The sequence below is a fragment of the Rhinoderma darwinii genome, chromosome 1 (assembly GCF_050947455.1).
Source record: "Rhinoderma darwinii isolate aRhiDar2 chromosome 1, aRhiDar2.hap1, whole genome shotgun sequence".
NCBI classification, from domain to species: Eukaryota; Metazoa; Chordata; class Amphibia; order Anura; family Rhinodermatidae; genus Rhinoderma; species Rhinoderma darwinii.
Genome location: NC_134687.1, coordinates 81,449,247 through 81,593,425, shown reverse-complemented (window position 1 = coordinate 81,593,425; position 144,179 = coordinate 81,449,247). Strand labels below are relative to the sequence as shown.

The following is a 144,179-nucleotide window of genomic DNA, read 5'->3' as shown; positions in this document are numbered from 1 at the left end:
CAGTCAGGATCAGGATGTAGTGGAGTATACCAACGAGAGCACGGAGCAGGAAGCAAGCCAGGGGCAAAGCGAAGCAGGATAAGCGGAACTGAAGCAAGGCAGAAGCACGGCAGAAGCAGGCTGGAGCAAGGCAGCAGTGGGGCCAGGAATCCAAGAAGAATAACAAGCACTGAGGAAGAGAACACGGCAGGTATAAATGGACAGGGGGCGGAGCTAACTCCAACTGACCAGGCCGCGATAGGCTCTCCCACTCCTGAGCCTGCCACCCTGGTTGGTGGGAGCCGGTGTCAGTCTAAGAGGTCTGGACTCAGGTGTCGACTGATTAATCCCGGGAGTATACACAGACGTAGTACCTGGCAGATCTTTTACAGTACTCCCCCTTTTATGAGGGGCCACCGGACCCTTACTAAGAGGACCCGGTTTAGTGGGGAAGAGAAGGTGGAACCTCCTGATCAATACCCCAGCGTGAACATCACGAGCAGGTACCCAAGTCCTCTCCTCCGGCCCGTATCCTCTCCAATGGACCAGGTACTGGAGGGAGCCCTGGATCATCCTACTGTCCAAAATCTTGGCCACCTCGAATTCTACCCCCTCAGGGGTGAGAACGGGAACAGGAGGTTTCCTCGAGGGGGACCAGGACGGGGAGCAGCATTTAAGGAGGGAGGCATGGAAGACGTCATGTATGCGAAAGGATGGGGGCAGCTCCAGACGGAAGGATACAGGGTTGAGGACTTCAATGATCTTATAAGGTCCAATAAATCGGGGAGCAAACTTCCTGGACGGGACCTTAAGATGCAAGTTCCTGGACGACAACCAGACCAGATCCCCGACGACAAACCGGGGGTTAGCAGAACGTCTACTATGAGCCTGAATCTTTTGTACGCTCTGGGACGCCTCTAGGTTCTTCTGAACCTGGGCCCAGACTGTGCACAGTTCCCGATGAACGTCCTCTACCTCGGGATTATTGGAACAACCAGGAGAAACGGAGGAGAACCTTGGGTTAAACCCGAAATTACAGAAAAACGGGGAGACCCCTGACGAGTTACTGACCCGGTTATTCAGGGAAAATTCGGCAAGGGGAAGGAATGAGACCCAATCAAATTGACAGTCAGAGATGAAACACCTTAAATATTGTTCCAGGGATTGGTTAGTCCTTTCCGTATGGCCATTAGTTTCGGGATGGAAGGCGGAGGAGAAGGACAGATCAATCTCCAACTTTTTACAAAAAGCTCTCCAAAATAAGGAAACAAATTGTACCCCTCTGTCAGAAACTATATTGACTGGGGCCCCATGGAGACGCAGGATGTGTTTAACAAACAAAGAAGCTAACGTCTTGGCGTTAGGTAGTTTCTTAAGGGGCACAAAGTGGCACATCTTGCTGAAGCGGTCTACTACCACCCACACCACCGACTTGCCCTGAGATGGAGGCAAATCGGTGATAAAATCCATGGAGATATGGGTCCAAGGTCTCTGGGGAATGGGCAAGGAACGTAGCAAGCCCGCAGGTCGGGACCTAGGGGTCTTTGACCTAGCACAAACCTCACAAGCGGCGACGTAAGCCCTAACGTCTTTAGGCAACCCAGGCCACCAATAGTTTCTGGTAATGAGGTGTTTGGTACCCAAGATGCTAGGATGACCAGATAGTGCGGAGTCATGGTTTTCCCTGAGTACCCTTAGCCGGTATTGCAGGGGGACAAACAGTTTGTCCCCAGGGAGGTTCCCGGGAGCTGAACCTTGATCAGCCGCGATGTCAGAAGCTAAATCAGAATCAGTGGCAGAAACGATTATACCAGGGGGTAAAATACAAGCAGGATCCTTCTCGGAAGGAGGATTGGCCATGAAACTACGTGACAGTGCATCAGCCTTAATATTTTTGGACCCAGCCCTATAGGTAACCAAGAAATAAAATCTGGTAAAGAATAGTGCCCAACGAGCTTGTCTAGGATTAAGCCTCCGGGCAGATTCTAGGAAAACCAGATTCTTGTGGTCAGTAAGGACCGTTACCTGGTGTCTGGCCCCCTCCAGGAAGTGACGCCACTCTTCAAAAGCCCATTTAATGGCTAAAAGTTTGCGGTTGCCAATATCATAGTTAATCTCCGTGGGCGAAAACTTCCTAGAGAAGTAAGCACAGGGGCGGAGATGGGTGAGGGAGCTGGTACCCTGGGACAATACGGCCCCCACTCCCACCTCGGATGCGTCAACCTCCACAATAAATGGCTCCCTTTGGTTGGGCTGAACCAGCACGGGGGCCGAGATAAAGCACTTCTTGAAGGTCTCAAAAGCCTGGACGGCCTCAGGGGGCCAATGGAGGACATCAGCACCCTTGCAAGTAAGGTCCGTAAGAGGCTTAGCGACGACCGAGAAGTTGGCAATAAATCTCCTGTAATAGTTAGCGAACCCCAAAAAACACTGTAGCGCCTTCAGGGAGGCAGGTTGGACCCATTCCGCCACAGCCTGAACCTTGGCAGGGTCCATGCGGAATTCATGAGGAGTGAGGATTTGACCTAAAAATGGTATCTCCTGTACCCCAAACACACATTTTTCGGTCTTCGCAAACAGATTATTTTCCCGGAGGACCTGGAGGACCTTCCTGACATGCTCCACGTGGGAGGACCAGTCCTTGGAAAACACCAGTATGTCATCAAGGTACACTACAAGAATATTACCCAGGTAATCTCTCAGGATTTCATTAATAAAATTCTGGAAGACGGCAGGGGCATTACACAACCCAAAGGGCATGACCAGGTATTCGAAATGACCTTCGGGTGTGTTGAACGCAGTTTTCCACTCATCCCCCTCTTTGATGTGGATAAGGTTATATGCCCCCCGTAGATCGAACTTAGAAAACCATTGGGCCCCCTGAACCTGATTAAAAAGATCCGGAATCAAAGGAAGGGGATACTGGTTCCTTACGGTGACCTTATTCAGGTTCCGATAATCAATGCACGGCCTAAGACCACCATCCTTCTTCCCCACGAAGAAGAAGCCAGCACCTACAGGAGAAGTCGAGGGGCGAATGAAACCCTTGGCCAGGCACTCTTGGATATACTCCCTCATAGCTTCACGTTCAGGACATGAAAGATTAAATATCCTACCCTTAGGAAGCTTGGCACCAGGCACCAAATCGATGGCGCAATCGTAATCTCTATGAGGGGGCAACACCTCGGAGGCCTCCTTAGAAAACACATCAGCGAAGTCCTGAACAAACTCAGGAAGCGTGTTTACCTCCTCCCGGGGAGAAATAGAGTTAACCGAAAGACATGACATCAGGCATTCACTACCCCATTTGGTGAGATCCCCAGTATTCCAATCAAACGTGGGATTATGCAGCTGCAACCAGGGAAGACCTAATACCAGATCGGACGATAATCCCTGCATCACCAGTACAGAGCACTGCTCCAAATGCATGGAGCCAACAAGGAGTTCAAAAACAGGAGTATGCTGAGTAAAATAACCATTAGCAAGAGGAGTGGAGTCGATACCCACTACCGGGATAGGATAAGGCAAATCAATAAAAGGCATTTTTAGAGACATAGCAAATTCCACAGACATGATATTAGCAGATGAGCCAGAATCCACGAAGGCACTGCCCGTGGCAGACCGGCCAGCAAACGAGACCTGAAAGGGAAGCAAAATTTTATTGCGTTTCATATTAACGGGAAATACCTGTGTGCCCAAGTGACCTCCCCGATGATCACTTAGGCGCGGAAGTTTTCCGGCTGTTTATTCTTGCGCCTGGGACAGGTGTTCAGTAGATGCTTGTCGTCCCCACAATAGAAGCAGAAACCATTCTTCCTGCGAAACTCTCTACGTTGTCGAGGGGCCATGGAGGCCCCAAGTTGCATAGGTACCTCCGAGTCCTCCGTGGAAGAGCGAGGAGACGGGACCTCGGGGGGAATCGCAGGGAAGTCAGAGGGGAACACATTGAAACGTTCAAGCTGACGTTCCCTGAGACGTCGGTCAAGTCGTACTGCTAGGGCCATAACCTGGTCTAGGGAGTCAGAAGAGGGGTAGCTAACCAGCAGATCCTTCAGGGCGTCAGATAATCCTAACCTAAACTGGCACCTTAGGGCCGGGTCGTTCCACCGAGAAGCTACGCACCACTTTCTAAAATCAGAACAGTATTCCTCAACAGGTCTCCTACCCTGACGTAAGGTCACTAGCTGACTCTCGGCTAAGGCAGTCCTGTCAGTCTCGTCGTAAATGAGTCCGAGGGCAGAGAAAAAACGATCAACGGAGGAAAGTTCAGGGGCGTCAGGAGCCAAGGAGAAGGCCCACTCTTGGGGCCCTTCCTGGAGTCGGGATATAATGATACCCACCCGCTGGTTCTCGGAACCTGAGGAGTGAGGTTTTAGGCGGAAATAAAGTCTGCAACTCTCCCGGAAGGAGAATAAAGTCTTACGGTCCCCTGAGAACCGGTCAGGTAACTTGAGGTCGGGTTCTAGAGGTGAGGTGAGGGGTACTACTAAGGCAGCGTCACCCTGGTTGACCCTCTGAGCCAGGGCCTGGACCTGTAGGGAGAGGCCCTGCATCTGCTGGGTCAGGGTCTCAAGGGGGTCCATGATAGCGTCAGCGTAGGAGAAATGATAGACTAGGTATGGGCTTGTTATTATGTAATGGCAGGAAGGAGGTGAAGGGAACAAGTGAGCCCTAATTTACCCACTGCCCTGTCCCTGCCTACTTGCAACGACCCACCCTAGGCGACGGGGTACAACTTGGCGGCGGTCCCTACGCTGTCTAAGTGCAAGGGAGTACAAACAGGGAACACGCAAGGGAAGGGGCGGTAGCCCATGGAACGCCGCGAGGAAACGGAGCGGTGAATGAGTCAGTCAGGATCAGGATGTAGTGGGGTATACCAACGAGAGCACGGAGCAGGAAGCAAGCCAGGGGCGAAGCAGGATAAGCGGAACTGAAGCAAGGCAGAAGCACTGCAGAAGAAGGCTGGAGCAAGGCAGCAGTGGGGCCAGGAATCCAAGAAGAATAACAAGCACTGAGGAAGAGAACACGGCAGGTATAAATGGACAGGGGGCGGAGCTAACTCCGACTGACCAGGCCGCGATAGGCTCTCCCACTCCTGAGCCTGCCACCCTGGTTGGTGGGAGCCGGTGTCAGTCTAAGAGGTCTGGCCTCAGGTGTCGACTGATTAATCCCGCGAGTATACACAGACCCCAAAATGATACCAATAAAAACATCATTCCGCAAAAGAATAGTCCTCAAACAGCTCCATCAACATTTTTATTTTTTTTGAAGTTATGGCTCCTAGGGTAAGGTGACACCATTGACTTACAATTAAAAATGCTTTATTGTGTTAAAAAAAATGTAAGAAAATAAATTTACATGTTATCATGTTATTTAATGTCATCATGTTATTTAACCCACATGGTGAATGCTGTACAAAAAAAAAATTATGGCATAATTCATGTTTTTTGTTCATCCTGCCTCTCAAAAACAAATAAAAGGGTGATTAACTATTAACGTCTGGGCGGTCCACAATTAACTCTGCAGAGTTAACGTCCTGCAGAGTTAATACTTTTTTCCGCTCTGTGGCGGCATTGACCTCCATATACAGCTGTCTCCAGATAGCTGACATTACGGAGCTCTGCCCAGAGACCAATTAGCGTGGTCTCTGGGCATGTGATCATTGTGACAAGCTGTCACAATGATCACAATACATGCCCCCTCCGCGGCGCTTCCCCATACTCGCAGCACACCCCTCCACCCCTCCTCTCACGGCAACCCCCGCCCACCCCATGATACCCCCCCCCCCTTGTAACTTCTCCCTCTCCTGACAGGCTGTCAGGAAGGCAGAATAGTAGTAGTAACAAATAACACCCTTTTTTCCCTCCAATAAATAGATTTCTTTCTATCTATCTATCTATCTATCTATCTATCTATCTATCTATCTATCTATCTATCTATCTATCTATCTATCTATCTATCTCATATCTATCTGTATATCTCATATATATATATTGATATATAGTAAAGTTTTAAGCTGGGGCTAAATGGCGACTTTGGACACAACACAGTCGCACGGCCAAAGATAACTATGTTCCGTAGTGTACATTGCAAGTAATGAAAGTGAATGTGGTCACAGCAATTTTACCGCACAAAGCGATTTTTGGCCATGGGACCTGTGTCGTGGCCAAAGTCATCGTTGTAATGTCCGTGACTGCGGGCCAACAGCTCCAACCTCCTCCTGACAGCCGCAGCCATGAGTCGGCAAGCGCTGGCCCCAGCCTCCTCCTCAGGATACGCCAGCGCTCGCGTCCACTCACCTCAGCCATATTCCGTAGGGTGCGCGTGCACGCTCGTGCCCGCTCTTAAAGGGGCAGCGTGTGCACCAGACTTCTGATGACTTGAACCAGTGAGTAACCTGGACTATAAGAGCGGTCTAGCCCCCTGCTTCTATGCCTGAGCGTTGTTGATGTTTCCTAAGTTTGTCTATGTGATGGCCTCCTAGTGTGTTCCTGTTTCCTTTTCCTGTCCCAGTTCCAGTTCCTGTTCCTTGCATTCCATACCATCCTGGTTAAGCACTGTGTTGTGCCAAAGTCGTGTCGTGCTGTATCCCATGTGTGACCTGCTTCACATCGCCTGACGTCTACCTGCTGCCTAGTCCCAGCCGAGCCTGCCTTACTGCTGTCCGAGCTGCCACAGGTACCTATACGAACTATAGACATTGTCCAGCACCCTGTTGGCCAGCTGCCATACCACCAAGGCTGTACGGCACAGTGGGTCCACAGCCCCTTCGTGAGAGTCGTGTAGCCCCAGTCTAGAACTATACTATATATCAATATATATGAGATACACAGATAGATATGAGATAGATAGATAGATAGATAGATAGATAGATAGATAGATAGATAGATAGATAGATAGATAGATAGATAGATAGATAGATAGATAGATGAAAAGTACAAGAAAGAGCAGCACCAGCAAGTAAGATAAATTGCCTTTTAAAGGATGTGTGTGCAAGCCTCCAGACTATGACCAATAGTCCGAGGAATTTAGGATTTCAAAGAATAGGCAGCACTCCACGTCTTAGTATAAAAAAAAGTGAAAAAGCTTTTATTCACCCATATGGCAAAGTGCAACGTTTCAGACCCAATACGAACCTTTCTCAAGCAGATGTGAAAATATGCACTTAGAACCTCCCTATTATAAGTAGATTTAGCAGTAATGCATATTTATTTATATTTAGTGGTTTAGGTGGCATTAGTGTCGCAGTGTGCTTTCGCCATTCTTTTTCTGCTGTATATATATATATATATATATATATATATATATATATATATATATATATATATATATATATGTCCGTGCATTGCTTACTTGAGCCTCACATAGATAATTATCATTCTAGAGAATCAGTATATAAGGCCAAAGAGAAAAACCAAACCCAAGTCTTTTAATAATATCATTGCAATTAATGTTAAACCCTTAACTTCCTGCTTTTTACTTTTTAATGTCATTCATATAACAATACGAGTAACCATAATGTTAATAGAGGATCATGAAGGTTAATAACCATACACACACATTCATAATATGTTGGTTCAAAGTAAATAATATTTATTGTATATCAATAGCAAAATCAATATTAGCCGGTCCAAATATTGGTGAGGCAATCCATATCTCTATATAACGTGATGAATGTGATCTGTGAACAGAAAAAATAAAAATACGTTAAAAACAATCAATATAAAATTGAATAGACATAAATCAACAATCTACACTGATGATGATGCGGACCAGAACAGAAAGGGCAAGTCGGTTAGTACCTAGGAAACACTACCAAGGGGAAGGGGTGTGTGTCTACAGTGGCATAAGCTGGGCACAACATATTTGCCACTAAAATGGCATATCTGGGGAAAAATATTAATTTTTAATTTGCACCATCCGCAGCGTATTCATTTATGGAAAAGACCAGTGGGTGAAAATGCTCACTACACCCCTTAATAAATGCCTTGAGGGGTGTAGTTTCCAAAATGAGGTTACTTCTTAGGGGTTTCTTTTATTATTTCACATCTGAGCTCTGCAATTGTGAACCAATACATTGTAAATCGCCAAATTAGGCCTCAATTTTACATGGTACTCTTTCACTCTTGAGCCTGGTCGAATGTCCAGGCAAAAGATTAGAGTCATATGTAGGGTTTTTCTACAATCGGGAAACACTGCATAATAATTAGAGAGCTGTCTTGTTATGGAGGCACAAGCCGGGCACCACATGATTGGCATATCTATGGAAAAAAATCCCATTTTCACTCTGCAACATTGAGTGCACACTAATTTCTACAAAACGACCTGCAGGGTTAAAATGCTCACTACACCCCTAGGTGAATGCATTGAGGGGTGTAGTTTCCAAAATGTTGTCACTTCTGGGGGATTTCCACTGTTTTGGTCCCACAGGCGCCCAGAAACCAATCCAGCAAAATCTGCACTCCAAATGGTGCTCCTTCCCTACTGAGCCCTGCCATGTGCCCAAACAGCAGTTTATGACCGCATATGGGGTATTGCCGTACTCGGCAGAAATTGCTTTACAAATATTGGGGTTCTTTTTTTACTTTATTTGTTGATAAAATGAAAAATTTTGAGCTAAAGCTACGTCTTATTGTAGAAAAAGGATTGTTTTTATTTTCACTGCCCAATTCTAATAAATTCTATGAAACACCTGTGGGGTCAAAATGCTCACTACACCCCTAGATGAATTCCTCAAGGGGTGTAGTTATCTAAATGGAGTCACTTTTTGGGCGTTTTCATTGTTTTGTCCCCTCAGGGTCTTTGCAAATGCGACATGGCCTGCGCAAATCATTCCTGCTAAATTTGAGCTCCAAAAGCCAAAAAGCGCTCTTTCCATTCTAAGCCCTGCCGTGTGTCCAAACAGCCGTTTATGACCACATGTGGGGTATTATTTTACTCGGGAGAAATTGCTTTACAAATTTTGCGGTGCTTTTTCTCCTTTAGTCCTTGTGGAAATTAGAAAAAAAAATCGCTAAACCTACATTTTCTTTGAAAAAATGTAGATTTTCATTTTCACGGCCTACTTCCAATAATTTCTGTAAAAAACCTGTGCGGTCAAAATGTTCACTATACCCCTAGATAATGTCCTTGAGGTGTGTAGGTTTCCAAATTTATTCACGTTTGGTGGATTTCCACTGTTTTAGCACTGCAAGAGCCCTTCAAACCTGGCATGGTGCCTAAAATATATTCTAATAAAAATAAGGCCCCGAAATCCTCTAGGTACTCCTTTGCTTCTGAGGCCAGTGCTTCAGTCCAGTAGCACGCTAGGGCCACATGTGGGATATTTCCTAAAACTACAGAACCTGGGCAATAAATATTAAGTTGCATTTCTCTGGTAAAACTTGCTGTGTTATAAAAAACTAAATTGATTTCTGCAAAAAATGTGAAATTTGTAAATTTCACCTCTACATTGCTTTAATTCCTGTGAAACGTCTAAAGGGTTAAGAATTTTTCTAAATGCTGTTTTGAATACTTTGAGGAGTGAAGTTTTTATAATGGGGTGACTTTTTGGGGGTTTCTAATATATAAAGCCCTCAAAGCCACTTCACAACTGAACTGGCCCCTGATAAAATAGCCTTTTGACATTTTCTTGAAAATGTGTGAAATTTCAGCTAAAGTTCAAAGCCTTGTAACGTCCTAGAAAAATAAAATGATGTTCAAAAAACGATGGCAATCTGAAGTAGACATATGGGGGATGTTAATTAGCAACAATTTTGTGTGGTATTACTGCCTGTCTTACAAGCAGATACATTTAAATTGAGAAAAATGTAAATGTTTGCAATTTTTCGCTAAATTTTGGTGATTTTCACAATCAAATTTTGCCAGTAACATAAAGTCCAATGTGTCACGAGAAAACAATCTCAGAATCGCTTGGATAGGTGAAAACATTCCGACTTTATTACCACATAAAGTGAAACATGGCAGATTTGAAAAATGAGGCTCTGTCAGGAAGGAAGAATTGATCAACTTACACAATATTGTATCATTTATTTTATTCAAATAAATCTATTATTTCTAATATTTTTTTTATATTGTCTTTGTTTTTATTATTCTATTTTTTTTTATTACCGTCTTTATGCAACTCTCTCATGCTGATGTGCAAATTGTTGATTCTTATTGGCATCAAATAAACTAATTGTAAAGGATCTGCCAGGCACAGCTTCTGTGTCAACGCCCATAGGTAATCAGTCTGCACCTGCTTCTACGTCTGTGAGACTGACTCCATCTTCCACCACTCAGGATGGCAGGCTTAGGAGTGGGAGAGCCTATCACAGCCTGGCGAGACTGTGCCAGCTCCCGCCCTCTGTCTATTTATATCTGCCTTTCCTATTCCTCCTCGCTTGTGATTCTTCTCGTTTGGTTTCCTGGCCCTGCTGCAGCTTCTTGTACTATTTGTCCCTGCTTCATACTGACCCTGGCTTACTGACTACTCTCCTGCTCTGCGTTTGATACCTCGTACACTCCTGGTTTGACTCAGCTTGTTCACTACTCTCCTGCTCTGCGTTTGGTACCTCGTACACTCCTGGTTTGAGTCGGCTCGTTCACCACTCTTGTTGCTCACGGTGTTGCCCTGGGCAACTGCCCCATTTCCTTTAGTTTTTGTGTACCCTTGTCTGTTTGTCCGTCGTGCACTTATTGAGCATAGGGACTGTCGCCCAGTTGTACCCCGTCGCCTAGGGCGGGTCGTTGCAAGTAGGCAGGGACTGAGCGGCGGGTAGATTAGGGCTCACTTGTCTGTTTCCCTACCCCCATCATTACACTAATAGTATAAAAACAAACAAATTTGATCAGACACTGCAAAGGAGGAACAACAAAATTTACTATAATCAGCTATTTTCCAAGTCTATCAGTGGCAGAATAAATTAGCTATAAGTATGACTGTCTTTAGGTAGTCCTCTGATAAAGATTTCAAGTGGAATTTAAATAAACAGCCGTTAAAACTTAATTAAAAATAAAAGCCTTGTAGACTGTTTCAAGGGTTGAACAATCTTTGCTAAATTTAATGAAGTATTCATTTGACCCTATTAACTAATTCTGCTGACTTTTAGTACATATTCGAGGCATACACTCCCATACATTCATCAAGTAACGACATTTGTAATAGATTCCAATCACAATGATGCATGCCCAAAAATAAGCTTTTTTTGTGTGAAATGTTCTTCTTAAAGGATAATGATTTAATATAGTAATTGATGTTGGTAATGACAATGATGATGTACTTTATTAATGTTATAATTATTTTCCAGTTAAAAGCAACAATTACTTTTCGTGCTGATTAGAAAATCTATGAAGAGTAAAAGCGAGAAAGACTGTATGTCACTCATATTATTGTAGTCAATCACCCCAATATCCCCTCTCACACAGGAAGTGACTATGGTATGAAGAGCTGTAAGGTGGCCCCTGGTTATTGTCACATTACCATCGCCACTTTCCAATAATTGGGTAGATTTTAGATTTAGCTGTGACATATGCAAAATTTTGAATTTGATTTACTATTTTCTGAATTGGGGGATTAGAGACCAGACATTAAGAATTTATTCAGCCAATCTTTCATTTGCTCAACTGTCCTTTTATTAATATTGATATAGCAATAGTGCAACTACCATGATAAGCGTACAATTATAGTATTATCTATTACGTTACTTAATCTGTCACATATCAACCTCAGAAATAACCAGTTTACAGCAGCCAACACCTTTGAAGGAGTTGTCAAAGTAGGCAAATCTCTTTCTTGTAGCATATTCCCCAAAAACGAGCTCATCTCTGTGGGTGTAGTGGCTAGATCCTCCAGTGATTAGCTGTTTTTTTGTGGGAAAAACTGCAGGCGCACTTATCTTTCCCCTGCACATGTGCTAGTTACACAACCCCCTGATGGTGAGCTGATCACTGGCTCTTAAGGGAATGTTTCAATGTGGAATACGAAAATCCACTGCTTCACCGCAACAGACTGAACATGCTGCGGAATGTAAATTCCACACTACAAGCTATTTTCCACACCATTGTTTTCTGTGACGTCTGCACTAAGTAAAGTACAAAACTATAGAAACCAAAGAAAGATTAAGTCTGCTGCAGATTTCCACTAAAGCCTGTCCGCAGCGGAATTCTGCTGCAAATCCACCACTGAACATGCCCTAAATCTGTAATAATTACACATTCCCCTTTGAATAAAATGTGTGACCATGTAATAAATGGCTTTGCTAACACTGCCCACTTCACACATGTAATCCCAGATTAAGCAGGGAATAAAATTAATAAATTACTATCTCAATCTACAGCTACCCCACAGGGGTGGGGAACGTCAGGCCCGAGGGCCATATAAGGCCGGAAAAATCATTTGGTCTGGCTCTCTGGCACCCCACAGTTACTAAGAACAAAGGGCCACAAGTCTATTTCAAGCCAGAGAATTAGCCATGTGCATTGAAAGAGCAGAGTTCCCATTCACTGTTCTTACTAATGGTGGGGGTCACAGAGGTTGAACTCCCAATTACTGTAATTTTACTACCTGTTTCATTGTACGACAACCCAATGAGGGGAACAGTTCTGTTAAAGCATTTACTAGTAGTGAATGACACTAATTGTCTCGTCCGCCACCCTCCTGCTGATAAAACGTAGAAATTTAGCTGATGTCTCATGTAGAGTTAGGACTTAAATGCATTTGCCGCGAGCCGTGGTCTACTCTGATAACACACACCTCACCAAAGAGAAGCAGTTCCAACCATCACATTAGGGGTGACTTTATTAAATCTTTGACCAACTATAACTTGCTAATTTTTAGAATGATAATTTTGTATGAACCGCGAATGATGTTAACCACTACCCTATCTCAGAAAAAGTGTACAGGTCAAAATAATCAATATTTAATAGCCCAAATTAATATTTAATAGCCCAAATTAAGTGAGACTTCTTGCCCGGGAAATCTTTCACGAACAAGGGTTTTTGGAAGTAGAAAACAGAACCCTTTTGTTTTTATTCCATTTTAACAAGTTCATATCTCACCTGTTTTTTTTACAGAATTTTAGTAAACAACTGATACAAAACTTCTAGATACTGTATGGAAACTTGAATGAAGAAATATGACGATAACTTAATACTGTGAGAAGCTAAGAGTTAGTATATACCACACATTTTTGCATTTAATTACTAAGATTGGGATTAAATGAGAATCATCCAGCAATTACATACCCTAAGAATCAGGGTAATGTGCATGATAATGACAATGGTGTAGATGCCAGAGTCAATCCTCCATCATCACATTAGTGGGGAAGAAGGTTGAATTAGAACAATTATTATTAAGTGATACTGAAGTTTTCACTTGCGGATAATTACTGTATGAAGGTCAGTGGAAAAAAGTATGTTACAATGGAAAATGAGCTACATATAAATCCTGATATTCTTGTAATGTGTGTATTTAATCTTATGTTTCTGATTCCATATTCTCTGAAAATTAGCTTTGTTCCTTGAGAATAATCTATAAACTCGTTAGCTGATTTGTTTTGTGCTAACAAAATGCTCATAATAAATAATTTGATATCATAATTCTTCTGAGAACACAGCTTGCTGGAAACATATGTTTGTCAATGTAGTATTACATAACAGAAAATATGCTTGAAAATACCCCAAAACATTAATTACAATATAATAAACTTCATGACTTTTGCTGGCTACTGCTGTATGTGTATATGTAATAATTTGGCTAAATAAAAGCCAATAAAAGCCAATAATAAGTTACAATTAAAGCCTAATTTCTCACTCTATTCATTTACCAACATTTCATTTACCAAAATTTCTCCAACTAATCTGCTGTTTCTTATCATGCCTATTCACAACAACACAGGACTGAAACTCCCTGCTGTGTCCTCACACAGGCATCAATTTCAATTATTATTGACAGTTAGGTCTGTTAGAAGACTACACTCCATTTGTGTCCAATATGAATAGACCAATGCACTTGCTACTTTCCATAACTTACATTGGTTTTAATTGAAAAGTGGCTGAGCACGTGCTATCATGCATCAGTTCTTAACGGATTTGTGCCCTCAACATTTTTTTTCCCTTATGGTACTATTCCACTGTGTTACACTCACAATTAGTCCTAGATGGAGTTTCCCACCAACTTTCAGCTGAATTCTCAAACAATCTGACTCAAGTTCCACAGCATGGGGGTGGCTACCAGCTCCGCTCTATTTAGTGGTGCCATTTTATTTTGGGCTTTAAACCTTAAGGTTCTATACTGTTAGAAGTGAGTTTTATATACTTTCCTATGACCATTTAAATGACCAGAAATTTAAAATAATTGGGATTAGAGATGCGCAGATTTTATAAAATTCGTTTCGGATCCAATTTGGTCAAACCAGCCTTTTGATTTGATTCGTACCAATTAAATTTGCAGCAAAATGAAAGTGCCCCGATTGCCCTGAAAACTTGCATCTGCCTCCTATGTCTTCTAGGACTGTATTCAAATTAAATCTAACCCCTTTCAACCTTTTTAATGCCAAGCCAGCCTGTAATGTCAAAGTGACCGCAACATACAGTTAGGTCCAGAATTATTTGTCAGCTTTAATTTGAGGGTATTCACATCCTAATTTGAGGAAGGGTTTAGGAATTACAGCTCTTTAATATGCAGCTGCCTCTCTTTCAAGGGACCAAAGGTAATTGGACAATTATCTAAAAAGCTATTTAATGGGCTGCATGGGCTATTCCCTCGTTAATCAATCATCAGTTAAGCAGATAAAAGGTCTGGAGTTGATTCCAGGTGTGGCATTTGCATTTGGAAGCTGTTGCTGTGAACCCACAACATGAGGTCAAAGGTGATCTCAATGCAAGTGAAACAGACCATCGTTAGGCTGAAAAAAATAAGGAAAAGCCATCAGAGACAGCATTCTATGGACAGATGAAACTAAGATCAAAATGTACCAGAATGATGGGAGGAAGAAAGTATGGAGAAGGCTTGGAACAGCTCATGATCCAAAGCACACCACATCCTCTGTAAAACATGGTGGAGGCAGTGTGGTGGCATGGGCATGCATGGCTGCCAAAGGCACTGGGTTACTAGTGCTTATTCATGATGTGACTGAAGACAGAAGCAGCCGGATGAATTCTGAAGTGTTCAGGTTTATACTTTCTGCTCAGATTCAACCAAGTGCAGCAAGATTGATTGGATGTCGCTTCACAGAACAGATGGACAATGACCCAAAACATACTGCAGGGCCAAGTCAATCACCAGATCTCAACCCGATCGAGCATACATTTCACTTGCTGAAGACAAACTTAAGGCAGAAAGACCCACAAACAAGCAACAACTGAAGACAGCTGCAGTAAAGGCCTGGCAAAGCATCACAAAGGAGGAAACGTTTGGTGATGCCAATGGGTTCTGGACTTCAGGCAGTCATTGCCTGCAAGGGATTCTCTACAAGGTATTAAAATAAAACATTTTATTTATGATAAAGTTAATTTGTCCAATTACTTTTGAGCCTGAAATGAAGAGGCTGTGTTGAAAAATGGTTGCAATTCCTAAACGTTTCACAGGATATTTTTGTTCAACCCCTTGAATTAAACCTGAAAGTCTAGACTTCAATTGCATCTCAGTTGTTTAATTTCAAATCCAATGTGGTGGCATGCAGAGCCCAAACCATGAAGATTGTGTCACTGTCCAAATAATTCTAGACCTAACTGTATATGGGTAGAGGGAGGGTATGGGTAGAGGGAGGAATAACTGCATTGCATTATGAAGAGGCCTGTCTGAAGGCATGTGATCCTTTTTCTAATCTGTATAATGGCAGCTGGCCCTTTCCCGTGACCTCCATTCTGCAGCAATTCATGTGTTGTAAATTTCAAAAGTTTCCGAATTTGCCGAATTCGAGACTTCATGGAAATTCGGAATTCCCAGAATCTGAAACTTTTCGGATATTCAGACTGAATTTGTTTTGTGTAGAATCTATTTGCTCATCTCTAATTGGTATTAAAGGAATTTTATTCTAGAAACTTTAAAGAAGCTTGAATGGAGATATATATTGATTGAGGCCCCATGCTCACGATCGTAATTTTTGCCCGTGGCGCTCAATGACCATGGCCGATAAACGCTGCAAACTGCGTGCAGGCGGGTCAAAATCTGCCTCAAAATTCCTGAAGGAATTTTCAGGCAGATTTTTCCACCTGCAAAAAAACTCAGCGTGAACAGAGCCTAATAGTGCCTTGTCATTAAGGTGTAAAAATACCAGTCATGAAAGTGGTTAAACCTTACTGAAAACTTCTGTTGCTGGTCTGTAGTTAGTTGGCTGTAGCCTTGTATCCAACTGTACTGATCTCATGGTTCTTCTAGCTCTTGATTCCTGCCAGTGATCCTGATCACGAGGTCATACCAGCTCCTGTGTCTGGCCTGTGTACCTGCTTTCCTGCTCCCAGTCCTCCATGTCACTGATTATTACTCTTACTGTAATGTCAGGATAGGGAGACAGACAGGTGTGCCCTAATCTACCCACCACTCAGTCCCTGTCTACTTGCACAGCCCGTCCTAGGCGACGGCGTACAACTGGGCGATGGTCGCTACGCTCAATATGTGCACGACAGACAAACAAGACAAAGGAACACAAAAGCAAAGGAATGTGGGGCAGTTGCCCACGGCAACACAGTGAGCAACAGAGTAGTGGACGAGCCGAGTCAAACCAGGAGTGTACGTGGTAACAAATGCAGAGCAGGAGAAGAGTCAGTCAAGCCAGGGTCAATATGAAGCAGAGGTCAATAGTAACAGCATGAACAGCAGAGACAGGAAACAGGAGAATCACAGGCAAAGGACAAGCAGCAAATGAAGGTATAAGTGGACCAGGGGCGGGAGCTAGAACCGTCTGGCCAGGCTGCGATAGACTCTCCCACTCCTCAGCCTACCAGCCTGAGTGGTAGCAGATTGAGTCACTCGAGCAGACCTAGGAACAGATGCAGGCTGATTAACCATGGGCGTCGACACAGAAGCTGTGTCAGGCAAATCCTTCACACTTACCTTTGCTTCTCAGTTCTTCTGGTTTTGCCTTCTCACTACCATTCCTGCCCATTTTGGACCATCTCATGACACTACCAAACTACTAGCACATAAATTATGTATTCTATTAACTTTTTATAAATAAAATTTTTCTGTTGCTACATCTAAAAATCAAACACTGTCTTTTCAGAAATGAAAGTTTTAAATGAAGACATTAAAGAATATTACTCAACATACGAACCAATATTAACTATGGTGGTTTAATAAAGAGCTCCTTTATTTAACAACGAGTACAGCAGTTTACTTACTATAATAACTTAATCCATTTTTGTTGCTATTCTGTAATTTTCTCAGTGATATTATTTCAGATGCCTTTTTGAAAACTCATTATCTGCATATACATAAATAACTGTTTACAAAGTGGTCCATATGTTTCGCTAACAATGTTTAACTTTCCAAACATGAGAGTCAGCTCTAATGAGACAGGTGTCTCCCAATGCATCAGCCTAGTGGTTTTTACCATCTGTGTGAATGAAATCCAAGCACCACAACATGTCCTCCAACAAAAGTAATTATTATCTGCCCAAGTAATCCTTACTAATGAAACTATATTAAATCTGCTTATGATCATTTGTCTACTTTGACAATGTTTATCCTCAGGATACAGTAAATTAAATGGCGAGCAATAAATTAAAGAACTTCTGGAAATAACTTCTGGATATATGATACCAGATACAATTTATTGTTAGTTTATAAAGAATAATACAGATGTATATTGGCTTTGTACCTATTCCCAAAAACACACTCTAAAATCTTGTGGGTAGCTTTCCCAGAAGATTGAAGGCTAGCAAAAACGGGTTCAACTACTTATTAATAAACATAATTTTGTAATGGGATGCCCAACCATCTCATATAGGTGTAATGATTAGGTGTCCACATTTTTTTTGCCACATATAGTTTCTTGTAAAAGTGTTTATTTTTCTCCTGTTTCGTTGCACTACAATCTTGAATTAAAATAGATTTTTTTGGGAGTTTGTACCATTTGATTTACACAACTTGCCTACCATTTTAAAGGTGTAAAATATTTCTTACTGTGATGCTAGACAACCTAAAATTTGCAACTTTACCAAATACCTTGAATTTTCAAATCTTTACTATGCTCTGCATAATTCTCCTGTGACATGCTGAGTCCCCCTCTTTGTCTTTCTCTCATTGCCTAGGGTTGCGATCACCGCTGCAGTTCCTCAGCAGTGGCCACGATTGTTTTCCTTTTCTGCTACTATAGATGATGGCTGGGGTCTCTGGAGCGCGCCTGACGATTCTCTCCAGCTGTAATCAGATCTATGGACGGCTCCAGGGCTACTGCACATGCCCCGGAGCCATCCACAGATCTGAATACAGCTAGAGAAAGTTGGCCAGGCCGGGAGCCACCATCAGCTTGATCCCGCGTGTCAGACACATGCAGGACCCGCTGTCACTGAACCCGTCAGTCCCGCTGACCTGACAGATTCAGGTCAGCACAAGATACAGCTGCTCTGTATACAGGATACAAAGAAGCTGGATCTGAAAAAGTAATTATAAAAAGTAATGAAAAATAAAAAGTAATTAGAAAGCTGCTGCAATTACACTGATACACTGTTTTATTAAAAAATAAATAATTGTTTTCAAAGGTGTACGTACATAGCCTTTAAGGGGTTTCATAGCAAAGGGAGCAGATACATATGCAGTCACAAAGTTTCAGTTTTTAATTATTTTTTTTCATTCCACTGCAACAATTTGGACTATTTTGTCCATTACGTAAAATCTAATTTAAAATCCATTTTAATTCCAGGTTGTAATGCAAAAAAACAGTCAAGGGGGTGAATACTTTGAAACTTTTAAGTTCCCCTAGTTGGTACTGAAGCATTTCTTTGCTGCTGATGCATTGATTTGAGCCGCTTAATTGAACTCATGGTTCTAATATCAAATATTACATCTGGGAAATGAGTTTTAGACAACTATTATTTAATAAGCTGTTGTATTTATAAATAAGTCAACCTAGAAAAACAGCCGCCTGAAAAAAAATAACTATAGCATCTTCTCTGGAATAAAACCAAAATGCATCATTTTTTTATTAGAGGTAAAGAAGCAATTTGTTATATTGTATTTATTTGACATATAGTCAATAACAATAAATGATGTACCATGATATTAATCTTAGCAGAACATTTGATTCTATTCATTAAAGTAGCACTCTCACAAAATGTTTTATTCTCTGGCCCGTTGGAAAGGCACATTATGTAAATTGTGGTGAAGGTAATCTTCTTACCGGTGGCTGTATTTGTGAGTTCCACTCCCTTCGGTCCTCAGCTGTGTCATGTGACCAGCTATAGGACTCTCCATGTGCCACAGCGTCTCATGTGTGGACAGGAAGTCAGTTTCTCTATTTTTTTTTATTGTGTGTGTACAGCTTGTGTTCTAACTACTGACACAATTTAAAATCCTTTTTTTTTTTTCGGCTGTGCACCCAATTAAGGGGAGGGGATAATTGCTCTCAGGTGCTTTAAATTAACCTGCAGAACTCATTTTGACCTCGCTCTTCGGGCTTGTCCACACATTGCGGTATTGCTGCGTTTTTTTCCGTCCGGAATTGCGGATGGAAAAAACGCAGCAGAATACAGTAGCAGCAAAGTGGATGAGATTGAACAAATCTCATCCACACGGTGTGTAAATACGGAAAAAACTTTGAGAAATGGACCTGCGGTATGGAAATCTATTCTGCAGTTTGTCAATTGTATTGCATAAACGCTGCTTATTTGTTCCGGGAATTCCCCATTAAATTTAATAGGGAGCTAAATCCCGCAACAAATAGCAGTTCTTGCGTTTTGCGGTTGGTTAACAGCGATCCCGCTGCAAAAAGTGCAACTCAGGGAAAAAAAGCCTTATACTTACCCAGAAGTCTGTGTTCCTTCCTCCAGCGCGTCCTCCTAGGATGACGTTTCATCACATGTGACCGCTGCAACCAATCACATCTTGTAGCGGTGGTCACATAGGAAGAAATGTCACCCTGGGAGGCCGATTGGTGCTGCAGTTTTCCGCAGCGGACATTCCGGGTGAAAAACCGTACCACAAGTTGGTTGCAGTTATTCGCCTGGAATTCCCAGCGGCACACAGGACAGATACACTGGGTGCTTTTACGCAGCATATCCGTGCCATGTGAACTCAGCCTTCCTGAGCTTGCTGGACCAAGTGGCTTGTGTAATAAGTGGAGTTAATAAACCGGAGTTGAAAAAAGGAGTTAAATGCCCTATAAAGACTTTACTTTTATTTTACTTTTTAAATTATTCACTGTTCTTTGTAACTGGGATAATGGACAGCAAGGCTGGAGGTTTTCTTCAGTGCACAGTTTTCCATATGTATGAACGACTGGAGCCAGAGTTCCAGGGTGAATACCTCTGTGACAGATGTGAGCATGTTGCGCACTTGGAAGCTCGCATTAGAGATCTGGAAGAGCAAAATGCAACACCGAGGGCGATTGACAATATTGAGCGGAGCATGCAGTAAGGCTACATTCAAACGAGCGTGTCCAATTTGAACGCATAAAAAAGCAGGGTTTTTCCTACATTTGATGTCAGTGTGCATTGTATATTGGCATTAGTGTGCTTTGAGTGTGGCATGCGTTTGACGTCCGTGCAAGCACTTATTTATTTTTTTAAATGTATTAGTTGTTCATGTGCTGTCCGTGGTTTTCACACACCCATAGACATCAATGGGCAACTAGGTGTGCAACAATGCACCAATATAGAACATGCAGTGAGTTTCACACAATGGACACTTGCTGCGTGAATACTCATGCATGTCTGAATAGCCCCATTGAAAATAATAGGTCCGTGCACTGTGAGTTATTTCAACACACAGCACACGGACAAGTATTACGCTCATCTGAATGAGCCCTTAGTAGGATAGATCTGGAGGGTGAAAACATGGGTCAGCAGGATGAGGCAAGTAGCTGGGTTAGCATAGTCAGGGGCAGTAATAATGGGTCCAGGAAAAGGAAGGCCACTCCTGTTTCTGTTATTCCAAGCAAAATTGCCAAGTTGGGTGATGATGCGAGGGTGTCAGTCTCAGAAATGGCAGCCCTAGTGCATACTGATCTTCCTAACACCTGAGAGAACAGCCCAGTTAGTAGTCGGCGGGATGGTAATGCAGATAACGCAAGACAATTAGTAGTTGTATGGGTTCTATAATCAGGAAGATAAATAGAATAATTTGTCGCCAAAACCGACTCAACTGAATGGTTTGCTGTCTCCCTGGTGCAAAGGTTCGGCATGTGGTGGAACGGGTGGATAAATTACTGGAAGTGGTTGGTGATCAGTGGTGTAAATACTGCTGTAGCAGCCATAGCGACTGCTACGGGGCCACAGCATGAGGGTCCATTGCCACCCGGCCCGACACATAACATTAGCACGGGCCCCCTCATTCCCAGTGGCGTCGCTAGCATCGGGCATCCGGGACTACAATGTTTAAGTGGATCTGTATCCTTAGGACATGAACATGATTCATCACTCCAAAAAACATGTTTTCACTGCTATAGAGTCTAGTGGCACCATTCTTTACAACACTCCAGCTGACGTTTGGCATTGCACATGGTGTTCTTAGGCTTGTGTGCAGCTGCTTGATCATAAAAAGTTATTTCATAAAAGCTCCCAATGCACGGTTCTTGGGCTGATGTCACTTCCAGAGGCAGTATGAAAATCTTCAGTAATGTGATGCAACAGAGAATAGGCATTTTTTTCTTTGGCCCTTCTCTGTAATTTTGCATGCTGTGCCACCTTGTGGCTGAGATGTTGTTACACCTAGACGGCTCCACTTTACTGTAATAGTGCTTACAGTTGACCAGAGAAGATCTAGCAAGTCACAAATTTCATGAACTGACTTGTAGCAAATCAATGAGAGAAACTAGACATGGACCGCACATCCACTATATACTATGATCAATTGCGGCTAGGCAAAATTATTAAACATGAACGAGAGGTTCTTTGTAACATTTTGATCAAATTGTATGCAAGCCCACTTGCCACTTCACAGCGACCTCTTAAAAGTGGGTCCCTACTCTATCGGTTGCACCACAGCGTGGCGGTCACCGCCACTGCAGCACCGCTCCTGCAGAGGGAGCAACCCAGAGGCCCAAAAGCACCCATGCCATCAGGCCAAGCCTCCTTGGCTCTGGGCCACGTCCCCCCACAAGTGCAGCACCACAGCAACATACACCACCCCACAGCAGCACAACAAGTGAACAGATGGAATAAGCTCACCTTACCATGCGCCCCCAGTGGACAACTGGGAGTACAAGCAGGAGCAGAAACACTTATGAGGTCATTCCTAAATTAAAATCATCTGGGCCAAAAGTGTGGAGTGCTGGTACCAAGTAATACAAAACAAATGAGGGGGATAGACTCTGTATCATATCAATGAGAGAAACTAGACATGGACCGCACATCCACTATATACTATGATCAATTGCGGCTAGGCAAAATTATTAAACATGAACGAGAGGTTCTGTTGCTGTAGTGCTGCACTTGTGGGGGGACGTGGCCCAGAGCCAAGGAGGCTTGGCACGGTCTATTAGCATGGGTGCTTTTGGACCACTGGGTTGCTCCCTCTGCGGGAGCGGTGCTGCGGTGGCGGGGGCCGGCATGCGGTGCTGCAGCCGATAGAGTAGGGACCCACTTTAAAGAGGTCGCCGTGAAGTGGCAAGTGGGCTTATACAGTTTGATCAAAATGTTTACAAAGAACCTCATGTTCATGTTTCTAAATTATGCCTAGCGGCTCAGATCAACGTATATATTGTAGATTGTTCGGTCCATGACTAGTTTCTCACAATGCTGACTTGTAGCAAAGATGGCATCCTGTGACCGTGCCACATTTAAAGTCAATGTGCTCCTTCAGTACGACCCATACTACAACTAATGTTTGTCTATGGAGATTGTATGGTTGTGTGCTTCATGTTATGCACCTGTGAATAACATGACCCATAACCAGCCTGGAGGCGACGTCTGGTCATGCTCCCGTCGCTTGTGTTAAGGAACTACAGGAGTAAGTGACAGCACAGCGTGATCTTGCGAGATCACGCTGTGCTGTGGATTAAGCTGGACATGCATGAAGAGAAGTGTGTGACGCTGATTGGTCAGCGTCATACACTTCTCTTTACTATGCCCACTTGGTCAAGAGTAAAAAAAAAAACGCCCACTTGGGCATTAAGAACAAATTTGCATAACACTTAACCCCTTCCCGCACCTGGACGTAACTGTACGTCCAGGTGAGCAGTAACTTTGCGCACCTTGGCGTACAGTTACGTCCGCGCTTTAACAGTTAACCGCCGCGCGGCGCTACACCGCAGCGGCGGTTAACTGTGCAGGGTGTCAGCCCTGCTCTCCCCGTTGCCGATCAGCGGCCTGTCGCCGCTGAAATCGGCAATTAACCCCTTCGATGCGGTGGTCGATTGCGATCACCACATCGAAGAGGTTTACAGCGGATCGGCAGCCCCCCACATGTATTTGCGGGGGCTGGCGATCCTTATCATGGCAACCAGAGGCCAGACAATGACCTCCGGGTTGCCATGTACGGAAGCCTCGGAGGATCAGCCCCCGGCCGGTCCTCCTCTGCTTCCTGTCAGTGTGACAGTTACGTCACAATGACAGTTAGAACACATTACACTACGTGTGTAGTGTAATGTGTTCCAGCAGCGATCAGAGCTGCCAGTCTAAGTGTCCCCTAGTGGGACAAGTAAAAAAAGTAAAAAAAAGATAATAAAAATGTTTTTAAAAAGTGTAAAAATAAAAGTTAGAAGTGACATAAACAAAGAATGCTTTTTTTCCTATAATAAGTCTTTTATTATAGGAAAAAAATTAACACGTTAAAAAAAGTACACATATTTGGTATCGCCGCGTTCGTAACGACCCCAACTATAAAACTGTAATATTATTTTTCCTGCACGGTGAACACCGCAAAAAAAATAAACAAAAAACAGTGCCCGAATCACAATTTTTTGGTTACCAACCCTCCCAAAATATACAATAAAAAGTGATCAAAAAGTCGCACGTACGCCAAAATGGTACCAATACAAACTACATCCCGTCCCGCAAAAAACAAGCCCTTACATCGCTTTTTTGACTGAAAAATAAAAACGTTATGGCTCTCAGAATAGGGTGACACAAAAATGTATTTATTTTATAAATAAGTGATTTTATTGCACAAACGCTGCAAAACATAACAAAATTATATACATCTGGTATCGCTGTAATCGTATCGACCCGCAGAATAAAGTATAATGGTCATTTATAGCCCAGGGTGAAGGCCATAAAAAAACGAATAAAAAACATTGTCAGAATTGATGGTTTTTGGTCACCTTGCTTGCCAAAAAATGGAATAAAACGTGATCAAAAAAATTTCTGGTACCCCAAAATGGTACCAATGAAAACTACAGATTGTCCCGCAAAGAATAAACCCTCACACAGCTCCGGTGGAGAAAAAATAAAACCGTTCTGGCTCTCAGAATATGGCGATGCAAAATGTGCGGAGTGTTCCAAAAGCAGATAAGATTGGGCGCCATTTACCAGTGCGACACCGGTCACATATCTGCGGATTATTATTTATTTACTGCATTATTATACCCTCTTATTATACCCTGATGTACCCCGCACAGATAACATGTACCCTGATGTACCCCGCACAGATAACATGTACCCTGATGTACCCCGCACAGATTACATATGCCCCCACATTACAAACTGAAACACCAGTAAAACCCCAAACAGAACAACTACCAAGCTACATCTGCGCCCCAAAAGCCAAATGACGCTCCCTCCCTTCTGAGCCCTGCAGCGTGCCCAAACACCAGTTTACGTCCACAGATATGGCATCGCCATACCCGGGAGAACCCGGTTAATATTTTATGAGGTATTTGTCTTCAGTGGCACAAACTGGGCATAACATATAGTGCACTAAAGTGGCATATGAGTGGAAAATTGTAATTTTCACTCCGCACCATGCGCTGCGCATTAACCCCTTCGCGCACCACAACATAGCATGTCTTAGTGTGGGGGGTGATGTATGGAGCGTCTCACGTGAAAAATAAAGAATTTAAAACGGCAAAATCGCTGTTTTTTTGGTCACCTTCGCTCTAGCTAAAAATGTAATAAAAAGTGCTCAAACAGTTGTATGTACCAAAAAATGGTACCAATAAAAACGACCGCTCGTCCCTCAATAAATAAGCCCTCATACCGCTCTATTGACTGAAAAATAAAAAAGTTGTGGCTCTTCGAACGCGGGGAGGAAAAAACTAAAAAGGAAAAGAAAAAAATGGATCAGTCCAGAAAGGGTTAATTACTTTCTAATGAAAAACCATTTATGACCACACGTGGGGTATAGCCGTACTCGGGAGAAATTGCTTTACAAATGTTGGGCAGCTTTTACCCCCTTTATCCTTTGTAAAATTGAAAAAAATGCAACATTTTAGTGGAAGAAATGTTGATATTCATTTTCATGGCCCAATTCTAATAAATCCTGCAAAAGACTTGTGGGGTCTAAATGCCCACTATACCCCTAGATAGATTCTTTAAGTGGTGTAATTTCCACTTTTGGTGGGTTTCCACTGTTTTGGCCTCTCAGGGGCTTTGCAAATGCGACATGGCACCCAAAAACCATTTCAGCTAAATTTGAGCTCCCAAAGCCAAATAGCGCTCCTTGCCTTCTAAGCCCCGCTGTGGGTCCAAACAGCACTTTATTACCACATATGGCGTATTTACGTAATCGGGAGAAATGGTTTTAGAAATGTTTGGGTGCTTTTTCGCCTTTATTCCTTGTAAAAATTAAAAATGGCCACCTTTTTTCAGAAAAAAAGTCGATTTTTACCTTTACAGAATAATTCCAATGAATTCAGCAAAACAACCGTGTGGTCAAAATGCTAACTTTACCCCTAGAAAAATTCCTTGATGAGTGTAGTTTCCAAAATGGGGTCACTTTCCGGGGGATTCCACTATTTTGTTCCCTCCAGTGCAATTCAAACGCGACATGGCACTGAAAACTATACCAGCAAAATCAGAATTTCAAAATCCAAATGGTGCTCCTTCCCTTCTGAGTCCTGCTGTGGGTCCAAACAGCAGTTTATTACCACATATGGGGTATTGCTATAATCAGGAGAAATTGCTTTACATATGTTGGGGTGTTTTTTCTCTTTTATTCCTTGAAAAAATTACAAATTTCTAAGTTTTTTCAGAAAAAAAGTAGATTTTCACCTTCACAAACTAATTCAAATAAATTTAGCAAAAAAAACTGTGGGTTCAAAATGCTAATTATACCCCTAGATAAATTCCCTGAGGGGTGTAGTTTCCAAAATGAGGTCACTTTTGGGGGTCTTTATTGTTTTGGCCCCACAAGACCTCTTCAAACCTGACATGGTACCTAAAATATATGCTAAAAAAAAGGAGGCCCCAAAATCCACTAGGTGCTCCTTTGCTTCTGAGGCCGGTGTTTCAGTCCATGACCGCACTAGGGCCACATGTGGGGTATTTCTAAAAACTGCAGAATCTGGGCAATAAATAATAAGTTAAATTTCTCGGGTAAAACCTCCTGTGGTATAGAAAAAAATTTATTACAAATGAATTTTGTAAAAAAAAAATGAAATTTGTAACTTTCACCTCTACTTTGCTTTAATTCCTGTGAAACGTCTAAAGGGTTAATACACTTTCTGAATGCTGTTTTGAATACTTTGAGGGGTCCAGTTTTCAAAATGGGGTGATTTATGGGGACTTTCTAATATATAAGGTCCTCAAAGCCACTTCAGAACTGAACTGGTCCTTGTAAAAATCACCTTTTGAAATTTTCTTGAAAATATGAGAAATCGCTGCTAAAGTTCTAAGTCTTGTAACGTCCTAGAAAAATAAAACAATGTTCAAAAAACGATGCAAACATAAAGTAGACATATGGGTGATGTTAACTAGTGACTATTTTGTGTGGTATTACTATCTGTTTCACAAGCAGATACATTTAAATTGAGAAAAATGCTAATTTTTGCAAATTTTCTCCAAATCTTGGTGTTTTTTACAAATAAATATTGAATTTATCAACCAAATTTTTTCACTAACATAAAGTACAATATGTCACGAGAAAACAATCTCAGAATCGCTTGGATAGGTAAAAGCATTCCGGAGTTATTACCACATAAAGTGACACATGTCAGATTTGAAAAATCGGCTTCGTCCTGAAGGCCAAAACAGGCTCAGTCCTGAAGGGGTTAAAATGCTCATAACTTTGTCAAAAAATAAATGTGTTTTTTTTAAAAAAAAAACAGAAAACAACATTACTTATCTACATTAAAGCACCTATTAGATTAGGTAGAAGATAGGGCCGTTGTAAACTGGTGACAGAGCATTTTTAAGCGCATTGCCCACTTGGAAAAAGTTGCGAGAAAACAGGGAAGCTAATGATAGATGCACTAAATCTGAAAAAGGTGCAGTGTGAGAAAGCTGTGTCTGACAATACTCATATGATAAGGTCATGTAAAGAAAGCAGCAAATGCTCCCTGTCTTGCTATTGATGACTGCTCTCCAACAAGAAGGTTGGATGACCTGCTCTTACTCATCAGGGTCTAGTTTCCAGGCATTTTTCTAAAACTTCATCATCGTCCTCTATGTTGCCACTTACTTCTAACTCAGAAGTAGAATTCATCGGGGGTTTGTACAATCTTTGATCTTAAATGGCCACCCCCACTACCAATGCCATCACTTCTAATTCCATTGCCACCATTAGTTCTGCTAACCTCTTCTGCCATAGTAGCTGAGCTCTTCCCATCATCCCTACCATGTGGTTATTGCTCGATCCATTATCACTTGTTTTTAATTGTTGACTATATGTCTACTGTTTTATTAACATTTTGGGTATGGGCCTTCTAATGTTACAGTATCACAAACTTGTAGCTGCTGCTTTCATTCCCTTTCACAACAATTTTCTCAGCATTGATGTTTTGTAGAGGAAGTGAAGTCTCAATATGCTCCAGTCCTCCTTTAGAAGCCATGACTCCTAAGTCTGTGTCATAGATGGGAAAAAAGCCCTGGAATGCTGCATGTGCAGAGCACCTAAATGATATGAATTATTTATTTGGCAGTGTAATAAACCTGACACAGAGCAGATGCCTGAAATGCTGTAAACACAGCACAATAAAATTATACTAGATTTTAATTTTCCAATATTCTGTGTCACAAATGGAAAAAACCTGGAATGTTTCAAATACAGTTTACTGAAATTATACAACTTACAGTAATCAAAGATGGGAAAAAAAGGAATGCTACGGTACAGAAAAGTGAAACTATACAAATTATTTGGCAGTGCAAAATGCATGTCATAGATTTAAAAAAACAAACAAATACTGCATAAAAGGTGTACCTAAATTAAACATTTTGAGATAATTTGTTGTATCTAATTGTTCAGATAACAAATTTATATATAATACCAACATATATAAATGAATATATATAGTGTTATGTTAAATGTAAATATGTTGTAATGCTATATGATTGAGGACTATTTGCAGTTGACTACTTACATTTAGGTCCATCCATTCTGCAATGTTATGAAAGTAGAACTTCTTGCTGCTTTTAAGGTTTTATTTTAAGACATATTGCTTGCTAATACGGACTAGAGCTAAGCAAATGTCTAACATTTATTTCATCCATTAGTTCTCCTAGTGTTGAATCAGCTAAGTATGCTAGAAACCAGACAAATAAATTCTACTATTTTAGTAGGGAAAATGTATAAAGATTTGAAATGTATCTCTTTCCATGGACTTTACTTTATACACTTGGAATGCTGCAGATTTTGAGCCAAGAAAAGATAATACTATAAGGGCCAGTTCACACCGAGGTTTTTGACACTTTTTCGACACAGAAACCGCGTCAGAAAACGCGCCAAAAACCGGCAGAAAATGCCTCCCATTGATTTCAATGGGAAGCGGAGGTGTTTTTTCCCCGCGAGCGGAATAACTGGCTCACGGGAAAAAGAAGGGACATCCCCTATCTTCGGGCGTTTACGCTTCTGACCTCCCATTGACATCAATGGGAGGCAGAAGAAGCGTATTTCGCGGCGTATTTTGCCCACGGCACTCAATGGCCAACACCGCGCAGATCAGCGTGCAGGCAGAGAAAAATCTGCGTCAAGATTTTCCTCCTGCAAAAAACTCTGTGTGAACCCAGCCTTAAGAAGTAATATATTCAAAAGCTTTTTTTTTTTTTAAATTTTTACATAGGCTTTTTATACAACACTCATGGTATTTCTTTAAAATACATTTTGTAACACAGGAAAATGTATCTATATTCCATAAATCCATTCTACTATAATTTACTACATTCACTCCAGAAAAAAGACTGTGCCAATGTATCTAAGGAGATATGGACATGATTTAACATTATCATAACGATGCAAATATATGTTTTAGTATCTCAAAAACATAACAGAGCTCAAAATATAATGAAAAATATTAATCTTTATTAAATACATACAATTTAAAAGCATACTATGAATGGGGGCACGGGAACACAACCTTGTTTAGCATTCACCCGTCAGGGTGAGCTTACTGGTAGTCACTTTATTGCTGTTACTCTACCTTCTTAAGGGTCACTTTATTTGCATGGGACATATTAGGAAAGTTAGCCTCTATGTTATCCATACATTTGTGGGATTGTTGTCCTAGCCAGTTAAGTGTAATGTTCTGCAATAGACCTGTCCCCAATACATTATATGCTGGCCATGTTGCTCTCTGTGATCTTCAGAATGATCATTCCATTGTATGCTTTTAATTTGTATGTATTTAATAAAGATTAATATTTTTCATGAGATTTTGAGCTCTGTTAAGTTTTAGTAAGGTTTCTATGTTATTGACAGTGTTCTCAGGTGACGACCATATTACAGATAGCCTCTAATTTTATATGGAGGTACACAAAAGGGTTTTTTCTCACTTATAGGGGTATTCTCTACCAAAAACATTTTTCTATGGTAGAAAATGATGCAAATACTATAATGCTGTTTGATAAAGGAACATTAAACATAGAAAATACACAAAAATCCCAGCAATTCCTCATTTAATCTTCATCTATGATGCTATTCTGCATATTGCAATTAAAACGTTAAAATATAAAATCTATGTTTTCGATGAGATTAGCCATTTTGCCCTCCCTGTGTTCACTATGCTGAGTCTGGCTATAGGACAACTGGCTGCAGAAGGAGCCTCCCAACTGCTCTAATGAAGAATATTAAGCCCTGCTTCCTCAGCCATTCACCAGCCACATATGAAAGAGATTAGAAGGAGACTGCACTAGAAACATGAAGAAAAGCCTGTAGGCTGACATAAAGTGGGGGAAAGCACGTTTACTTTCATCAGTGTGAGGGGTGTTCATCATCTTTCAGTCCCCCGTTCTCCCTATCAATGCCAGCCATCACACATGTATCCCCTATCCTGTGGATAGGGCATACATGTCTTTTATTAGGTCTGTAAAGTCTTTATCACACTATATGTATGGCGTTCCCTACAGGGGGGGCTGTATGGCGTTCCCTATAGGGGGGCTGTATGGCGTTCCCTACAGGGGGGCTGTATGGCGTTCCCTACAGTGGGGGCTGTATGGCGTTCCCTACAGGGGGGGCTGTATGGCGTTCCCTACAGGGGGGGCTGTATGGCGTTCCCTACAGGGGGGGCTGTATGGCGTTCCCTACAGACCCCCCCTGTAGGGAACGCCATACAGACTCCCTGTAGGTAACGCCATACAGTCCACCCTGTAGATAACGCCAGACAGCCCCCTCTGTAGGGAATGCCATACAGCCCCCACGTAGATAACGCCATACAGTCCCCTCTGTAGATAGCGCCATACAGTCCCCCCTGTAGATAGCGCCATACAGTCCCCCTGTAGATAACGCCATATAGCCCCCCCTGTAGATAGCGCCATACAGTCTCCCGGTAGATAGTGCCATACAGCCCCCCCTGTAGGGAACGCCATACAGTCCCCCCCTGTAGATAGTGCCATACAGCCCCCCCTGTAGGGAACACAATACAGTCCCCCCCTGTAGGGAATGCCATACAGTCCCCCCTGTAGGGAACCCCATACAGTCCCCCCGTAGATAACGCCATACAGCCCCCTCTGTAGATAGCGCCATACAGCCCCCTCTGTAGATATCTACAAAGGGGGCTGTATGGCGTTACCTACAGGGGGGCTGTATGGCGTTATCAAAAGGGGGGGTTTGTAAAAAAAGGCACTATCTACAAGGGGGGGGGGGTTGTGTGACACCCGGGGGAGGGGGAGCCCCAGTCAAAAATTTGCTATGGGGCCCAGTCTTTCCTAGTTACGCCCCTGATAGATAGATAGATAGATAGATAGATAGAGATAGATAGATAGATAGATAGATAGATAGATAGATAGATAGATAGATAGATAGATAGATAGATAGATAGACATGAGATAAATAGATAGATAGATAGATAGATAGATAGATAGATAGATAGATAGATAGATAGATAGATAGATAGATAGATAGATAGATAGATAGATATGAGATAGATAGATAGATAGATAGATAGATAGATAGATAGATAGATAGATAGATAGATAGATAGATAGATAGATATGTAGCATACCTCGAGAACCAAGTGTGTTTTTTCATTCCTGCATCACATTTCATAGTTTATTGGCTTCTGAGTGAGAACTCAATCACAGATAATTCTTATTAATTATCTGTCACCCTTCTGAAGTATTTATGGTTTTGTTCTTTTCTATGCACTTTAATTCAGTTTTATTTGTCATATCACAGGGAGAAGTGCTCCAGTTGTGACAGAATTAGATTTCATGTCTAAAATTATGCAGCCACTGATTTAAGATGTGACCAAACCTCTCCAGCTCAATGTTTTCATGTCTACAATGTAGTCAATTTTGACCTTGTCAGACGGGGACAGCTGAATTATGATTCGTGTCATGTGATATTAAATGAATTTGTCTTATACTGAACACTTTGTAATACTAAGTCTTGTAAATGTCATATTTATCCATCATCATGTTGTATTTTTATCATGCTCTTTATTCTTACACAGAGGCTGTCAAGGACACTTTATATGAATTCATCCATGTTAAATCAGGCTCCCTGTCCAATGTTTGTCTTTACAATAGGAATATAATGATGCATGAGATACACAAAGCATTTTGGGATGTTTTGCTCACTAATAGCCATTGGCTATTATACTGGTATTTCCACTTTCGATTACAATGGCTATAAAATATTTTAAATGGATTGCAAAGTTGCATGGTATGTTGGTACGTCTCTACCTGCGCAAGGGAGCGTTGATGTGAATTTGCAAATACTAATGGTTTAAACCCAACAGCCATAGTAGTAATAATATATTTATATAATTTATAATTATTATGAAAGTAACATAATTACTTTTTGATCTGCCCCCTGATCAGCTCTTCCGTCTTCCACTGCTTCCAATTTTACCTATTAATACCCAAAATATATAACCTAAAAAAGGGAAATTTGAATAAGTATATGAACCTCCTGGATGAAGCATTCCCAGGTTCATTTTGATTCTCACATAGCAATAGTGCAAGGCCTATTTCGTCCATCAATTCACTACCATAAATCCATTATTTTTTAGTGCAATTATTTGATACACTATGGTTGATTACATCTTTAGCGATATTACAACAATTAATAAAGCCTTTATTAAGTCCCATTCCAGCTATTACATGATATTATACCTTTAGGCTTGGACTACATGTCAGTTAGTAGCTTGAGATGTCGTAGGGGTAGATCACAGCACTGTATGGAATCCCATAAATTTGACTTAATTAAGTCACATTAAATTGTGAGACTACAAACTGTTAAATTACGGAGAATCAAGACATGCCTGGTTTCTGCAATAACTGCAAGAGAAGAATGGAGTACACATGTTACTCTTGATTTCATGAACACGTTGTGCAATTTTTCCCTCCTAGAGATACGCCCCTACCAAAGAGGAAATTGCTATGAGACCATAGTCATTTTTTTACACACACTGACAAATTCTAAAACATCAACCACAAACAGGAGAAATTGTAAAGTTAGCACTCCACCTGTGGATAGAATTTTAATGTAATGGGGGTGAAGATCGAAGTAGCCTCTTCGCCAGGCTTCCCTCAAAACACCATAAAAAAACATTAGTTTAACTCCAGAATACCGAAGGTATTTAAACGTTAAGGACCAAGCTATGTTTTACGTTTTTTCAATCATCACATTCAAAAAGCTAGAACTTTTTTATTTTTCCGTCGACATAGCTGTACAAGGCACCATTTTGGGGTAATAAACCTAAAAAGACCTCAAAACAGAAGAAACAGGGAGTCCCCACTGTATGCAGAACAACCAAAAAACAAAGGGGACATAGCACCCAGAATATATACCTATGAATATATAACTGACACGTATCTAAATGAAATATAAAGATCTTTATTGGTACATAATAAATAGCGATACGTGATAGCAAAAATATTAACAATGGTAAAATAAGTCAGATTCCAAGAACTGCATCAGAGTGGTATAGATGAAAAAATACCTGAGGGTATACAGAAAAAACCTATCTAGAAAAATGATGCCAAATGCACATAGACACCATGTAATACAAAGGACATATGCAGCTGTAAGGGCGGGTTCACACATGGCGGATTTTCACTTAAATTCCGCTGCGGACACTCCGCAGCGTTAATCCGCAGCGGAGCCGTTTCTCCATTGACTTTCACTTTAATTTCGCAGTGTTCGTTTACACGATGCGTACAATTCCGCTGCGGAGCATAGGCTGCGGAGCGGAATGTGGTGTCCGCAGCATGCTCTGTCTGTTGCGGAGCAGTGGCGGACTGGTTGCGGACTCATGGCGGAATTTCTCCATTGACTTCAATGGAGATTCTAAGTTCCGCAATGAAGTCCGCAGCTGTCATGCACATGTTATGTGTGGTGCGGAGCGTATTGGTTTTTTAACATGACATTTCTTCATTCTGGCTGGACCTATGTATTTCTAGGTCTACAGCCAGACTGAGGAAGTCAATGGGGCTCCCGTAATGACGGGAGCGTTGCTAGGAGACGTCAGTAAATAGTCACTGTCCAGGGTGCTGAAAGAGTTAAGCGATCGGCAGTAACTGTTTCTGCACCCGGGACAGTGACTACCGATCCCAATATACATGTATCTGTAAAAAAACATATAAGCTCATACTTACCGAGAACTCCCTGTTTCTGTCTCCAGTCCGGCCTCCCAGGATGACGTTTCAGTGGAAGTGACGGCTGCAGCCAATCACAGGCCAAGCACAGGCTGCAGCGGTCACATGGACTGGCGCGTCATCCAGGGAGGTCGGGCTGGATGCCGAAGGAGGGACGCGTCATCAAGACAACGGGCGGTAAGTATGAATTTCTTTTACTTTCACTAGGGAAAGTGCTGTCCCTTCTCTCTATCCTGCACTGATAGGGAGAAGGGAAGCACTTTTCCTGCAGTCCGCAGCGGCCAGTCCGCATCAATTTTCTGCACATTTTGTGCAGATCCGCAGCCGTAATCCGCAACCCGGATTAGGTGCGGCATTGATGCGGACAGTTGCGGAGGAATTCCGCCATGTGTGGTCATGCCCTAAGAAGCAGCATGCATACACAGCCCAAACAGAATATTGGCTATAGGTAAATGTATAATAGTATATATACAACCCTAAACAGAAAGCTATCGAATAGGGAAAAGGCATATCACCAAGAAAAATAAAGCATACTTATAGACATGGTGCTAGGAGATGGACATCAACCTAGATATGGCACAGAAAACAAAAAAGCACCTCGACGCGCGTTTCGCCTGGGACCGGCTTTGTCAGGAGGCTGACTACTTTAAAATCAAAGGGGTTTTTATAGAGGCACCGGAAGCACAAAATAATAATAATGATTCGATTCTCACCTGTGGGAAGGTACCGCAAATCGGCGCGTGACGGGCATGATGATCCGCACCAAACATCGCCGGAAGTGCCATGTGACTGCATGGTCGCAGAGACGTCTCGTCAGACGCACATCGCCAAGGTAACGCAGATAAACATTTTTAGGCACTCCGGGATGCGGCGATCACAGCGCATGCGTCGCCAAGCGTCTGTGCAGAAAGCACACAGGTGAGAAAAGTATTTGGCCAAGGACTAAAAATACCGTCCTAAGACACATATAAAGCGGAATATGTGGTCCATATATTACCGTCCTAAAACACATGTAAGACGGAATGCATGATCCATAGGAATAAAATACTACATAAATAATAAATAATGTGCATTGCTATAAATATAAGAATATATAAACATATACATGACTGTGCAGCAAAAAAAGGGAGGAAGAGATATATATCATTTAAATTTTCTATATATACATAGTAGAAAAAGAGATATATATCATTTAAATTATGCATATAAACATATATGTAAAAAATGTGAAAAATATATAAAAAATATATATAAAGGATATATACATATACATCGCAATATTAATAAGTAAATACGTAAAAGTGAATTCATTAAACATAATTGAGTCAATACACATACATATACATACATCCCAATAAATAAACCCATATTCCAAATCCATACATCATACATAAGCCAACATCGACATGATCAATTAGAGATTTAATGTTCATAAGTCCTTAAGCAGATCCATATATATGTACTAATTTCATAAATATACATACAAAAAATACATAAATACAGTTAATCAAATCACAATAAATATATTAAAAAATTGTTATTTTAAACAAAAACAAACACAAAAACAAACAAAAAGAAATAAAAATAAATGTATCCTACATGCCATATAAAAAATATATATATAAATAAATATATGAAATAAAAAAATATACTGTGACAATAATTGTGAAAAAATGATAATATATGTATAAATATGAATAAAGTGTATATATCAAAAAGATATTATATATGTAAATATAATAAATTAAGAATAATGTGATCACGAAAAATGTGCAATAAATACATACAAATAATGATAATAAAATGTGGTTCCACAATAACCAAATAAACATAAATACAATAAGAGGAAATTGCTAGGAGACCATAGTCATTTTTTTACACACACTGACAAATTCTAAAACATCAACCACAAACAGGAGAAGTTGTAAAGTTAGCACTCCACTTGTGGATAGAATTTTAATGTAATGGGGGTGAACATCAAAGTAGCCTCTTCGCCAGGCTTCCCTCAAAACACCATAAAAAAACATTAGTTTATCTCCAGAATACCGAAGGTATTTAAACGTTAAGGACCAAGCTATGTTTTATGTTTTTTCAATCATCACATTCAAAAAGCTAGAACTTTTTTATTTTTCCGTCGACATAGCTGTACAAGGCACCATTTTGGGGTACACATAATTCATTGATTAACTTTTATTAACTTTTTTGGTGGGGAAATGGGGAAAAAAACCTGAAATTTCGCCATTCTTTTTTGCACCTTAAAATTACGCCATTTACTGTGTGGTATAAATAACATAATAACTTAATTTAGCAGGTCGTTACTATTACCCCCCTTACAAGCTTACATTCTAAATGTAATAAGAGAGGTGACACAAAAGGGACACTGTGCTAATTTTGTTGAAGGGATCAGCATCTTGTTTTTGCTAGGGTAATATGAATAAAGATGCATGAACCCATCAGCAACCAGTACTTGAACCAGCAAGAATATAAAGTGCAGAGTGATGCGACAAGAGTAGCTAGCGGAGGACATAGCAGAGTGGAGATACCCTTGACAAGGTTAGGTTGTGTATGGGCCATGGCCTATGTTTATGTGGCATAAGTGTCCTTGAAAAAAAATAGTTTTCAAGGCAAGCTTAAAACTATGAATATTTGAAGCAAGTCTGATGATCTGAGGCAGTGAGTTCTACAGAATGGGTGATCTGAGGCAGTGAGTTCTACAGAATGGGTGCAGCACGGAAGAAGTCCTACTGAAGGGATTGAGATGATGTAATAAGAGATAGTGTATTAAGAGAGGATGAGAGTTGTGTATCATGTTTAGGAGTTTACTTTTTCACATGTGTTATATGGATGTTGTATAACTTTTTACTTCAATAAATAAAATTATCAATTCAAAACTGTATTTTGTGTTTACTCAGATTGTCTTTATATCCCATATATACAATACACAAGAGAGTTTGATCAGCACATTCCAGCAAAATGAAAAAAAAACAACGTGTATTCCGGTGCAAGAACGCCTGTGACTGCAAAACTATACACAAGAAAATGGCGACAGCACTCTTTGAAACCCAATGCCACCTAAAACACTATATATAAATCAATATGCATTACTGCTCAATATACTTACAATAGTAAGGCTCTTAGCGCACATTTTGATCAAATTGTGTGAGCCCAGTATATATACAGGACTAGAGTGTATGTTCCCAGTGGCAAACATGGCTACTCATTTTACAACATTGCATAACAGCCGTAACTGCTGTGTCAGATATAGTCATATCCCTTACTTAAAAAAGAAAGTCACAAGGAAGCATCTAGCTTTCTATGGAAATTCTAGAAGCTGCACACTGAACTTCAATTACTTTACATTTCTTTCATTAACGGTGAGAGGATTTTTTTTTTTTAAATGGTTTACTGAAGTCTTTTATAGAAAGCATACGGACTCATATCAATCACTGCTTTGTGTTCATTTTGTTCAGAACATTAAAGTAAAAAATCATCCAAGATCTCTCCAAGATTTTAATAATTCATGCTTTGAGTTGTGTTTTTTCTTTGATTTCACAGATAGTTAAATGGCAAAGTGGTCTAAATCATCCGAAAATGATGAGGAGATTACATGTCTTGACCAGCAAGAGAATAAGCAATGGGATGATCAGTCAATTAGAACCTTAATCCCATGTTGTAAGTGTTTTTTTTAATTATTATTATTATTATTATTATTATTATTATTATTATTATTATTGTGGTAATCATTAATAGATTTTACATTTTAATAATTATAATTATTACTTTTGGGGCTAATACTATAAATAATGAAATGTAACCACTTTAGAACATGTTGACCCTATATTACTAATAATTATTATACGGTATATATATATATATATATATATATATATATATATATATATATATATATATATATATGTATTTATATATTGATTTGCACATTTATTTACTTTTTTTATTTGAAGGGGTTTTGGAATATAAATATGTCCAAATATAGTCCATTTACAAAATGATTATGTCCTGGGTATCAGCTTGGAATACAGAACTGGGCAGTGTTTGTTTGTTTTTTTGTGTGTGTTTCTCGGATATCTAAATCTATTACCCTCCAGGCAAATCATTTTTAATTGATGTACAACATACTTGGAAAATGGCCACGTGTTCATTCTGTGTTGGTCATCTAGACTAGGCTGCATATTTGCTAGGCATACAACGCTGGTTGGCTTGTACTAAGTTGAACAAATTATTTCTCCAGTTGGTTCTGTTATTTTTACTGTATGATTTAAAAAGGGAACTATAGTCTTGTTACAATAATTAGCTTTCTTCTGTTAAAATCTTGAAACCTGTTAAACGGTATATATATTCCAATAGGGCATATAGAAGTCATGGAGGGGGTCCCAGAGGGGGGTTTATGATCCAGAAAGGAGACACATTCTGTAACAGCGGCCGCAAAAAGCATGTCCAGATGTGGCTTCGCCTAGGGAGAGCAGCCAAGGGAATAGAGAAGCCAGACCTGCTTCCAGTTATTTGGAGCTTTTGCATAATATCTAAAAGACTTTGACTGAAAATCTAATTTGTAGATTTGAATAACTAAAATCTATGGATTTATGTATAAAAATGTTTCCTTTTTTCTCTCTTATTGTACATTTTGTCTCCAAGCACCTGATATTGGTGACATCAAACCAACTGTAAAGAATATTATTTATTAGTATACTTATATTGCTGCATCCTATTGATGATCATTCAAATAATTGTTTTGCAAAAAAAAAAAAAGGCTATAACATTGAAATAACTGAGCATTAGACATCCTCACACTTACTAACATAACAGTCATATTTTTTATTCAGCTGTATGAGTGAATTTTTTTTATTACTTATCTTGCTCTGTGCTTGAAGTACTGCACTCATGTGGATATACACCAATCTCACCCATAGATCAGCCTTTAGATAATGCCCCTTCATGGCTGCTATAACCCTTAAAAACAGCACGTTGGAACCAAATTTTAAGGCTGGGTTCACACGACCATGTTACGTCCGTAATGTACGGAACGTATTTCGGTCGGAAGACCTGGACCGAACACAGTGAAGGGAGCCAGGCTCCTAGCATCATAGTTATGTACGACGCTAGGAGTCCCTGCCTCTGCGTGGAACTACTGTCCCGTACTGAAAACATGATTACAGTACGGGACAGTTGTCCTGCAGCAAGGCAGGGACTCCTAGCATCGTACATAACTATGATGCTAGGAGCCCGGCTCCCTGCACTGTGTTCGGTCCGGGTCTTCCGGCCGAAATACGTTCCATACATTACGGACGTAACATGGTCGTGTGAACCCAGCCTCAGTGTGACCAAGTGTATATTTGAATATGTATATATTCATGGAGAACCCTATGTATGATTGGCAGTTCAGAATAAGGAATCATTGAACCTAAGTACGTTTTGCACACAATATTTACCAGGGTCACATGTCTAAAAACATTCCAATGTAAACAGAACATTTTAAGGACTTTATAAAATTATTATTTAATTTGACTTAAATTATTAAATTTGTTTTAAGATGTCTTATATTAATAAATGGATGTTCAAATACCTTCCCTATTTTTTTAGGTAACAATACAAAACGTATTGAAAAGAAACTGAAGATTGCAATTACGGCCATTGTAATACTGTATATTGTTGTACTGGGCCACCTTATCTTCACTATCAGACTACAAGGTACTGTAAAAATTATAATGTAATCGGAAAAACCTACCGGTAGAAACATATAAAGGCTCTTTAGTGTCCATTAAAATGACTTATATGCTGACATACTGGATGATCACTTGAAGGTACAGGCCCGAGGCTGCACTATTCAGATGTTCTGATAACAGCATGTCCCATTTAATTTCTGCCAGGTCTGCAGTGTTTTATGCAGACTTTGTATAGATTCAAACTTGAAAAGAAAATCCATGCAAGCATGGGAAGAACATACTGTACATACACATGCGGATTTTCCCACTGAGATTGAAGGCAACAGAGCTAACCACTGATCCACCAGTATACTCATAATAACTCATATTGGCCACTAATGGTGGCTAAATATTATCATAGGTAATGCTTGTGTATTTTTTGTAGTCAACACGTATTAGTTATTTTAGTGTTTTTAGGCGTCTATACAGTATATTGTATATGCAGTATATGAACTATTCTTAAATTATTGCCATCTATTGTGTTGTATACACCGATCAGCCATAACATTAAGGGCTCATCCACATGTAACAAAATCACCAGGTTTTTTCCGGCCGGAATTCCGGCTGGAAAACGCAGCAGGATACAGTAGCAGCATAGTGGATGAGACTTAACAAATCTCATCCACATGCTGCGTAAAAATTTCCGAGCCAAAATTGACCTGCGGTGCGTATTTTTCGGACCGCAGCATGTCAATTCCTGCTATGGAAAGTGTGCAGAATGTCTGCATTTTTCATAGGAGATGTCTCCATCTCCAACATTGGGAAAAACGCAGCAATTTGTATATGCAGGAAATGGTGCGTTTTTGCCACAGTGGAAAGAAAGCCTTTGACTTTCAACTAAATTGCTGCAGACATTTTCTGCAGCAATTCCGTTGTGTGTGGTCAAGCCCTAAAACAACCTACCTCATCTTGTGTATTTCGGCCTTGTGATGCCAAAATAGTGTCCCATCAAGGCATGTACTCCACAAGACATGCGAAGGTGTCTTGTGGTATCTGGTACCAAGATTTTAGCAGCAGATTTTTTCCGTCCAGTAAATTGTGAGTGGGGCTTCCATTGGATTGGATTTATTTTTCCAGCCAAGATGCTCGTTCGGATTGCAATCTGGGGAATTTGGAGGCCAAGTCAAAACCTTGAACTCTTTGTCATGTTTCTCAAACTGTTCCTGAACAATGTTCACAATGTGGTGGGGTGCATTATCCTGCTGAAAGAGGCCACTGCTATTAGGGAATACCGTTGCTCTGAAGAGGTGTACTTGGTCTGTAATAATGTTTAGGTAGTGGATACGTGTCAACGTAATATATACAAGGATGCCAGGACACAAAGTTTCCCAGCAGAACATTGCCCAAAGCATCATCTTGCCTCTGCCGGCTTGCCTTCTTTCCATAGTAATACGAGCAGCAGGACTATTTCTGCACGCTCATCATCTCCCAGCTATTGAGCAGTATCTGGCGCAATTGCTTATTCAATTGTTGCACAGCTGATTTATCAGTGTAGGTCAGATGACCAGACTGAGGTGAGTCAGTGTGGCTCGATTAGGAAGCAACCTGATCGGTCTGCCCCTCCTTATGAATTCTTGGCCTCAGCATTCGGATGTCGGCTATAGTAGTTGATATGTGTGTTGTGCGCTAGTCTGATTATATGTTCCAGTTTAGTGTATTGTTTTTCTAGTTCTGTCTAAGTATTTCATCAGTCCATGTTTGCGATCGATTTGTGCTGTTTTTACTGCCTTTGGTTTATAGTGTTTCCCTGTGGGCGGTGTTTGTGACAGTGTCTGTAGCTTAGGGACTTCATTACGGACAGTGTTGGAACAGTGAGCATTAATGATGTGGTGTTATGGTCAGTGCTAATGGACAGATCCAGGGATACCTAAAGGTAGCTAGTGAAGGTTAGTTTGTTATCATCTATCATCATCCATTTGGTTTCCATCATCTGACTATTATCATCACCCCTTGTCCATGGTTACCATTACCCCACTGTTATCATCACCTATCATCCGTTTGTTACCATCGTCTGTCCGTCTATCTTCATCTTGTTCCACCCATCTTCAATTGGTGAGTCTACCAGATTTCCACCTTCGCCAAACAGAAAAACATTGCATTTTTTTTGTGGTTTTGATGATCTTTATGTCCCATTTTTTCTGTTTGTGTTTTTAAATTAGGAACGAAAAGTTCTGGTTAGGGACTCGCAAGGCACTGGGGACCCTTGACGTTGGGTTGCGAGCTTTGCGTATTTTGGCCAAAATAACAACTAATACCCCATGTTTCATGGATATTTCTTACTACGTATACTATACTTTTTTTCAGGACGCAGCCGGGTCTTATATGCTGGGAGGGCATGATGTGCTGGCGTTTGGTTTGGAATGCAGAGCAGCCCGCTTTAGCTAACACTAGCGGCGTTACAAATAGGCTGTTATTCGGCAAGATACGCCATGCCTGACGACCAGCACATTATCCCTCCACGTATTACACATAGTACTGACACCCCATGTACTATTCACAGCACTGACCCCTATTCATCACATTTATTTATTTATTTATTTATTTATTTTTATTACATTATTACACAGTTCTGACACTTTCATACATACATATTTATTTTTTACCATCCATTCACACCCTAGCACTACACTGACACTCATTTATCGCACACCTTTGAGCACTTAGTCCGCCACTCCCCTCAAGACTAGTGGGAGGGGCTATCACTATTTAATGCACACTCCTTCTGCAGCATTCTTTGACCCGTCTGCGTCCTGATGGGAACGGGTTTTCACCCACCCACCTACCTAGTGAGTATGGCCTTTTTTGTGGTTTTGATGATCTTTATGTCCCATTTTTTCTGTTTGTGTTTTTAAATTAGGAACGAAAAGTTCTGGTTAGGGACTCGCAAGGCACTGGGGACCCTTGACGTTGGGTTGCGAGCTTTGCGTATTTTGGCCAAAATAACAACTAATACCCCATGTTTCATGGATATTTCTTACTACGTATACTATACTTTTTTTCAGGACGCAGCCGGGTCTTATATGCTGGGAGGGCATGATGTGCTGGCGTTTGGTTTGGAATGCAGAGCAGCCCGCTTTAGCTAACACTAGCGGCGTTACAAATAGGCTGTTATTCGGCAAGATACGCCATGCCTGACGACCAGCACATTATCCCTCCACGTATTACACATAGTACTGACACCCCATGTACTATTCACAGCACTGACCCCTATTCATCACATTTATTTATTTATTTATTTATTTATTTATTTTTATTACATTATTACACAGTTCTGACACTTTCATACATACATATTTATTTTTTACCATCCATTCACACCCTAGCACTACACTGACACTCATTTATCGCACACCTTTGAGCACTTAGTCCGCCACTCCCCTCAAGACTAGTGGGAGGGGCTATCACTATTTAATGCACACTCCTTCTGCAGCATTCTTTGACCCGTCTGCGTCCTGATGGGAACGGGTTTTCACCCACCCACCTACCTAGTGAGTATGGCCTTTTTTGTGGTTTTGATGATCTTTATGTCCCATTTTTTCTGTTTGTGTTTTTAAATTAGGAACGAAAAGTTCTGGTTAGGGACTCGCAAGGCACTGGGGACCCTTGACGTTGGGTTGCGAGCTTTGCGTATTTTGGCCAAAATAACAACTAATACCCCATGTTTCATGGATATTTCTTACTACGTATACTATACTTTTTTTCAGGACGCAGCCGGGTCTTATATGCTGGGAGGGCATGATGTGCTGGCGTTTGGTTTGGAATGCAGAGCAGCCCGCTTTAGCTAACACTAGCGGCGTTACAAATAGGCTGTTATTCGGCAAGATACGCCATGCCTGACGACCAGCACATTATCCCTCCACGTATTACACATAGTACTGACACCCCATGTACTATTCACAGCACTGACCCCTATTCATCACATTTATTTATTTATTTATTTATTTATTTTTATTACATTATTACACAGTTCTGACACTTTCATACATACATATTTATTTTTTACCATCCATTCACACCCTAGCACTACACTGACACTCATTTATCGCACACCTTTGAGCACTTAGTCCGCCACTCCCCTCAAGACTAGTGGGAGGGGCTATCACTATTTAATGCACACTCCTTCTGCAGCATTCTTTGACCCGTCTGCGTCCTGATGGGAACGGGTTTTCACCCACCCACCTACCTAGTGAGTATGGCCTTTTTTGTGGTTTTGATGATCTTTATGTCCCATTTTTTCTGTTTGTGTTTTTAGAAAAACATTGCATGCAGCATTTTTCTGTCTGGTTATAGTCCAACTATGGGCGCAAAACCGATGCACAAAGTGCACAAAAAGTCAACAATTGTGTCAAGTTCAGGCTAAAACAAGCGGCCGGATGTAATTGATATACAGTATGTGAACCCAGCCTTAAAGTTTTTTCCTGACATTTTGACCTCAGTAAGAATTTACAATATAAAAACGTGTATGTTGTGTTCTTGTTTTGTCTCCTGTTTTTTTAGGACATGTGTCTAGTTTTGAAAAAACTGATCATGCTGTACAAGAAAAAGTTAATGTTGAAAAAAATGACAAAGACCTAGAGACAGTCAACATTCATGATTATACTGTGATCATACATGAATTACTGCAAAAACTCTCAGATTGCAAAGCACAGACCTCCTTCAACTTTGAAGAACTGAAAAACTTAAAGGAAATCTTAAATAACACCATACTACAGTTCCATAAAACAGATCATCAAGTTCAATACATACATAATGCAGTTGACAACCTAACAGATTTACTGGATGACAGCAAGATGAAAATGGAATATATAAATTCAACCATTTCTGAAAAGGTCTATTTAATAGAAGAGGTATGCTCATTACAATGACAAAGCACTATTAGTACTGTAAAATATAACAGACAGTAGCAGACCTATCATATGTCTGTCCCATGGAAATATAGGCAGGCAAACTGGCTGCCAAATGCTGTAATCAAATCTCCTTGTTATAAGATGGTGTAAATATCTCATGCATCTAATGGGTTTTTCCACTTTCGTCAATGGGCTTAGGTTTACACCCCATTGATGGTGGCTGGTGGAGACCGCCCAGTCAACTTATTCATAAATGACCATAACAGCCATGACATGAATGGGCTAAATAAAGGGGGGGGGGGACAACGACTGATTGCAGAGGAACTGAGGTTCATACAATTATTAAAAAATGGAGCTGGAATAGGAGGATGGGAGCAATGCAGGTATGGCAGCAGATTAACATTTCTAGGGACATGACAGGTCCTCTATAAAGACTATGTACACCTTTGTAATTAATTTTTTTATTGTTTCAGTGCAACCGAAATAAAAAACTGAAGCAGCTTTTCAAACGGTCTTAAATTGAAAATCTACTATTTTGTGTTTACAGCTCCTATGCAGACCTTTGTGTCTCGATGGTAACAGGCTACAAACAAACCCTGTCTAGTATGATACTGCTCTCATGCTCACATCTATCCTCTACTTCTTGCTAATATACAATTGGTAGGTTAGCATGTAGTAGAGGACAAATTAAGGGAGTATGAGTACAGTATCAGACTATACAGGGTTTGTTTGTAGTCTGTTACCATGGAGATACATAGGGTCTGATTAGGAGCTGTAGACACAAAAAAGCAGGAGATTTTTAATCAAGACCATTTAAAAAGCTACTCCAGTTTTTAAATATAGATGGACTAAAAAAAAAATATATATAAAGGGTTTCAAAGGTGTTCGTAGTCTTTAACTGTATCGATTCTGAGACAATATTCACACGTTTGACATACACAAATAAAACCTGAATTATAAAATAAAAAAAATCATATTATAACCCCATACCCATCTGAGGAGAGATGAGGTCTCCTCCTCTCTGTACCTTTACTCAAAATTAGCATATTGGATGCCAAGCGGAGCAGGGGCCGTAGTGGGACAACGGGAAAAAGAAAAATGATAGAGCTAGAATTGAGAGGATGCCAAGAATAAGGGGAGGTATGTGGTTTGAAAAAAAAAAACATGACAGGTCCTCTTTAACCTAGGTTTGCTACTGGAAAGGATAGGGAAATTAAATTACTTTATGTTTTCTACGACATTTTCTATAACATTTTAATATTCATCACATATTTCACGCAGTAATAACATTCAGCAATAGGCAGCATTAAATTTATATAAATATTTTTTTTAGGATAATGCTATTTTATTTTTACAAGTTTTAAAGAAGTCTTGCTTCTAAAAATAATGTTTTGTTTTTTTAAATGCTTTCTCAAAGGATATTGGGCAACAGTACTCATATTTTCAGAATGCTTCAACACAATTTAGTGATGTAAAACAAAAATATATCATCCTGGAACAAGAAATGAAAGAGGAAATGAAAACACTGAATCAAATCACTAATGACCTCCAATTAAAAGACTGGGAACATTCAAGTACATTGCAAAATTTAACACTAGTTCAAGGTAAGCATTTTAACAACCCGAATAGTAGCAAATACTGTATATTAGTGAGACCTTTCTATTTCTACTTCTTGTTTATTCATTAAAAAATAACAGTACCATACAACATTCAACATGAGCAAACACACTAGTCAAGGAAAAAGTCTCACAGAGCAGCTTACATAATTATTACACAGTATAGTTACTGTAACCAACAAGCAGACCTAAAGTTGTAAAACACCTAAGACATTCTAACAATGTAACAGGATTAGAGAGGTTGGGAGATGAGGGACTGGAGGCAGGGCTGATCGTTCAGTGAATCCATCAAAATATCTACTACTAAGGGAGAAATATGGTTCACAGGAGTAGTATAGCCGTCCCTGAGCAAGTGATGGCATGTTGCGTTTCGCTAATCCATAGGTCAGACACAGTTAAGGTCCTATTAAGCGGACCGATATGGGCCATAAAAACGATCGCCGATCAACGAGACAGCTGGTTGATCAGCGCTCGTTTGCTCCTCTCACAAGGAGCAATGCTTTGTTATGTATTGGGACGAGCAATCATTACTATGATCATTCATCCCCATACATATCTATGATGTTGGCAGCACATCTCCCTGTTTAGGCACCATGCACAAGGCAGTGCCTGTAATTACGATCCGCAATGACGGGCAAGGCCGACCGCTGGCAGCCAGGGACAGCCATCCGCAATTTTGGCCCATGTTCCCATACAAAGTATGGGAGCACGGTCTGTAAAAAGCAAGATATAGGACATGTCCTATCTTTAGCGGAGGCTTTCTACGGCCCAGACATCTTCCCGCAAATATACGGGATGGTGTTTGTGGTCAGGAGAAATAAATGGGTCCATCATTGCAATTACGAACGAAATCTACGGTTGTGTGCACGGGGGGCCTAACACAGGAAGATGTGCTGCTGCTGACAACAATAATAATATTTAATGCTGCATAAATGAGTAGATTAGCCAATGAAAGAGCATTTGCTCGTTCATCGGTTGATCGTTGCCCTGTTGAGACAGGACAATGACTGGGAACAAGCATTCATATGAACTCTCATTTGCCCGATAATTGGCCCATGTATAAGGGCCTTACTTTACATTAAAAGATGAAAAGAAGATGGGGAAGGGAGGGCTGATAAGCTATTTCCAGAAGGATGCAATTGGTTGGTGCTCATCTTTTTATCCATTCTAAATTAGATTCATTCCTTAACCCCTTCCCGCAAAATAACGGTTCAGGTACGTCGGCATTGCAAGTAACTTACCGCGATCCGACGTACCAGACACGTCCTGTAGATGAAGCCGGCACATGAGCTGTAATATACAACTGACATCCCGCTGCAACGGCAGCAATAGCAGTTACCGCCGATCACCGCCGCCGTTAAACCCCTTCAATGCGGCGGTCAATGGCGTCCGCCACATTAAAGTGGTTGACAGAGGGAGGAGGCTCCCTCTGTACCCCCCCAACCCCGTGAACGATCGCAGGGTGACGATAGTTGCTATGGAAACCAGGAAGCCTAGTAACGGCTTCCTTGTCGGCCAGGTACGGAAGCCCAAGGCAGGACCTAATAGGCTAACTGTCACAATAACAGTTACAATACACTGTACTACATGAGTAGTGCAGTGTATTGTAAAGGGGATCAGAAGATCAGATCTTCAAGTCCCCAGGTAAGTGTAAAACAAAAGTGAAAAAAAGTTAAAAGAAAAATTTAAAAGATTAAAAAAATGTTTAAGAGAAATAAATAAATAAAAGTTTTAAGTAATAAAAACAATAAATAGCTGTTTCCCTGATCAAGATCTTTATAATTAGAACGAAATTAAAAAATATAAAAAATAATATATATTACATATTGCCGCGTTCGGAACGGCCTCAACTAGCAAAATATCACGTTGTTTTTACTGCACGGTGAACACCATAAAAAATTTAATAAAAAACAATGACAGAATCAATTTTTTTGGTCACCTTGTCTCAGAACATTGATTAATAACCTGCAAGTACCCCAAAATGGTACCCACAAAAACTACAGTTCGTTATGCAAAAAAACAAGCCCTCCCGCAGCGATATTAACTGAAAAATAAAAAAGTTATGGCTGTCAGAAGTGGCGACACTAAAACATGATTTTTATTAGAAAAGAGTATTTTTATTGTGGGAAAGTAGTAAAACGTAAAAACCTATATAAATTTGGTGTCGCTGTAATCGTATCGACCCGCAGAATGAAGTTAACATGTTGTTTATACTGCACGGCTAACACTGTAAATAGGAAGAAACAAAACAGTGCTTGAACTGCTGCTTTTTGGTTTCCTCGTCTCCCAAAAAATGGAATAAATAGTGATAAACAAATTGCATGTACCCCAAAATGGAACCAATAAAACGTACAGCCCGTTCCACAAAAAGCAAGCCCTCACACAGCTCCGTCAACGGAAAAATAACACGTTATGACTCAAAGAACGCAATGAAGAGAAATTATGCTAAGTTACGGTCCAGAATTATTTTTTAGGTCCAGTCATTTTTTACTAAAAACCCCACATCATCATTTGCTAGACCCCCACAGGTGGACCCCGTAGATGCAGCGGAGATGAGGAAACTTTAGGGCCTTGTGCTGCTTATAGGGCTAGTGAAGAAGTCAAAGATTATGCCATACTGGAGCACAGATATCTTGTACAATACCCAAGCCCGGCCTGTGCATAAAAGATTGGTTCAAAGCGTACCACACCAATCCATGGTTTATCAATTTTATTATTCATTCACCCCATTATTACATCATCCTATTATGCCCTAATGTACTCCGCCCAGTTTACATATACCCTGATGTACTCCGCCCAGTTTGCAAATACCCTGATGTACTCCGCACAGTTTACATATACCCTGAAGTACTCCGCACAGCTTACATATACCCTGATGTACTCCGCCCAGTTTACATATACCCTGATGTACTCCTCACAGTTTACATATAGCCTGATGTACTCTGCACAGTTTATATGCCCTGATTTACTCCGCCCAGCTTACATATATCCTGATGTACTAGGCACAGCTTACATATACCCTGATGTACTCCGCCCAGCATACATATACCCTGATGTACTCCGCCCAGCTTATATATACTGTGATGTACTCCTCACAGCTTACATATACCCTGATGTACTCCGCCCAGCTTATATATACTGTGATGTACTCCTCACAGCTTACATATACCCTGATGTACTCCTCACAGCTTACATCTTCCCTGATGTGCTCCACACAGCTTATATATACCCTGATGTGCTCCGCACAATTTACATATACCCTGATGTACTCTGCACAGCTTATATATACCCTAATTTACACCGCCCAGCTTACATATACCCTGATGTACTACGCACAGCTTACATATACCCTGATGTACTCCGCACATCTTACATATACCCTGATGTATTCCGCACAGCTTACATATACCCTGATGTACTCCGCCCAGTATACACTACCGTTCAAAAGTTTGGGGTCACTCAGACAATTTTGTGTTTTCCATGAAAACTCACACTTATATTTATCAAATGAGTTGCAAAATGACTAGAAAATATAGTCAAGACATTGACAAGGTAAGAAATAATGATTTTTATTTGAAATAATAATTTTCTCCTTCAAACTTTGCTTTCGTCAAAGAATGCTCCATTTGCAGCAATTACAGCATTGCAGACCTTTGGCATTCTAGCTGTTAATTTGCTGAGGTAATCGGGAGAAATTTCACCCCATGCTTCCAGAAGCCCCTCCCACAAGTTGGATTGGCTTGATGGGCACTTCTTGCATATCATACGGCAGAGGCGTAGCTAGGTTCTCCAGCACCCGGGGCAAAGATTCAGTTTGGAGCCCCCCCCCCCAACCTCTTTCCCGACATCTCCTTCCCCCTCGCCGTGTTTGTTTTCTCTACCAATCGACATGTAATTTATTTTTATGTAACGCGAGCATAAAAACATTTGTACATTTTACAAGCAATATGGTTCTATACACAACACCAGAACCAAGCTCAGTACATTTATACAGCCCCAGAAGCAAGCTCACTACATATATACAACACCAGCTCAAATACAGCTCAATTTAGTGCAACCCCTGCCGTATAGATGTGTACGGCGTAAAACTACAGATCCCAGCATGGCCCAAACAATGATAAGGATATGCTGGGAGATGCCGTTTCACAAAAAATAAATCCTATCATAATCATACCACCCATCATCTCGCTGCAGATCATACAGTAACTACAGTGCTGATTAGAGTCAGAATAAACATTTACATTAAGTGACTCACCGGTGACGTCTCAGATTCTAGTTCTTTTTCTCCATCCGGTCCAGACCTCTATGGTGGCTTCTCCCGGTCACAGACCATTTCTGCAGTTTGCTGCTCAGATGTCTTCAGCTTCTCACTTTTCCAACATTTCTGCACCTATAAATAAATATAAAGTTATCATTATACCACACACTACGCCCCTAAATATAATAGCGCCATACACTGCACCTCTAAATATAATAGCACCATACACCGTGTCCTACACACACACACACTGTGCCCCCTGTAGATAGTGCCTGCCATAGAGCCCCTGTAGATAGTGCCCCCATACAGACCACCCCTGTCCCACAAATAACTCCCCCTATAGTGCTCTACAGATAGCCCACCCCTGTATATAGCCCCCTGTAGATATAGCCCACCCCTGTATATAGTACTCTACAGATAGCCCAACCATGTATGTAGCCCCCCTGTAGATATAGCCCACCCCTGTATATAGTGCTCCACATATAGTCCACCCCTGTATATAGTGTTTCACAGATAGCCCACCCCTGTATATAGCCCCCTTGTACATATAGTCCACCCCTGTATATAGTGCTCCACTAGATAGTCCACCCCTGTGTATAGTGCTCCACAGATAGCCCACCCCTGTATATACTATATACAAGGGTGGGCTATCTGTGGAGCACTATATACAGGGGTGGACTATATGTACAAGGGGGCTATATACAGGCGTGGGCTTTCTGTGGAGCACTATAGGGGGAGCTATTTGTGGGATACTATATACAGGGGTGGGCTATATCTACAGGGGGACTATATACAGGGGTGGGCTATATCTACAGGGGGACTATATCTACAGGGGGACTATATACAGGGGTGGGCTATCTACAGGGGGACCATATCTACAGGGGGACCATATCTACAGGGGGACAATATCTACAGGAGTGGGCTATATCTACAGGGATGGGCTATATCTACAGGGGTGGGCTATATCTACAGGGGTGGGCTATATCTACAGGGGGCTATATACTATATAGCCCCCCTTGTAGCTATAGCCCACCCCTGTAAATGGTGCTCCATAGATAGCCCACCCCAGTATATAGCCCCCCTGTAGATATAGTCCCCCTGTATATAGCCCACCCCCTGTAGATATAGTCCACCCCCTGTAGATATGGTCCCCCTGTAGATAGCCCACCCCAGTATATAGCCCCCTGTAGATATAGCCCCCCTGTATATAGCCCACCCCCTGTAGATATAGTCCACCTGTATATAGCCCACCCCCTGTAGATATGGTCCCCCTGTAGATAGCCCACCCCAGTATATAGCCCCCTGTAGATATAGTCCATCTGTATATAGCCCACCCCCTGTAGATATAGTCCCCCTGTATATAGCCCACCCCCTGTAGATATAGTCCCCCTGTATATAGCCCACCCCCTGTAGATATAGTCCACCTGTATATAGCCCACCCGCTGTAGATATAGTCCCCCTGTCTATAGCCCACCCCAGTATATAGCCCCCTGTAGATATAGTCCCCCTGCATATAGCCCACCCCCTGTATATATAGTCCAACTGTATATAGCCCAGCCCTGTAGATATAGTCCCCCTGTATATAGCCCACCCCTGTAGATATAGTCCATCTGTAAATAGCCCACCCCCTGTAGATATAGTCCCCCTGTATATAGTCCACCCCCTGTAGATATAGCCCCCCTGTAGATATGGTCCCCCTGTAGATATAGTCCCCGTGTATATAGCCCACCTCTGTAGATATAGCCCCCCTGTAGATATAGTCCCCCTGTATATAGACCCCCTGTAGATATAGTCCCCCTGTATTTAGCCCACCCCTGTAGATATAGCCCCCTGTAGATATAGTCCCCCTGTATATAGCCCACCCCCTGTAGATATAGTCCCCCTGTATATAGCCCCCCTGTATATATAGCCCACCCCTGTAGATATAGCCCCCCCTGTAGATATAGTCCCCCCCCCCCCCCCCGCAGATACAGCAGCACACTTCTCTTACAATTTAAAAATAAATAAATATTCCAATTCACCTTATTCCCGCTCCCACGCCGTTCGGCAGCCATGGAGACCTGCTCTCTTCTGCGCAGGTCTCCAGGGGGTTGAACACAGCGTCTATGAAAGGCGCTGATTGGCTGGGCAGGATGACTTTCCCTGCCAGTCAGTCAGCGCCTTTCATCGACGGAAGCGTCACTGGTACAAAAGGTACCAGTCGCTTCATTCGTGGAGAGGCGCTGAATGAACGTGCCCGGTCATTCATTGCTTCTGATTGTACCTGTGTCCTTGCGACACAGGTACAATTATAGTGAAGGAGGTGGCGCTGGCACCCCTCTCTGAGCTTCGCCCGGGGCACGTGCCCCGCCTGCCCCCCCCCTAGCTACGCCCCTGCATACGGTCAAGCTGCTCCCACAACAGCACTATGGGGTTGAGATATGGTGACTGCGCTGGCCACTCCATTACAGATAGAATACCAGCTGCCTGCTTCTTCCCTAAATAGTTCTTGCATAATTTGGAGGTGTGCTTTGGGTCATTGTCCTGTTGTAGGATGAAATTGGCTCCAATCAAGCGCTGTCCACAGTGTATGGCATGGCGTTGCAAAATGGAGTGATAGCCTTCCTTATTCAAAATCCCTTTTACCTTGTACAAATCTCCCACTTTACCAGCACCAAAGCAACCCCAGACCATCACATTACTTCCACCATGCTTGACAGATGGCGTCAGGCACTCTTCCAGCATCTTTTCAGTTGTTCTGCGTCTCACAAATGTTCTTCTGTGTGATCCAAACACCTCAAACTTCCATTCGTCTGTCCATAACACATTTTTCCAATCTTCCTCTGTCCAATGTCTGTGTGCTTTTGCCCACATTAATCTTTTCCTTTTATTAGCCAGTCTCAGATATGGCTTTTTCTTTGCCACTCTGCCCTGAAGGCCAGCATCCCGGAGTCGCCTCTTCACTGTAGTCGTTGACACAGGCGTTTTGCAGGTACTATTTAATGAAGCTGCCAGTTGATGACCTGTGAGGCGTCTATTTCTCAAACTAGAGACTCTAATATACTTGTCTTGTTGCTCAGTTGTGCAGCGGGGCATCCCACTTCTCTTTCTACTCTGGTTAGAGTCTGTTTGTGCTGTCCTCTGAAGGGAGTAGTACACACCATTGTAGGAAATCTTCAGTTTCTTGGCAATTTCTCATATGGAATAGCCTTCATTTCTAAGAACAAGAATAGACTGTCGAGTTTCACATGAAAGCTCTCTTTTTCTAGCCATTTTGAGAGTTTAATCGAACCCACAAATGTAATGCTCCAGATTCTCAACTAGCTCAAAGGAAGGTCAGTTTTATAGCTCCTCTAAACAGCAAAACTGTTTACAGCGGTGCTAACATAATTGCACAAGGGTTTTCAAGTGTTTTCTAATCATCCATTAGCCTTCTAACACAGTTAGCAAACACAATGTACCATTAGAACACTGGAGTGATGGTTGCTGGAAATGGGCCTCTATACACCTATGTAGATATTGCATTAAAAACCAGACGTTTCCAGCTAGAATAGTCATTTAGCACATTAACAATGTATAGAGTGTATTTCTGATTAATTTAATGTTATCTTCATTGAAAAAAACTGTGCTATTCTTTCAAAAATAAGGAAATTTCTAAGTGACCCTAAACTTTTGAATGGTAGTGTACATATACCCTGATGTACTCCGCACAGCTTACATATACCCTGATGTACTCCGCCCAGCTTCTGTATACCCTGATGTACTCCGCCCAGTATACATATACCCTTATGTACTACGCACAGCTTACATATACCCTGATGTACTCCGCACAGCTTACATATACCCTGATGTACTCCACCCAGCTTCTGTATACCCTGATGTACTCCGCCCAGTATACATATATTCTGATGCACTCCGCACAGCTTATATATACCCTGATGTACTTCGCACAGATTACATATGCCTCCACATATGGAGTATTAGGGTATGTTCATCCGCAGTGACCAAAAACGTCTGAAAATACGGAGGTGTTTTCAGGTGAAAACAGCTCCTGATTTTCAGACGTTTTTGTAGCAACTCGCGTTTTTCACAGCGTATTTTACAGACGTTTTTGGAGCTGTTTTTCAATGGAGTCAATGAAAAACGCCTCCAAAAACGACCCAAAAGTGACATGCACTTCTTTTTCGCGGGCACCCCAATGTATGGTGTGCGTGTGCCCAAGGTGGGCACAACATATTGGTCACTGAAATGGCATATCTGGGGGAAAATGGCAATTTTCAATCTGCAACATTCATAGTGCACTAATTTCTGCAAAACACTTGCGGGGTCAAAATGCTCACAATACCTCCGGATTAATTTCTTCAGGGATGTAGTTTCCAAAATGGGGTAATTTTTCAGGGCTTTCCAATGTACTGGGACCTTAGCTCAATGCAACAGTGTCAGAAAACGAATTTTGTAAAATCTCCACTCCAAAAACCAAATTGCGCTCCTTCCCTTTGGAGCCTTTCTGTGTGTCCAAATAGCAGTTTATGACCACGTGTGGTATTGTCTTAGTCGTGCGAAATTTCTTTACAAATGTTGGGTAGCTTTTTCTCCTTTATCCCTTGTGAAAATGAAACATTTTTACATTTTAGTGGAAAAAATTTGATATTAATTTTTTACGGCCCAATTCCAATAAATTCTGCAAGAGACCTACGGGGCCTAAATGCTCACTATACCACTAGATATATTCCTTAAGGTGTGTAGTTTACCAAATCAGGTCACTTTTGGGGGGCTACTACTGTTTTGGCCCTGCAGGGGCTTTTGAAAAGTGGCATGGCACCGAAAAACCATTTCAGCTAAATTTGATCACCAAATGGCGCTCTTTTGCTTCTGAACCCTGCAGCGTGCCCAAACAGTGGTTTATGACCACTTATGGGGTATTACCGCAATCGAGAGAAATTGTTTTTCAAATGTTGGGGTGCTTTTTCTCCTTTATTCCTTGTAAAAATTTAGCTTTTCAATTTCATGGACTAATTTAATTGAATTCAGCAAAAAACCTGTGGTGTAGTTTCCCAAATGGGGTCACTTCAAGGGCTTTGCAACTGTGACATGATGCCGAAAACGATTCCAGCTAATTTTGAGCTCCAAAAGCCAAATAGGGCTCCTTTCCTTCTAAGCTCTGCCGTAGGTCCAAACAGCAGTTTATTGCCACATATGGGATATTGCTCTGCTTAGAAGAGTTTGCTTTACAAATATTGTGGTTGTTTTTTCACCTTTATATATTGTGAAAATTGAAAAATCTGAGCTAAAACTACATTTTATTAGAAAGAAACGTAGATTTTCATTTTCACGGCCTAATTCCACTAAAGTCAGCAAAACACCTGTGGGGTGTAGTTTCCCAAATGGGGTCACTTTTGGGGGTGCTCCACTGTTTTGGTCCCACAGGAGCTTTGCAAATGCGACATGGCACACGAAAACCATTGCAGCAAAACTTGATGTAATGGCAGGAAGGAGGTGAAGGGAAAGTCAGCCCTAATCTACCCACCGCCCTGTCCCTGCCTACTTGCAACGACCCGCCCTAGGCGACGAGGTACAACTGGGCGGCGGTCCCTACGCTGGCTAAGTGCACAGGAAGACAAACAGGGAACACGCAAGGGAAGGGGCAGTAGCCACGGAACGCCACGAGGAAACGGGGCGGCGAACGAACAGTCAGGACCAGGATGAAGTGAGTACACCCGAGCGGGCACGGAGACAGAAGCAAGCCAGGGCAAGCAAAGCAGGTCAAGCAGAACTGCAGCAAGGCAGAAGCACGGCAGAAGCAGGCTGGAGCAAGCAGCAGTGGGGCCAGGAATCCAAAAGAATTACAAGCACTGAGGGAGAGCACAGGGCAGGTAATAAAGGGCAGTGGGCGGAGCTAACTCCGAGAGACCAGGCCGCGATAGGCTCTCCCACTCCTGAGCCTGCCACCCTGGTTGGTGGGAGATGGTGTCAGTCGAACAGGTCTGGCCTCAGGTGTGGATTGATTAATCCCAGGAGTATAGCTAGATGAAGTACCTGGCAGATCCCTAACACTTGAGCTCCAAAAGCCAAATGGTGCTCCTTCCCTTCTAAGCTCTGCCGTGTGTCCAAACAGCAGTTTATTACCACATATGGGGTATTTCCTTAATCCGGAGAAATTGCTTTTCAAATGTTAGGGTGTTTTTTGTCCTTTATGCTTTGTAAGAATTGAAAATTTCTACATTTTATTGGAAAAAAAATTTATTTTCATTTTCACAGCCTCATTCCACTAAACTCAGCAAAAAAATCCTCAAGGTACTCCTTTGATTCTGAGGCCTGTGTTTCAGATCATAAGCACACTAGGGCCACATGTGGGACATTTCTAAAAACTGCAGAATCTGGGCAATAAGTATGGAGTTGGGTTTCTCTGATAAAGCCCTCTGTGTTACAGAATTTTTTTTATTAAAGGGGTTTTCCCATGAGAGACATTTAGGACATACCCACAGGATATGATAGACTGGTTATCCACAGCACTCACTTGATCGGAATACAGCTACTCTATATCAGCTGGATGCAAATTCCAAGTCCAGTGATCCCTCCTGGACAATCAATTGTAGCAAAAAACTTGAGGACAGCATCCGTATGGCAAAAGTAAAAAAGTGTGTTAATACCCACAGGATATGTCATAAATGTCAGATAGATGCTGGTCTCACCTATCTCCCGAAGCCTATCTCCAAAAACCCTATACCCCGTTCAGCCGCTCTGCGTTGTGGCTGAAGTAGGTGAATTCCGACCATGAAAAAGGTTATATGGTCGTGAGTTATGTAAACAGAGTTTTCTCAAAATTTTGGTGTTTTTCACAAATAAATATTGAATTTATCAACCACATTTTTTCATTAACATAAAGTACAATATGTCATGAGAAAACAATCTCAGAATCGCTTGGACTGGTAAAAGCATTCCAAAGTTATTACCAAATAATGCGACACATGTCAGATTTGAAAAAATCGGCTTAGTCTTTAAGGCCAAAACAGGCTGTGTCCTGAAGGGGTTCATATATCTTTATAGCATTATGGTCAGACCACTGGCTTCCTGCAGCTACCACAACAGAGAGCTTAGGAGGTTACTGAATATTGTTTAAACATTAAACTTAATAATAAGACAATATGAAGTAATCTATGGTGGCACTATTTATTTGGCTCTACCTAAGTCAAGTAAATAGGTTAGCAAGAAGAATAAACCCAAAAAGAAATAAACAGCTAAGAGAATACAAGTAAGGTATATTTTAACAGAATAAAAAGGGACAAAAAAAAGACAATGAGTAAGGACATATGTTGGGATAGCGGCAGAGGTTAGTCCAGAAGTTTACATTTACAGATATCCTAATGTCAAACATGTATAAAGACTAGACTTAAAGATTTAATATATGATATGATAGACCTTGTTATTTCCAAGAATTTGGATATCTTCACTAACACAAGACCGTCATTGCACAAACCAGCTACTTATTTCTTGTCCATTATGCAATGGTTAACCTCAAATCACTGAAAAGCAAACTCCGTGAAAAAACATTGTCAAGGCAAAAATTGCAATATTTCTATAAAATGCAATCTCTTACAGCCCACTGCATTGGTTTTTATATATGAGGCCCATATTGTCTTGCTATAGGCATTACTTAATTCTATTTAATTACAGTATGTGATTTTGAAGATTTGCAATACCCAGAGCTAACAAAAACAGTGATGTTACCCATCGCAACCAGTCTAAGGGAAGTGGTGCTGATTGGGTAAATTCTTCACTTTTCGTTTGCCTTGATTTATTTTATTATATAGGCCCTCCAGGTCCAAAAGGAGAAAAGGGAGACATCGGCATAATTGGAAGCCCTGGAAGGCCCGGACTAAAAGGTACATTAGTAAACAGTACTTTAGTAGTTTATACGTGTGTTGAAATTAGAATTTAAGAGCTCATAATGAATCAGATAAGTGATGTGAATGGCCGGACCAATGTCACAATGCACATGAAAAGAGGAAGCAATCGCTGTGGAAATCACAGGACCCAATAATGCTGACATGTGCGGAGTAATTCTAATGTCAGCATGTACGTCAGGGCTTGAAAACGTCCTACAAATGCTTCTGCTTCTCCATTATATTGTATTTGCAACATCCATAAACATAGATTCACTGCTATGGCCAATGAGGGCAGGTTAATGTGCAGTAAAGCAAAATAGAAAATTTACTAAAACAGATAAAATCTGCAAACATGTGCATGAATAATTGATACTTATAAATATAACACATTGACTCACATTTACTAAGACAGACGTATCTTATGGCAGTCTGAGTAAAGGAGATAGTTGGGGTGGGCAGAGCTTCAAAGTCATACTCCAATTGATTCATTTATCAGGTTTTTAAGTCTATTTTCCGATTAGAAAAGTGGGGGAAAATAAAGGCAGGTCCTATCTGATATTTTTAGCTTGTGCCATATTCATGCACTCATTGCACCAGTATACAATAAAAGAGTATTCCCATGAATACTATCTAATCGGTGGGTGTCTCCTACAGCTCGGACCCCACCCATGCTGAGAACACAAGTGAATGGGGCTGTGCTGTAGTCTTCTGCACAGCTGGTGGCCGGTCTCCATTAATTCAATAAACAAATGCAATAATTAAAATTTATATTTTTGTTTTATACACTGAATGTTGTATTTAAAGGGAATGTGTTATTAGAAAAAGACCTATTGTTTAAATCAAATTTTTATGTTAAACAGATTTGAAAATAATTTTTAGTGCCTTTTTTCATTTTCTATGTCATTATCTATATTACATTTTTTTTTCACTCTGGCACAAATACTGGCACTTGTTCTGTAGAGATCTCAGCAATCATTTAATTATCACCACAGGCAGGATTACACTGACAGGTAACACCTTTATATAGATAACACTTGATCCACAATTGACAATAGGTGATGGACACAGCTCCCCTCCTCTCCCTCCCTGCACAATGGCCTCTGCAAAAGTCACAAAGGATGCCTAGAAAACTTTCCCATAGAAGTCAATGTGTCATCTCCAGACTATTGTTTCCTATGGTCCATGTGGCTGCAGTAAAGCAAATCTCTAAATGCTGTTAAAGGGTAACTCAACTTTCAAGTATACAGATGGTAGTGTTGTAAATTTGTGAATAAAACATGTGAATCCATGCATCCATCATGCCTTGTGTCCATGGCTTAAGCTGTAAGTGGTGGAGTAATAGTATGACATGTAAAAAGTAAAAACATTATCAAAGAGTAACTAAAATTTCAAAAAACTTCAGACATGTCATAGTGACATGTCAGAAGCTTTGATCTAAGCACTCCCATGGAGACACCCACCAATCGCTAAAACTAAGTGGCAGAAGGGCTCTGGTGAGCGCTGAGCCACTTCGTTTCTGATTTGCATTTCCCACCGACAATTGGTGTACGGGCTCATAGACTTTCCAATGACATGTCAGACATATCAGAAGTTTTTTGAAAGTTTAGTTACCCTTTAACAGCAGCTCAAGCAAGATGACTGCCCCCACAATCATATACAAAAAATAGATTTAAAAAAAATCTACAAAAAAAAAATTAAAACAGATTAGAAAAAAAGATTATGTTTCACTATCTGGTTTTATTTAGGAAAAAAAAATGGTGATAATTCCCTTTATGATATAGTAAAAGATTCATTATTTTACACGATAACTGTATGCAGGGGCGTACCTAGGAAAGACTGGGCCCCATAGCAAACTTTTGACTGGGGCCCCCCCTCCCCTGGGTATCACTCAACCCCCACCCTTGTAGATAGTGCCTTCCTATAGATTCCGCCACACAGCGCCCCCTATAGATTGCACCATACAGCCCCCTGTAGATAACATCATACAGCCCCCTGTAGATAACGTCATACAGCCTCCCCTGTAGATAACGTCATACAGCCCTCCCCCTGTAGATAATGCTATACAGCCCTCCCCCTGTAGATAACATCATACAGCCCTCCCCCTGTAGATAACGCTATACAGCCCTCCCCCTGTAGATAACGCCATACAGCCCTCCCCCTGTAGATAACACCAGACAGCCCCCCCATAGATAACGCCAGACAGCCCCCCTGTAGATAACACCAGACAGCCCCCCCTATAGATAATGCCAGACAGCCCCCCTGTAGATAACACCAGACAGCCCCCCTGTAGATAACGCCAGACAGCCCCCATGTAGATAACGCCAGGCAGCCCCCCTATAGATAATGCCAGACAGCCCCCCCTGTAGATAACGCCATACAGCCCTAAACCTCCCCTGTAGGTAACGCCATGCAGCCCCAACAAAAAAAGGCCTATAGTTTGTCCTACAAAAGACATGCATCCCCTATCCAGAGGATAGGGGATACATGTGTGATCGCTGGCAGCGATAAGGAGAACGGGGGACCGAAAGTCCCCGAAGTTCTCCATGACAAACCTTGGACTTCCAGCGTCTGCGTAGTTCAATAAAAATGAAAGGCGCGCCGGTCACGCATGCGCACGAGCACGACCGGTGCGCAAGTCATTTCTATGGAGCTGCAGACAGACCCTGGAAGTCCGAGGTATGTCATGGAGAACTTCGGGGGAGTTTCGGTTCCCCGTTCTCCTTATCGCTGCCAGCGATCACACATGTATCCCCTATCCTGTGGATAGGGGATGCATGTCTTTTGTAGAAACAACCCCTTCAGTGGCGTCGCGCTGTAGCAGCCATAGCGGCTGCTAGCGGAGCCTCCGGCCATGGGAGGGGGGCCCTGTGCCAGTGGGCGAAGCGGGCCCCCTCATGCTGCGGGCCCCGTAGCAGCCGCTACGGCTGCTACTGTGGTAGTTACGCCACTGACTGTATGTTACAATGACATAATAGTCAATTAAATTAAACAACTATTTATCAAGGCAGAAAACTCAAATGTTACAAATTTTATATCTTCATTCTACAATTTTTGCTTGAAGTGTAATGTGAGTTTAAAGTATTCGTTACATCGAGTAGAAAGATGGGAAAGTAGACTGTATGGAGCAAGTCATGTTATCAGCCTTTAACATGGAATTCATTGTATTTCTATAAGATAGCATTACATTTTCACCTCATTTTGGCAAAGACACTTAGTGACCTTATCTCTGTCTCCAGCCTGCCTCCATGCCACAGGCTATTCCATCATTCTCATCTCAGGTCCGGATTATGATATTTCTGTGCTAGATAAATGACATTAGTGCTCAACAGGCTTACCCTCTATTCACACACTATAAATTGTTTAAGTGATGGTGTGTAGAGTCCTATGAATCGCAAACAATAAAATGACATCTTGTTACACTAAATTGTTCAACTATTTGAGATACGGATGTAGCCATCTTTAACTTGATTCTGATAACTTGCTGCATTGTGATAACACACAATAAAAGCCATTGAAAAGTCATTGAAAAAGTCAAGATAAGAGATCTAGCTACTGTTTATTTAATGCATTAAAAGTCAAGGTAAAGACGGCAACATCTGTACAGATATTGACACACAGAGGACAGCTTACATTGGTTGACACATAATACTTTTCCTCAGGTCACCCCTACCAAACATTGTTTACAAAAATACAAAAAATGGCCAAAAACAAGCAGTCCACTCTAAGGGTATGTTCACACGTACACGTCCGATACGCCTGAAATTACGGAGTTGTTTTCAGGAGAAAACAGCTCCGGAATTTCAGACGTAAAGGCAAGTGCAGGCGTTTTTCGCAGCGTCCATTACGGACGTAATTGGAGCTGTTTTTCTATGGAGTCAATGGAAAATGGCTCCAATTACGTCCCAAGAAGTGACAGGCACTTCTTTGATGTGGGCGTCTTTTTTACAGCGGCGCATAAGACTGTCGGCACAGAACATCATAAAGCCCATTCAAATGAATGGGCAGATGTTTGCCGGCGCATTGGAACCGTATTTTCGGACGTAATTCGAGGTTAAAATGCCTGAATTACGTCCGTAAATAAGGTGTGTGAAACCAGCCTTAGGGTAAGTTCACATGGCATTTTTTGTAAAAAAAATTAATCTGCTTCAAAATTCCCAGAGGTTTGATGCTTTTATTTCCGCGTTTTTTTGCCCTGCATTTTTTTAAGTCATTGAAGCTAATGCGAAAACCGCAGGCAAAAAAAAGCTTCAAACAAGCGCCGCAGGTTTTTTCTGCCTCCTATTGATTTAAATGGGTGGCCAGAGGTAGAAACCGATTGAAGAAAGAGCCTAATGTTTTTTCCGCCAGCGCTCCAAAAGCCCCCCGGGAATGATAACACCTCTGCATCCCATTGAACTCAATGGGGGGGGGGAGATTTGGGGCATTTCTTGGTGCTGATTCTAAAGCGGTTTCCGCATCATTATTAGCGCCAAAAAATTCCATGTGAACTGACCCTAATGAGCCCTGGAGACAGGTCCTTTGCAGCTGAGGTCTCACATGGACAGATGTTTGTGGTAGGTGAAAGAAATGTATGGAAGATTTACTGAGGTTGGCCAGCAAGCTCGGTCTGAAAAATAAGATGCTACACCTTTACATTACACAACAACCCAAACAAAACACTTTCAGCAATAAGAAAATGACCATCAGCCCCCCCAGTAAAGTGACCATCAGCCCCCCAGTAAAGTAACCATCAGCCCCCAGTAAAATAACCATCACTATCCCCCCCCACCCTAACATGAGTAAAAACACAAGCATTTTTTTTTTTTTTTTGGTGGCAGTGGTTTAGAGGTGTGTCACGGCACCCTTTGAGGGTTCTCGCGCCACCCCGGTTGGGAACCACTGCTATAGATTCATAGGGCTCTTGTACATATACGTATCTAGGTTTTGTACAACCTCTAAGTTGCACATAGGCGTAATAAGGCACCCATATAATTCCATGGACCCCCACGGTACCTCTGTATGTCTCAGATTTTATATGGCGGTATACACAGGTTTTTTCTGTTGCATTCATAAAGAATTGGGGCATGCTTCATCGGATGACAAATTACTGAGCTTCAAGGACTTTGTGAGCTGCTGGACAGATTCCATGCATTCCTGTTTTATAGAAAAACAGGTACAATTTATATCGTTTGGATAGTGGTACAGTTGAAGGCTAATAAAGATTTTAATATTAACAATAAATAAGAGGAGATATGAGTTTAATTAGTAATATTATACATTACACATGAATAGATATAAAAATGGAATGTAATTAAAAACAACACGTATTATGGTTTACAGGTGTTTCTGGGACCAAGGGAGAGAAAGGATTAAAAGGATCAGCAGGATTCTCTGCAGGATTGCCAGGTGAGTATGAGACAGTTATGTATAGGGAGCATGTTATAGTATGCCATCAAGGTACTGCATTAACATTGAAAATTACAATTGAGGACATATTTTAAAATCTAAATGTATTTAAACTGGAATAAAAAATTCACATATTTCCTGTGCTGAAGTTAGGCAAATTTTTTCTTCTAAAATGAAAAAAAATACCAATAATTTCGAAATGTTTTAATCTTATGAAAAGATGTTAAAAGTTCTATATAGCTATATTTAGTTGTAAGGGTATGTTCACACAGGAGCGTCCGTAACGGCCGAAATTACGGGGCTGTTTCCAGGAGAAAACAGCCCCGTCATTTCAGCCGTAACGGCATGTGCAGGCGCTTGAACGCCGCGTCCATTACGGACGTAGCTGGAGCTGGTTTTCCATGGAGTCCATGGAAAATGGCTCCATTTACGTCTGAAGAAGTGACATGACACTTCTTTGGCGCGGGCGTCTATTTACGCGCCGTCTTTTGACAGCGACGCGTAAATATATGCCTCGTGTGAACAGACAAACGTCAGCCCATTGCTTTCAATGGGCAGATGTTTGTCAACGCTATCGAGGCGCATTTTCAGACGTAATTCGAGGCGTAAAACGCCCGAATTACGTCCGTAAATAGGCCGTGTGAACATACCCTAAAGGTTTTGGAAAACCAGGTGACAACTGATATGGCTGTCGTGACAGGTTGCAAACGGTTTGTTATCAAGACTTCACAAAGAGGAGATCTAACTAATTATGTAGTGATCAATCAATGCAAGTACAAGTTAACATGTCATTTATACCGCAGTGTTTATGCTGTAAAAACAAAACCCAAAAAACAATTTTTATTTTTTTTTACCCCTTCATAAAGAAATGTATAAATGTATAAAATAAAAAAATGATGGCTCTTTAAATGCAATGACATAAAAAACAAATAATTGCAGGGTAAATAAATACACGTGTATTTTTTTGTTTATTTTTTTTTCCCACTGAAGGCAAAGGGCAAACACCCCACAAAATCAACCCACCACTTGACTTTTTTGTTAAAAAAATTATCATTTTCTTAGTTCATAGGCCAAGTTTAGGCCAAGTTACACTTTCATAGGTAAATTTCTGGATCTTGGGGTTTTCCTGAATTCTGCAAACGTTGTTTTATTGTAGGTCTGCCAGGATCAAGAGGTGAAAAGGGTGAGAAAGGAGAAAGAGGGGAAACAGAATCGTTAAAACAGTCTAATGCAGCACCTTCTGCAACCCCTGGAACAAGGAGTAAGTATTTTTTATTTATTTTTTTGCACTTTTGGTTGATGCTATGCTCTATTTACACTGGTATCAAGGCTTCCATGTTTACAGGATTCTAGGACTGATAGGATGAATCCTTTATGATCCATTACGATCCATTTTTTTTTCTATGAATGGTTAGGGGTGTTGTTGTTATTCAGATACAATGCCAGAATGGGTAAGAGATGATCTGAATGACTCTGACCATAACATTTAAGCAGGATGGGGTAGTTTCTAAATCTAATAGAAAATAGTGTAGAAAACAAAATAAATCAAGTGAGCGCCAGTTTTGTGTGGAAAAAGATCAGAAAAGAATGTCCAGACTGGCAGGAGACAATAAAATAAATGTGCGTCACAACTATGAAATGAGGAAAAAAAGAACAAAAATATCCTTCTTCCTCTTACTCCTTCATACATCCCCAGACCATTTCCATGGCATCGATGTGACCAGTAGTAACTATTGTTTCATAAATTCTTAAAAATGTTTTTCCGTACACCTATCTTTCATATTTGAAGGCTTATATTAAGAGATTTTTGCAAATGGGTTAAACTGGGAACATTTAGCCCTTATTCAGACGAACGCGTATCAAATCGGCTGTGGTCAATTTGCATCCGTACTGAACCCGTATTCACGGCTCCCTTAGAGACTTGAATCTATTGAGGGGTCCGTGAAAACGGACAAAAATAGATCATGTCCTATTTTGTCATGGGCCGTTCACACAGCCGTGTGAATAGTACCATAGAAATACATGCAGCCGTGTGATAGCCGTTAAAAAAACAACCGTCACGCGAACGACTTCAACGCCCATCTGAATAACGCTTTTAGAGAAATTGCCAGTTTAGCAAAAAAAACAATGCCTTCAGTAGAAATAATTTATTATCAGCAAGACCTATTCAAAAATAAATTTAAAGGCTAAGTACACCTTGAAAATGATTTATTTTTTCTTAAATCAAAGTGTATCAGTGTGTTTGGTGCAACTTTGTAATGACTTTTTATTAAAAATTATTTTTATTCTCTGACACGCAGGATCGAGCTGTTATCGATCACATCTAAGTTCATAACTTAGATGTGATCGATAACAGGTGGATACAGGTTTCAGCACTAGATAAGCTGCTCTGTATACAGGACACAACGTAGCTGTATCTCAAAAAGTTTAAATTGTTTTTAATAAAAAGTAATTACAAAGTTGCACCAAACACACTGATACACTGTTATTTAAAAAAAGATATCGTTTTCAAAGGTGTACATAGCCTTTAACCTAATACACAGATAATTGGGCTCAAAGTCATAAGCACTGCATATGATTTCTGTAACTTATCTGTTATGTCAGACCAATATTCAGAATTTTTGTTACACACAACTAGAACACAAGTAACGTTCAGGTCTCACCACATTTGTCCATTTTCCTAAATCCATTCGGATTATAGTGCCACCTAGTAATGCTACAAATTGTGTCACCCAGTGAAACTTTACTTGATACATTTTTCAATGTGTTTCAATATAGTGGTAATGTGCAATTGCACAAATCTCATACTCCCACTTTGGTTTACCAATATTTTTATACATTTTATTAACACTATTTTTTTAATTTGTGCAATTTGCCCAAAAAAAGGCAAAGAGCATCTCTGAACACACAAAGCATATAGAAACTTCTAGTGGATTGCAATAGAAGAAAAAGAGCGCACCAGGTATCTCTCCAGTCTCTTAAGCAAAGAAAGTGAAGATGTAGCGAGCACGGCTGACAAAAACGGGACTGTTATTGATTGTTAAAATAGTCACCTGGTCTGGCAAATCTCAATTTCTGCTGCAGTATACAGATGGGAGCGTTCAAAATTTGTGGATAAAACATGTGAATCCATGCATCATTCATGCCTTGTGTCCATGTCTTAGGCAGTAAGTGGTGGAGTAATAGTATGTCGTGTAAAAAGTAACAAAATTATTAAAGGCTAACTAAACTTTCAAAAAACTTTTAACATGTCATAGTGACATGTCAGAAGTTTTGATTGGTGGGGGTCTGAGCACTTAGACCCCCACTAATCGCTAAAACAATGCGGCAGAAGCGGTGAACGCTGTGCCGCTTCGTTTCTGAGGTACGAGCTCAATAGAAAGTCGATTAGAAATGAATTGGCTCAGTGCTCACCCGTGCGCTTCTACCGCTTTGTTTTAGCGATTAGTGTGGGTCTCGGTGCCCGGACCCCCACTGATCAAAACTTCTGACATGTCACTATGACATGTCATAAGTTTGTTGAAAGATTAGTTAGCCTTTAAAAATATTTTTTTTCATATATATATATATATATATATATATATATATATATATATACACGTGTGTGTGTATATATATATATATATATATATATTTATTTTCTCTTGGAATACATAACATCATGAAGCTATGTAACTAATGTAACTATATTCTTCCTCTCAACATTTAGATATTGTGCAAAATAACATGACGAATAAAGATGCAGAATTTTCATTGACCTCCAAAAGCATATCTAGCTCGTATTATCTAACCTCTTTTTTTTCTACGACAATTTAAATAAAGTGGTAGTTCTGTAAATTATTTCTAAAGGGGGTTTTAGAGTCCCCATTCATTTATGTTAGAGCTAAGTATTATTTTTATATGTTTATGTATGCTAAAAAAGTAGGTGTTTTTTAATTAGCCCAATTTAGACATCAAACATCTACGATAACATTCTTACATTATGTGGTTTACAGATTCTATTATACGACTTGTTGGTGGGACAACTCCTAATGAAGGAAGAATTGAAGTTTTTAACAATGGACAATGGGGTACCGTGTGTGATGATCGTTTCGATTTAAAAGACGGTCGAGTGGTGTGCAGGATGTTGGGATATTCAGATGTTTCGCTTATCTTTTTGGGTTTAAAGTTTGGTCAAGGTAACAATTTTATGTTAAGAATTATAATAGATATTAACAATAACACATTTTGAGCGAAAATCTTGTTAAAGTGTCGATATTATTACAAGGGAATGATCCAGTTTACACGGATTAATTTAATATTATATTATAATAAGGTTCTCAGCTTAATGTTGAGATCCTTTCTATTAATGCAATGGTTTGTAAAATACCCAAATTTCTGCAGCACAAAGCTGTCACTAGGGCTAGTTCACCGAAGATGGGTTTATACATGCTCACTGATTTTAATAAATAATAGAACTTATAATAATAATGATGCTTTATCTATTAAATGAAATTACAACCTCATAAGCATAATATAATTTTAGAATCATAAGATCATAACAAAAAATTTTATGCAAAAGCTATTTGCATAATAATACTGTGGGGCTGCAGAGAATTTCCCGCTGCTGCCCTGCAGACAGCGCTAGAATACAATGACGTTTTACAGGTGCCTATATTTTGTGAATGGACCACACAAACACTGATCCAATATGTTGATCCGACTGTTCAAATCAGTGGTCAATTCACAGAAAGCAAAGTGTGTCTGCATTATGTCTGAATGTTGCCATTGGATAACAGTCTGGAATTCCCTGGCACACCTGTAGACTTCTCAATAGTTTCCACCCACGTGTCCGGTATGGTAACATTCTCATAATTCAATATCTTACTGTAACACTGAAAATGACTAGTGCTATATGTAGAATAAATCTAGTAATTCATACACAAAAAAAGGCAATCATAGTTACATGTTTACTTAGGTTGAAAAAAGACACATGTCCACATCAATTATAAATCATACATTGCTAAGTTATTAATAACCCGCAATGCCATTTGTCATTAGATAAACATCTAGCCCTTTTATGAATGCTGTCATTGTATCTGCCTTTACTGCCTCTTGGGTTGCAGCATTTCATAGTTTAACTACTCTAACTGTAAAGAACCCTTTCCTATCACAATTACAGTAATTTATGTATATACATATAAAATGCATTATTTAGAGAGTGTGTTTGTGATAATGTCAACTTGTAGAATGATGTAGAACAATTTTTCTGTACATTTACTTTTGAAGCCTAATTCCTACACAACAAAAACATTGTTAACAGTCTAACCTTACCTCTAGCTCTATGCACACTGCACAATTTTGTCCTACTTGTCTCAATTCCATGCCCTTTTTGAGGCACACGTCCTGCTACCAAAGTCAGAGACTGCGAGTCTTCTTCCATAACTGCTTCTGGCTTCATCATGGGGAGCCTCCCTTTCCTGTTCTCTCCCAGGCCCTAATTTTGAACCTTTGCGCAATGGCGGATTATAATGTGGGCGTTTCGGGCGGTCGCCCGGGGCCCGAGGCTGCCAGGGGGCCCATCGGGGCCCGAGGCTGCCAGGGGGCCCATCGCGGCCCGAACCGCACACAAACTTAAAAAACTATGCAGCGCTACCGCGCTGCCTGCTTCCGACTGAATCTGCATCCGCAGGACGCAGATTCAGTTTGGTTGAATGCTGGAGCCTCGCTCCAGCATTCACTCTGCCGTGAGCGGCTCGGTGCAGGCAGGCGCGATGTAGTGACGTCATCGCGCCTGTCTGCACGGAGTCACTCACAGCACAGTGCAGAGGAGGAGAAGCATCGCATCCCCCACCGTCGTGGGAACCGGGATAGGTAAGCAATTATGTTTTCTTTTTTTATTAGGTACGTACATATGTGGCATTATGCTGTGTCAGCTATGGGGCATTATACTGTGTCACCTCTATGGGGCATTATACTGTGTCAGCTATGGGGCATTATACTGTGTCAGCTATGGGGCATTATACTGTGTCAGCTATGGGGCATTATACTGTGTCAGCTATGGGGCATTATACTGTGTCACCTCTATGGGGCATTATACTGTGTCAGCTATGGGGCATTATACTGTGTCAGCTATGGGGCATTATACTGTGTCAGCTATGGGGCATTATACTGTGTCAGCTATGGGGCATTATACTGTGTCAGCTATGGGGCATTATACTGTGTCACCTCTATGGGGCATTATACTGTGTCAGCTATGGGGCATTATGCTGTGTCAGCTATGGGGCATTATACTGTGTCGCAGCTATGGAGGCATTATACTGTGTCAGCTATGGGGCATTATACTGTGTCAGCTATGGGGCATTATGCTGTGTCGGCTATGGGGCATTATACTGTGTCGGCTATGGGGCATTATACTGTGTCGGCTATGGGGCATTATACTGCGTCGGCTATGGGGCATTATGCTGTGTCAGCTATGGGGCATTATACTGTGTCAGCTATGGGGCATTATACTGTGTCAGCTATGGGGCATTATACTGTGTCGGCTATGGGGCATTATACTGCGTCAGCTATGGGGCATTATGCTGTGTCAGCTATGGGGCATTATACTGTGTCGCAGCTATGGAGGCATTATACTGTGTCGCAGCTATGGGGCATTATACTGTGTTGCAGTTATGGGGGCATTATACTGTGTCACATCTATGGGGCATTATACTGTGGGGGCAGCTATGGGTGGCAATATACTGTGGGGGCAGCTATGGGGGACATTATACTGAGCAATTACAAGAGCTGCAGGTCCAAGGGGGGAGACGCTGTGTAGCACAATATACAAGGGGGGATTGCTGTGTAGCACTATATACAAGAGGGGGAGGGCTATGTGACGCTATTTACAGAGGGGGAGGACTGTGTAGCGCTATTTACAGGGGGCTTTGTGTGGTGCTATCTACAGTGTTTGGCACAATTATATTCAGGGGCGCAGTCTATGGTGCTATAATATTTAGGGGCACAGTGTTTGTACTATTTTATTCAGGGGCGCAGTGTTTGGTGCTATTATATTTAGGGGCACAGTGTGTGGCACCATGATAATATTATCTTTGTTTATAGGTGTGGAAATGTTGGAAAAGTGAGGAGCCAAAGACATCTGAGTGGCAAATTCTGCAGAAATGGGTCATGGCCGGGAAAAGTCGTCATGAAGTCTGGACTGGATGGAGAAGAGGAAAAAAACTACGTCGTCACCTGTGAGTCACTAGATTTATAGAGAATCTGTCACCTCTCCTGACATGTTTATTATAGGAAATCCTTGTATTTCACAAAAAGTCTTTCTGCAGTCCAGGACTGATAGACAATTCCCCTTGTCAGGAGGTTGTGTCCCTGCACAGTGTGATACTGTCAGTATGTAGGGACACCGCGCTGTGACAAGGGGAATCGTAACACTGTTAATGCTTGCCCCAAAAAGTAGTGTTAAAAATAGTTACGGTGCGGCAAGGCGGCGGTGAGGAAGGGGGGCCCAAGTTTGGGTAACAGCCAAGGGACCATGGTCTACTTAATCCGCCACTGCCTTTGCGACTACAACAATTGGTTTTGTTAGTGTCCGTTAGGACTGCGTGGTCACAAGGTCAGGAAGTGATGTCATTTGGAGGACATAATTTGGAGCAGAAGGAAAATTACTGCAGTCATGTTACATGGCATGTTTTCTCTGCTAAAAGGTCACATGTTGTTTTGTCACTGAACTGAGACTTTAAAGGACAAGCTCACCCCCATTGAAGATACTTATCATTCAGTTCTGTCCCCACAAATCATCAAACTTGTTATGCTGAGCTTAGGCCTTATTCGCATGAACGTATTTCCCATCCATGTGATGTCCATTTAAATAACTGACAGAACACTGAAGAATGGGCTATTCACACGTCCGTGTATTTTTAGGGAGTGTGCGTCCATTGCGCGAAACTCACTGCATGTCCTATTCTGGTCTATTTTTGCAGACCTCATCACCCAACGAAGTCAGTGGGTGTGTGAAAACAACGGACAGCACACAGACGATATCCATGTGCTGTCCGTGTTTCATACACCAGTTTGCGAAAGAAATGCAATAAAAAAAATTAGGTAAAATCAGGAAGTGCTTGCAGAACAGAAACACGGACGAGAAAAACAGATGGCACACAGAAACCACACTGACGCCATACGGACAGTCATATGCGTGAAACATGACCCGTTGTTTTTTGTGAACGCAAATCGGACACGCTCGTGTGAATGAGGCCTACACTGACAAGTAATCTGAAACACATCGGTGGTCATCTATTAATAATCTTGTTTCTACGACACATTTGTTTTTAACGCTTTCAGGACCAGACTAAATTTCGATTTTATGCTTTTGTTTTTTCCTCACTGCATTCAAAAAGTCATAACTCTTTTATTTTTTTGTTGACACAGCCATATGAGGGTTACATGTTTACAGGACAAGTTGTACTTTCTAATGGTACTATTTAATATTATGTGTGCTGTACTGGGAAGCTAGAAAAAAATTCAGAATGGGGTGGAATTGGAAAAAAACATTTGCTATTTTCTTATGGGTTTCTTTTTTGCGGTGTTCAATGTACGGTGAAAATGACACATTATCTTTGATCTGCGGGTCAGTACGATCATGGTGATATCACATTTATATAGTTTTTGCTATGTTTTAGTACATTTCAAAAAATGCAAAAGATTGAAATAAACAAACATTTTTTTGCATCGCCATATTGTGACCCCCGTAACTTTTTTTTTATATTTTTGTGTACAGATCTGTGTAAGGTGTCTTTTTGTACGTGGATGTTGTTTTTATTAATACAATTTTGGGGAATGTTGGGTATTTCAATCACTTTTTATTCAACTTTTTAGGGGGTTGAAGTAGCAAAAAAACAGCGATTCGGCCATTTTGACCTTTTTTCCCGCTACGACGTTCACCGTATTGGAAATATATTTTTACAATTCGGGCATTTTCGGTCGCGGGGATACCTAATGTGTTTATGTTTTTTATTGTTTATTTATTTTTATATGTGATCTAGGGAAAGGGGGGTGATTTGAATTTTTTTTTATTTTTTAAAAAAAACTTTTTTACATTTATTTTTTATTTTTATTTAGCCCCCCCTAGGGGACTTGAACCTGCAATCATTAGATAGCTTACGTTATAGACTGCAATATCACAATATTGCAGTCTATGGCAAAATTTGCGCATTGCTATTGAGACCTGCCACAATCTTCCTATAGCAGGGCTGGAAGCGTTCACAAGGCTCCCAGCTGCTAGAGGAATACACCGGCTGCCATGATCTCACAGCGTGGGGGCCTGTGACTGGCCCCGAAGCGAAAGGGGCAGTACAAAACCCCTCAAAAGCCAGTGGTCACATCTGACACTGGCATCTGAGGGGTTAAATACTTGCGAAATTCTTCTGGTCGCATGCATTGCCGCTGAGTCCCTGCTGTGCAACACAGCAGAGATCTGGCAGCTATGGCGCCTGCTCTGCTTCTGAGCAGGCGCCATCTATAACCCCTTAAGGACCAGGTCTATTTCGGCCTTAAGAACCAAACATTCTTTTTCATTTTTTCCTCCCCGCCTTCCAAGAGTCATAACTTTTTTATTTTTAGGCGGCGGTCTGGCATAAGTACCCTTAACGGCCACCGTGAAAAGGCGTATTGGTGGTTGTTAAGGGGTTAAAACACAAAGAAAAATTATTTGTTTTTGCATTTCTAATTTTCAAGAGTCGTAACTTTTTATTATGTATGTCGATGTCGCCATATGAGGACTTGTTTTTGTGGGACAAGATGTAGTTTTCATTGGTATGATTTTGGAGTACATATGGCTTATTGATTAACTTTTATTAAATTTTTTGGTGGGGGGAATGGGAAAAAAAGAATTTTTGCCGTTGTTTTTGTGTGTTTTTTGTGCCGCGTTCACCCGGCAGTTTAATTAATGAGTTCAGTTTATTACTTGGGTCGTTACTTTTGCGTTTTGCGTGTTTTGTGGTTTTTTGCACTTCTAGTAAATAAAACCACTTTTTATGGGAAAAAGTAGTTTTATTTTAATTTTCACTGTAATCTTTTTTTTATTTTTAATAAACTTTATTTAACTGTTTTAATTTTTTTTTTTATTAGTCCCACTAGGGAACTTTATTATGCAATATTCTGATCGCTTATATAATGCTTTGGTATACTTCGTATACCAAAGCATTATTGCCTGTCAGTGTAAAACTGACAGGCGATCTATTTGGCCATGCCTCTGGCATGGCCCAATAGGCATACAGTCAGGGCAGGCCTGGGGGCCTTTGTTAGGCCCCTGGCTACCATGGCAACCCGTCGGCGGTTGGCGATTGCATTCGCGGGCCGCCGATCGGTGACAGAGTGAGCTCCTCAGTAACAGCCAGGCTCCCGCGGCGATCGTGCGGGAACAGCTTCTGTGCCCGCACGATCTCCATCACGTACATGCACGGCGGAATGTGTTAATGGCTGCATTCTTTTTGTTGCTTTTATAATTTATTTATGTTCTAGTATTGTCTTTATATTACAACTACAATTTTTTTTATAGTAGAAATGTATACGGGGATCATATAGCGCCATGTCTGTGTTCTCTATGATTAATATTGGCCTAATAGAGAGCACAGTACGGCTTTTACAATCCTTTCACTCTCTCTGCAGCATGTGATCCTTACGTTACAGAAGAAAAGAAACATGTGATAGTAGTAGCGGCTAGTCTCGGGATTCTATTGTAAACTTCTGCTATGTCTATATGGCGTGTAGCTTGCACGCAGCACAAGAATCACAGAGATTCCTTGAGAGCTACTAATACTGCAAAGCTATCAAATCCTAGGAGCAATATATATCTCGATGCATGTTTTGGCGAGTATGTCTCGGCATCCTCTGACTTTGCAATGTCCCATGGTGAAACATCTCAGCAAACTGATAAAAAGCCTGCCATATGATAATATTAGGTTAGTAAAAAAAAAAAAAAACATAGCCCGTTGCCAAAATCTAAATGGACCCCCATTATGGTTCCAGTTTTTGTTACCGACAGAAGGACCTGATATTTTTTACGCCCTACCTGCATTTTCATTAACCATTGGGCCAGTTACCAACAAAGGTTGTTCTCTGGAGTGGTGAGACCTACAAAGGTTCTCGCCACCTAGGAGCACATGGGATTGGACTAACCAAGGCTTTCTTTGATAGTGGCAACTTAAAGCTGTGTACAAGCTTATGTGAATGACCTGGTAAAGTGAGTTCCTGGCCTGAATAACTGAGTACTACTTTTGCATGCAGGTACTGGTCCAGTATGGATGGATGATGTTGAATGTCTTGGATCTGAAATCTCCATCACTCAATGTAAGTTCAATGGCTGGGGAATAACAAACTGCAGTCATCGAGAAGACGCTGGAGTTCGATGTATTCCATAAACAAATATTTCTTCTCTCTTTATTTCTGTTCTCTGCTATAATGTACAGATCATTAAAAAATATAATAAGTTTTCTGCTAGAACGTAGATCATGACACCACGTAAGTTCTTTGACTTATGTTGATGATGTATAATTTTGTATTACGCTTGTAAGTATTTAAATAAAAAGGTGCAACTATCATAATATCGTAATCTCATCTCATTCTCTAGTCATTCTAATATTTAAAAAATAAAGGCTAACAAATGGCAAGATGTGAGCGTGACTATGTCAAGTATAAGGAGATTTAATTTATACCTGATGGGGCAAATTAAATGTTATTTATTCATGCAGCAAATACTTGCCTTAGCTTAAAAGAAAATGCTACATTTCACTATAATTTATCCCTGATGTTTTCTTGCAGCTATTTTACATTTTATATATAAAGATGACTATCCAAAACATTTCTGGAAATATTGCTCATTATTCGAGGTAGCTTGACAAGGAATCCATCAGAATAGAGGATCAGTAAAGCAAAAATAAGCAAACTGTTCTTTCCTACATTAACCTTACCACTCCAAAAAATTTTTAAACTTTTGAGCACCTTTTACATGTGGGCGCACATTGTTTTGAAAGTTGTTCAACTGTCTGGCATTACTGTATATAGCAGTGATTCTAAATATTATCATGATTGGGGACCCCCAGAAATAAATGTCTACTCCCGAGGCAGGTGCAGACATACCATATGTGCAACCTGTGCAGTTGCACAGCGGCCAGTAGGTAAGGGGCCCACTATTGCCTTAAAAAAAGCTTCATATTGTTTATTAGATTGCATGTAATAGACTAGCTCACAATTACTGGTGAATTGTTAGAAAGACTTAAGGGAGTGCTCTATGCCGAACTGTCCTTACACGGGTGCCCTCTGCTGTCTATGTAGAAGGAAAAAGAGCAGCAAAAGGTGCACCTTTTCCTGTTCTTTTTCCTTCAACAAACCTTGTCCCCGGTACTAAGGCTTTAGCACCGAGGGACTGCAGTGGATGGCAGCCGGCAACCTATACTTTTCCAATTCACGCATAGTCTCGGAGGAGCGCCCTTGATCCCTCACCTTTTTCCACTTTGCAACTTCTCTGCTGTCTATATCCAACCCTGTCCTGGAGAACTCCTTTTCACATATCTAAATAAAGCTTATTGTAAGGACCTACATTTTGGCCAAAATTTCCTAACTGCTTTGCTTTCCCCCATCCCAAGCATCTTTTGACAATAGTTTGCAATCCCTTCTATCAAATGACAGCTGATGATGTCCTCTGGAGAACCAGACTATGACACCAAACAATGGCGTCCGGCTATGCCATAGACTATGCTTGCTGTCAGTGAGTAGCTGACAGTTCTAATACACTGCACTACTCATGTAGTGCAGTGTATTAGAATAGCGATCAGGGCCTCCTGCCCTCAAGTCCCCTAGTGGGACAAAGTAATACAGTAAAAAAAAAGTTAAAAAAAGATGTGTAAAAATAGGAAAATAAAAGTTTTTAAAGTATTAAAAGTAAAAATCCCCCTTTTTACCTTATCAGTCATTTATTATTAATAAAAATATATAAACAAACAAATAAACTATACATAATTGGTATCGCCGCGTCCGTAACGGACTGAACTACAAAATTATTTTGTTATTTATCCCGCACGGTGAACGCCGTAAAAGAAAATAATAATAAACCGTACCACAATCACAATTGTTTGGTCACTTCACCTCCCAAAAAATGGAATAAAAAGAGATCAAAAAGTCGCATGTACCGAAAAATGGTACTGATCGAAACTACAGTTACGCAAAAAATAAGTCCTCGCACGGCTTTATTGATTGAAAAATAAAAAAGTTCTGGCTCTTAGAATAAGGTAACACAAGAAGGGAATGATTGTTTACAAAACGTATTTTATTGTGCAAATGCCATAAGACATAAAAAAAAACTATAAACATCTGGTATCGCCGCAATCGTATCGCCCCGCAGAATAAAGTGAATATGTCATTTATAGCGCACGGTGCACGCTGTAAAAAAAATAGAATAAAAATCAATAGTAGAATTGCTGTTTTTTAGTCACCACGCCCACTAAAAATAGAATAAAAACTGATCAAAAAGCTGCATGCACCCCAAGAAAACTACAATGGATTCCTCAAGGGGTCTAGTTTCCAAATTGGGGTCACTTTTGGGGGGTTTTCAATGTTTTGGCACCACAAAACCTCTTCAAACCGGACATGGTGCCTAATAAAAAAGAGGCCTCAAAATCCACTAGGTGCTCCTTTGCTTCTGAGGCCGGTGCTTCAGTCCATTACCGCACTAGGGCTACATGTGGGATATTTCTCTAAACTGCAGAATCTGGGCAATACGTATTAAGTTGTGTTTCTCTGATAAATCCTTTTGAGTTATAAAAAAAATGGTATAAAGAGGATTTTCTGACAAAAAAAAAATGTAAACTTCACCTCTACTTTGCTCTAAATTTCTGTGAAACACCTAAAGGGTTCATAAACTTTCTAAATGCTGTTGTGAATACTTTGAGGGGTCTAGTTTCTAAAATGGGGTGTTTGATAGGGGTTTCTAATATATGGGCCCCTCAAAGCAACTTCAGAACTGAACTGTAACCTAAAAAAATAAATAAATGAGGCAATACTTTGCTTCTTACATTATACTGATAATGAGCCGTGCCCACCCCGAGATGACCCCAGTTTTGACCGTTTGTATAAACGGAGACCCCTATTAGACCGTTTCAGTGCCCGGTTTTCCCAAGCATTCACCCCCAAGAAGTGTATTTCTATTGATGAGTGCCTGGTTCATTTTAAAGGGAGGGTTCAATTCCGCGAGTACCTGCCGGGTAAGAGGGCAAGGTATGGCGTGAAGATGTATAAGCTATGCGAGAGTGCATCAGGGTATACCTACAGGTTTAGGATATATGAAGGAAAGGCCACCCCCAAACCAGACTGCATCCTGGACTACAATAGGTACATGGGAGGGATGGACTTGTCAGATCAAATCCTGAAGCCCTACAGCGCCATGCGGTGTGGTATAAGAAGCTGGCCGGGCACATCATACAGATGCCTTTGTACAATGCGTACGTGCTACGTCGATGTGCAGGCCAGACGGGAACTTTCCTGGAATATCAAGAGGTGATTATCAAGAACCTAATCTTTAGGGACCAAGAAGGGGGGGCACCCAGTACTTCTGGAAGCGGGGCCACACGCATCGTACCAGGGCGGCAACACTTTCCAGGAGAAGTTCCCCAAACTGGCAAGAAGGGAAAAAGTCAAAAGAGGTGCAAAGTCTGCTATAAGGGATGACACAATATATCAATGTGACACGTGTCCCGAATAACCAGAGCTCTGTATGAAAGAGTGTTTTAAAATTTATCATACATCCCTTGGTTTATAATTTACCCCAATTTTACTTACCCTGATGCACTCCGCACAGCTTATCCCCCCTCGTCTTTCCCCTCTGAGCCCTGCTGTGTGCCCAGGCAGCTGATAACAGCCACATGTAGGGTATTGCCATACCCGGGAGAACCCACATTACAGTTTATGGGGTGTAGGTCTCCGGTCAAAATGCTCACTACACCTCTAGATGAATGTCTTAAGGGTGTTGTTTTTAAAACTGGGTCACTTCTTGCGGATTTCAACTGTACTGGTACCTCAGGGGCTTCTGCATACATGACTTCGCACCAGAAAATCCCCAGTAGGCCAAATGGTGGTCCTTTCCTTCTGAGCCCTCCCATGGGCCCAAACGGCAGTTTATCACCACAAATGGGGTATTGCGGCACTCAGAACAAATTGCGCAACAGAATGGGCTATTTTGTTTCTTGTGAAAATAAGAAATTTTCAGCCAAAACTACATATTATTTGAAAATAATAATTTTGTTTTCATTCCCAGCCCAATTGAAATAAGTTCTGTGAAAAAACTATGGGGTCAAAATGGTCACAACACCCATAAATGAATTCCTTGAGGGGTGTAGTTTCCAAAATGGGGTCACTTCTGGTGGGTTTCCATTGCTTTGATACCTCTGGGGCTCTGCAAATGCGACATGGCACCCGAAAACCAATCCAGCAAAATCTGGACTCCAAAGAACAAATAGCGCTCCTTTGCTTCTGAGCCCTCCCATGGGACCAAACAGCAGTTTATCACCACAAATGGGGTATTGCCGCACTCAGGAGAAATTGGGCAACAAAATGGAGTATTTTATTTCTTGTGAAAATAAGAATTTTTGAGCTAAAATTACATATTATTGGAAAAAATATATATTTTTTTCATTCCCAGCCCAATTCAAATAAGTTCTGTGAAGAAACTATGGGGTCTAAATGGTCACATTACCCATAAATGAATTCCTTGAGGGGTGTAGTTTCCAAAATGGGGTCACTTCTGGCGGGTTTCCATTGCTTTGATACCTCGGAGGCTCTGCAAATGCGACATGGCACCCGAAAACCAATCCAGCAAAATCTGTACTCCAACAAACATATAGCGCTCCTTTCCTTCTGAGCCCTCCCATGAGCCCAAACGGCAGTTTATCACCACAAATGGGGTATTGCCACACTAAGGACAAATTGGGCAACAAAATGGGGTATTTTGTTCCCTGTGAAAATAAGAAATTTCGATCACAAATGACATTTTATTGGAAAAAATGACATTTTTTTCATTTCACAGCCCAATTCAAATACGTGCTGTGAAAAAACTGTGCGGTCAAAATTGTAACAACAACCATAAATGAATTCCTTGAGGGGTGTAGTTTCCAAAATGGGGTCACTATTGGGGGATTGTATGTGGGACATTTCTAAAAACTGCAGAATCTGGACAATACATATTTAGTAGTGTTTCTCTGGTAAAACCTTCTGTGTTACAGAAAAAAAAATGAATAAAATTGAAATTCAGCAAGAAAAATGAAATTTGCAAATTTCACCTCCACTTTGTTTTAATTCCTGTGAAATGCCTGAAGGGTTAAAAAACTTTCTAAATGCTGTTTTGAATACTTTGAGGGGTCTAGTTTTTAAAATGGGGTGTTTTATCAGGGTTTCTAATACATAGGCCCCTCAAAGCCACTTCAGAACTCAAGAGGTACCTTAAAAAAAGGGTTTTGAAATTTTCTTAAAAATATGAGAAATTGCTGTTCATGTTCTAAGCCTTGTAACGTCCAAGAAAAATAAAAGAATGTTCAAAAAACGATGCCAATCCAAAGTAGACATATGGGAAATGTGAACTAGTAACTATTTTGGGTGGTATAACCGTCTGTTTTACAAGCAGATTCATTTAAATTCTGAAAAATGCTATTTTTTACAAATTTTCTCTAAATTTTGCAATTTTTCGACAATAAACACTGAATATATCGACCAAATTTTACCACGAACATGAAGCCCAATGTGTCATGAGAAAACAATCTCAGAATCGCTTGGGTAGGTTTAAACATTCCGACGTTAATACCACATAAAGTGAAATATGTCAGATTTGAAAAATGGGCTCTGAGCCTTAAGGCCAAAACTAGGCTGCGTCCTTAAGGGGTTAAAGGAGTATTTCAACCATAGCAAGTGATTATCTATCACTAAAATATGCCATCATGATAAATCACTAGATAAATCACAGTTATGGTCAGTTCATACAGAGTCTTTTGACACGTTTTTTGACGCGGAAACCGCATCAGAAAATATGCCAAAAAACTGCAGAATATGCCTCCCATGATTTCAATGGGAGGCGGAGGCGTTTTTTTCCCGTGAGCGGAAAAACCGTCTCCCGGGAAAAAGAAGCGACATGCCCTATCTTTGGGCATTTACGCCTATGATCTCCCATTGGCATCAATGGGAGGCAGAGAAAGCGTATTTCGTGGCATTTTTCAATGGCCGCGGGCGAAAAATGCAGCGAAAATTGCGGCAAACGGCAAAAAAACTCTGTGTGAACATACTCTTAAAGGGACTGTCAAGACCCCACAAATCCTTGTAATGTAGGTGCTTAGCTAGAGTTGCAGCTCCTTCATAGTGTTTCCCTGCACTATAACACTCCTGGCCATCCAACAATACAATCACATTCACCTTGTACGTTGGGAGATTAAGAGTAACACTATTCCAGATCAGTGGGGTTGGAATTTTAGTGATATGCCGTAACATTCTATAATCGGAATATTCCTTTAAGGGTATACCTTTTTGAAAATGAATTATTTTCTTTTTTATATAAATATGTCCAAATTCTATGCTAATTAATGTCCTAGTAGATCTTTATAGAGCTCAGAGCTCCTATGAGTTCCATCTCTTGCTTCCCTTTACCCTGCCATAGAGTACATAAAAAAATATTGACTACCTACAGCCACCACTATGGGGAGTTTATGAGCTTACTGAATAAGGATTTATTATTGAGAGCAATGGGCACTGTAGAAATTTGTATGCAGTAGCGCCCCCAACCCCCCACCCCCAGTAGTGGCAGATACAGGCAGACAAAAATGTATCATCTAATTCTATGGTTGTGTGAAGAGAAGCGGTGGATTGGAGCTCTAACGGAAAAACAGATCTCCAAACCCAATAAAGATGAATTAGTTAATTTCAGAATGTTGAGCCTAAAACAAAGTTTAAAGATGGTCATTTCCTTTACAAATATCCCATAACATCAAAATAATATTTACATTTTATCTTCCCACCTTTGGTTCGATCTATATTTCTGCAGTGTCTTTTCAATTTAAGACAAAAAAAAAATTCAACGGCTGTAGCTTGAGGAGATTTTATTTATGCAAGCTTCAGCAATTTATTGTAATTTCCAATTATTTAGTAGGTGTATTGGACTAATAGTTTAAGAGCAATTTGAAATCATTAAGCTATTTAAAATCATTAGTAAAACAAAATGCTTTTTATAGCTATCTAGGATTACAAAACACAGCGGTTAGATTAGAGCAAAATAATTTGGAAGCAGTGATTTGGCAAAACTTGTTACCTCAGATGTGCAATCCGACACAGCGGGGCAGCAGGCAATGCAATGAGTCCTTGAAAAGACGGTGCTCCAAAACAATGTAGAAGAATTGAACCACTTTACACATGTGGAAAACAAGAAGATATTTTGTTATTCTGGAATTATTTTACTTATATTTTCTTCTAATTTAATAAACAAACAAAGCTATAGATGAAGTATGTAGAATGTGGAATCTAATGGCATTCTTGGAGCACTGCATGAAATGTAGGGCTCAACGGACAACAAGCCACTGACATGATTTTCAGCTGGCACCACAAGGAGATGGATGATATAGTACACTACGATTAACCGTAAATCATGCTGAATTGTAAACAACTGTATCCAACACAAGTTTCTCAATTTAGCTAAGCTGTTTTCATCTAGTAAAACTCATTGTGATGTCCTAGGATTACTACTACATTTTCATGAAGGGAATGTCTCATGTATTCAATTTTAGTGTCATTAATTTAATGTAAGTAAAGTATGTAGAATACAAATAATGTGTTAATAATTTTGTTCAATACTGTGGCTATTTATTTTTTAAAATTAAAAACTTTCCTGGGGGCTATATTGGGGACACAACTTTCCATTGTGTGTTGTCTGTATAGACAGTATACTTTATGGCAGCTGCAATAAATGGAAGTTAATGGTCAGAAAAGTGTCCATAGACTAGTACAGTCTCTAGAAAGAGATAAATTACAACCCCCTCCCCCAGAGACTAGAAAGTGGCAGGGAAAATGCATTCAAAACCTCAAATGTGTGTACACTATCGTTCAAAAGTTTAGGGTCACTTAGAAATTTCCTTATTTTTGAAAGAAAAGCACAGTTTTTTTCAATAAAGATAAAATTAAATTAATCAGAAATACACTCTATACATTGTTAATGTGCTAAATGACTATTGTAGCTGCAAACATCTGTTTTTTAATGCAATATCTATATAGGTGTATAGAGGCCCACTTCCAGCAACCATAACTCCAGTGTTCTAGTGGTACATTGTGTTTGCTACCTGTGTTAGAAGGCAATTGGATGACTAGAAAACACTTGAAAACCCTTGTGCAATTATGTTAGCACCGCTGTAAACAGTTTTGCTGTTTAGAGGAGCTATAAAACTGACCTTCCTTTGAGCTAGTTGAGAATCTGGAGCATTACATTTGTGGGTTCGATTAAACTCTCAAAATGGCTAGAAAAAGAGAGCTTTCATGTGAAACTCGACAGTCTATTTTTGTTCTTAGAAATGAAGGCTATTCCATGCGAGAAATTGCCAAGAAACTGAAGATTTCCTACAACGGTGTGTACTACTCCCTTCAGAGGAACGCACACACAGGCTCTAACCAGAGTAGAAAGAGAAGTGGGAGACCCCGCTGCACAACTGAGCAACAAGACAAGTACATTAGAGTCTCTAGTTTGAGAAATGAGCAGGAGAAAAAATTGGATCTTTCCAGGGGCGCTGTTGCGTGGTAGAAATGATAGGAATGAAATACGGATGTATTGAGAATAAGATCAATTTATTCCGTTGAGTGGCAACGCGTTTCAACGCTGAACAAGCGTCTTCCTCAGGCCATGTACACATTACATTAACAACACTTCTTATATAGCATGTGGGTTCAAACTTAACACGAGTGAAATAAAACGCCAAATCTGCCGAGGTCAAGGTGCGATCGTGACGTCACACCCGGCTTTTTTCTCTCTATCCCCACCGCGAGGCAGTGAAAGTGTAGACACGTTTAATATACAAATAAAATTATTCTTTGTAAGTAAATACATTCTCACGAACAAAGGGGTAATAAAATTGCAGTAGGAAAAAATTAAAGTTAAAGTGTTCTTAAAAGTCTTTATAAGCGATGTCCCAATGTCATTGATATATAACTTTGGAAACAGGGGATCGTATATTAGTCAGTTGGTAATTTGACGGAAGCAGTAGACTGAAAATCAAAATAGTAATTATGACACAAGGCTACAATAGAAGCAAATGTGTTGCTGGGTTACAGTGAAAGACGCCAGGACGCGACTCCGTCACCAGGACAACCAAGCGGGGAACGGAGCCACAGAACAGACAGAAAGGGCTGCGCTCGCTCTAGGTAAGTTATTGGAAACTTAAATGCTACTTCTGCAAGTATAAAAAATGCATTGATAGAGGGAAAATACACATGGATACGGTATTAGGTATATACATTCTTTTGTAAAATAAATATATTCGCAAGAACAACAACAAGTAAACATGGGGAAAGATTGGATTTAAAAGATTCTCAAAACTGTACAATCCTGATTTATATAGAAGCCCGCAGTATATCTTTACCTCTAATATATGATTCTATCAGAGGATTAGTACTTTTGCGGGAAATTAATAGTAGGGTACAATAAAAAATGATGGTTTTAAAACGAGATTAAAACCCAATTGTGTTACTAGGTTAACAATGCGGGTCAACAAGACCAGGAAATCTAAAGAGGATCGGGGATAGGACAGGCAGAACTTGCTGCAGGTAAGTTAAAAGGGTTTATTTCGGTTAAAATATTTTTGACTAGAAGACAGTCGCAGCGTAATGGGCCTTATAGATGAGAAGGTTTATATGGCAAAAAGAGAAAGCATAACGGATGAATGCATTTGTCACTCATATTACCAGTCCCTACTCCGTACTTATTGTTGTATGTTAATTTGACTTTTGGAAATTGCTTTTCCTCTAATATTAATTTACAGATACTTATTAGGTTGTTAGAGATTGCTCTGAAATGTGAGTTAATCCAATGTTGATTCGGAGATGTCATTCAAACCCCCTGGGTGCAATGTCTGTAGTTTGAAGATCCAATAGTTTTCCCTCTGTTTAAGTTTATTGAATCTGTTGGGAACATCAAGATGTATATCTTCAATGGGTGTAACTGTGATTTGGTTGAATTGACACTTGTGTACATGGGTGAAGTGGCGGGACACACTATGTTTCAAAAAGCCTGTGTTCACATTGAATCTATGTTTATTTATTCTGGATCTCAGACATTGTGTCGTTCTTCCTACGTATTGGAGTTTGCACGTACATTCCATTAAATAAATTACATAGGAACTACTGCAACTAAGGGATGATTTAATTGGGAAAGACTCTTTTGTGACTGTCGATGTGTATGTATATTTTTTGTTGTTGATACTGTTGCAGCATAGACATCGTGGGTGACCACATTTATAGGAGCCATTGGGTCTGGATAAAAAGGTCGTTTGTGGTGTTTTGGGTTTACGGACTCTACTAGGGGCCAGAATGTTTTTCAGGGTCAAGGATCGTCGGAAAGTGATACTAGGATGAGCTGGTATCACATCTTTAAGGTAAGGGTCATTTTTTAGAATGTGCCAATGTTTATGCAGGATTGACCTAACTATTTTGTTCCCTTGATTAAAGGTAGCAATGAAATTAGTGTTGTATTTATTTGGTTCTGACTTTTTCTGTACCGGATTTAGGCAGAAATCCTGAGATAATTCTGAGGCTTTATGTCGTGCGTCTTTAATTAGTTTTAGAGGAAAGTTCTTTTCCCTAAAGCTTCTTTCTAAAATGTTGCACTCTAATTTAAAATTTCCATTAGTACTACAGTTTTTACGGACTCTTCTAAATTGACCGAAAGGTACGTTTGTTAACCAAGGGCGACAGTGTGCACTTTTGAAGTCAATGTAGCTATTGACATCGACGGATTTAAAATGAGTTTTCGTAATAAAGTGTTTAATCTTGGTGTCATAGCTGATGGTTAGGTCCAGAAAATCGATAGAGATTTTAGAAAAAGTGTGCGTAAAAGATAGATCATAGCTGTTGTCATTTAAATTCTTGATAAAACTGGAAGCTTCGTTCTCTGATCCTGTCCACACGAAGAACAAGTCATCGAATGCCCCCATGTACAAATTTGCGTAGGCCGGTGCGAATCTAGTGCCCATCGCACAACCTTTGATTTGGTTATAGAAGCTGTGATTGAAAGTGAATGTATTATGATGGAGAATAAAATCAATGCAACTAGTTAAAAAAGAAACTTGTGTACATAGTGTGTCCCGCCACTTCACCCATGTACACAAGTGTCAATTCAACCAAATTACAGTTACACCCATTGAAGATATACATCTTGATGTTCCCAACAGATTCAATAAACTTAAACAGAGGGAAAACTATTGGATCTTCAAGCTACAGACATTGCACCCAGGGGGTTTGAATGACATCTCCGAATCAACATTGGATTAACTCACATTTCAGAGCAATCTCTAACAACCTAATAAGTATCTGTAAATTTATATTAGAGGAAAAGCAATTTCCAAAAGTCAAATTAACATACAACAATAAGTACGGAGTAGGGACTGGTAATATGAGTGACAAATGCATTCATCCGTTATGCTTTCTTTTTTTGCCATATAAACCTTCTCATCTATAAGGCCCATTACGCTGCGACTGTCTTCTTCTAGTCAAAAATATTTTAACCGAAATAAACCCTTTTAACTTACCTGCAGCAAGTTCTGCCTGTCCTATCCCCGATCCTCTTTAGATTTCCTGGTCTTGTTGACCCGCATTGTTAACCTAGTAACACAATTGGGTTTTAATCTCGTTTTAAAACCATCATTTTTTATTGTACCCTACTATTAATTTCCCGCAAAAGTACTAATCCTCTGATAGAATCATATATTAGAGGTAAAGATATACTGCGGGCTTCTATATAAATCAGGATTGTACAGTTTTGAGAATCTTTTAAATCCAATCTTTCCCCATGTTTACTTGATGTTGTTCTTGCGAATATATTTATTTTATAAAAGAATGTATATACCTAATACCGTATCCATGTGTATTTTCCCTCTATCAATGCATTTTCTTATACTTGCAGAAGTAGCATTTAAGTTTCCAATAACTTACCTAGAGCGAGCGCAGCCCTTTCTGTCTGTTCTGTGGCTCCGTTCCCCGCTTGGTTGTCCTGGTGACGGAGTCGCGTCCTGGCGTCTTTCACTGTAACCCAGCAACACATTTGCTTCTATTGTAGCCTTGTGTCATAATTACTATTTTGATTTTCAGTCTACTGCTTCCGTCAAATTACCAACTGACTAATATACGATCCCCTGTTTCCAAAGTTATATATCAATGACATTGGAACATCACTTATAAAGATTTTTAAGAACACTTTAACTTTAATTTTTTCCTACTGCAATTTTATTACCCCTTTGTTCGTGAGAATGTATTTACTTACAAAGAATAATTTTATTTGTATATTAAACGTGTCTACACTTTCACTGCCTCGCGGTGGGGAGAGAGAGAAAAAAGCCGGGTGTGACGTCACGATCGCACCTTGACCTCGGCAGATTTGGCGTTTTTTTTCACTCGTGTTAAGTTTGAACCCACATGCTATATAAGAAGTGTTGTTAATGTAATGTGTACATGGCCTGAGGAAGACACTTGTTCAGAGTTGAAACGCGTTGCCACTCAACGGAATAAATTGATCTTATTCTCAATACATCTGGATTTCATTCCTATCATTTCTACCACGCAGCAGCGCCCCTGGAAAGATCCAATTTTTTCTCCTGCTTCTCTCTCTACCAAAGCGGTCCCTTCGGGTACCGACTCGGATCTGGCAGCAGCACTGTGGTTCTATTTACATGCCTCAAAAACTTCGCATCTAGGTGAGCATATTACTTGCCCTCTTGTCTCACCTTTACCAATTGATCTACACAAGGTGGCGCCGTGTTTTTTTCTCTTTTCGTTCCACTATTAGTTTGAGAAATAGACGCCTCACAGGTCCTCAACTGGCAGCTTCAATAAATAGTACCCGCAAAACGCCAGTGTCAACGTCTACAGTGAAGAGGCAACTCCGGGATGCTGGCCTTCAGGGCAGAGTGGCAAAGAAAAAGCCATATCTGAGACTGGCTAATAAAAGGAAAAGATTAATATGGGCAAAAGCACACAGACATTGGACAGAGGAAGATTGGAAAAAAGTGTTATGGACAGACGAATCGAAGTTTGAGGTGTTTGGATCACACAGAAGAACATTTGTGAGACGCAGAACAACTGTAAAGATGCTGGAAGAGTGCCTGACGCAATCTGTCAAGCATGTTGGAGGTAATGTGATGGTCTGGGGTTGCTTTGGTGATGGTAAAGTGGGAGATTTGTACAAGGTAAAAGGGATTTTGAATAAGGAAGGCTATCACTCCATTTTGCAACGCCATGCCATACCCTGTGGGACAGCGCTTGATTGGAGCCAATTTCATCCTACAACAGGACAATGACCCAAAGTACACCTCCAAATTATGCAAGAACTATTTAGGGAAGAAGCAGGCAGCTGGTATTCTATCTGTAATGGAGTGGCCAGCGCAGTCACCAGATCTCAACCCCATAGAGCTGATGTGGGAGCAGCTTGACCGTATGGTACGCAAGAAGTGCCCATCAAGCCAATCCAACTTGTGGGAGGGGCTTCTGGAAGCATGGGGTGAAATTTCTCCCGATTACCTCAGCAAATTAACAGCTAGAATGCCAAAGGTCTGCAATGCTGTAATTGCTGTAAATGGAGCATTCTTTGACGAAAGCAAAGTTTGAAGGAGAAAATTATTATTTCAAATAAAAATCATTATTTCTAACCTTGTCAATGTCTTGACTATATTTTCTAGTCATTTTGCAATTCATTTGAAAAATATAAGTGTGACTTTTCATGGAAAAGACAAAATTGTCTGGGTGACCCCAAACTTTTGAACGGTAGTACAATAGGGCTATCATTCAATCCCGAATCTAGTGATTTATCATGATACAGAAAATATTAACTTTTTTTAAAGGGTAACTAAACTTTTAAAAAAGTCATAGTAACATGTCAAAAGTTTTGATCGGTGGTCCGAGCATTGAGACCACCACTGATTCCTAAAACGAAGCGGCAGAAGCCTATAAAGGAATAACCTTTACAAAAATTCTAAAATTCTTCAGACATTTGTCATGCTTCTACCACAAATCAGAAGGACGATTTTCACGTCAGTATAGTCTGCTGAATGGAGGGGATGGGCAGAGGATGGTCACATCAGTCACTTACACCTAAGTGTAAGGGTGATGGGGAGATATTCCCCCTTAAAGGGAACGATATTGTATTTTGGGCACATAGTGGGCCTAGTTATTTATTGTACTGCGATGTAACATGTACCTGTGTTACTTGGCTTTACCCCCCGACTAGGTGTCATTTCAGGAGGAAGGGTGGTTAGTCCAGCCATTATGGATTATTGTGTTTATATAGTGTGGCCATCCGGCCTGCATCTATCTTTTGCTGTGCATTGTAGCTAAGTGCCGGTTTCTGCTAGTAGGTGCATGGTGATTCACTGCTTGGAAATTAAATTACTTGGCACTAAGATGTATGGCCCGGACACCATCTTTGACTGCATTTGCCCTGCCATAACAGTCATTCAAAAACCTTAGCTTTGCCAAGTCCTGATCTTTTTGTAGATGTCGCTGGCCACTGAACATACAGTAAGATCTTTTATTCCTCTGTTAATATTCTCATATTGATTTCTCTGTATAACTCTTCAGCCAGTCATGGGACCCAGGCAACATCTTCCTTAGTAATCCCATTATATGGTAACTAAATAACAACTAGATAATAACATCTACAATCAAATCAAGTCGATTTTTCATAAAATCATATTAGGGCAAAATTTATCAATATATTCATGCCTGTTTTTTGTAAAAAGTGGACAGCCCTTCATACTCATTTATTAACATATTCTCTACTTTTCTTCTTAGAAATAGTGGTATTTTTTTTTTTACTTATGCCAGGTTCATCAACATGGTCTTAAGCGGGAGTGAGATACAGGCGCAATTCCTACACTCTCATGTAATTTTGAACGTTTTGAGCGCTTATAGCATGACATTGAAGACATACGATTGTATTGATTCCAAGGGAGAATTATTTATTTTCATTCATTCCACATGGTATGATATTGTACAGAACAGAAATTTTTAATGCAAGCGATAGGCGTTTATTTTGACGTTTCGGCCCAACCAAGGCCTTTCTCACAATCGCTGCATGCAATTTCGGAGGAGTATAGTATTATGACGGCGTCTACCAGATGCTCCAAGAAGTAAGCATCTGGTAGACGCCGTCATAATACTATACTCCTCTGAAATTGCATGCAGCGATGGTGAGAAAGGCCTTGGTTGGGCCGAAACGTCAAAATAAACGCCTATCGTTTGCATTAAAAATTTCTGTTCTATACAATATCATACCATGTGGAATGAATGAATGAAAATAAATAATTCTCCCTTGGAATCAATACAATCGTATGTCTTTGCAGTGCTTTTTGGTTTATTCTATATATCTATTAGTGGGGTACAATCCGAACCTGAATAGCACCAACGAATTGGAGTGCATCCTTACTATTTTTTATTTAAATATAGCATGACATTATCTGATGAATCTTGAAAACATAATTCAAATTTTATTCCAAATTCCAAATCTTCACCCTAGAGTACCATTTTTAAATAAAATAACTCCAAAATTCTGTAATAATGGAATCATAAAATCGATTTATTAGGAAGGAAACTCTATTTTACTGATATAAAACTAAAAATCTCATCAGATATAATATAAAATTAGTCAGCACAGATATTTTAACCCCTTAAGGACGCAGCCTAGTTTTGGCCTTAAGGCTCAGAGCCCATTTTTCAAATCTGACATATTTCACTTTATGTGGTAATAACGTCGGAATGCTTAAACCTACCCAAGCGATTCTGAGATTGTTTTCTCGTGACACATTGGGCTTCATGTTCGTGGTAAAATTTGGTCGATATATTCAGTGTTTATTGGTGAAAAATTGCAAAATTTAGAGAAAATTTTGAAAAAATTGCATTTTTCAGAATTTAAATGCATCTGCTTGTAAAACAGACGGTTATACCACCCAAAATAGTCACTAGTTCACATTTCCCATATGTCTACTTTAGATTGGCATCGTTTTTTGAACATTCTTTTCTTTTTCTTGGACGTTACAAGGCTTAGAACATAAACAGCAATTTCTCATATTTTTAAGAAAATTTCAAAAGCCTTTTTTTTAAGGTACCTGTTCAGTTCTGAAGAGGCTTTGAGGGGCCTATGTGTTAGAAACCCTGATAAAACACCCCATTTTAAAAACGAGACCCCTCAAAGTATTCAAAACAGCATTTAGAAAGTTTTTTAACCCTTCAGGCATTTCACAGGAATTAAAGCAAAGTGGAGGTGAACTTTGCAAATTTCATTTTTCTTGCTGAATTTCAATTTTATTACATTTTTTTTTCTGTAACAAAGAAGGTTTTACCAGAGAAACACTACTAAATATGTATTGTCCAGATTCTGCAGTTTTTAGAAATGTCCCACATGTGCCTCTAGTGCGCTCGTGGAATAAAACACAAGCCCTAGAAGCAAAGAAGCACCTAGTGCATTTTGAGCCCTCTTTTTTATTAGAATATATTTTAGGCAGCATGCCAGGTTTGAAGAGGTGTTGAGGTGTCAAAACAGTAGGAATCCCCCAATAGTGACCCCATTGTGGAAACTGCACCCCTCAAGGAATTCATTTATGGTTGTTGTTACCATTTTGACCGCACAGTTTTTTCACAGCACGTATTTGAATTGGGCTGTGAAATGAAAAAAATGTCATTTTTTCCAATAAAATGTCATTTGTGATCAAAATTTCTTATTTTCACAGGGAACAAAATACCCCATTTTGTTGCCCAATTTGTCCTTAGTGTGGCAATACCCCATTTGTGGTGATAAACTGCCGTTTGGGCCCATAGGAGGGCTCAAAAGGAAAGGAGCGCTATATGTTTGTTGGAGTCCAGATTTTGCTGGTTTGGTTTTCGGGTGCCATGTCGCATTTGCAGAGCCCCAGGGGTGTCAAAGCAATGGAAACTCACAAAAGTGACCCCATTTTGGAAACTACACCCCTCAAGGAATTCATTTATTGTTTTTGTTACCATTTTGACCACACAGTTTTTTCACAGCACCTATTTCAATTGGGCTGTGACATAAAAAAAATGAAATTTTTTCCAATAAGATGTAATTTTTTATCAAAATATCTTATTTTCACAGGGAACAAAATGCTCAATTTTGTTGCCCAATTTCTCCTGAGTGCAGCAATACCCCATTTGTGGCAATAAACTGCCGTTTGGGCCCATGGGAGGGCTGAGAAGGAAAGGAGCGCTGTGTGTTCTTTAGAGTGCAGATTTTGCTGGATTGGTTTTCGGCTGCCATGTCGCATTTGCAGAGCCCCAGAGGTATCAAAGCAATGGAAACCCACCAGAAGTGACCCCATTTTGGAAACTACACCCCTCAAGGAATTCATTTATGGGTAATGTGACCATTTAGACCCCATAGTTTCTTCACAGAACTTATTTGAATTGGGGTGGGAATTAAATAAATATATATTTTTTCCAATAATATGTCATTTTAGCTCAAAAATTCTTATTTTCACAAGAAACAAAATACCCCATTCTGTTGCGCAATTTGTCCTGAGTGCCGCAATACCCCATTTGTGGTGATAAACTGCCGTTTGGGGCCATGGGAGGGCTCAGAAGGAAAGGACCACCATTTGGCCTACTGGGGATTTTCTAGTGCGAAGTCATGTATGCAGAAGCCCCTGAGGTCCCAGTACAGTTGAAACCCGCAAGAAGTGACCCCATTTTAAAAACTACACCCTTAAGGCATTCATCTAGAGGTGTAGTGAGCATTTTGACCGGAGACATACACCCCATAAACTGTAATGTGGGTTCTCCCGGGTATGGCAATCCCCTACATGTGGCTGTTATCTGCTGCCTGGACACACAGCAGGGCTCAGAGGGGAAAGACGAGGGGGGATAAGCTGTGCGGAGGGCATCAGGGTAAGTAAAATTGGGGTAAATTATAAACCAAGGGATGTATGATAAATTTTAAAACACTTTCATACAGAGCTCTGGTTGTTCGGGACACGTGTCACATTGATATATTGTGTCATCCATTATCCCCCTCTTATAGCAGACTTTGCACCTCTTTTGACTTTTTCCCTTCTTGCCAGTTTGGGGAACTTCTCCTGGAAAGTGTTGCCCTGGTACGATGCGTGTGGCCCCGCTTCCAGAAGTACTGGGTGCCCCCCCTTCTTGGTCCCTAAAGATTAGGTTCTTGATAATCACCTCTTGAAATTCCAGGAAAGTTCCCCTCTGGCCTGTACATCGATGTAGCACGTACGCATTGTACAAAGCCATCTGTATGATGTGCCCGGCCAGCTTCTTATACCACACCGCATGGCGCTGTAGGGCTTCAGGACTTGATCTGACAAGTCCACCCCTCCCATGTACCTATTGTAGCCCAGGATGCAGTCTGGTTTGGGGGTGGCCTTTCCTTCATATAGCCTAAACTTGTAGGTATACCCTGATGCCCTCTCGCAGCTTATACATCTTCACGCCATACCTTGCCCTCTTACCCAGCAGGTACTCGCGGACTTGAACCCTCCCTTTAAAATGTACCAGGGACTCATCAATAGAAATACACTTCTCGGGGGTGTATGCTTGGGAAAACCGGGCACTGGAACGGTCTAATAGGGGTCTCCGTTTATACAAACGGTCAAAACTGGGGGTCATCTCAGGATGGGCACGGCTCATTATCAGTATAATGTAAGAAATGAAGTATTGCCTCATTTATTTATTTTTTTAGGTTCCAGTTCAGTTCTGAAGTTGCTTTGAGGGGCCCATATATTAGAAACCCCTATCAAACACCCCATTTTAGAAACTAGACCCCTCAAAGTATTCACAACAGCATTTAGAAAGTTTATGAACCCTTTAGGTGTTTCACAGGAATTTAGAGCAAAGTAGAGGTGAAATTTAAATATTTTTTTTGTCAGAAAATCCTCTTTATACCATTTTTTTTATAACACAAAAGGATTTATCAGAGAAACGCAACTCAATACGTATTGCCCAGATTCTGCAGTTTTGAGAAATATCCCACATGTGACCCTCGGGCGGTAATGGACTGAAGAGCCGGCCTCCGAAGCAAAGGAGCACCCAGTGGATTATGAGGCCTCTTTTTTATTGGGCACCATGTCCGGTTTGAAGAGGTCTTGTGGTGCCAAAACAGTAGAAAACACCCAAAAGTGACCCCTTGGACATTTTGGAAACTAGACCCCTTGAGGAATCCATTGCAGTTTTCTTGGGGTGCATGCGGCTTTTTGATCAGTTTTTATTCTATTTTTAAGTGGCGTGGTGACTAATAAACAGCGATTCTACTATTGTTTTTTTATTCTATTTTTTTACAGCGTGCACCGTGCGCTATAAATGACATATTCACTTTATTCTGCGGGGCGATACGATTACGGCGATACCAGATGTTTATAGTTTTTTTATGTCTTATGGCGTTTGCACAATAAAATAAGTTTTGTAAACAATCATTCACTTTTTGTGTTCCTTATTCTAAGAGCCAGAACGTTTTTATTTTTCAATCAATAAAGCCGTGCAAGGACTTATTTTTTGCGTAACGAACTGTAGTTTTGATCAGTACCATTTTTCGGTACATGCGACTTTTTGATCTCTTTTTATTCCATTTTTTGGGAGGTGAAGTGACCAAACAATTGTGGTTGTGGTACGGTTTATTATTATTTTCTTTTACGGCGTTCACCGTGCGGGATAAATAATGAAATAATTTTGTAGTTCAGGCCGTTACGGACGCGGCGATACCAATTATGTATAGTTTATTTGTTTGTTTATATGTTTTTATTAATAATAAAGGACTGATAAGGGAAAAGGGGGATTTTTACTTTTAATACTTTTAAAACTTTTATTTTCTTATTTTTACACAACTTTTTTTTAACTTTTTTTGTACTTTATTACTTTGTCCCACTAGGGGACTTGAGGGCAGGAGTCCCTGATCGCTATTCTAATACACTGCACTTCATGCGTAGTGCAGTGTATCAGAGCTGTCAGCTACTCACTGACAGCAAGCATAGTGGGTCCTGACGTTGTCAGGACCCACTAGGCTTCCGTCTATGGCATAGCCGGATGCCATTGTTTGGTGTCCGGTTGCCATAGTCACCATCGCCGGCCGCTATCGCGTAGCAGGCCGGCGATGGCAGCTTAACCCCTAAAAAGCCGCGATCTCTATAGAACGCGGCTTTTAAGGGGTTAATCAGCGGGGACACAGCGATCGGTCCCCGCTGTAGGAGCTGTGACAGCTGCTGTACGAGACAGCAGCGTCACAGCTCCTGTATGTGTCGGGAGGACGGCCGAAACGGCCGTTACTCCCGTGACGTACTATTACGGCATGGAGCGCGAACGATACAGCTGCCATGACGTAATAGTACGTCCAGGAGCGGGAAGGGGTTAACCTCAAAATTAAATGGTGTTGAAAAGAGGACATTCAATTTAAATTAAAGTTTTTTTATTTACCTAAAATATAACAATAATAGCAATATCCCAGCTTTCTGCTACTTTTCATGCAGCTCTTTGTGTTCCTTGCTGGCTGATGACATACGGATGTAGCCATCTTTAACTTGACTCGGATCATTTGCTGCAGCGTGAGATCACACAACAAAAGCCATTGAAAAGTCATTGATAAAGTCAAGATAAGAGATCTAGCCAGTGTGCATTTAATGAGTTAAAAGTCAAGGTAAAGACGGCTACATCTGTAGCAACAACCTGACACGTGAACACTGTGTGCATGAGCCCTTAGAATCACAATAAACCAACATAATTTCGTTTCTGGGTTCACCTACAATAAGTACGGTATATGGGCAAACTGGGGCTCCCACATTGAACATATTGTAAGAAAAATTGCAAATGACTGTAGACACATCTGTATGTCAATGCCGGAGCCTGTGAGAAAATAGAGAAGGTATATTGAAAAATATGAGTTTCTGTCAGGAAGCTAACTTTATATTTCATCTAAGAAAATACCAGATATTTCATCCTGACAACAATGCAGTGATCCAGAAATAAAAACAGATTGAACAACAGCATTAAATCGGAGTTTTTTGAATGCATTAAATATATAACATTGCACCTGAGGCCCCTTTCTGCTTTACACTTGTGTTGTGTGGAAATCTCCTAGAAAGAAAACAAGTTTTTACTCAAATCTATACGGCCAATTTTCAAGCACAAACTTTTCTAGACAACATTTATACCATTTCTTATGGCAGAGCCTTAATCCCCTTATGAATGTACTTGATAACAGTTGTCCGACCTTCAAATTATTTTGCTTTTCACTTTCAGCAACTAGTAAACATGGAGAGGCAGCGAGAGTTGGAAACGTATACATTGTTGAATTTTGTATGAAGAAGAAAAATCGAGAGATGCTGGCAGATTTAGGGTATGTTCACACGGAGTTCTTTGCAGGCAAAAATCAGATTTTGACCTGCCTGTATTCTTTGTCCTGTTTTTTTGCGGCGTTTTTCGGCCGCAGCCATTGCACATCGCGGGCAAAAAACACTGCGAAAACCTCTTTCTCTGCCTACCATGTCAATGGGGGGTCAGGGACGGAAACGCCTGAAGAATGAGCATGACGCTTCTTTTTCCCCGTGAGCGTTTTTCTCCGCTCACGGGAAAAAAACGCCTCCGTCTCCCAATGAGATCAAGGGGAGGGGATTTTGGACGGTTTTTGGTGTGGTTTCCGCATCAAAACAGCGCCAAAGAACTCCATGTGAACTAGGCCTACGTGTACAGTTGATATGTAGTAAAGTGTGGTTTGGTTTGTTTATATTAGACACAAAAAGAATAATTTCTAATAAGAAATGAATTCAATTTAGATAAATTTTACAATGTAACCTATGAAATTAAAACAGACAAAATGTAAATAATGCAACAATATAGCGTTATTGTAGAACAGTGAGGGTATGTTCACACGCAGTGACCAGAAACGTCTGAAAATACGGAGCTGTTTTCAGGCGAAAACAGCTCCTGATTTTCAGACGTTTTTTTAACAACTCGCGTTTTTCGCTGCGTTTTTTACGGCCGTTTTTGGAGCTGTTTTTCAATGGAGTCAATGAAAAAGGCCTCCAAAAACGTCCCAAGAAGTGACATGCACTTCTTTTGACGAGCCGTCATTTTCCGCGCCGTATTTTGACAGCGACGCGTAGAATAAAGGCTCGTGGGAACAGAACATCGTAATTCCCATTGAAAGCAATGGGCAGATGATTGTAGGCGTATTAGGGGCGTTTTTTCAGGTGTAAAACGCCCAAATTACGTCTGAAACCACCGCGTGTGAACATACCCTTAGAGGTATTACTATTAAAATTATAACTCCATTTTGCAATATACTTTTTTGCGGATTGATGGGTAAAGACAGTGGCAGACATAACGTACGTGCAAACTGTGCATAAGGGGGCCTACTATCACTTTAACCCCTTCCCCTGGAGCCATTTTTTGGATTTTCATTTTCACTTTTTCCTACCCATTTTCCAATAGCCAAAACTTTTTTATTTTTTCGTTGATATAGCCTTATGAGGGCTTGTTTTTTACGGAACGAGTTGTAGTTTTTCACAACAGCATTTTTTGTACCATATAGTGTGCTGGGAAACTGGATATAAAGATTATATAGTTTTTTTTAATGTTATACTACTTTTACAAGAAAAAACTAAAGGAGTGTTCGTTCACATGGCTTATTATCAGCCGTTTTCTGGGCCATAAACGCCCCGAAAAATGGCTGGAAATATGGGGGCTGAGCGCCTCCAAACATCTGCCCATTGATTTAATTGGGAAAAACTGCATTTCGTTCCCACGGGGCATTTTTTTACACGCCAAATTTTAAAAACAGCACGTAAAAATCGCCCTGTAAAATAGAAGTGCATGTCACTTCTTGAGCCGTTTTTCATTGGGTCAATAGAAAAACAGTTCCAAAAACGTCCGTAAAAAGCGCATCAAAAAACGCCTTATGCTTAAAAAACGGCTGAGAATCAGAGGCTGTTTTCCCTTGAAAACAGCTCCGTATTTTACAGCCGTTTTTTGTTAGGGCATGTTCACACGCAAACTCAAAAACGTCTGAAAATACGGAGCTGTTTTCAAGGGAAAACAGCTCCGGATTTTCAGACGTTTTTTAAGCCACTCGCATTTTTTGTGGCGTTTTTCACGCCCGTTTTTTGAGCTTTTTCAATAGAGTCTATGAAAAACGGCTCCAAAAACGGCCCAAAAAGTGACCTACACTTCTTTTTCACAGCCGTTTTTTTACTGAAGGAGAATGTAGGCCCATCAGTATGTGACTTAAAGCTGAAGCACAGTTGGGTTATACAGCAGGACTATGAGTCGACGCACACAAGCAAGTCCACCTCTGAATGGCTCAAAAGAAGCAAAAGGAGTCAAAATCCTAACTTGAATCCATTGAGATGCTCTGGCAAGATCTTAAACAGGTCTTAAGAAGTAAATGCTCGAAAACCCTCCGAGTGGGCCAAAATTCCTACGTAGCGATGTGAAAGACTCATCGCAAGTTATCGCAAATCTTTGATCTCAGTTTCATTTTGGCGAGAAGACGTTTTGGTGTTCACTGCACAGTATAAACAGCATGTTAGCTTTGTTATTCTGTTCAATACAATTACGGTGATACCAAATTTATATTTTTTTATGATTTACTACTTTGACACAATTAAAACATGTTTTAGTGTCACCATATTCTTAGATCCTTAACTTAAAAATGTTCCTTTGAGGGGGCTCTTTCAGGGCTTGTTTTTGCGGCACAAGCTGTAGTTTTTTTTGTACCATTTTGGGGTACATGCAAATTTTTGATTATTTTTTTAACACTTTTATTCCATTTTTTTTTTTAGACAAGCTGATTAAATATGAGCATTTCTGCCATTTTTTATGTATAGTTTTTAAAAATGTTCATTCTTTCCCATTATAAAGGATTTAATCAGGGCACGTTTATTTATTTTTCTAAAACTTTTTTTTTACTTTTTATTTTAGTTCAACCATTGTACTTAAAGGCCTGATCTTCTGATTGCCTGTACAATAATCTGCACTACAGTGCAATACAATGTATTGTAATGGCCTCTGGCAGGGCCTAATAGGCTTCCGTACATGGCTGACCAAGAGGCCAATAAAAGGCTTTTTGGTTGCAATAGCAACCATTGGCAGACAGCGATCACTCGCAGGGCGCCAATGGTGTACAGAAGGAGTCCCACTCTCTGTCAACTACTCAGATCATGCTTTTGCAGCATCTAAGGGGTTAAATTACCACGATCGGCGGTAACTCTGATCTTGGTTGTTGCAGCATGATGTCGGCTGTATATTACAGCTGGCACAGGCTGCGGATGGCGCAGGCACAGCTGCTGTGCCGCTTCATCTTATGGGCATAATTTGCAGAAAGGCCCTGTTAAAATGGACGTTGAGATACGTAAAGGCATTAATAGGTGGAATCTGATGGTGCTGTCAATAAGGGGCACTTTAGCTGTTGCTATATGGGATAATATTCGTAATGCAGGGCCGTATTAGGAACAAAAAGCAGCCCAGGAACACAAATCCCACCAGCCCAAATTTAATTCCGCCCACACATATCGCTGAAAAATAGCTGCACGCTATGTAGGCTGTGGAATTTGTTTTACTTGGTCATGCCCCTCCCTTAAATATGTAAACCACATTCTCAACATAAGAAGGAAAATAAAAGTGCAAAATAAAAACCGACAACACAGGCTTAAAGTCGCTTTTTTAGTCAGAGACAGGTGTATACTACAACTATACAAGAATAAATATAACCAATAATACAAGCATACAGTGATCATATAGTGGTCAGATACCAGTTCTGCATAGCGCTCTGCAGAGTTTAATCACCCTGCAGACCATACAAGAGAATAGAGTACTGATCAGACACAGCTACAGGTAGAATACAGAACAATGAAAGAGTTTGTGCCACCTCTCCTGACATGTCTGTTTTAGTAAATACCATACTTGTATTCCACATAAAATAACAATTCTGAAACATCTTTTCTTAGTACCCTGTGCCATTCCTCTGTTATTCCTCCTAGAAATGTATGAATAGTTTGACAACTAGGTGTTACCGTTGTCCTTGTCAAAGGCTGTGTCACAACACACTATCAAATGGTAACACTCAGTGTAGCTCTATAGATAAAATCAGTTAGTTGCGTAAAAAAAATCTTCATTTAGGCCAGGCCCTATTCATGCATTTCCAGGAGGTATAACGTCACAACACAGAGTTCTAAGTAAGGATGTTACAGATTTGTTATCTCATGGGAATACAAAGATTTACCATAACATACATGTCTCTAGAGGTGACAACTCCTATATAAATCCAGTGACTCACAGGTGACGTTTTCTCGGATTAGATAGGAGATAGGAAAAAAAGGACCAATAAAAGGCGCTGCTAAACCAATGTAGGTTTTTATTGAAGTGTTGATGATAGGCTACGCGTTTCGACGCAGAAATTGTGTCTTCATCAGGCCATGAACACATAAAAGAAACATCATATATATATACAAGTAGGTAATAAAATATCAACCAATCACAGAAAGGAGACAGGGAGGGGACACGTGTTTCTCTTTTCTTTTATTCTACTTCCGGCTCAGACCGTTATGACGACTTCTCCTAACCACTGCAGAGTTTTCTGCTGAGACGTCTTTGGATCCTTCCTTCTTCAGCCATACCCCAGACCAGACCCATTAATAAGTTATCGAGAACACAGAAAGAAGAGAGCTTATAGCCAAGGGAATATATTAAACATACAAGATTTATTAGTAACATATACAGAAATACAATTATAAAAAATATATGTATATGATACAATATATTAGAAGGACGAGACTCTAGAAAAAAGTTTCATGGAGCAGGTATCGGTAATCTCAATATGCAGATTGGGTTAGCTATATTGTCAAAGAGGCAAAATCTCTCAAATATATTTGGGTAAATCCCGTTTCTAAGACGTGGTCAGACTCACAAAGTCCCAGTATAGAAAGACATGATTTATATAGATCTAGATACTAAGTATAGCATCCAAGTTACCAATGTCTAGCTAAAGTAGTGACTAGGAGAGAGAGTGCATTGGACAAGGCTTACCCATATTAGATTGCAGTAATAGTCCGATATGTGCTCCAGCACAAAAGCCCCAACGCACGTTTCGCTGTAGTGTTGCTTCCTCAGGGGGACATGTGTGTCATTAATAAGTTATATCAATTAAATAATAGTGTACCACACATTAAACGTGTAATCTTTTCTACCCCACACAATAGGGATGTTCTCAGAGTTCCCCCAAACAATAATAGTACTCCTCTTACTGCCCCCTTTGTTCTGCCACACAGCAATAATGACCCTTTTGTGCCCCCATACAGTAATGTTTACCATTGTCTACCTAACAAGAAATTATGTCCCCTTTGTGTCCTCTAGACAGTAAAAATGCCCCCTGTCTGCCTCATAGTAAAAATGACCCCCTTCTTGTCACAACACAGTAATGTATCCTCATGTATCCTGTAGAAAGTATTCCCCCAGAGAAGGTAATAATGTTCCCTGTGTGCCCCTCAGAAGGTATTCATGGTCCCTGTGTGGCCCTAAAATATAATAATGTCTTCCGTGTAATCTCGCTAAAAAGTAATAATGCCCCCAGTGCCCATAAACAGTAATGAGTGCCCCCTTTATTCATCAGAAAAAAAAATCAAACTATACTTACCCAACACGGTAGATCCCATGATGAGCCGAGCGGTAGAGTTCTCTTCTGAACTTTTACAATCTGGCGCATGCGGCATTATGAAGGGATGTAAATGCATCGCCCGTGTCGGGATGCAGACATCGTGTCCTGCTCTGCCATAGGTTTCAACTGTATCCACGTCCTGAGGATGTGGTTACAGTTAAAGGTTGCATGGATTCCTGGCTTGGGTGGACCGCTGACTGACTTTGCCTGTTGGGCAGATTATCAGTGCGGGCCTGCTGTATAGTAACATTATTTATTAGTACAGTATGATAGCATTATTTCTGTGTACTCTATGGTGGCATAAGTTATGTGCACAGTACAGCCTTCTCCCCCTGGCATCCACTGCTTTCTCCTCTGATCAGGATTCTCTGTCCACCTCCTGCTTCTGTTAATCTATCTCCCCCTAGTTCAGCCTTCGCATGTGGAATATTGATTATCTGGTGACCAACAGTGCTTATCTACAGCAGTGGGGAAATGACCTTTACCTTGGCTTCGAGCTTTATTTTTTTGAGGATTTGGGAGGCAGAAAAGCTGCTTCAGGCCTCTATAATAGATGTGTGCTATTTATAACATAATGAAAATTTATGAGACTCACTGGAAAAAATATAAAAAGACTTATGGTAATATGCACGTTCTCATTTATTTTCTTTAATTCTTTGTTTCGAAAATACAAACATTTTCATTGAAACGTCTTCTATCTTTTGAACTTAGAGCTGCTCTTAACCCTATATTATTGCCCAGTATTGTACTGTGTGTCTGAAATTTTAAGCTATGTTCAAAGAACAAATAATATTTGTTGAGTCTATAATTCTTAGTAGACTCCGCTTCAGCTCAAAGGAACTGTTGTGTGTTTTGCCATCAATCAAATCATTATCTAAGATGGTCTAAGTATCTCTTCTTCACATGTTTGTTTATAATTTCTCTGAGGTAAAATGTGTCCTCTTGTGTTATCCATCACATTCTCTGTAATGGAATTGGTTTTATCAGATTGTTCTGTATAAAGATCAACATTAGTCATTTTCCTGTCTCATGTGCATCATATCTATCACAACTGATCAAGCTTTCAGAAGTCTACCTTTCCTCAAATATCCATGTTACAATGGAAGTTATCTTGGCACTCGTGTAACGCATGCTTTGTGATATAGCTTAACATACGTTGTTATTATTATTTATATGACATTTATGTTATTTAATGTGTATACTTTTTCAGACAAACATTTCTATTAAGACAGTAGGAGTCAAGAAATGAAAATTCTGAGTCATGAGTTGGTTATTTATGTTTTTTTACTTTAAGGGTATGTTCACACGGCCGATTTTCAGACGTAATTTGGGCGTTTTACGCCTCGAATTACGCCTGAAAAACGGCTCCATTAGGTTATGTTCACACGCAGTAGCAAAATACGTCTGAAATTACGGAGCTGTTTTCGCCTGCGTATTTTACGGACATTATTGGAGCTATTTTTCAATGGAGTCAATGAAAAAGGGCTCCAAAAACGTCCCAAGAAGTGACATGCACTTCTTTGATGCGTAAAATTACACCTTGTGGGAACAGAACATTGTAAAACCCATTGAAAGCAATGTGCAGATCTTTGTAGGCGTAATGGAGCCGTTTTTTCAGGCGGAATTTGAGGCGTAAAACGCCCAAATTACGTCTGAAAACAGTGCGTGTGAACATACCCTAACGCCTACAAACATCTGCCCATTGCTTTCAATGGGTTTTACGATGTTCTGTTCCCATGAGGTGTAATTTTATGTGTCTCTGTCAAAAGACGGCCGCGTCAGAGAAGTGCATGTCACTTCTTGGGACGTTTTTGGAGCTGTTTTTCATTGACTCCATTGAAAAACAGCTCCAATAACGTCCGTAAAATACTCTGCGAAAAACGCGAGTTGTTAAAAAACGTCTGAAAATCAGGAGTTGTTTTCGCCTGAATTTCAAACGTATTTTGCTACTGCGTGTAAACATACCCTAACTATGATGTAAATAAAATACCAGGGTCATAAATAAAAATAGTACAAACAAAATCTTAGTGTTACCAAGCCTCTTTAATTGTTCCCAGGCTTCATGAAACATTGTGGTCCTTTTACATGGCCAATAAATGGTCGAACTAATGCTCATTTTTGATCACTGCCTTGCGTAAACGTGGCAGCGATCAGCGAGCAATCCGAACGGCGAATAGGATCTTTTATGTGGCCCACAAAATAGTCACTTGTCGGCAGAACATCTCCCCATGTAAACAGATGATGCGCTGCCAACAAGATGCAAATTTATGGGGACGAACGATCGTACTAACAATCGTTCGTCCCCATACATTCCAACCATTACTCTGTTTAAATAGAGAAAACGAGTGCTGATCGACAAGCTATATTGTCGATCGCGCTCGTTTACCAGGCAGAAAACCTGCCCATGTAAAATGGCCCTTAGTGTGTACTTGAGATATGCCCTAACAGGCATTATCACAGGACAGCCCTAAGATCCTTTAACCCTAGAAAGTCCAGGCCATGTTTCATATTTTCATTTTCATTTTTCCCTCCCGCCTTCCAAGAGCCATAACTTTTTTTATTTTTCCAAAAACGGAGCAGTGTGATGGCTTACTTTTTGTGAGATGAGCTGTAGATTTTATTGGGACCATTTAAAATACCATATGGCATACTGGGAAACTGAAAAAAAAACCCTCTTTGTGGGATGTAATTGGAAAAAAACGGAGATTTCTCCATTGTTTTTTTGGGTCTCGTTTTTACGGCTTTCACCTTGTGGTAAAAACAACAGCTTAACTTCATTCTGCAGGTCAATACAATTATGACAAAACCAAATTTATATAGATTTTTTTTTACCTTTTACTACTTCTACAAAAAAAAACAATTTGGTAAAAAAAACTTGTTTTGTGCTGCCACATTCTGATCAATGGAGCAGTACGAGGGCTTATTTTTTTTTTGCGAGGGCTGTCATTTTTATTGGTACCATTTTTTGGTACACACGTATTTGATCAACTTTTTTGAAATTCTTTTAGCGCTAAGGGTTTTTAGTTTTTTATTCAATGGCGTTCACCGTGCAAATTAAATAATGTTATAATGTAGTAATTGAGACTTTTACAGATGCAGCGATTCCAATGGTTTATTTTTTTACTTTACTTTAGAGAAAAAATGTAAAAATAGTTTTTACTTTTAATATTTATAACATTTTTGTACATTACTAAAAACTTTTTTACAAATTTTTTTAACCGGTGATCAATAGATTGCTAGTACATTACACTGCAATACTATTTTTTTTCTCAGTACATTGTGAATTTTACCGGCTTTAGCAGGGCTTAATAGGAGCAGAAAGATGGCAGAGCTGGGGGCCTTCTTTAGGCCCCAAGTCTGCCATGGCAACCATCGGCCCCCTCTTCCTACCAGTTTAGATGCCGCAGTTGCTATTGATCGTGGCATCTATGTAATTAAACGGCCAGCATCAGAGTTATCGCCGATCCTGACCATTAGTTCGAGGTATCAGCTGTAATACACAGCTGACATCCAGAGTGTATGGCGCAAGCTCAGCCTGTTAGCCTGCTCCATAGTTCTCCGCCCGCACCATGATGTTACTGTGTCGTCGTGGGCAAGGGCTTAAATATGTGGTCATGGTGTGGCTTTTGTTTCGTGATATCGCACTGCAGCAAGTTATCAGAGTCAAGATAAACTTTGCTACATCTGTGCACTTTAGTAGCACAGAGATGTTACCTCATTGGGCCCGGTTCACACTATTGAAAGCTCCCTGCTCATTTTATTAGAAAAGACAGAAAAAAATGCAAGAGATAGTCATTAGTTTTAATCATATTCATTAATTGACATCCATTGAACAATGACTACAGGATATATTCAATGCTATGGGACAAAGGAAGGAAATACGTGACAGATGATATTACTTGTCAGCGTTTGCATCAGTTTTTTCATACATTATCCCATTAAATTCAATGTAAAAATAAAAACGGAACATTTTTGCTCTGCCTATCAACAATGGATGTGACAGATACATTGTGAGATCAATGGGATCCATTGTGATGCCCATTTCTAGATATAATTTTTTTCTGTAGCATAGATGAATCATACATAGTATGAGTGAATCGAATAAAGTAACAAGCAAAGTAATTGTGTAATAAAAAATTTTTTATTTTTTTAAATTTCTAGGGTTTTGTGGGGGCAAAATTAAAAAAAAATTCAGGAAGCTTTGATAAATGACTCTTTGGTACATTTCTTATATATGTCTAATTTGTTTGCCAGCTATTAATGTGATACATTGTCATAAACTGTTTCTTTAGACATTTAACTTCATAATAATTCAAAGAACAGAATTTCTAGAATAAAAATGCACAAGACACTGTCAAGCATATACAATATTCCTGCACCATACAATAAGACATCACTAAAAGGACAAATGAACCAAAGAACGGATTACACAGTTGAGTCCACTATTATCGAAATAGAAAAAATACAAATGTCAGTTCCACCCCAGTGAGTAGGAAATAATGTCCAGAAGAGAAAAATTATCTTTTAGCATTAGGCTATTTATGTGTAGATAGATAGATAGATAGATAGATAGATAGATAGATAGATAGATAGATAGATAGATAGATAGATAGATAGATAGATAGATAGATAGATAGATAGATATGAGATAGATAGATATGAGATAGATAGATATGAGATAGATAGATAGATAGATAGATAGATAGATAGATAGATAGATAGATAGATAGATAGATAGATAGATAGATAGATAGATAGATAGATAGATAGATAGATAGATATGAGATAGATAGATATGAGATAGATAGATAGATATGAGATAGATATGAGATAGATAGATAGATATGAGATAGATAGATATGAGATAGATAGATATGAGATAGATAGATATGAGATAGATAGATAGATAGATAGATAGATAGATAGATAGATAGATAGATAGATAGATAGATAGATAGATAGATAGATAGATAGATAGATAGATAGATATGAGATAGATAGATAGATAGATAGATAGATAGATAGATAGATAGATAGATAGATAGATAGATAGATAGATAGATAGATAGATAGATATGAGATAGATAGATATGAGATAGATAGATATGAGATAGATAGATATGAGATAGATAGATATGAGATAGATAGATATGAGATAGATAGATAGATAGATAGATAGATAGATAGATAGATAGATAGATAGATAGATAGATAGATAGATAGATAGATAGATAGATAGATAGATATGAGATAGATAGATATGAGATAGATAGATATGAGATAGATATGAGATAGATAGATAGATAGATAGATAGATAGATAGATAGATAGATAGATAGATAGATAGATAGATAGATATGAGATAGATAGATATGAGATAGATATGAGATAGATAGATATGAGATAGATAGATAGATAGATATGAGATAGATAGATAGATAGATATGAGATAGATAGATATGAGATAGATAGATATGAGATAGATATGAGATAGATAGATAGATAGATATGAGATAGATAGATATGAGATAGATAGATATGAGATAGATAGATATGAGATAGATAGATATGAGATAGATAGATATGAGATAGATAGATATGAGATAGATAGATAGATAGATAGATAGATAGATAGATAGATAGATAGATAGATAGATAGATAGATAGATAGATAGATAGATAGATAGATAGATATGAGATAGATAGATATGAGATAGATAGATATGAGATAGATAGATATGAGATAGATATGAGATAGATAGATATGAGATAGATAGATATGAGATAGATAGATAGATATGAGATAGATAGATAGATAGATAGATAGATAGATAGATAGATAGATAGATAGATAGATAGATAGATAGATAGATAGATAGATAGATAGATAGATAGATAGATAGATAGATAGACGGCCTTAAGGATGTGTGATCCCGGACATAAATTTTAATTGTATGGCGTTGTTATTAGATTACTTTATGCATGAAGCTTAAAGGGGTATTCCGGTTACAACAAGCGCGCATGAGCGACCTGCCACTCGGTTCAAACTTGGGGTTCGGACAATTTCGGGGTTCCCGTATTCGTAAATTGTGGGGGTCCGAGCTGTCAGACACCCACCGATCAGCAAGTATCCCTTTACCCTACGTATAGGGGGTAACTTGTTGTAACCAGAATACCCCTTTAAGGAGCCCATTAACTCCTCTGCACAGCACGGCTTTAACGCTCTTCTACTTTTTAGATCTATGCTTTCCTTGGTGCGATATTCCACCTCTAATCACCAGGTAGTCACATAGAAAAAAAAAGTGTTTCAAAGGCATCGGATATTGGTTAAAGGGGTTACGTGGGGACCGAAAGTTTGTTGGAGTGACACCTATGGATCAGTTCTGGAAACTACTTTGAGGTTGAGTGCACATCCACATGGAAAAAGATTTCAGTGATTATCATACTCCATGGCAGCATAATATGCACAGAAAAAAAAATAATACATACATTTGTTCATTTGCATCTTAGCACATGTACATGCGAGGATTTTTAATGTTTGTACAATAAAGTCCTGAGATTTCTTCATCAAGTCCTGGATCATACCTTTTGTATGCTTATTATTAGCCCCTGTATGGTATGGCTATTTGTACGCTGTTTGAATATGGTGGGGGGGGGGTGCCAACAGAAGGTACCGCACAGGGTTTTATCCAATGTAAGGCCAGTTCTGGATAGATAGATAGATAGATAGATAGATAGATAGATAGATAGATAGATAGATAGATAGATAGATAGATAGATAGATAGATAGATAGATATGAGATAGATAGATAGATAGATAGATAGATAGATAGATAGACATGAGATAGATGATAGATAGATAGATAGATAGATAGATAGATAGATAGATAGATAGATAGATAGATAGATAGATAGATAGATAGATAGATAGATAGATAGATAGATAGATAGATATGAGATAGATAGATAGATAGATAGATAGATAGATAGATAGATAGATAGATAGATAGATAGATAGATAGATAGATAGATAGATAGATAGATAGATAGATAGATATTAGATAGATAGATAGATTTGAGATAGATAGATAGATAGATAGATAGATAGATAGATAGATAGATAGATAGATAGATAGATAGATAGATAGATAGATAGATAGATAGATAGATAGATAGATGATAGAGTAATAATAGAATTTACAATAATTTTTATCTTGAAAGCCTTACTTTTGTTAAAGTATTTTAAATCATATGTCCTAGAGTCTTCTGGCTTATTCAGCTATTGGGTATCTATCATGTTTCTTTTACCTTCTGAACGGTTTCCATAGGTATCACTAGCCTCACATTTTGTATCAGGAACTAGGCCTCATAATAAAGTCACATTTCATCTTTAAAGGTATATGAAGATACATTAAGAAGGTCAGGCCATCCTAGAGGGGACACTTTAGAGATTTAAGATTTGAAAAATAAGCTATGCCAGCAAGAGATATAGCAGATATAATGTATTTGATAAATCACTGTCAGTATGACAATAAGAATGGTATAGCAGGTGCTGTAATAGAGCCCCCAAGGGAAATAGAAAAAAAATGTAAGATGAATTATATCAAACAACACTTTTAATGGAAAACAACTTGGATAAAAAATACTTTGAACACTACTTGTTACTGTCCGAAGAAAGTGCAATATCCTAAAACAATAATAATTTGCTTACACAGCAACTTTACACTGATGTATAAACACATTGATAGCTCCTGACTCCATTCAGTTATTGATGCAGAAAATATTATGCAGAAATCCATATAAATATCTCTGCTTCTGCAGCTACACCTGTGCAGAGGACACCTGCTTTCAGATGCTTTGTAAAATGTGCAGATGGTGGCGTCATGAAGATATTCAACCAACATCGGGGGAGACATACCATAAGTGCAACTTGTGCAGTTGCATAGGTGCCCAGTAGTTAAAGGGACAGATCCTGTCTAGGTCCTTCTGGGCCTCATTAGCGCAGAATACCTTAGCTATGTGAAATGCTGTGGATACTGCCTCCATGAAAGACTGATTCAGCAGTAAGGTAGCGAGACTTTAGAAAATGTTCCCAGGGAAATACTATATATGAAAATGAGTGCTCCCGTTTTCTGGATAGCTTTGCCTGCGTTATCCACTTAGATTTTCCATGACGAGAGTCAGTCTTCCAGTGCGCCATTAACTACATATGAGTTTTCTGTGTTTTGGTTTACTGCACACATTTTTATCATATCATCATAGTATAAATGGCAATACAATCGTAATTGTATATAAAAACTTAATCCATATTATGTTATTTTACAAAGAATACTAGATGTAGCACAGCCAGAAAATGGTATGTATGTTGTATGTAACCTGCATATTTGGTGCCTTTTACCTCCCACTGCTGGTCTCGGTAAATGTACATTTTCTCTCTCCAAGATTGCCGAGTCGTCGACCTCTTCCTAGTGTGATGTCAGATTTGTGCTCTGAACCAATTACACCATGTTCCAAATTATTATGCACATTGGATTTAAGTGTCATAAACATTTCATTATTAGTTTTTCAATGAAACTCATGGATGGTATTGTGTCTTAGGGCTCTTTGGATCATTGTAATCAATCTCAGACACCTGTGATAATTAGTTTGCCAGGTGTGCCCAATCAAAGGAAAACTACTTAAGAAGGACGTTCCACATTATTAAGCAGGCCACAGGTTTCAAGCAATATGGGAAAGAAAAAGGATCTCTCTGCTGCCGAAAAGCGTGAAATAGTGCCATACCTTGGACAAGGTATGAAAACATTGGATATTTCAAGAAAACGTAAGCGTGATCATCGTATAGTGAAAAGATTTGTGGCTGATTCAGAGCACAGACGGGTTCGTTCAGATAAAGTATATAAACAAGAGAAAAAAGAAGTCCATAAATATCAAAAGAAGTTTGGAAAAGTAGAAAATCTTTATTATGAGTCAAAACATGAGAATCTAAAACAAGTCTTTATGACTAAATCAAAGTATGATACAATATATCATACTATAAGCATGACCAATATAGTGGGTATCTAAATAACCTGACATGACCTCCATGGTGTGCTTACCCATATTTCCGTAGTGTAGTGGTGTGACCCAGAGGATAAGGTAGCGCCCCGACGCGCGTTTCGCGTGTAGCTTTTTCAATAGGATTAGGAGAGCAGCTGCTAAAATGCCATTGCAAAGCAGCAAACAGGTATTTGAAGCCGCTGGTGCCTCTGGAGTCCCGCGAACCTCAAGGTGTAGGATCCTACAGAGGTTTGCAAGTGTGCATAAAGCCATTATTCGGCCACCCCTAAACAATGCTCACAAGCAGAAACGGTTGCAGTGGGCTCAGAAATACATGAAAGAGAAAGGTAGAAAAAACACAAAGCGCACAATAGTGCATGACACTGTGATGGTACACGTGTGAACAAGGTGTTAGATAGTGCTCACCTGGTGCAGTTATGCTGGGAGCATAACATCCAGTGTAGTAGATTCCAGACAGGTAGCCTCCACGATGTATTGGTGGCAGGATCCAATTGCAGCATAGAACCCGATTTGAGAACTTGGAAAGCAAGGTCTCAATAATGAATGGAGGGATAAAAGCAAAAATGCAAAAAACGGGCGTTTTCCATGCGCTACTGATCAGTATGGTTACCCATACACGTAAAACCAAAATCCTCAAAGATACCAATGTGGTCGGTATTATAGGGATTTTATTGGTACAATGGTAAATATAAAACACAACTGTTTAACAGTGAACAGTTTCGAAACCGAACCGGTTTCTTCCTCAGGTAGTATATAAATAGATGGGTGGGGTGCCAGTTAAATAACCTAGTGAAAGGTCAGTTAGAGGCAAGAACTACCGGGTCGGTTCAGAGATAAAAGACCAACCCAAATTACATAACATACATATAATCACAACTGATAAAACAAAGATAAAAAATATATATATATGAAACATATATGTATATATATGTCCAATGAAAAACAATTATTTAAAATAGTTAGAAGTTGTCTGGTTGGTAAAGACATACTATATTAACGTAATTGAACATATATATATACAAAATATATACAAAATTCTGCACATATATAATTACATTGTCTAAAAATATAATTTAATAGTGGATTAAAAACGAATTATTTAAAAAGGAAAATATGTTATAAAATATTTTTAAAATATATTGATTAAAAATGAGGAAAAAAGTAAAAAATGCACTACCATTTCATTCTATTTTTCAATTTTGCTATATAATTTCGTAAATATTCAGCCAAAGTCATTTTTATACAAGTTCTATGTGTGTACATATATATATATACCTTTTTATATATTCTTTAAATTATGATCTCTGTGATTTCATTTAAACCTTCAGGTTTTAGGGTCTTTAATTTATATATCCAATAGATTTCCCTCTTGCACAGTAAATCGTATCTATCCGCTCGACTTTCATTTATCTGTTCAATCGGTGTAATATTAAAACATCTAAAATCATTATTATGAAACAGAGTACAGTGTTTAGAGATACTGTGCAAAAGGAATTTTTTCTTGCAGTTGGAACGATGTTTATTTAGTCGACAGTGTAGAAATTGGATGGTTCTTCCCACATATTGGAGACCGCAAATACAGTCAATCAGGTATATAACATATTTAGACTGGCAATTTAGCTGTATTTCAATTTGAAACTCATTTTTTGTTTGGTTTGATCTAAAAATGTCTGTGGTACGTATACTAGAACAGCATAAACAGTTCTTTTTTTTGCATTTAGAACTACCCTTTGTGTGTGAATTAGGGCACATAGTATTTTGTTGTTGCGTCTGTTGTCTTCCATGAAAATTAATCCTACTCGGTGCTAAAATATTTTTCATAGTTCTAGCTCTCTTAAAAGTTATCATAGGTTTCGTAGGTAAACTATTTTTTAAAAAAGGATCAATCTGTAAAATGTGCCAATGTTTATTCATGATGTTTTTGATATTTTTATGTGCAGCATTATATTTAGTAATGAAATTGAAGGAGAAAAATTTTTTTGTTGGTTGTTCATCCTTCTCTTTTTTTGTGTCTATTGTATCACTCAATTCGATACCATTTGATGGTTTGTCCTTAGTGGGTAGGCAATCCTTTTGGCTTAAAATCACTGTTTTTTTGTATGCATCAGAGAGGAGTTTTTTTGGATAATTTTTCTCCTTAAATCTCCTTAATAAAATACGGCTTTGATCATTAAAATCTTTATTCAGTGTACAGTTTTTCCTAATTCTTTTATACTGACTGTATGGGATGTTTTTTAGCCACTTATGATAGTGACTACTCTTGTAGTCCAAATAGCTATTGCTATCAACTTTTTTGAAGTATGTACGGGTAATAATTTTACTCGTGGTCTTGACTATTGTTAAATCCAAAAAATCGATTTCAATTGGTTGTATGTTGAAAGTGAAATTCATCCCCCAGGTGTTATTATTTAATGTCTGACAGAACTCTGTCGCTGTAATAAAATCACCTTCCCAGACTAGGAACAGATCATCAATGAATCTTCTAAATAATAAAATATTACTATTTGCCCATGGATGTTGCCAGATATATTCTTCCTCAAACATTCCCATGAAGATGTTCGCATAACTAGGAGCTACCCTTGTCCCCATTGCTGTGCCTCTTACTTGATGGTACAATTTCTGATCAAATGAAAAAACATTATTCTTTAGGATAAATTCCATGCTATTGCAAAGAAAGTTAGTTTGTATAGGTAATAATTCAGTATCCCTCTCCAGTCTTGTTTTCAATTTTTCCAGACCTAATGTGTGTTCGATATTACTATAGAGTGCGGTCACATCTAAAGTAATAAATAATAGGTTTTCTCTCATTGGAACTTTGTTGAGATCCCCAATTAATTGCGTAGAGTCTTTTAAAAAACTTGGGAATTCTAACACATATTTTTGTAAGAATACATCTAAGTAGTGTGAAAGATGACAAGTGGGAGATTGCATACCCGATATGATTGGTCTCCCTGGGGGATTAATTAGGTTTTTATGTATTTTTGGGAGATGATAATAAAAAGGCATATTGATATTCTCCGGAATCAAGTAATTTTTTTCTTTTTTTTTTTTTTTTTTTTTTTTTTTTTTTTTATTCAGAATATTATTAGAAAAAGCTTGATTAACCATGGTTTTAAGGTCTTCAATGATTGTCAGTAATGGGTTAACTGTAAGATTCCTATAGTAATTCTCATCTGATAAGATTCTACGTGCTTCTTCATGATAATCTGTAATATTTTGAATTACTGTCCCCCCTCCCTTATCTGCTGATCTGATAACAATTTGATTATTATTTTTTAAGTTTTTTAGGGCTGTTTTTTCTTTATAAGTAAGATTATTTTTTCCACGAATTTTGTATGAATCTAGCTCCTCTAGATCTTTGAGGACTAGATGATGAAAAGTGTTAATAAAGTTTCCTTGGTTTCCCACAGGATAAAACTTAGATACCGGTTTTAGTTCTGTATGCCTAAATATATCCGATATTTCTGTATCTAACATTGTGTTTGTGTTCTCCACAATGTCAGAATCAGTGGGATTATTTTTTGTAGCTGTGATTTGAAAATGTCTGTGTAGTGTTAGTTTCCTCGTAAATCTATGTAAATCTAAAAATAGATCAAAACCATTTGTACTGGCAGTGGGACAAAATGCTAAACCTTTATTTAGAAGTGATGTTTCCGAATTATCTAAAATGTAGTTTGAAAGATTAAATATAGAGGTTGATTTTATAGGGGAGATAGTTATTCTTTTTTTCTTTTTGCCTCCTCTGGTTCCTCGATATCGTACTTTCTTTTTTTGGGATGAAAAAAATGAGTGATTGTTAGTTTTTGTGGGTTGGATAGTGGAATTGGATCTAAAAAAAGGGAGGATTGGGAGCTGGAGGGTATAGGTTCTTCTAGTTGGGTAGGGAATACAGAAGCTAGAAATGGAACAGACATATTTGACCCAGCTCTGGTATTATCAATGGTGTTAGTTCCCATGGGGGGAGAACAGTCAGTAAAACTTAACAATGCCGACTGGGGGGGGGGGGATGATATTGTGCTAGGTGGGTGAGATAAAGAGGAGTCCAATTGAATTCTGGTTGGGGAATTGTCGGGTGAATTATGAACTGTTAATATAGACATATCGATTAATACGTTCGCTATAGGTGATTTCTGAACTCCCACAGGTTCAGAGGGTGTAAGGTTAATAGAATTTAGATTTAAGTTTCTGTCCACAGGTCGAGTTTTATAATTAGGTGTGTTTTTAGAATTGGGTGTGTTTTTATAATTAACTTTATTAAATTTACTGTTCAAAAACATTCTACGAGATTGGCTCATCTCAAATCTTCTTTCTAATTCAATTTTTTTGGGGTCTAATTGAGGAGAATTGGTGGCAAGTCGAGGTATTTTATTGGTTGTGTGTATTCGTTCGGGCCGAGCATGGTGAAAGGGATGTTTTGTCCAGGATCTAATTTGATTGGTTTGATAGTCTATTCTATCTCTACTAAGTTTGTTGGCTTTTTTCTCAATTAATTCCTGCTCGGCTTTGAAAATTCTATTGTTAATATTGTGATTGATATGATGAAAATCTGTATGTTTGGAATACATTTTTAGTTGATCTATAATAATTTCAATGCTTCTAGCTAATTTAACACATAACATTTTCCTTTTGGACAAAAGTCTATTAATCATTCCTTTTGTACATTCTTCCATAAACTCTTCCCAATTGGTGGTAAAAATAATATCATCCTTAAATGTAGAGGAAAAAGGCATTCTGAGCCCTCTGGGCGTGATTTTTTCTTTAAGGTAAATGGATAAAAACATTACATCGATATGATGCTGCATTTCAATTCTAGATGTATCTTCTAACTCATTAAAAAGATCATTCATTTTTTGTGATTCCTCAGTATTGAATTCTACAATCCCTACATCCATTTGTGGATGGGTAGGAAGATTACTTGCGGTGAGTAGTTGTATCAGTCTCTCTCGGGATTCTTTTCGATTTTTGAAATGTTCCATCGTAAGGTGATTTTATTACAGCGACAGAGTTCTGTCAGACATTAAATAATAACACCTGGGGGATGAATTTCACTTTCAACATACAACCAATTGAAATCGATTTTTTGGATTTAACAATAGTCAAGACCACGAGTAAAATTATTACCCGTACATACTTCAAAAAAGTTGATAGCAATAGCTATTTGGACTACAAGAGTAGTCACTATCATAAGTGGCTAAAAAACATCCCATACAGTCAGTATAAAAGAATTAGGAAAAACTGTACACTGAATAAAGATTTTAATGATCAAAGCCGTATTTTATTAAGGAGATTTAAGGAGAAAAATTATCCAAAAAAACTCCTCTCTGATGCATACAAAAAAACAGTGATTTTAAGCCAAAAGGATTGCCTACCCACTAAGGACAAACCATCAAATGGTATCGAATTGAGTGATACAATAGACACAAAAAAAGAGAAGGATGAACAACCAACAAAAAAATTTTTCTCCTTCAATTTCATTACTAAATATAATGCTGCACATAAAAATATCAAAAACATCATGAATAAACATTGGCACATTTTACAGATTGATCCTTTTTTAAAAAATAGTTTACCTACGAAACCTATGATAACTTTTAAGAGAGCTAGAACTATGAAAAATATTTTAGCACCGAGTAGGATTAATTTTCATGGAAGACAACAGACGCAACAACAAAATACTATGTGCCCTAATTCACACACAAAGGGTAGTTCTAAATGCAAAAAAAAGAACTGTTTATGCTGTTCTAGTATACGTACCACAGACATTTTTAGATCAAACCAAACAAAAAATGAGTTTCAAATTGAAATACAGCTAAATTGCCAGTCTAACTATGTTATATACCTGATTGACTGTATTTGCGGTCTCCAATATGTGGGAAGAACCATCCAATTTCTACACTGTCGACTAAATAAACATCGTTCCAACTGCAAGAAAAAATTCCTTTTGCACAGTATCTCTAAACACTGTACTCTGTTTCATAATAATGATTTTAGATGTTTTAATATTACACCGATTGAACAGATAAATGAAAGTCGAGCGGATAGATACGATTTACTGTGCAAGAGGGAAATCTATTGGATATATAAATTAAAGACCCTAAAACCTGAAGGTTTAAATGAAATCACAGAGATCATAATTTAAAGAATATATAAAAAGGTATATATATATATGTACACACATAGAACTTGTATAAAAATGACTTTGGCTGAATATTTACGAAATTATATAGCAAAATTGAAAAATAGAATGAAATGGTAGTGCATTTTTTACTTTTTTCCTCATTTTTAATCAATATATTTTAAAAATATTTTATAACATATTTTCCTTTTTAAATAATTCGTTTTTAATCCACTATTAAATTATATTTTTAGACAATGTAATTATATATGTGCAGAATTTTGTATATATTTTGTATATATATATGTTCAATTACGTTAATATAGTATGTCTTTACCAACCAGACAACTTCTAACTATTTTAAATAATTGTTTTTCATTGGACATATATATACATATATGTTTCATATATATATATTTTTTATCTTTGTTTTATCAGTTGTGATTATATGTATGTTATGTAATTTGGGTTGGTCTTTTATCTCTGAACCGACCCGGTAGTTCTTGCCTCTAACTGACCTTTCACTAGGTTATTTAACTGGCACCCCACCCATCTATTTATATACTACCTGAGGAAGAAACCGGTTCGGTTTCGAAACTGTTCACTGTTAAACAGTTGTGTTTTATATTTACCATTGTACCAATAAAATCCCTATAATACCGACCACATTGGTATCTTTGAGGATTTTGGTTTTACGTGTATGGGTAACCATACTGATCAGTAGCGCATGGAAAACGCCCGTTTTTTGCATTTTTGCTTTTATCCCTCCATTCATTATTGAGACCTTGCTTTCCAAGTTCTCAAATCGGGTTCTATGCTGCAATTGGATCCTGCCACCAATACATCGTGGAGGCTACCTGTCTGGAATCTACTACACTGGATGTTATGCTCCCAGCATAACTGCACCAGGTGAGCACTATCTAACACCTTGTTCACACGTGTACCATCACAGTGTCATGCACTATTGTGCGCTTTGTGTTTTTTCTACCTTTCTCTAGCATATCTTATGGGACCATTCTAGGAAACCCATAATTTGAACCTCAGTGTTCTTCACAAAGCTGCAAAAAATAGTTCTTTTGGAATATTTTAAAGAAAAGAAAAAAACAACTTTCTATACCAAAACCTTCAGCTGACCACCTATTACGATGGAACATTTCAAAAATCGAAAAGAATCCCGAGAGAGACTGATACAACTACTCACCGCAAGTAATCTTCCTACCCATCCACAAATGGATGTAGGGATTGTAGAATTCAATACTGAGGAATCACAAAAAATGAATGATCTTTTTAATGAGTTAGAAGATACATCTAGAATTGAAATGCAGCATCATATCGATGTAATGTTTTTATCCATTTACCTTAAAGAAAAAATCACGCCCAGAGGGCTCAGAATGCCTTTTTCCTCTACATTTAAGGATGATATTATTTTTACCACCAATTGGGAAGAGTTTATGGAAGAATGTACAAAAGGAATGATTAATAGACTTTTGTCCAAAAGGAAAATGTTATGTGTTAAATTAGCTAGAAGCATTGAAATTATTATAGATCAACTAAAAATGTATTCCAAACATACAGATTTTCATCATATCAATCACAATATTAACAATAGAATTTTCAAAGCCGAGCAGGAATTAATTGAGAAAAAAGCCAACAAACTTAGTAGAGATAGAATAGACTATCAAACCAATCAAATTAGATCCTGGACAAAACATCCCTTTCACCATGCTCGGCCCGAACGAATACACACAACCAATAAAATACCTCGACTTGCCACCAATTCTCCTCAATTAGACCCCAAAAAAATTGAATTAGAAAGAAGATTTGAGATGAGCCAATCTCGTAGAATGTTTTTGAACAGTAAATTTAATAAAGTTAATTATAAAAACACACCCAATTCTAAAAACACACCTAATTATAAAACTCGACCTGTGGACAGAAACTTAAATCTAAATTCTATTAACCTTACACCCTCTGAACCTGTGGGAGTTCAGAAATCACCTATAGCGAACGTATTAATCGATATGTCTATATTAACAGTTCATAATTCACCCGACAATTCCCCAACCAGAATTCAATTGGACTCCTCTTTATCTCACCCACCTAGCATAATATCATCCCCCCCCCCCAGTCGGCATTGTTAAGTTTTACCGACTGTTCTCCCCCCATGGGAACTAACACCATTGATAATACCAGAGCTGGGTCAAATATGTCTGTTCCATTTCTAGCTTCTGTATTCCCTACCCAACTAGAAGAACCTATACCCTCCAGCTCCCAATCCTCCCTTTTTTTAGATCCAATTCCACTATCCAACCCACAAAAACTAACAATCACTCATTTTTTTCATCCCAAAAAAAGAAAGTACGATATCGAGGAACCAGAGGAGGCAAAAAGAAAAAAAGAATAACTATCTCCCCTATAAAATCAACCTCTATATTTAATCTTTCAAACTACATTTTAGATAATTCGGAAACATCACTTCTAAATAAAGGTTTAGCATTTTGTCCCACTGCCAGTACAAATGGTTTTGATCTATTTTTAGATTTACATAGATTTACGAGGAAACTAACACTACACAGACATTTTCAAATCACAGCTACAAAAAATAATCCCACTGATTCTGACATTGTGGAGAACACAAACACAATGTTAGATACAGAAATATCGGATATATTTAGGCATACAGAACTAAAACCGGTATCTAAGTTTTATCCTGTGGGAAACCAAGGAAACTTTATTAACACTTTTCATCATCTAGTCCTCAAAGATCTAGAGGAGCTAGATTCATACAAAATTCGTGGAAAAAATAATCTTACTTATAAAGAAAAAACAGCCCTAAAAAACTTAAAAAATAATAATCAAATTGTTATCAGATCAGCAGATAAGGGAGGGGGGACAGTAATTCAAAATATTACAGATTATCATGAAGAAGCACGTAGAATCTTATCAGATGAGAATTACTATAGGAATCTTACAGTTAACCCATTACTGACAATCATTGAAGACCTTAAAACCATGGTTAATCAAGCTTTTTCTAATAATATTCTGAATAAAAAAGAAAAAAATTACTTGATTCCGGAGAATATCAATATGCCTTTTTATTATCATCTCCCAAAAATACATAAAAACCTAATTAATCCCCCAGGGAGACCAATCATATCGGGTATGCAATCTCCCACTTGTCATCTTTCACACTACTTAGATGTATTCTTACAAAAATATGTGTTAGAATTCCCAAGTTTTTTAAAAGACTCTACGCAATTAATTGGGGATCTCAACAAAGTTCCAATGAGAGAAAACCTATTATTTATTACTTTAGATGTGACCGCACTCTATAGTAATATCGAACACACATTAGGTCTGGAAAAATTGAAAACAAGACTGGAGAGGGATACTGAATTATTACCTATACAAACTAACTTTCTTTGCAATAGCATGGAATTTATCCTAAAGAATAATGTTTTTTCATTTGATCAGAAATTGTACCATCAAGTAAGAGGCACAGCAATGGGGACAAGGGTAGCTCCTAGTTATGCGAACATCTTCATGGGAATGTTTGAGGAAGAATATATCTGGCAACATCCATGGGCAAATAGTAATATTTTATTATTTAGAAGATTCATTGATGATCTGTTCCTAGTCTGGGAAGGTGATTTTATTACAGCGACAGAGTTCTGTCAGACATTAAATAATAACACCTGGGGGATGAATTTCACTTTCAACATACAACCAATTGAAATCGATTTTTTGGATTTAACAATAGTCAAGACCACGAGTAAAATTATTACCCGTACATACTTCAAAAAAGTTGATAGCAATAGCTATTTGGACTACAAGAGTAGTCACTATCATAAGTGGCTAAAAAACATCCCATACAGTCAGTATAAAAGAATTAGGAAAAACTGTACACTGAATAAAGATTTTAATGATCAAAGCCGTATTTTATTAAGGAGATTTAAGGAGAAAAATTATCCAAAAAAACTCCTCTCTGATGCATACAAAAAAACAGTGATTTTAAGCCAAAAGGATTGCCTACCCACTAAGGACAAACCATCAAATGGTATCGAATTGAGTGATACAATAGACACAAAAAAAGAGAAGGATGAACAACCAACAAAAAAATTTTTCTCCTTCAATTTCATTACTAAATATAATGCTGCACATAAAAATATCAAAAACATCATGAATAAACATTGGCACATTTTACAGATTGATCCTTTTTTAAAAAATAGTTTACCTACGAAACCTATGATAACTTTTAAGAGAGCTAGAACTATGAAAAATATTTTAGCACCGAGTAGGATTAATTTTCATGGAAGACAACAGACGCAACAACAAAATACTATGTGCCCTAATTCACACACAAAGGGTAGTTCTAAATGCAAAAAAAAGAACTGTTTATGCTGTTCTAGTATACGTACCACAGACATTTTTAGATCAAACCAAACAAAAAATGAGTTTCAAATTGAAATACAGCTAAATTGCCAGTCTAACTATGTTATATACCTGATTGACTGTATTTGCGGTCTCCAATATGTGGGAAGAACCATCCAATTTCTACACTGTCGACTAAATAAACATCGTTCCAACTGCAAGAAAAAATTCCTTTTGCACAGTATCTCTAAACACTGTACTCTGTTTCATAATAATGATTTTAGATGTTTTAATATTACACCGATTGAACAGATAAATGAAAGTCGAGCGGATAGATACGATTTACTGTGCAAGAGGGAAATCTATTGGATATATAAATTAAAGACCCTAAAACCTGAAGGTTTAAATGAAATCACAGAGATCATAATTTAAAGAATATATAAAAAGGTATATATATATATGTACACACATAGAACTTGTATAAAAATGACTTTGGCTGAATATTTACGAAATTATATAGCAAAATTGAAAAATAGAATGAAATGGTAGTGCATTTTTTACTTTTTTCCTCATTTTTAATCAATATATTTTAAAAATATTTTATAACATATTTTCCTTTTTAAATAATTCGTTTTTAATCCACTATTAAATTATATTTTTAGACAATGTAATTATATATGTGCAGAATTTTGTATATATTTTGTATATATATATGTTCAATTACGTTAATATAGTATGTCTTTACCAACCAGACAACTTCTAACTATTTTAAATAATTGTTTTTCATTGGACATATATATACATATATGTTTCATATATATATATTTTTTATCTTTGTTTTATCAGTTGTGATTATATGTATGTTATGTAATTTGGGTTGGTCTTTTATCTCTGAACCGACCCGGTAGTTCTTGCCTCTAACTGACCTTTCACTAGGTTATTTAACTGGCACCCCACCCATCTATTTATATACTACCTGAGGAAGAAACCGGTTCGGTTTCGAAACTGTTCACTGTTAAACAGTTGTGTTTTATATTTACCATTGTACCAATAAAATCCCTATAATACCGACCACATTGGTATCTTTGAGGATTTTGGTTTTACGTGTATGGGTAACCATACTGATCAGTAGCGCATGGAAAACGCCCGTTTTTTGCATTTTTGCTTTTATCCCTCCAGAAATACATGAAGACTAATTTTGAAACCGTGTTGTTTACTGATGAGTTCCGTGCAACCCTGGATGGTCCAGATGGATGGAGTAGTGGATGGTTGGTGAATTGTCACCATGTCCCAACAAGGCTGCGACGTCAGCAAGGTGGTGGCGGAGTCATGTTTTGGGCTGGAATCATGGGGAGAGAGCTGGTAGGCCCCTTTAGGGTCCCTGACGGTGTGAAAATGACCTCTGCAAAGTACGTAGAGTTTATGACTGACCCCTTTCTTCCGAGGTACAAAAAGAACTGTGCCTTCCGTAGCAAAATTAACTTCATGCATGACAATGCACCATCTCGTGCTGCAAAGAATACCTCTGTGTCATTGGCTGCTATGGGCATAAAAGGAGAGAAACTCATGGTGTGGCCCCCATGTTCCCCTGACCTCAACCCTATTGAGAACCTTTGGAGCATCCTCAAGCAAAATATCTATGAGGGTGGGAGGCAGTTCACATCAAAACAGAAGCTCTGGGAGGCTATTCTGACATCCTGCAAAGATATTCAAGCAGAAACTGTCCAAATACTCACAAATTCAATGGATGCAAGAATTGTGAAGGTGATATCAAAGAAGGGGTCCTATGTTAACATGTAACTTGGCCTGTTAAGTTTTTTTTTATTGAAAGAGCTTTTGATTTCTGTAAATATGACCTCCTGATGCTGCAAATTCAACAAATTACCATTTTAGTTCTCTTTACAACCTTTAAAATGTTTTGATCTCTGTTGTGCATAATAATTTGAAACAGTGCATTTTGAGTTTTTTACTTCTAAAAAAAAATCTGTTATCATTAGGAGATTTGTTCAATAAAATTCGCATTATACTCCAACGGTTGATGGCTTGAAGATTATACTGACTGTCATTTGCATCGACTATTTAGGAAAATCAGCGAAAAATAACATTTGCATAATAATTTGGTACGCGGTGTAGATGCTCTCCTTCTGCTGCTCCCCCTCTCGGACAAACACTGGGAGATCCTGCTGCAGCATCCCCCTCCTCCCTGACTACTTTTTACTGTTTTAAACTAGGCAGATTTTTAGGAGGTTTCAGAATATTTACAGGGAGCCTGCAGACAGGGGAAACGCAGGCAGCAGGAATGTGCATATATTACAAAGTTTCATGCATTCATATGTACTACTGATTTATGCAATTACAATAATAGGAATGCTTTAGTGACTTAAATGACTTCACAACCATTTAGCATATTGTTTTCATTTCGCTCTTTTAATTATTCTAATTCATATTACTATTACTATTACTCCTTCTTCTAATGTATTAAATTGTCATATTAACCCGTTAGTGACTGCCCATAGGTGTGTTTACGGTGGCCACTAACAGGCTTTATTCCAATGCAGTAGCCTTTTTACGGCACTTCATTGGAATAAATAAACACCGCCAGGAGCAGTTGAATCTCCCTGCTTTTAGCTACCCGAGGTAGCGGAGGTCTGGGAGCAGACCTGCTCGAGCGGGCGGGATCGATATCAGTATCCATCCCGCTCATTTAACCCCTCAGATGCGGTGCTCATAAGCAGCGCCGTATCTGAGTGGTTTTAGAGGGAGGGGGCTCCCTCTCATCCCACCGGCACCCTGCAATGCGATCGCAGGGTGTCGGTGGTTTCTATAGCAGCTTGGGGCCTGTTAAATCCCCAGGTTTGCCTCTAGTTGATGCCTGTTAGGCCATGCCAGAGGCCTAACAAATGTAAAAAATGGCTTTGTCATTAATGTCTAAAATAGGCTTAAAAATTTACAAAGAGAAGACAATCTAGATAATGTTTCTTCTGTCTATGTCTTCACTTTTATTCATACACTATCATTTTTATGTTTTTGTTGTCTTTTAACTCTGCATTCTGTATCCCATTTAGATAAAGATTTATGTTTATTATGGTTGTTATAGCTTAAACCAAAGCTTATTTGTAATGCATATGTTGGCATTGCATTCCCACCAAGCTGTTACTCCTAAAATATGTGTGTGTTACACCTGCTTGAAATCACATTAACTATAGTGATTACAGTCCATTGCATATGCTCATTTTGATACCTAGAACTAGCATTTACAACCTGTACAGTGTTTAGGTATTTAGTAAGTAACAACATTCTTGGCTCAAAAGAACAAATCGAAAAAAAATAAAAAAAATTGGCAGAATAAGTGACTGAACATATTTAAGTTCAGATGCACAAAGACTTTGTTCCATTTTAAATTTGCTATAACTTGATTATAACAACCACACTAATAAAACCTCTACTGGTACAATCACTTTAGAACAATTGGTAAGAATCGAACACAGAAAATGTTGTATTAATTTACAGCAATATTTATTATTGAATTTTGTTTGTTGAGCTATTACTTGCATTGGTAGATTTTTCAAGCTTGTCTGAGTTTAGGGCAAGACTTTGTGAAGGTCACTCAAAATGTTTTTTTTAAAGCTTTTCTGATTTTATTTCCTGTTGCTAATATAGTGCTAACAAACTACGTAACAATGTACAGGGAGAATTAGCACTCCTTGTCCCAAATGGGTCACACAATCTAATTTCCCTATTACACATACAAAGTTAGTTAACCTATCACTATGGTTTTGGAGTGTAGAAGGTTAAATACTTTTGTGTCAAAAAAGACAAAAGTATAATAGGTATGATACCTTTATTGGCCAACCATAAAAGTTCTATACACAAGCTTTCAGAGCGCAGAGGCTCCTTCTTCAGGCAGTTTACAAATGAATGACTTAGAAAAAAGCACAACATTTAGATGTTACACAAAGACAATTAGTACATGAGGTGATACATCATTAAGATAAGCCGGGGCAATAAAACTGAGGTTATAGGGGTGATGACTTAGGAGTTAAGGCATCTGGAGTCAGTCTGATGGGGTGTGCATGTAGTGGCTAATAAATCCTGGTGTTAGATTGAGGCCTTGTGTCAATGAATTCATCATCTTGAATTCCCAAATTTTTCTTTCTCTGTTGTTTTTAAAATGACCCTTCAGAATGAGTACCTTTAAATCTGCCAAACTGTGATCAGGTCCAGAGAAATGTTTTCCCACGGGTGTATCCACCTCCTGTTTTATTGTATGTCTGTGAAGATTCATCCTGGTTTGTAGTGTGGAGTGTGGAAGGAAACTGCAGTACACAGAGAAAAACCATGCAACAAAAAAGAACATACAAACAGGCCCGTATTTGCCACCAGACACTGGGGGTGACGACGTGCCTAGGGTGACCAGTAGGGGAGGGCGGCTGCAGGATTGTTAATTTTTTTATACAAAAATTAACTTTGTGACTTGACCGACCGGCGGTCAGGTCACTTACAGGGGGAGGAGGGTGGTGCCTACACCAGCGCTTCTAAGACATGCCCTCTGTTCATGGATTGGACAGAATTACTCAGCAGCCATAGCCAATCCAAGAACAGTTGGAGTATCTCAGACTCAGGACCGGTATGGAGGAAACAGGAGCAGAGCAGCAAGAAGGGAGGAGGAAGCTCCACCCACAGCCAGCCCTGCAAGAAGCTTGTGAGGGAGGGATATGGTGCGTGGATAATGGAGAATCTGTCGGCTGTTTGTGCCTCTATATGTCTATGTGTGTCTATGTGTCTCTATGTGTGTGTGCATATGTCTGTGTTTGTATGTGTAAATGTTCCAATATGTGTGTATATGTGTCACTGTGCATTTATTTGTGTGCCTAAGTGCCTATATATGTGTCTGTGTGTGTGACTTCAGGTAAGATCTACTACATTATCTGTACTTAGGGACTTATCATTGTGTGTTATCTGTGGTGTTACATAGGACTACAGGTAAAATCTACTACATTATCTGTAGAGAGTTATCACTCTGTGTTATCTGTGGTGTTATATAGGACTGCAGGTAACAGCTACTACATTATCTGTACTCAGAGAGTTATCACTGCGTTATCTGTGGTGATACATAGGACTGCAGGTAACATCTACTACATTCAGTGGCGGATTAAGTGTACCATGGGCCCTGGGCTGTTGACACAACTTGTGCCCCCTCCTTCCCCTCACACGCAATCCAACCCCCCCCAACCTGCTGACACTGTACCCGTCAGTGCCACTGACCTGACGGATATAGGTTTTAGCACTAGATACAGCTGCTCTGTATTCAGGATATAAAGCAGCTGTATATAAAAAAGTTAAAATATTTTTTTCATAAAAAGTATTTATAAAGTTGCACAAGACACTTATACACTGTTTTACACTGTGGACATCGGCCCCCTGGGAGTCTTGGGCCCTGGGCGGCCGCCCAAACTGCCCATATGATAATCCGCTGCTGACTACATTATCTGTAGAGAGTTATCACTGTGTGTTATCTGTGGTGTTATATAGGACTGCAGGTAAGAGCTACTACATTATCTGTACTCAGAGAGCTATCACTGTGTTATCTGTGGTGATACATAGGACTGCAGGTAACGTCTACCACATTATTTGTACTGTGTATATGTGTGCCTGTGTAGGTATATATGGGTCAGTATGTGTACATGTGTCTCTGTGCATGTATACAGGTGACTGTGTGTCTATATGTGCCTTCATGTATTTGTATATGTTCCAGTATATGTATGTATATATGTGCCTGTGTGCGTGTATGTGTGTGTGTGTCTATTTGTGAATATATATTTGCCTGCATGTCTAAATATGTGCCTTTATGTAAGTACAGTATATGTGTGGCTGATTTTTGGAGGAGGGCAGCAATAGAGAGTCCTGCACTGGGTGCCAACCAATCTAAGGCCGGCCCTGCTCAAACTCATAGTTTAAGTCGCGCTGCAGTCATTTCTCGACAGCGCTGAGGGGAACAGCGGATCCACAGCACAACTGGAGGGCACCAGTTAAGGTATGTATTATTTTACGTTGCTGTATGTCCCAGTCCCCGGGACCAGAGGGTCGATTCAATTGTATCCACGTACTTAGGACGTGAATACAATTGGAAGCGCAGGCAAGGAAAGGGAACCATCAGTTCCCTTCCTCGTCATTCAGCGCTTTTTTTGTGATGCATGTGGCGCAATAACATCATCACGCCATCTGGCAGCATTCCACTGGAGCAGGTCCGATCAGAAAAACTAGGCCTGCAAACATAAATGGTGATCCTGGGCCGACGCTATTAACTCCTAGTGCGGGGATTCCTTTGTATCTAAAGGTGTCCCGCACTAGATTCATAGTGGCACACACACCCGAGATGTGCCAAAATTCTGGAGCATCACAGATGATCCTGCGCCAAGCCTCAGTAAACTAAGCAGTGACAGCTCTAAGTTGTAATTGGCTAGTTTACATCACAGAATGGCTGGTTACCTAAGTTCATTGGCCTACTTTTAAAAGTAACCTGGGATCACGTGATGTAAACTAACTAATGACAGCTTAGAGCTTAGAGATGTCACTGCTTGGTTAACTATCATGGACCCATGAAGGTATGTATGATAATTGTTTTGCTGTTTTGTGTTTTTTTACAGGTTCGGTTGTTGGACTACTTCGGATTCAAGAACTACCTGGATCGTTTTTATATTCAATAAAATGGTTATCGAGGGTTGTGTGGGGTTTTTTATTTAAATAAAATATTTTTTATGTGTTGGTGCTTTTTTATAAAATTATTACTACTGCCTTAGTAATGGCCGCTGTAGACAGCGTCCATTACTAAGGCAGGGCTTAGTGTTAGCCGATGAAAAGGCTAGCAGCAACCCCTCATTATTAACCACTGTTACCAGGGGTACCAGGAAGAGACAAGTACGATCCAGTACCTGACCATCTGTAGTGATGGCCAAGTACCTGGGCAGCCATAGGCTGGTATTACTATGCTGGGAAACCCCAAAAACTGTAAGCCTTTCCACCATGGTAATGCTAGCCTGCTGCTGCTATGTTGTATCTGGCTTGTTATGGAAAATATGGGGGACCCCACATCGTTTTTATTTTTTTTAAAGAAATAATAATTGAAAAAAACAACATGGGGCCACCCCTTGATTTTTTAATAACAAAGCAGCAGCAGGCTAGCATTACCAGGACGGGAAGGGCCACGTTTGTTAGGCTTTCTGTAAAGGATCTGCCAGGTACTACGTCTGTGTATACTCCCGGGATTAATCAGTCGACACCTGAGGCCAGACCTCTTAGACTGACACCGGCTCCCACCAACCAGGGTGGCAGGCTCAGGAGTGGGAGAGCCTATCACGGCCTGGTCAGTCGGAGTTAGCTCCGCCCCCTGTCCATTTATACCTGCCGTGCTCTCTTCCTCAGTGCTTGTTATTCTTCTTGGATTCCTGGCCCCACTGCTGCCTTGCTCCAGCCTGCTTCTGCCGTGCTTCTGCCTTGCTTCAGTTCCGCTTATCCTGCTTCGCTTTGCCCCAGGCTTGCTTCCTGCTCCGTGCTCTCGTTGGTATACTCCACTACATCCTGATCCTGACTGACTCATTCACCGCTCCGTTTCCTCGCGGCGTTCCGTGGGCTACTGCCCCTTCCCTTGCGTGTTCCCTGTTTGTACTCCCTTGCACTTAGACAGCGTAGGGACCGCCGCCAAGTTGTACCCCGTCGCCTAGGGCGGGTCGTTGCAAGTAGGCAGGGACAGGGCGGTGGGTAGATTAGGGCTCACTTGTTCCCTTCACCTCCTTCCTGCCATTACATAATAACAAGCCCATACCTAGTCTACCATTTCTCCTACGCTGACGCTATCATGGACCCCCTTGAGACCCTGACCCAGCAGATGCAGGGCCTCTCCCTACAGGTCCAGGCCCTGGCTCAGAGGGTCAACCAGGGTGACGCTGCCTTAGTAGTACCCCTCCCCTCACCTCTAGAACCCGACCTCAAGTTACCTGACCGGTTCTCAGGGGACCGTAAGACTTTTCTCTCCTTCCGGGAGAGTTGCAGACTTTATTTCCGCCTAAAACCTCACTCCTCAGGTTCCGAGAACCAGCGGGTGGGTATCATTATATCCCGACTCCAGGAAGGGCCCCAAGAGCGGGCTTTCTCCTTGGCTCCTGACGCCCCTGAACTTTCCTCCGTTGATCGTTTTTTCTCTGCCCTCTGACTCATTTACGACGAGACTAACAGGACTGCCTTAGCCGAGAGTCAGCTGGTGACCTTACGTCAGGGTAGGAGACCTGTTGAGGAATACTGTTCTGATTTTAGAAAGTGGTGCGTAGCTTCTCGGTGAAACGACCCGGCCCTAAGGTGCCAGTTTAGGTTAGGATTATCTGACGCCCTGAAGGATTTGCTGGTTAGCTACCCCTCTTCTGACTCCCTAGACCAGGTTATGGCCCTAGCAGTACGACTTGACCGACGTCTCAGGGAACGTCAGCTTGAACGTTTCAATGTGTTCCCCTCTGACTTCCCTGCGATTCCCCCCGAGGTCCCGTCTCCTCGCTCTTCCACGGAGGACTCGGAGGTACTTATGCAACTCGGGGCCTCCATGTCCCCTTGACAACGTAGAGAGTTTCGTAGGAAGAATCGTCTCTGCTTCTATTGTGGGGACGACAAGCATCTACTGAACACCTGTCCCAGGCGCAAGAATAAACAGCCGGAAAACTTCCGCGCCTAAGTGATCATCGGGGAGGTCACTTGGGCGCACAGGTATTTCCCGTTAATATGAAACGCAATACAATTTTGCTTCCCTTTCAGGTCTCGTTTGCTGGCCGGTCTGCCACTGGGAGTGCCTTCGTGGATTCTGGCTCATCTGCTAATATCATGTCTGTGGAATTTGCTGTCTCTAAAAATGCCTTTTATTGATTTGCCTTATCCTATCCCGGTAGTGGGTATCGACTCCACTCCTCTTGCTAATGGTTATTTTACTCAGCATACTCCTGTTTTTTAACTCATGCATTTGGAGCAGTGCTCTGTACTGGTGATGCAGGGATTATCGTCCGATCTGGTATTAGGTCTTCCCTGGTTGCAGCTGCATAATCCCACGTTTGATTGGAATACTGGGGATCTCACCAAATGGGGTAGTGAATGCCTGATGTCATGTCTTTCGGTTAATTCTATTTCTCCCCGGGAGGAGGTAAACACGCTTCCTGAGTTTGTTCAGGACTTCGCTGATGTGTTTTCTAAGGAGGCCTCCGAGGTGTTGCCCCCTCATAGAGATTACGATTGCGCCATCGATTTGGTGCCTGGTGCCAAGCTTCCTAAGGGTAGGATATTTAATCTTTCATGTCCTGAACGTGAAGCTATGAGGGAGTATATCCAAGAATGCCTGGCCAAGGGTTTCATTCGCCCCTCGACTTCTCCTGTAGGTGCTGGCTTCTTCTTCGTGGGGAAGAAGGATGGTGGTCTTAGGCCGTGCATTGATTATCGGAACCTGAATAAGGTCACCGTAAGGAACCAGTATCCCCTTCCTTTAATACCGGATCTTTTTAATCAGGTTCAGGGGGCCCAATGGTTTTCTAAGTTCGATCTACGGGGGGCATATAACCTTATCCGCATCAAAGAGGGGGATGAGTGGAAAACTGCGTTCAACACACCCGAAGGTCATTTCGAATACCTGGTCATGCCCTTTGGGTTGTGTAATGCCCCTGCCGTCTTCCAGAATTTTATTAATGAAATTCTGAGAGATTACCTGGGTAATTTTCTTGTAGTGTACCTTGATGACATACTGGTGTTTTCCAAGGACTGGTCCTCCCACGTGGAGCATGTCAGGAAGGTCCTCCAGGTCCTCCGGGAAAATAATCTGTTTGCGAAGACCGAAAAATGTGTGTTTGGGGTACAGGAGATACAATTTTTAGGTCAAATCCTCACTCCTCATGAATTCCGCATGGACCCTGCCAAGGTTCAGGCTGTGGCGGAATGGGTCCAACCTGCCTCCCTGAAGGCGCTACAGTGTTTTTTGGGGTTCGCTAACTATTACAGGAGATTTATTGCCAACTTCTCGGTCGTCGCTAAGCCTCTTACGGACCTTACTCGCAAGGGTGCTGATGTCCTCCATTGGCCTCCTGAGGCCGTCCAGCCTTTTGAGACCCTCAAGAAGTGCTTTATCTCGCCCCCCGTGCTGGTTCAGCCCAACCAAAGGGAGACATTTATTGTGGAGGTTGACGCATCCGAGGTGGGAGTGGGGGCCGTCTTGTCCCAGGGTACCAGCTCCCTCACCCATCTCCGCCCCTGTGCTTACTTCTCTAGGAAGTTTTCGCCCACGGAGAGTAACTATGATATTGGCAACCGCGAACTTTTAGCCATTAAATGGGCTTTTGATGAGTGGCGTCACTTCCTGGAGGGGGCCAGACACCAGGTAACGGTCCTTACTGACCACAAGAATCTGGTTTTCCTAGAATCTGCCCGGAGGCTAAACCCGAGACAAGCTCGATGGGCACTATTCTTTACCAGATTTAATTTCTTGGTTACCTATAGGGCTGGGTCCAAAAATATTAAGGCTGATGCACTGTCACGTAGTTTCATGGCCAATCCTCCTTCCGAGAAGGATCCTGCTTGTATTTTACCCCCTGGTATAATCGTTTCTGCCACTGATTCTGATTTAGCTTCTGACATCGCGGCTGATCAAGGTTCAGCTCCCGGGAACCTCCCTGGGGACAAACTGTTTGTCCCCCTGCAATACCGGCTAAGGGTACTCAGGGAAAACCATGACTCTGCACTATCTGGTCATCCTGGCATCTTGGGTCCCAAACACCTCATTACCAGAAACTATTGGTGGCCTGGGTTGCCTAAAGACGTTAGGGCTTACGTCACCGCTTGTGAGGTTTGTGCTAGGTCCAAGACCCCTAGGTCCCGACCTGCGGGCTTACTACGTTCCTTGCCCATTCCCCAGAGACCTTGGACCCATATCTCCATGGATTTTATCACCGATTTGCCTCCATCTCAGGGCAAGTCGGTGGTGTGGGTGGTAGTAGACCGCTTCAGCAAGATGTGCCACTTTGTGCCCCTTAAGAAACTACCTAACGCCAAGACGTTAGCTTCTTTGTTTGTTAAACACATTCTGCGTCTCCATGGGGCCTCAGTCAATATCATTTCTGACAGAGGGGTACAATTTGTTTCCTTATTTTGGAGAGCTTTTTGTAAAAAGTTGGAGATTGATCTGTCCTTCTCCTCCGCCTTCCATCCCGAAACTAATGGCCAAACGGAACGGACTAACCAATCCCTGGAACAATATTTAAGGTGTTTCATCTCTGACTGTCAATTTTATTGGGTCTCATTCCTTCCCCTCGCCGAATTTTCCCTGAATAACCGGGTCAGTAACTTGTCAGGGGTCTCCCCGTTTTTCTGTAATTTCGGGTTTAACCCAAGGTTCTCCTCCGTTTCTCCTGGTTGTTCAAATAATCCCGAGGTAGAGGACGTTCATCGGGAACTGTGCACAGTCTGGGCCCAGGTTCAGAAGAACCTAGAGGCGTCCCAGAGCGTACAAAAGATTCAGGCTGATAGTAGACGTTCTGCTAACCCCCGGTTTGTCGTCGGGGATCTGGTCTGGTTGTCGTCCAGGAACTTGCGCCTTAAGGTCCCGTCCAGGAAGTTTGCTCCCCGATTTATTGGACCTTATAAGATCATTGAAGTCCTCAACCCTGTATCCTTCCGTCTGGAGCTGCCCCCATCCTTTCGCATACATGACGTCTTCCATGCCTCCCTCCTTAAACGCTGCTCCCCGTCCTGGTCCCCCTCGAGGAAACCTCCTGTTCCCGTTCTCACCCCTGAGGGGGTGGAATTCGAGGTGGCCAAGATTTTGGACAGTAGGATGATCCAGGGCTCCCTCCAGTACCTGGTCCATTGGAGAGGATACGGGCCGGAGGAGAGGACTTGGGTACCTGCTCGTGATGTTCACGCTGGGGTATTGATCAGGAGGTTCCACCTTCTCTTCCCCACTAAACCGGGTCCTCTTTGTAAGGGTCCGGTGGCCCCTCATAAAAGGGGGAGTACTGTAAAGGATCTGCCAGGTACTACGTCTGTGTATACTCCCGGGATTAATCAGTCGACACCTGAGGCCAGACCTCTTAGACTGACACCGGCTCCCACGAACCAGGGTGGCAGGCTCAGGAGTGGGAGAGCCTATCGCGGCCTGGTTAGTCGGAGTTAGCTCCGCCCCCTGTCCATTTATACCTGCCGTGCTCTCTTCCTCAGTGCTTGTTATTCTTCTTGGATTCCTGGCCCCACTGCTGCCTTGCTCCAGCCTGCTTCTGCCGTGCTTCTGCCTTGCTTTCAGTTCCGCTTATCCTGCTTCGCTTTGCCCCTGGCTTGCTTCCTGCTCCGTGCTCTCGTTGGTATACTCCACTACATCCTGATCCTGACTGACTCATTCACCGTTCCGTTTCCTCGCAGCGTTCCGTGGGCTACTGCCCCTTCCCTTGCGTGTTCCCTGTTTGTACTCCCTTGCACTTAGACAGCGTAGGGACCGCCGCCAAGTTGTACCCCGTCGCCTAGGGCGAGTCGTTGCAAGTAGGAAGGGACAGGGCGGTGGGTAGATTAGGGCTCACTTGTTCCCTTCACCTCCTTCCTGCCATTACACTTTCCCAACCTAATAATACCAGCCTGCGGTTACCCCAGTACCCGACCATTACTGCAGTGATGGTCGGGTTCTGGATCGTACCCGACTCTTACCAGCACCCAAGGTAGCAGTGGTACTAAGTAATAATCGGGGTTAGTTCTTGCCTTTTCACTGGCTGTCAATCAGAGAGTGGCAATTACTAAGGCAGTAGTAATAAAAAGAAAGAGAGACACGTAGAAAAAATATTTTACTAAAATAAAAAAACCTACACAACCCTTGTTAACCATTTTATTGACAATAAAAACCGCCGTAATCGAAATAGTCCTCGAATCCAAAGTAGTCCAAGAACCAAACCTGTAAATGAAACACAAACCAACACCAAAAAAAATATTAGTAACACATAAAAAAGCAAAACAAATATTATACTTACCTTTCCTGGGTCCAGGGCTGGAGCAGCAATGTCAGTAAGCTACGATGTTTCCATAACTTCGGGAGTTATGGGCGGGTGCCAGCACTAAAAGTACCTAGGGCAGAATGAACTCTAAATACGGCCCTGCATACAAACTCTATGCAGTTGTTTCATACCCAGGACACCATTGCTACAAGGCAACAGTGACCACTGAGTACTCATACCCTGTTACATAAGTTAACAGATGGATAGCATTCTTACAGGTCATCTACCATGTTTAACTGCAGGATGTTCTAATTGTGGTTTGCTAAGTTTACTGGACTGTGTGTCTTGACATCCATCTCCACAGTACAGTCTCCTACTAGACTTAGGTGTATCATTCAGTGTTTATGATGCTCTTCCATGAAGCCCATATTACCAGTTGCATTTCTCATTGCAGAGTCACAAATTAATGGATGTTAGAAATCTACAAATCCTTGAAATTTTTTCAGATTTTTTATATATTTTTTAAAATCTGGCAGCCTGGCTCCCCACGAAAATTCAGTAGTTGTCCTTCCTGCTCCGCACATAGAGATAAAGGGTCTCAGAAATGGCTTTGTAACCCTGTTCAGACAGACAAACTTTTCTATGATATCTTAAAGAATTCAAATGTGGAGGCAAAATGTGTTTGCTTAGAGTGTATTTTCACATTTGAGAATTCCATAAATATCAATCCCCAAAACTGCCAAATGTTGACTCTAGACCTCAGGACTTTCACTGGTTTTTAGATCAAACTTTGTGTTAATTTATGAGAATACCCATACTGTATGTACAGCTATGACTTGGACATGGCAGCAGATTTGCAAGAAGTTTAAACATATACGCTTACACTGAAAACAGGATGATAGTTCCAGATGGAGAAGGAAGTTTTAAGGTAAACAGATTATTTTATATGTAATTTATTTTATTACTACTCATATTTATTAACTAATTGAAAAGGAGAAAATAACATAAAATTGTAATGACGGGGGGTAGGGAAACGGACAAGTGAGCCCTAGTCTACCCGCCACTCTGTCCCTGCCTACTTGAAACGACCCGCCCTAGGCGACGGGGTACAACTGGGCGGCGGTCCCTGCGCTCAGTAAGTGCACGACAAACACGACAAACATACAAGGGAATACAAGCAAGGGAAAGGGGCAGTTGCCCACGGCAACACCGTGAGCAACCAGAGTGGTGAACGAGCCGAGTCAAGCCAGGAGTGTGCGAGGTACCAAACGAAGAGCAGAAGAGTAGTCAGTAAGCCAGGGTCTGTATGGAGCAGGATCAAAATAGAAGGAGCTGTAGCTGGGCCAGGAAACCACACGAAAAGAATCACAAGCACCGAGGGACAGGAAGGGCAGGCTTAAATAGACCAAGGGCGGGAGCTAGCTGAGTCTGGCCAGGTTGCGATAGGCTCTCCCACTCCTAAGCCTGCCAGCCTGAGTTGTGGAAACTGGAGTCAGTCTCAGGGATGTAGATTCAGGTGCTGACTGATTAATTATGGGAGTTAACCCCGAAGCTGTGCCTGGCAGATCCTTTACAGTACCCCCCCTTTTATGAGGGGCCACCGGACCCTTTCTAAGTGGTCCTGGCTTACTGGGGAAACGAAGGTGGAACCTCCTGACCAATACCTCAGCGTGAACATCCCGGGTGGGTACCCAAGTCCTCTCCTCGGGCCCGTATCCTCTCCAATGGACCAGGTACTGGAGGGAGCCTTGGTCCATTTTGCTGTCCACAATCTTGGCCACCTCGAATTCCACCCCCTCAGGGGTGAGGACGGGAACAGGAGGTCTCCTCGAGGGAGCCAAGGACGGGGAGCAGCGTTTAAGGAGGGAGGCATGAAACACGTCGTGTATACGAAAAGACGGGGGTAACTCCAGCCGGAAGGAGACAGGATTGAGGACCTCAATGACCTTATACGGCCCAATAAACCGGGGAGCAAACTTCTTGGACGGAACCTTGAGACGCAAGTTCCTAGACGACAACCACACCAGATCCCTGACCATAAACAGGGGGTTAGCAGAAAGTTTTCTATCAGCCTGAGATTTTTGTACGCTCAGGGACGCCTCTAGGTTCTTCTGAACCTGGGCCCAGACTGTGCACAGTTCCCGATGAACGACCTCTACCTCGGGATTGTTGGAACTACCAGGTGAAACAGAGGAGAACCGTGGATTAAACCCAAAATTACAGAAAAAGGGGGAGACCCCTGACGAGTTACTGACCCGGTTATTAAGGGAAAATTCGGCGAGGGGAATGAATGAGACCCAATCATATTGACAGTCAGAGACAAAACACCTTAAATATTGTTCTAGAGATTGATTAGTCCTCTCAGTTTGGCCATTGGTTTCAGGATGGAAGGCAGAGGAGAAGGACAGATCAATCTCCAACTTCATACAGAAGGCTCTCCAAAACAATGAAACAAATTTTACCCCTCTGTCCGAAACAATATTGACAGGGACCCCATGGAGACGCAGGATGTGTTTGACAAACAAGGTAGCCAACGTCTTGGCGTTGGGTAGTTTCTTGAGGGGCACAAAGTGGCACATCTTACTGAAGCGGTCTACTACCACCCACACCACCGACTTGCCTTGGGATGGAGGCAAATCGGTGATAAAATCCATGGAGATATGTGTCCAAGGTCTCTGGGGAATGGGCAACGAACGCAGTAAGCCCGCTGGTCGGGACCTGGGAGTCTTGGACCTAGCACAAACCTCACAAGTGGCGACATAGGCCTTAACGTCTTTAGGCAACCCAGGCCACCAATAGTTTCTAGTAATGAGGTGTTTGGTACCTAGGATGCCTGGATGACCAGATAGTGCGGAGTCATGATTTTCCCTAAGTACCCTTAGCCGGAATTGCAGGGAAACAAACAGCTTGTTCTCAGGAAGGTTCCCGGGAGCTGAAGCTTGATCAGCAGCGATTTCAGAGACTAAATCAGAATCGATCGAGGAAATGATTATACCTGGAGGCAAAATACAAGCAGGATCTTCCTCCGAAGGAGGGCTGGCCATGAAGCTACGCGACAGTGCATCAGCCTTAATATTTTTAGACCCAGCCCTATAGGTAACCAAAAAACGGAATCTTGTAAAAAATAACGCCCATCGAGCTTGTCTCGGGTTTAGCCTCCGGGCAGATTCTAGGAAAACCAGATTCTTGTGGTCGGTAAGGACCGTTACCTGGTGCCTAGCCCCCTCCAGGAAGTGGCGCCACTCTTCAAATGCCCATTTAATGGCTAAGAGTTCGCGGTTGCCAATATCATAGTTACTCTCAGTTGGCGAAAACTTCCTGGAGAACTAGGCACAGGGGCGGAGATGGGTGAGGGACCAGGTACACTGGGACAAGACAGCCCCCACTCCCACCTCAGATGCGTCAACTTCCACGATAAATGGCTCCATTTGGTTGGGCTGAACCAGCACCGTGGCCGAGATAAAGCACTTCTTAAGGACCTCAAAAGCCTGGACAGCCTCAGGAGGCCATTGGAGGAGATCAGCTCCTTTGCGAGTGAGGTCCATAAGAGGCTTAGCGATGACCGAGAAGTTAGCAATAAATCTCCTGAAATAATTAGCGAACCCCAAAAAACACTGTAGCGCCTTCAGGGAGGCAGGTTGGACCCATTCCGCCACAGCCTGAACCTTGGCGGGGTCCATGCGGAATTCATGAGGAGTGAGGATTTGACCCAAAAATTGTATTTCCTGTACCCCAAACACACATTTTTCAGTTTTGGCAAACAGTTTGTTTTCCTGAACTACCTGGAGCACCTTCCTGACATGCTCAATGTGGGAGGACCAGTCCTTGGAAAACACAAGTATGTCATCAAGGTACACTACAAGAAATATCCCCAGGTAATTTCTCAAAATCTCATTTATGAAATTCTGGAAGACCGCAGGGGCATTACACAACGCAAAAGGCATGACGAGGTATTCGAAATGGCCTTCGGGCGTGTTAAACGCAGTCTTCCACTCATCCCCCTCTTTGATGCGGATAAGGTTATACGCCCCCCGTAGATCCAACTTAGAGAACCATTGGGCCCCCTGAACCTGATTGAAGAGATCAGGAATCAAAGGAAGGGGATACTGGTTCCTTACCGTGACCTTATTCAGGCTACGGTAGTCAATGCACGGCCTAAGACCACCATCCTTCTTCCCTACGAAGAAGAAGCCAGCACCTACCGGAGAAGTAGAGGGACGAATGTAACCCTTGGCCAGGCATTCCTGGATATACTCTCTCATGGCTTCACGTTCGGGACAAGAAAGATTAAATATCCTACCCTTAGGAAGCTTAGCTCCCGGTACCAATTCGATAGCACAATCGTATTCTCTATGAGGAGGTAACACTTCGGAGGCCTCCTTAGAGAAAACATCAGCGAAGTCCTGAACAAACTCGGGTAGCGTGTTCGCCTTCTCAGGGGGAGAAATAGAATTAACAGAAAAACATGACGTAAAACATTCATTACCCCATTTGGTTAGCTCCCCAGTATTCCAGTCAAACGTGGGATTATGCAACTGCAACCAGGGAAGGCCTAGAACCAAATCGTACGATAATCCCTGCATCAACAGTACAGAGCACTGCTCCAAATGCATGGAGCCAACAAGGAGTTCAAAAACAGGGGTATGCTGTGTAAAATAACCATTAGCAAGAGGAGTGGAGTCGATACCCACTACCGGGACAGGTTTAGGCAAATCAATCAGAGGCATAGCAAGAGACATAGCAAATTCCACAGACATGATATTAGTAGAGGACCCTGAATCCACGAAGGCACTGCCGGTAGCAGACCTACCACCAAAAGAGACCTGAAAGGGAAGCAAGATCTTAGTACGTTTCCTATTTACGGGAAATACCTGTGCGCCCAAGTGACCTCCCCGATGATCACTTAGGCGCGGAAGTTCTCTGGCTGCATTCTTACGCTTAGGACAGTTGTTCACTTGATGCTTGTCATCCCCACAGTAGAAGCAGAGACCATTCTTCCTGCGGAATTCTCTACGTTGTTGGGGGGACACGGAGGCCCCGAGTTGCATAGGTATCTCTGAGTCTTTTGGGGAGGAACGAAGCAACGGAACTTCGGGAGGCATCGTGGGGGAGTCGGAGAGGAAAACACATAAACGTTCACGTTGTCGTTCCCTGAGACGTCGGTCAAGTCGTACCGCTAAATCCATAACCTGGTCTAGGGAGTCAGAAGAGGGATAGCTAACTAGCAGGTCTTTCAGGGCATTCGACAGACCCAACCTAAACTCGCACCTTAAGGCAGGGTCATTCCACCGAGAAGCTACGCACCACTTCCTAAAGTCAGAACAATACTCCACAACAGGTCTCTTACCCTGACGTAAGGTCACCAGCTGACTCTCGGCAAAGGCAGTCCTGTCAGTCTCGTCATAAATAAGTCAGAGAGCAGAAAAGAAACAATCAACGGAGGAAAGTTCAGGGGCGTCAGGAGCCAAGGAGAAGGCCCACTCTTGGGGCCCTTCCTGGAGCCGGGACATAATTATACCCACCCGCTGGCTCTCAGAACCTGAGGAATGAGGCTTTAAACGAAAGTAAAGCCTACAACTCTCCCGAAAGGAGAGAAAAGCCCTCCGGTCCCCTGAGAACCGGTCGGGCAACTTGAGGTGGGGTTCAAGAGGTGAGGTGAGGGGAACTACCAAGGTAGCATCAGGCTGGTTGACCCTCTGAGCCAGGGCCTGGACCTGTAGGGAGAGACCCTGCATTTGCTGAGCCAGGGTCTCACGGGGGTCCATAGTGGTGTCAAGGACCAGGGTAGACTAGGTATGGGCTTGTGATTATGTAATGACGGGGGGTAGGGAAACGGACAAGTGAGCCCTAGACTACCCGCCACTCTGTCCCTGCCTACTTGCAACGACCCGCCCTAGGCGACGGGGTACAACTGGGCGGCGGTCCCTGCGCTCAGTAAGTGCACGACAAACACGACAAACATACAAGGGAATACAAGCAAGGGAAAGGGGCAGTTGCCCACGGCAACACCGTGAGCAACCAGAGTGGTGAACGAGCCGAGTCAAGCCAGGAGTGTGCGAGGTACCAAACGAAGAGCAGAAGAGTAGTCAGTAAGCCAGGGTCTGTATGGAGCAGGATCAAAATAGAAGGAGCTGTAGCTGGGCCAGGAAACCACACGAAAAGAATCACAAGCACAAGGAAGGGCAGGCTTAAATAGACCAAGGGCGGGAGCTAGCTGAGTCTGGCCAGGTTGCGATAGGCTCTCCCACTCCTAAGCCTGCCAGCCTGAGTGGTGGAAGCTGGAGTCAGTCTCAGGGATGTAGATGCAGGTGCTGACTGATTAATTATGGGAGTTAACCCCGAAGCTGTGCCTGGCAGATCCTTTACAAAAATAATATATAATATAAATAGGTACATGTTAAAATAATGGGAAATTATTACAAATATTACTCAAGTTACTTTGAATATATAAATGTTCAAAACATTATATGAACTTGGCCATTTAAGCTATACTAATAGAATTTTTTTTACCGGACCTTACTTGGTTATATTCAATAAAATTCATTTTATTGTTCAAGAGTGGCTTCAGCACAAAAATAGAACAAGGGGAGAGAACCTCCAGCTCACCTGACACACTCCAGTGTGTCGTAGATAGCGCCCGGATCCTCGTGTCGGCACACGGACAGCAATGAGAGAAAAGGAAGGGAGGTAGGATCCAGCGCTGGGTAGCGTTAAAATGGAACGTTTCCAAGTTTAATTGTATGGATTAAAAGGAAAGTCCAGTTGTGATGGGTCCTGGGTGTGTAAGAAGTGGAGGGGTGGTATCCTCTAGGCCTACGCGTTTCGGACGACTGCCGCGTCCTTAAACCACAGCCAAGTTTAAGGACGCGGCATTCGTCCGAAACGCGTAGGACTTTCCTTTTAATCCATACAATTAAACTTGGAAACTTTCCATTTTAACGCTACCCAGCGCTGGATCCTACCTCCCTTCCTTTTCTCTCATGGCTTCAGCACAGTTTACTTCATTGTGAAAGGTAATTGTATTTGTTATGTTGGGAAATTATGCTTTTGGTCTCACTCCCAATCAGATTACTCGGGATGCAGGGTTCATGAGATTGAAGGGAGGTAAAAAAGTACAGTACTGTGCAAAAGTTTTAGGCAGGTGTTGAAAAATGCTGTTAAGTATGGGTGCTTTCACTGGTTTCAATGATTTCAATGGTAATGCTTTCACTGCAGTTGGTTTCCATTAGTTTCGTTCCGTAAAGTTTTTCAGTCTATTTTGGGAAAACAATAGCGTAGTCGACTACGCTATTGTTTCCGTCCCAAACACGGAAACCTTACGGAACGAAAACAAACAGAAGCCAATGGCAAAGAAAGCATTACCATTGAAATCAATGGTAATGCAAACAGAAGCTATGGCTTCTGTTCGACTTTCCGTTCATCGGTTCCTCTGACGGAAAGGTCGAATGGAACCAATGAACGGAACCCGAAACTGATGTGAATATAGCCTTAATAGTTTTTTTTTATCAATTAATAAAATACAGAGTGAATGAACAGAAGAGAAATCTAAATCAAATAAATATTTGGTGTGACCACCCTTTGCCTTCAAAACAGCATCAATTCTTCTAGGTTAACTTGCACAAAGTCATGGATTTTGTAGGACTATAGTCAGGTGTATGATTAACCAATTATATTAAACAGCTGATAATGATCATCATTTTCATATGTAGGTTGAAACACAGTGTCACGTTGGGTACGTGGACCCACTGGGCCGTACTGCCTTGACGGTATGGCAATAGGCCAACAGGATGCAGGTCACAGTCTATAGTTCGTATAGTGTACCTGTGGCAGCTTGGACAGTAGCGAGACAGGCTCGGCTGGGACTAGAGAGCAGGCAGACGTCAGGTGGGGTGTAGCAGGACAGGCGTGGTATATAGCACAGCACGACTTCAGCTAAGCACGGCACTTAACCAGGATATCACGGGATACAGGATACAGGTACAGGAACGGGGAACTGGGAAACACTAGGAGGCCATTTACTTAGACAAACTTTGGGTAAAAAAACAATGCTCAGGCATTGGTGGAAGGAGCTGAGCCCTTATTATAGTCCAGGGTACTCATGGGCTAATTTTGACATAACTTCAGGTGCGTGCACTGGCCCTTTAAGAGCGGGCACAAGCGTGCGCGCGCACCCTACGGGACCCGGCCGAGGTAAGCGGAAGTGAGCGCTGGCGTCTTCTGAGGAGGAGACTGGGGCCAGCGCTTACAGACGCATGGCTGCGGCCGAGGTGAGTGAGCCTGACGGCTCGCAAACATGGACATGACACACAGTCATTAACTGCAACAGAAACAGCTTGTGTAGGAGGCTTTATACTGTGTGAGGTACAGCCAAACTCTGCCCAAAAAGGTGAGGTTGTGGAAGACAGTTTCATGTCACAGGTCCACCATGGCAAGACTGAGCACAGTAACAAGACACAAAGTAGTTTATACTGCATCAGCAAGGTCTCTCCCAGGCAAAGATTTCAAAGCAGAAGGTTTCAAGATGTGCTGTTCAAGCCTTTTTGAAGAAGCACAAAGAAATGGGCAACATTGAGAATGGTAGATGCAGGGGTTGGCCAAGGAAACTTAGTGCAGCAGATCAAAGACACATCATGCTTACTTCCCTTCGAAATCAGAAGATGTCCAGCAGTGCGATTAGCTCAGAACTGGCAGAAATCAGTGGGACCCAGGTACACCCATCTACTGTTTGGGGAAGTCTGTCCAGAAGTGGTCTTCATGGAAGAATTGCGGCCAAAAAGCCATAACTTTGGCTCTCAAGGCTATGAACAAACGGTTGAAACAAGGCCAGGTGACTCAACTATGCAAAAAAATATAGGAACTGGGGTGCAGAAAAATGGAAGCAGGTGCTCTGGACTGATGAGTCAAAATTTGAAATATTTGGCTTAACAGAAGGCAGTTTGCTCCCTGAAGGGCTTGAGAGTGTTACAATAATGAGTGTCTACAGGCAGTAGTGAAACATGGTGGGGGTTCCTTGGAAGTTTGGGGCTCCATTTTAGTAAATGGAGTTGGGGATTTGGTCAGGATTAATAATGTCCTCAATGCTGAGAAATATAGGCAGATGCCATCAGGGAGGCGTCTGATTGGCTCCAACTTTATTCTGCAGCAGGGGAACAACCCCAAACATAGAGCCAATGTCATTCCGAACTATCTTCAGTGTAAAGAAGAACAAGGAGACTTGGAAGTGATGATATGGCCCTGACAGAACCCTGATCTCAACATCATCGAATCTGTCTGGGATTACATGAAGAGATTTGAGGAATCCTACATCCACAGAAGATCTGTGATTAGTTCTCCAAGAAGTCTGGAACAACCTGTCTGCCAAGTTGCTTCAAAAACTATGTTCAAGTCAACCTAGAAGACTTGATACTATTTTCAAGGCAAAGAATGGTCACACCATTGATTTGATTTCGATTTCTCTTCTGTTCATTTTCTTAATTGACAAAACAAAAAACTATTAACACTTCTATTTTTAAAAGAATTCTTACTTTGCAGCATTTTTCCATAACTGCCTAAAACTTTTATACAGTACTGTATGTCTGCAGGTAAAATGAAGAATAAATGATTTGATACAGCATGTTTATAATTCTGCAGCATGAATTCCAGATATACTATAGGTACAGGGGCACCCTAATACAAATACTGGTTTATAGCGAAAATGCAGCAACCTTCTGCAATACAGTTCTGTGAATGAGTTGAAAATGCAACTTTTTGGCTTAACTATAAAAGGTTATCTTTGGTAAAAAACAAACAA

General features: G+C 40.5%; 1 protein-coding gene across 1 annotated transcript; it reads left to right on the top strand.

Annotated features, from left to right (window-relative positions):
* The first annotated feature begins 37,546 nt into the window (after positions 1-37,546).
* MSR1 (macrophage scavenger receptor 1) lies at positions 37,547-75,532 on the top strand. Its single transcript, XM_075849621.1, has 10 exons — positions 37,547-37,622; positions 37,804-37,920; positions 39,850-39,957; positions 44,469-44,818; positions 46,236-46,422; positions 58,483-58,554; positions 63,877-63,942; positions 65,099-65,203; positions 67,938-68,120; positions 75,208-75,532. Exons 2-10 carry the CDS (start codon positions 37,812-37,814, stop codon positions 75,339-75,341), a joined length of 1,314 nt encoding a protein of 437 aa, XP_075705736.1. The 5' UTR covers positions 37,547-37,622; positions 37,804-37,811; the 3' UTR covers positions 75,342-75,532.
* Positions 75,533-144,179: the final 68,647 nt, after the last annotated feature.

Coding starts and splice junctions, on each gene's coding strand:
- MSR1 (XM_075849621.1), top strand. CDS start 37,812: ATGGCAAAGTGGTCTAAATCATCCGAAAATGATGAGGAGATTACATGT. Junction 44,819..46,235: donor AGGTCTATTTAATAGAAGAG/GTATGCTCATTA, acceptor GCTTTCTCAAAG/GATATTGGGCAACAGTACTC. Junction 58,555..63,876: donor TGGAAGGCCCGGACTAAAAG/GTACATTAGTAA, acceptor TATGGTTTACAG/GTGTTTCTGGGACCAAGGGA.